Source organism: Gossypium arboreum, chromosome 10, assembly GCF_025698485.1.
Source record: "Gossypium arboreum isolate Shixiya-1 chromosome 10, ASM2569848v2, whole genome shotgun sequence".
NCBI lineage: Eukaryota > Viridiplantae > Streptophyta > Magnoliopsida > Malvales > Malvaceae > Gossypium > Gossypium arboreum.
Window position 1 is genome coordinate 4,550,001 of NC_069079.1, and position 140,762 is coordinate 4,690,762.

General features: G+C 31.5%; 16 protein-coding genes and 1 long non-coding RNA gene across 32 annotated transcripts in view; 9 read left to right on the top strand and 8 right to left on the bottom strand.

Moving 5' to 3' along the window:
• Positions 1–4,156: 4,156 nt before the first annotated feature.
• On the bottom strand, positions 4,157–8,280 carry LOC108487073 (putative E3 ubiquitin-protein ligase LIN). 2 transcript variants are annotated; one of them, XM_017791301.2, is made up of 7 exons: positions 6,872–8,280; positions 6,646–6,775; positions 5,596–6,566; positions 5,360–5,507; positions 5,027–5,269; positions 4,583–4,892; positions 4,157–4,458 (listed from the first exon to the last, which is right to left on the bottom strand). In XM_017791301.2, the coding sequence occupies exons 1-7, from the start codon at positions 7,849–7,851 to the stop codon at positions 4,445–4,447; spliced, it is 2,796 nt and encodes a 931-aa protein (XP_017646790.1). In that variant the 5' UTR covers positions 7,852–8,280; the 3' UTR covers positions 4,157–4,444. The 2 variants fall into 2 exon arrangements, with proteins under 2 accessions (XP_017646790.1, XP_017646789.1); XM_017791300.2 differs by having other exon boundaries at positions 4,157–4,481.
• Positions 8,281–19,947: 11,667 nt separating this feature from the next.
• LOC108489592 (BTB/POZ domain and ankyrin repeat-containing protein NPR1) lies at positions 19,948–23,510 on the top strand. The gene is made up of 4 exons (XM_017794245.2): positions 19,948–21,276; positions 21,524–22,277; positions 22,627–22,824; positions 23,030–23,510. The coding sequence occupies exons 1-4, from the start codon at positions 20,728–20,730 to the stop codon at positions 23,290–23,292; spliced, it is 1,764 nt and encodes a 587-aa protein (XP_017649734.1). The 5' UTR covers positions 19,948–20,727; the 3' UTR covers positions 23,293–23,510.
• Positions 23,511–28,670: 5,160 nt separating this feature from the next.
• Positions 28,671–32,370, top strand: LOC108487164 (uncharacterized). Of its 2 annotated transcripts, none has more exons than XM_017791429.2 (9): positions 28,671–29,400; positions 29,905–30,102; positions 30,265–30,353; positions 30,444–30,579; positions 30,776–30,850; positions 31,156–31,277; positions 31,354–31,429; positions 31,651–31,710; positions 31,944–32,370. In XM_017791429.2, exons 2-9 carry the CDS (start codon positions 29,962–29,964, stop codon positions 32,070–32,072), a joined length of 828 nt encoding a protein of 275 aa, XP_017646918.1. In that variant the 5' UTR covers positions 28,671–29,400; positions 29,905–29,961; the 3' UTR covers positions 32,073–32,370. The 2 variants fall into 2 exon arrangements, with proteins under 2 accessions (XP_017646918.1, XP_017646917.1); XM_017791428.2 differs by having other exon boundaries at positions 28,671–29,032.
• A 3,128-nt stretch (positions 32,371–35,498) lies between these two features.
• Positions 35,499–37,550, bottom strand: LOC108488338 (trihelix transcription factor ASR3-like). Of its 3 annotated transcripts, none has more exons than XM_053019851.1 (3): positions 37,309–37,550; positions 36,277–36,987; positions 35,499–36,030 (listed from the first exon to the last, which is right to left on the bottom strand). In XM_053019851.1, the coding sequence occupies exons 1-3, from the start codon at positions 37,442–37,444 to the stop codon at positions 35,711–35,713; spliced, it is 1,167 nt and encodes a 388-aa protein (XP_052875811.1). In that variant the 5' UTR covers positions 37,445–37,550; the 3' UTR covers positions 35,499–35,710. The 3 variants fall into 3 exon arrangements, with proteins under 3 accessions (XP_052875811.1, XP_052875810.1, XP_052875812.1); XM_053019850.1 differs by having other exon boundaries at positions 35,499–36,054; XM_053019852.1 differs by having other exon boundaries at positions 35,814–36,059; positions 37,309–37,548.
• Positions 37,551–51,264: 13,714 nt separating this feature from the next.
• On the top strand, positions 51,265–52,212 carry LOC128282650 (B3 domain-containing protein At2g33720-like). Its single transcript, XM_053020778.1, has 2 exons — positions 51,265–51,681; positions 51,792–52,212. Exons 1-2 carry the CDS (start codon positions 51,302–51,304, stop codon positions 51,820–51,822), a joined length of 411 nt encoding a protein of 136 aa, XP_052876738.1. The 5' UTR covers positions 51,265–51,301; the 3' UTR covers positions 51,823–52,212.
• Positions 52,213–52,892: 680 nt separating this feature from the next.
• On the top strand, positions 52,893–61,064 carry LOC108489191 (protein ROOT HAIR DEFECTIVE 3 homolog 2-like). The gene is made up of 22 exons (XM_017793533.2): positions 52,893–53,479; positions 54,198–54,264; positions 54,406–54,508; positions 54,983–55,053; positions 55,821–55,884; positions 55,972–56,037; positions 56,156–56,203; positions 56,290–56,352; positions 56,457–56,513; positions 56,833–56,991; positions 57,074–57,142; positions 57,231–57,322; positions 57,636–57,714; positions 58,374–58,539; positions 58,694–58,818; positions 58,934–59,196; positions 59,281–59,377; positions 59,450–59,587; positions 59,671–59,775; positions 59,889–59,983; positions 60,190–60,286; positions 60,491–61,064. Exons 1-22 carry the CDS (start codon positions 53,326–53,328, stop codon positions 60,782–60,784), a joined length of 2,472 nt encoding a protein of 823 aa, XP_017649022.1. The 5' UTR covers positions 52,893–53,325; the 3' UTR covers positions 60,785–61,064.
• A 287-nt stretch (positions 61,065–61,351) lies between these two features.
• Positions 61,352–64,894, bottom strand: LOC108489192 (CBBY-like protein). 3 transcript variants are annotated; one of them, XM_017793534.2, is made up of 11 exons: positions 64,536–64,893; positions 64,229–64,278; positions 64,029–64,092; positions 63,889–63,937; positions 63,713–63,781; positions 63,331–63,389; positions 63,164–63,244; positions 62,615–62,769; positions 62,431–62,515; positions 61,768–61,911; positions 61,352–61,672 (listed from the first exon to the last, which is right to left on the bottom strand). In XM_017793534.2, exons 1-11 carry the CDS (start codon positions 64,787–64,789, stop codon positions 61,570–61,572), a joined length of 1,113 nt encoding a protein of 370 aa, XP_017649023.1. In that variant the 5' UTR covers positions 64,790–64,893; the 3' UTR covers positions 61,352–61,569. The 3 variants fall into 3 exon arrangements, with proteins under 3 accessions (XP_017649023.1, XP_052875744.1, XP_052875743.1); XM_053019784.1 differs by having other exon boundaries at positions 64,181–64,278; positions 64,536–64,577; XM_053019783.1 differs by lacking the exon at positions 61,352–61,672 and having other exon boundaries at positions 61,764–61,911; positions 64,536–64,894.
• LOC128281594 (uncharacterized) lies at positions 62,690–63,029 on the top strand. The gene is made up of 2 exons (XR_008271840.1): positions 62,690–62,850; positions 62,940–63,029. It is a non-coding gene; the product is annotated as an uncharacterized LOC128281594 (long non-coding RNA).
• A 1,143-nt stretch (positions 64,895–66,037) lies between the features above and the next one.
• Positions 66,038–72,109, bottom strand: LOC108489745 (uncharacterized). Of its 2 annotated transcripts, XM_017794469.2 has the most exons (16): positions 71,961–72,109; positions 71,746–71,853; positions 71,551–71,665; positions 70,670–71,364; positions 70,418–70,549; positions 69,793–69,882; positions 69,569–69,692; positions 68,863–69,186; positions 68,573–68,637; positions 68,086–68,260; positions 67,884–67,988; positions 67,695–67,796; positions 67,439–67,609; positions 67,000–67,131; positions 66,714–66,919; positions 66,038–66,476 (listed from the first exon to the last, which is right to left on the bottom strand). In XM_017794469.2, coding segments are annotated over exons 1-15 (2,514 nt in total). In that variant the 5' UTR covers positions 71,963–72,109; the 3' UTR covers positions 66,038–66,476; positions 66,714–66,745. The 2 variants fall into 2 exon arrangements, with proteins under 2 accessions (XP_017649958.1, XP_017649957.1); XM_017794468.2 differs by lacking the exon at positions 66,038–66,476 and having other exon boundaries at positions 66,517–66,919.
• Positions 72,110–73,085: 976 nt separating this feature from the next.
• LOC108487558 (uncharacterized) lies at positions 73,086–75,457 on the top strand. The gene is made up of 5 exons (XM_017791929.2): positions 73,086–73,592; positions 73,777–73,887; positions 73,977–74,127; positions 74,435–74,703; positions 74,835–75,457. The coding sequence occupies exons 1-5, from the start codon at positions 73,216–73,218 to the stop codon at positions 75,184–75,186; spliced, it is 1,260 nt and encodes a 419-aa protein (XP_017647418.1). The 5' UTR covers positions 73,086–73,215; the 3' UTR covers positions 75,187–75,457.
• A 588-nt stretch (positions 75,458–76,045) lies between these two features.
• Positions 76,046–81,658, top strand: LOC108487557 (probable phospholipid-transporting ATPase 5). 2 transcript variants are annotated; one of them, XM_017791928.2, is made up of 11 exons: positions 76,046–76,979; positions 77,062–78,521; positions 78,613–78,723; positions 78,877–79,153; positions 79,378–79,466; positions 79,557–79,641; positions 79,720–79,929; positions 80,036–80,161; positions 80,292–80,390; positions 80,488–80,679; positions 80,767–81,658. In XM_017791928.2, exons 1-11 carry the CDS (start codon positions 76,560–76,562, stop codon positions 81,472–81,474), a joined length of 3,777 nt encoding a protein of 1,258 aa, XP_017647417.1. In that variant the 5' UTR covers positions 76,046–76,559; the 3' UTR covers positions 81,475–81,658. The 2 variants fall into 2 exon arrangements, with proteins under 2 accessions (XP_017647417.1, XP_052875783.1); XM_053019823.1 differs by having other exon boundaries at positions 76,052–76,979; positions 80,036–80,101.
• Positions 81,659–96,511: 14,853 nt separating this feature from the next.
• Positions 96,512–97,853, top strand: LOC108488758 (LOB domain-containing protein 4-like). The gene is made up of 2 exons (XM_017793043.2): positions 96,512–97,003; positions 97,151–97,853. Exons 1-2 carry the CDS (start codon positions 96,824–96,826, stop codon positions 97,484–97,486), a joined length of 516 nt encoding a protein of 171 aa, XP_017648532.1. The 5' UTR covers positions 96,512–96,823; the 3' UTR covers positions 97,487–97,853.
• Positions 97,854–98,379: 526 nt separating this feature from the next.
• On the bottom strand, positions 98,380–104,445 carry LOC108489367 (cyclin-T1-4). 5 transcript variants are annotated; one of them, XM_017793876.2, is made up of 7 exons: positions 104,292–104,445; positions 102,691–102,944; positions 101,653–101,734; positions 101,190–101,324; positions 100,380–100,555; positions 100,144–100,295; positions 98,380–99,850 (listed from the first exon to the last, which is right to left on the bottom strand). In XM_017793876.2, the coding sequence occupies exons 2-7, from the start codon at positions 102,915–102,917 to the stop codon at positions 98,832–98,834; spliced, it is 1,791 nt and encodes a 596-aa protein (XP_017649365.1). In that variant the 5' UTR covers positions 102,918–102,944; positions 104,292–104,445; the 3' UTR covers positions 98,380–98,831. The 5 variants fall into 5 exon arrangements, with proteins under 5 accessions (XP_017649365.1, XP_052875827.1, XP_017649364.1 ...); XM_053019867.1 differs by having other exon boundaries at positions 102,691–102,964; XM_017793875.2 differs by having other exon boundaries at positions 102,691–103,013; positions 104,292–104,444.
• An 817-nt stretch (positions 104,446–105,262) lies between these two features.
• LOC108489481 (vacuolar sorting protein 3) lies at positions 105,263–112,079 on the bottom strand. The gene is made up of 14 exons (XM_017794061.2): positions 110,698–112,079; positions 109,913–110,188; positions 109,410–109,606; positions 109,063–109,204; positions 107,857–108,114; positions 107,677–107,749; positions 107,491–107,539; positions 106,915–107,203; positions 106,654–106,709; positions 106,441–106,509; positions 106,221–106,332; positions 105,946–106,035; positions 105,707–105,877; positions 105,263–105,540 (listed from the first exon to the last, which is right to left on the bottom strand). The coding sequence occupies exons 1-14, from the start codon at positions 111,802–111,804 to the stop codon at positions 105,448–105,450; spliced, it is 2,982 nt and encodes a 993-aa protein (XP_017649550.2). The 5' UTR covers positions 111,805–112,079; the 3' UTR covers positions 105,263–105,447.
• Positions 112,080–112,489: 410 nt separating this feature from the next.
• Positions 112,490–120,832, bottom strand: LOC108489483 (peroxisome biogenesis protein 1). Of its 3 annotated transcripts, XM_017794063.2 has the most exons (17): positions 120,473–120,832; positions 119,932–120,105; positions 119,698–119,797; positions 118,904–119,380; positions 117,570–118,310; positions 117,327–117,418; positions 116,831–116,904; positions 116,435–116,657; positions 116,154–116,247; positions 115,873–116,027; positions 115,358–115,588; positions 114,651–114,851; positions 114,050–114,175; positions 113,905–113,966; positions 113,500–113,617; positions 112,836–113,120; positions 112,490–112,735 (listed from the first exon to the last, which is right to left on the bottom strand). In XM_017794063.2, exons 1-17 carry the CDS (start codon positions 120,671–120,673, stop codon positions 112,697–112,699), a joined length of 3,393 nt encoding a protein of 1,130 aa, XP_017649552.1. In that variant the 5' UTR covers positions 120,674–120,832; the 3' UTR covers positions 112,490–112,696. The 3 variants fall into 3 exon arrangements, with proteins under 3 accessions (XP_017649552.1, XP_017649553.1, XP_052876375.1); XM_017794064.2 differs by lacking the exon at positions 120,473–120,832 and having other exon boundaries at positions 119,702–119,797; positions 119,932–120,070; XM_053020415.1 differs by lacking the exon at positions 112,490–112,735 and having other exon boundaries at positions 112,974–113,106.
• A 703-nt stretch (positions 120,833–121,535) lies between these two features.
• Positions 121,536–125,677, bottom strand: LOC108488599 (E3 ubiquitin-protein ligase WAV3-like). Its single transcript, XM_017792887.2, has 2 exons — positions 125,273–125,677; positions 121,536–123,697 (listed from the first exon to the last, which is right to left on the bottom strand). Exons 1-2 carry the CDS (start codon positions 125,462–125,464, stop codon positions 121,802–121,804), a joined length of 2,088 nt encoding a protein of 695 aa, XP_017648376.1. The 5' UTR covers positions 125,465–125,677; the 3' UTR covers positions 121,536–121,801.
• A 14,199-nt stretch (positions 125,678–139,876) lies between these two features.
• LOC108489510 (probable potassium transporter 13) overlaps positions 139,877–140,762 on the top strand; it is a 4,935-nt gene continuing 4,049 nt past the window's right edge. The window contains exon 1 of one of the 2 annotated variants that reach the window (XM_017794109.2): positions 139,877–140,229. In XM_017794109.2, the coding sequence (XP_017649598.1) occupies positions 140,188–140,229 (42 nt within the window). In that variant the 5' untranslated portion in view covers positions 139,877–140,187. The other variant, XM_053020024.1, reaches the window with a different exon arrangement.

A 140,762-nucleotide genomic window follows, 5' to 3' on the forward strand; every position in this document is an offset into this window, starting at 1 on the left:
TTTTTTTTTTTTAAAAAAAAAAAAAAAAATTTCCAAACCCCCCCAAAAAAAAATTTTGGAAAAAAAAAATTTTTATTTTTTTGGGGAAAAAAATTTTTTTTTTTTAAAATTTTTTTGGGAAAAATTTTTTAAAAATTTTTTTTTAAAAAAGGAAAAATTTTTTAAATTTTTTTAAATTTTTAACCAAATAAAATAAATCTAAGAACTTCAAAATTTTAATAAAAAGTAATGTAGATTTTAATTTTAGGGTGTGAAAGGAATATATTTGAGTGTAATGACTCATTTTCTTTTTCCAATCACAATTTGGGGCTTGTAGCCAGTATTTTATTTGATTATTTTAATTTTTAAATTTATTAAACAATAATTATCTTTTAAGGTGTTTTTAAATTTATTAAATTTTGTTATTTTTAAATTAGAATATGATAAATCTATTATCGTATGTATAGTATCATGTTTGTTTATTATTTTCATATATTATTTAAAAAATAATTTAATTGTTGTTTTCACGTCAAGATTGAAATTTAAAAATTTAAAAAATATATAGGAATTAAGAATTATTCAATTAGAGAATATGGACTAAACTACAACGTTACATATAAATAAAGAGTAGTAGCCAAATAACCGAATAGATTTTTTTTTTTTGCTAGTAAAACATATTCATAAAGTGATTGGAAAAACACAAAACATCACCGTATCAGTAGAGTTGAACACCACAGAAACAATAGAGAAAGAAAAGCCTAACAAAGGTAAATGAGCAGACATAAAATTACCCAAAACTATGCATCAGGCAGAGTTTGTAAGCCATTCTTGTTCGAGATAAACACCAAATGAAGATAGTGAATGATTTATCGAACTAAATAGATTTAATTAGTATTGTTTAGATCAATACTAAAATTTTATATTTCGAAAAAACATAAAAATTAAAATTAACATAGAATAAAGTGACTAAAAACAAAATTTTACCCAACATTTTTATCATGTTAAGTTTTTGTTTTTTTGAACAATTTTATTATAGGTTCTGATCATATTTATTTTTTTTGTCACAATACTTAAAACTACTTATAGTCCGTCCTCAACTCATAAATACGTTTCAGCGCATTCGAACTCACATTTTCATATATTAATAACAATATTCATATTAATTAAATTATGACTCAATCGACTCATATCATGTCATGTCATGTATTTGATTTATTTTCCTTTAATTTTTATAAATTTACAAATGAAAAGGTAAAGGTGGAACCAATTCCACCTCATCCAATCCTTACATGTCATATCTCAAATGTGAATGCAAATTCAATAAATTGATTGGATTAACCGAGAGAGAGAATAAAAGAAGGTTTTAATTTGTCAATGCTACAGCGAAAGGAAGGGTCTTGGAAACTAAAGTAAATATTTTGATTCTTTCTCTCTCTGCCGACTGACCAATTGCATGCACATTATTCACGTTTATTAATAACTTATTAAAATATGTTGGTACATTTTTGCAAATAATTTATATTCCCTTTAGAAGAACAAAGGGTTATGCCATTTTTGTCTATATATACACCTAATCTATTTTATTAGTAGTACAAATTTTTAAAATGTGACGATATTTTTTTTAGATTAAATTATTTTAAAATAAAATAATAATTCTATAACTCAACTTAAATACCCATCAAATTTATTTAATGAAAAATACGACCTAAAGTTGATCGTTAAATTATCCATGCAATGAATAAATTAGTTTTAATTATTTAATTTATGTTTGCATAAAAATTTATTTAATTGGTAATTAATAAATTAAAATAAAGACTAAAACCATATTTTCTTATATTTTGAATTATTGTAAAAAAAATTAATATAACAAAAAGTATTATGATATTATATATTACATGATAATTCAAATCTAAATATTGTAAAATATTTAAAATATTAACTAATATTATCTATCAACATTTTGAATTTTCGACGCATGAAGGGAAAATTTCATGTTGATCATGGAGACATTGATTTTTTAAAGTAGTAACCGACTTCATAACCTAAATATAAAGGTGAATACATTTATCAATCGAGCAAATATTTGGGTTCTAAAATATTGTTGTTATTAGGATACCTATTACAATCTTTGCTAATACAAAAATCTTAATTTTTTTTATACAAATTTTACTATCGAAGTGTAATTACACATTAATTTACTATGTCATGTTTGGTATTCTTTTTCTTTCTCAATTAATAACTAATAAAAGAAATTTAAAAGTCTTCTAGATAATTACTTATGAAATCGTCTAATTAATCTTTCTCTTAAGAATTGAAGAATCATTTACACATAATTTAGCTACATCTATTTTCTATAATTTACCTAATGAATCATATGTGTAATTGCATATAATTATATCTAAATTTAATTATTGAATGATTTTTCTAACACATTTTAGATGAAAAATTATTATAAGGATAGTTTTATAAAATAAAATTAATTTCTATAAAAAAATTTACAGTAACTCTTTATAAAACAATCTAATAATATTAGAAGATAGAGGAAAGATAGAATTTTAGAACTTATTGATATATCCTACAAATGAAATTCCTCTCCTTTAGGACGCCTCATGTCTCATGTCTCATGGACTATCTAAATGGATAATAATCGTATCTTTAGACATAAATATAATTATTCAATAGGTATCTAAGTGGCATAACTTTTGGTGACAAGAGACATAATTGATCACTATGAATAATGATAATTCTTGCTTAATAACCAATTGACATTATTTATAGATTATCATTTGTAACTATTGGAACAGTATATATATGGAACATAGAGGTCAGCTTTAGCAGCAGGTATTGAACCGACAGTCTCAAGCATCGCCAAGATCCCCTTCTTCTTCTTCGGCACCGTCATCACAACCATCAGCTGCTGCATTTGACAAGAGCTCTTATAGGGTTCATTCTCACCAGCAACATTCAATGTTTTTCATCTGAAAATGCCCACTTAGAACGTCGGAACGATAGTCCCGTTTCTCTATATCAGCCTAGTAAAGGAGTTCATGCGTGAATCTACTTGCACTTCACGTTTAGCGTATCCTCCAAGCTGATGTGGTTTATGAAGACCATGGAGTTTAGAGGATTGCCACTATTGTTATAATGCGATTTTATGTCTGTTTAATCTACGAAAGTGTGTCTGAACCTAGTTGTTTGTTTGAAGTCTCATGCAAGTATGAATTGCCGTGTTCCTATTCTCCAGTTAGCTTAGCATTGGCCTGGGGATTGAGTTAACGTGTCTTGTAAGAATATGATGATACTCTATTCTATATTAATAAATGAGGTTTGATGTATCAGTTTGATCACTTTATACAACAGCAACTTGTATTGGCAACCGTTTTCATAAGTGAAGCTTTTTCAATAATATCAGACAAGAAAGGAATTCAAAATATTGAAGATTACTGGTGTAAAACACCCTTATCTAAAACATCCTTAAAAAGTTTTACCTTTGAGGTGCTAACCATAGCTAACCAGCACAATTCAAGAGCAATAATAAGAGTTTAAAAACTTTCATAGAAGGATCCAAGAAAACTAATACAGAAAAGTACTGTTAAGTGGAGTCAGGCATGTGAAGGTGGGGCAATTAGAAAGCCACAGGGTAGCTAAAAACATGAAATAGGTTATTTCAGAACTAGAAATTGGAATGAGACAGATTTCCTTTTTAATTGCTTCTGTTTTTGTATTATTCAGTGGAAAGAGCTGCCCCTTATGTTTTTTTCCACTATAGAATATATCCACCACAAACTCTTTTTTTGTTGGATTTTTGAGATATCAATTGCATCCAAACATTCACTGCCCGGTAGCCATGTCCTATGTGCCATGAGCCATGACGAATGAAGAGATTTTTTATAAATAAGATTTTTGACATAAAAACAGATTGGTCATTGAAATCATTTGTCATTCTAGCGAATCTGACAAAACAGTGATATTCCATGGAGATAGGATGATAACTTATGTTATCAAGATTCAGGGTGAGTATTAGATACAAATACATGTATGAGTACAAGGTGAAAATAACCAAACCAAACACTGTTAAAACAAAAGAGAAAACATTAGCCATCAAGCTCTTGCATGTTATAGTAGTTTTAAGTTTTTCTTGTCATTTTAAATCTGTATGTTATTGGTCATCATCATGTTTTCCAGGAAGAAAACAGATTTTGCATTCCATTCTTTATTTGGGGAAATCATGTGTATATATACATTCATTTTACCTACACTCTCAAAAGATGTAAAGAATTTGGAAGAAGTAGCAACTTATCTATCATCCTCTCTAATGAATTAGGTCAGGGTGATTGGATAATCACTTTTTTGAAATCCAAGACTTGGATGATTTCTTGCATTTCTTTAACAAGCCAGACCGTCCAGGCCTCAAGCTCAGGCTACCGGTGCCTCGCAGTGATTGTGAGACGGTTGAATAAGCTCATCAGGCTATGTATTCTATCAAAGATGAACATATTGATCTGTCAAGGATGGAGCAAAAGATAGCAACAGAAGTATTGAAATTTCATTTACTAAAAAAAGGAAATGATTGAATGGCTAAGGCTAGCTTTGAAAATGTCACCTGAGCTTTTTCTGATTTGCTGCAATGAGAAAGTAGCAAGCACCCTTTCTTCAAGTACTCGATTGGGATTCGAGGATTCTAGTAACCGGGGCGTGAGTATTGAGCTTGCCATGGCCTGGAAATCTTTATCTCCAGCCAAATGCATAAAACAGCTCATCCAGGCAATGGTTACCAGGCTCGCTCGTGCTAAACTAGGAATGTCCTTTGCCATGGAATTTGAAAGAGCAGCCAAGAATCTCTTGTTACCACTATTTAGCAATGCAATTGCTGCTTTCTTTTGCCAATTTTCTATTTCTTCCTCCCCCTCATCCTAGAAAAAAATAAAAAGACCAACAGACATTAGAAAAGAATAGGTATCTGCAGCAGTTTTAGCAATAAGTGTAGCTTGAAATCTTGCAACTATAATTAACAACCATATATAGACAAATCATATTAGTAGCTTACCAAGAAATTATCACCTATTTCCTTCTTTTGAAATGAATCCTCCAAATTTTCATGAAAGCCTGCTTGTTTCAAAAGCCAACTTTCAGTTGTTGCCTCTCCCATGTAAGAAAACCGACCTCCCAACATCGTAAGAGCTTTGGCGGATTGTTGTTGAATCTTCTCATTGCATTTTTCACAATCTAAAGTTTCTATAATTACCTCAACTGCTTCTTCTCTGTAGACACTGCATCTAAAAGGATCTCCCTGTAAAATGACTGCAATCCGTGATTTCTGAATCGAAATATTGCAGAATTGGTGGTATATAATGCTGTGAATGGCAATGAAATTAATTACCAGAAGATCAAGCTGTAACAAGAGGGCTGCAACCAGGGGGCGTTCTTCGGGTAGAGCTTTGTGCAAGCATGCTAATAAGATGTGCATGGCATTCAAGCCTCCCCATCCTCTCAGCAGTTCATTTAAGAATTTCATCATCTGTGTTCTTCTGTTAACATTCACTTGGTAATAAGGATATGCATTTGAAGTTCGAGAACAAATCAGAAAATCACGGTAAATCGTAAATGGATTGGTACCTGTTTAGGCAGAGTAGCTCAGTTAGTAAAGCAATAACAGATCCATTAGAATCCTTACAGTTCCCAACCATAAGTTCAATCAGAGCTGCCTTGTTCAATTTATCAGCTACATAGTGTCGACAACTTCCATCAGCTCGAATGCAGCAGGATATGATCAAGGCAGCCTTATTCCGCTCGAGAACACCACCGAACTCCACATTTCTCATCAGAAGGTTCAATCCCCCAAGAGAAACCACTTGGCAAGCGTTCTCTAAGTTTCTATCTTCATTAAAACCAGTTAAAAGTTGGTCTAGGAAGTATAATGCTGCCACTTGAGGACTACATCTCATTGTATAAAGAGTCTGCAAATGCTCTCCAAATTCTAAAACTCTAAGGCTTAGGGGTATCCACTCAGTTGATATCATTTGATTTGCCTTTGGCCTCAACAAGTAAAGCAGCACTGCAGCTTTTAAAAATAGACTACTATTTTTCAACAGTTTCAAGAAGATCTCAAGCTGTGGATCTGAGTTGAGTATTATCTGCCTATTCACTTTACTCCTAGTTATAAATTCTGCTAAAATCAATATTGCTAATTCCATAACTGCATCGTCGTTGGAAGCAAACAAAACCTCAAGGACTCCTTCGATAATAGGCGCCTTTGTTAAAGCAGCTTCAATGGTAGAATCACCGTGTGAGTCCAACCATGCCTTGGTCATTACCCGGATTGCGATTTCACAGTCACTTAGGACATCTGAGGAGCAAATAGTAGCTATGGCTTTACTTAAATCACTCAAAGGAAGATCAAGATGTTCCAACTTTCTCATTGAATTATTTCTGACATCAATTTTCCCGTTTACCAAGCATCCTTTTGGCCTACTTTGGCAGCTAAAAAACCGGAAATGGCTTGATTTTTGTGTCTCGGGCAATAATTCGGTTTTCGGAGTGTTATGAATATGGCTTGATGATGACCTCCTATGTATCTTCTTCTTGTTCTGCCAAGTTTCAGAACCATGAATGATATACTCTGCAATATAACAGTATGATAAACTAATCGCAGCCTGATAGAATTACCTGATTGTAGTTTTCATATTTGAACTCATTTTCTTCTGCCTCGAGGCGACATATATCGATCGATGTCCTGATTCGGCGATCAAGCTCCATGGATTGCCACTCGGTTGTCGCACCAAACACAGTCTGATACCTTTAGAAACATTCAAGACAATCGAGAAAAACAAGTCAAAACTTCTTGAATGCTTAGCACAAAATGACTTAAAACTTATCTAAATTATTAACTTACAAGTTTCTATTAATAGAAGAAACTGAAGCATGAGACTCAGATGATCTCCTTCTTGATGATCCATAACTGGAACTTGATGGCAAAGGCACTGTAGGAACTGGTGGGACTTTAGCCCCAATTTTAAGCCACTCTTTATAGTACATAGCGAACATAGCTGTTCCCATATCCATTTGGTCATTATAGAGCTTACTTAAAGCTTTCATTTTGGTCTCTTTCAAAGCATTGCCCAAGTTGGAGAGATGTTCAAGTTCTTTGTGGTACCAAACCTTAAGATGAAGCAAATGGGGAAGGAAAAAATGGTCCCATAAATCAGGAAGCAAATGGGTTCTGGCTAGAAAAGCCGAATCACAAAAAACTTGAAGCAAATGCCTAGCTGATAACCTATGATTCTTCTCCAGCTTGTAAACTATAGATAAGTATAGCTGAGCACAAGCTGAAAGATGAGAATGGGGTACTCCACAAGTTGAACCATTCCTCGATTTTTCACAGTTCAATGAAGCAACAATACTCAAAAGCCGAATCGAATTCCTTAACAATTTCATCCTCAATTCCTTTTTGTTCCCTCGATCTTCCACTAACTTGTCAATGCTCTCAATACCAAGTTCCATGTTCATAAAAATCCCACCATCCGAACCAGCTTTTCGCCGCGATAATAAGCAAGAGGTGCACTTATCTTTCACCATTGCACGGTAACTCTCATCTTTAAGGTACCTACCGGTGTATCCACCGAGTATAGATATCACAGCTTTAATGGCGGCTTCATCGATTACAGGCTCATCTGATTTTGGTTTAAATGATGAAAACACTGAGGACCCATTTCGGATAACAGTTTTTTCATCCTTGTGCTCGGTTATCTCCGAGCTTTTTCGGCCATGGCAGATGTAAATAGGTAATGCAGTGGAGTCATCTGGTTGGTTCTTCAATAACTTGTCTTTTTCGAACCCTTCTTCCTTGAGCAATTGATGTAAAGAAGAAGCCATTATTGGGGTTGAAGAAGGAAAGAGGAACGGGGAAGAGTCTATAAAGCTTCACTGACATTCTTCCGAGAAACCCACAAAAACTAGAAGATAACGAAACGACAGCTATGGAAGGAAAGAGAGTTCAAGAAATGGGGTTGTAGGCAAAACAAAAAGGAAACTAGGATAACAAGCCTTTGTGGGCGGTGGTTTTGTTTGTCCCTTTTCGGCCGTTAAGAAAAGTACTTTTTTTTTTTAATTATGGCTAGACCTCGACCAACCGGTTTAATCAAGTTAAAAGCAGTTAACTTCCCCGTAAAAGGGGGTTCATATTTGTGAACCGGGATTTTGAGGGATCGTCAAATTATGCTATTAGTCCTTGTACATTTCCCGATGTAGAGATGTAGTCCTCTTGCAACTTTAAATTTTAAAAATTAAATACCCTTATTTTTTTCAATTTAAAAATACTGCAATTAATTTAGCATGTTTTTTTACGTCAATCATATACCAACAACGTAATCAATGTATTAATAAATTTCAACCTAAAATACTAACAATATTGATAATTAAACTAATTTTTTTAAATAAAAAAATAAGAACACTTAATTTTACCTCTATAAATACATAAATTCACTAATATATTGCTAATTAAATTTAAGAATTATATGATCAAATATAGTATTTCTTTTTTTTCATCCTCAATTCTAATATTTCGGCATTGGATAATTTTTAGGTACGATGATACCGTGATTTTAAAAATTATGAAAATTATGCGAATACATAATGATTTATTTGACCTTCCAATTAAACATTAATTAATTAATTTTTAAAAAATATAAAAAACCAAAAAATTATAAAAAAATTAATTTAATTAATTGCTAATGTGCAACAAAGTTAACAGGCGATAATTTTTCCATTCATTTTGAAATTATTTAACAAATAATATAAGTTTAATAATTAAAAGAGACAAAAAATTAAATAAAATGTTAAAATGACCTTTTTTTAAAGTTGAAGGATCAAATAAGTCATTATACCTTAATACATTTACAAACTTAGGATGAGTTTGAATGGGCGGTGCATTTATCTACGGTTAGTATAAAAAACAACAGTGACGGTAATATTAGATACTATATCGTGAGATAAAAAATAAGTTAAACGTACTGCACCGCACCCCACCGCCCATCCAAACTCACCCTTAATTGAAAACCGTCTAAATGAGACATAGACCATTAAAATCAGACCAAACAAATGAGTTAAAAATATGACAAAGCACATGTAGTCTTTAAAGAAAATTTATTTTGCTGTTTTAGTTCTATCTTCAAGTCATGCACTATTAAATTCAAGCATTGAAAATAATATTGTTAAAATAAACCATCACGAATTTTAAAATATATTAAATTTCATAAACCGTAAAATAAGCATAAAGAATATCTGTAAATTTAAATTTAAAAATAGAAATTATGTTGAACATATAAATGGTTAAATTTGGTGGGCATGTTGGTTTGATAGTGGGAAGGACCAATGGAGCACATTGAAAAGATTAACTTTTTTTTTTCCCTGATTGTGATTTATGAGGTAGGAAAACCAACTCATAGTGCAAACCTTATGTGGGGAAAATAGTAAGAAAAAAGTAAAACTAGGAACGTAAGATGGTGACCTATCAACTTTATGATTCACGAGACAATGGGTATTTTCAAGGATTATTTTGTCTCACTCATGTTTACGAAGCATCATATGCTGTCCTATGCCACTTTTTTAACTATATTGTAAATTATTTTATATTTTAAAAACAATAATTAATAACATAATTTGGACCGTCAAATGAAATAAGATAATTTCGAAGAATCTTCTTTAACGTTTTGTGGTCTTTCTTTCTCCCTCATTTTACTTCTTCTTTTCTCTTTTTGCAACTTTGGTTTTATCTAAATTTGGTATTATCTTCACTTAATTATAATCACAATATTTTTATTAAATGTGTTTAACAATTTCAACCTATAAACTATTAAAATAGTTACTTTTATTTTTTTTGGGTTACATTTTAATCACTCATGTTTGAAATGTTACGTTTTAGTTATTGAGCGTTAATTGTCATTAACGGTAAGCTAACGTAACACGTTAAATCATCATTTCAAACGAAAATTTTGGGTTAAATTATACAATTAATCCCCATATTTTTTCGTTTTGAGTAATTTATTTTTTTCTTTTACGTTAAAAGAGATAGAGAAGAGAGGAAAATAGAGGGAGAAGCAGAAGGAAAATTTTTAAAAAAAAAAGAAAAAGTGAAAAGAACATAAAAGAAAAAAAGATAAATTGCTCAAAATAAAAAAAAATATAAGGATCAATTGTATAATTTAACCTAAAATTTTTGTTTGAAATGATGATGTAATGTGAGACGTCAACTTACTATTAACGGCAACTAATGGCTCAATGACTAAAATACCACAACACGTTAATATAAGTGACTAAAACGTAATATTTTAAACATAAATTACTAAAATGTAATCTAAAAAAATAAAAAATGACTATTTTAATAATTTACCCGAATTTTAACAATAAGAAATATTACGAGTGTTATATCTACGTTGACAATTTTGTGGTTTTTGGTGAAATTTTGCTCCATTTATGCATTGTTCTAAAAAAATGTAACAAATTAAAATGAAGAAATCTAATAAAAAATAATTGTACGTAGTACAAACTTTTTGGAATTATTTTGCTACTTCGAGTACTATATATTAAACAAAATGCCAGCTAGAATTTAGTCCTTAGCTGCAAAATTACATATTTCATAGAGGCAGCATTGGCCTTATTATTCACAATAATTTTCATGTTTGTTCGTTTGCAAATGCAATTACAATCAAGGTAGCCTGTATTTTTGGTGGGGATATCGTTATTGCTATTTACTCGTATTAATATGTTTTAGATTTATTAATATTTTTTTATATTTTTTACGTATATACTTATAATTTTATATACAAAATATATTTTAATTACATTTATATAACTATATTTATACGTAAATATAAATTTTAAATTTATTTATTAGATTTCAATAACTTAATTTCAGTTAAAACACGTAATACGTTTATGTACTTTTTATAAATTTAGAATTTAATCTTTGTATTTTTATTTTTAAAAATTCATCCTTTTATTTTTAGATTTCTAAATTTAAATTCAACTATTAATACTGGTAAGATTATTTTGTTAAATTATAATTTATTATAATATCAATTTTTACTTACATTATCACCAAGTAAATTTTTTTTATTTCAAAATGTCACGCCAAAAATTTTAACTAAAAAAATTATCAGTGTTAATAATTGAACCTGAATTTTGAAATCTAAAAAGTTGAGAAGCTAAATTTCTAAAAACAAAAGTACAAACTAATTTTCAAATTTATGAAGAGTACGAGGATGAATAACATATTTTAATCCGAATATATGTAATTTATTAAAAATGCCTCAATTTCTTGAATTTTGTCCAGGGGCGAATCTGGAAGGTTAGCAGGCTCGACCCTCCTAAAATGAAAAAAAAAATTTACTTTGGCTATTTAAAATTTTTAAAATTTTAAATTAGTAAAGATAAAATTACACTTTAACCCCCTAAAATGATAAAATTTTAATTTAATCTTTTAAAAATTATATTTTTACTATAATAAAAATTACAATTTAATTTATACACCTAAATAACTTTTCTGACTTCCCCCTCATTTTATCATCTGTTTTCTTTTGAATTTGGGGTAGCTATGATTGCTAAATGCTAACCCAGTAATGTCCAGTTTTTCTTTCTTATTCATTTTTAAGGAAAATGTAAAACAAGATTGAGACAGAAGAATCTAACACATTAAAAGGGTTTATTTCAATTAAGGTTTTCTTTTTCCTTTCCATTTTTTGGTAAATCATGAAATCATATGATTGCAACCTCACATTTCCAAAGAGGGAAAAAAAGAGCTAAAATAAGTAATTTCATCTCCATTTTGATCAATACATGGAATCTGTCCATGGCTTCCATAGATAGATAGATAATAATTAATTTCCTCTAATGAATTATATTTTTTTAAAGAATAATAATAATTTCACATGTTATATTTTTTGGGTATGTTTGGATGAATGTAAATTTAATTATTAGAATAGTAATTACATTCTTTTGTAATTACTTATGTCGTGTTTGGTAGTATACATTATAATTATAAAGTTATATAATTTATAATTTAAAAAATATTAGTATGATAAAATAATTTCTAAACAAATAAAAAAATTTAAAATCAAATCATCATATGTATCGTGTTAGACTAAACATCATATGTAATTTTTATCTAATTCTTCTAATGCATATTTGTTGGGTTATTTCCTTTTTAATATTTAACATATTCATTATCATTATCTGTTGGGATTTGACCAAATTTATCATCATCTAAATTTAAATTTACATAATTAAAATTATCAATATCTCTTTCTTTCATTTGCTCTTCGAAATAAAGATCATCTCAATTTCACCTATCATGGAAGTTATGAAATATGCAACATGCTAGCATGATCCAATTTTTTTTTTATGCTATACTGAGATAATATTGTTAATATAGCAAATATTTTTTAGAACAACAAATGTTTCCTCAACCACATTTCGAAGCCTTGAATGTATTAAATTAAAGAGTTCACAAGTTGTCTATTGTGTTAGTGTCTAGCACTATTTTCTCAAATGGTATCATGCCCCAAAATATGGTGTAAGAAACCATTTTTATTTGCATAATATTAGCATAAACATTATTATATTTGGGTCCATAGCCTAAATAGTTTATAGTTTTAATTATAAAAACTTAATTTGAAGAAAGATTTATGCTAAGATATAGCACCTTTTTTAATACGTAAATTAAGGGCGGGTTTGGATGGACAATTTTTATCTCATGTTATATTATCTAATCTCACCACAATCGTTGTTTTTACATTAACCACAGGTGACAGGCCACCTATCCAAACCCACCCTAAGTAAAAAATAATATAAAATTTATTATATATAACTTTTATTAAAAAAAATAAAGGGTTTTATAAATTATCCAAAACTTATATAACAGTTCTTATAAATAATATTTTTCCATAACTTTAGAAAGTTTTTTTTCTAAACAATTTATGGTTAAAAAAGACAAACTATAACAATTTTTTGTAAATAAGTATAATTTTTTTCATAACTTTGAGAAATTTTTAAAGATTTAAATAAAATTTTTTGTTATAATTTTATAAGATACACAAATTATTTTTATAATATAATTTTTAGGGTTTATAATATAATAATTTTTTTTACCATAATCATCTCAAATACTTATATATGTTCATACTTATAAAATTAGATTTGAGTGTAACTACTTGTATTTAATAAATTAAAAGGTTTTGTCGATTGAGCCTTAACTCGATTAGCATGGACATTATTACAAATGCAGGACAACATGAGTTCAAGTGCATTGAAGTACATTATCCTCCTATTTATGAATTGGGGTGAGGTTATGGGTAATTATAGGCATTACGTAAAAAAAAACAGATGTGATCAGAACTTTTTTAAATATACTCTTATAGGACATTTGTCAACCCTAATTTTATTTGTAAAGTTTAAAAACTTCACTGATAGTGTATCAAATATTTTCTCTTAAACATGAGAGAACTGTCAATGGAGTTTTTAAACTCCACAAGGAATGTTAAAGGATTAACAAGTCCTCTATAAGAGACACATAACAAATTTTTAAGACTTGTTGTGGAATAAAAAAAAAATGTATTGCAAGTATACTAAATATTAATACTTTTAAAATCCAAAATTTTGAACCCAAATATTAAAAAGGAAAACTTCAACTCTATTCCTAATGAAGTATCAGTATTGTTGGCAAATGTTGACACCCTGAGTCTTTGAGTATCTAAATTCAAAATCTTGCAATCATCCTTTATTGGTTTTGTCGAATTATATTTCAATTATTCATTCAATTATGTTTTGTATTAGTTTAATTCTACCTTATAATGGTCTATTAAAGGATTTCTGGTTCCACCATACACAATTTTATATGTAAATTTTGTTTATACTTTATATCGATTTAATCCTAACTTAAATATATATTGATAATTATATTATATTTGTAGTTATGACCTCTAAAATTCATCACTCCATTTTTCTTTCCATTTTATTTGGAATATGCTAGGCCCATGTCTATATACATATATATAGTAGACCAGGAAGCCCTTTGAATATTGGACCATACATTACAAAAGTCCATACTTCAGGCCTTAATATTATTGCCAAGAGAAAGAGAAACCAAATTTTAACTATATTTTGTGAAAACTACAGCTCCTTTATTCAATTAAAGAAGTTGTCTAGGGTGAGTCCCATTCATGTGTAAACTTTGGGTATTATTGGGATCAAGCTGAAGGGATTCATTGGTATTATAATAAGTACTTTCCAATATATCTTTTGTAGATTGTATGAACTAATTAAATATGACGGACATAAGGTCAAATTTTTTTGATAAAATATTTATAGAATTGTGTTGTCAAGTCATAGATGACAAATTGTTCCCACGGTTATGCCTAAAATAATAAATGCAATAATTTTAAAATATATTTTTTATAAAATGTAATTGATTAAAATATTTAAAATAATTAAAGTTAAAAAAAAATTTTAAAAAATGACTAAAGAATTTCAAATGTCACATTTTAGTTAAACAAAGGAAATAAAATATTTTCAAAAATTTAGTGTATAATCGATTAAATACATTATGTTAGTCAATTAATTAATAAAACTTGTGTTTATAAAGTTTTGTAAAAGCTCTATAATATATATATTTTATAAAACTTGCATAAATTATTTTTATTTGGATTAAATTTAAATTAAATAATTAAAATAGTAAAATAGTAAAAAATATTTTATACTCTACCGAGTAAGGTTAGGGAGTTGACAAATGTTTTATAAAAATATAATAAAATATTAAAAAAACAATAAATGTCAATTTAAAATTGCATGTGGAATAAAAGTACATTCACGACAGACCAAATATTTATCTTATATATAAATTGTGAAAATGAATAAAGGATCAGATTCAACCCAATTCGAACCACAATTTTCTTTTAACCTTTGAAAATAAAAAAAAGTCAAAAGAAAAATCAACTAAAATAATTAACTCAAACAATATCAATGTATAAAAAAAGAAAGAAAGTGACTAAAATAAATCTAAGAACTTCAAAATTTTAATAAAAAAGTAATGTAGATTTTAATTTTAGGGGTGTGAAAGGAATATATTTGAGTGTAATGACTCATTTTCTTTTTCCAATCACAATTTGGGGCTTGTAGCCAGTATTTTTATTTGATTATTTTAATTTTTAAATTTATTAAACAATAATTATCTTTTAAGGTGTTTTTAAATTTATTAAATTTTGTTATTTTAAATTAGAATATGATAAATCTATTATCGTATGTATAGTATCATGTTTGTTTATTATTTTCATATATTATTTAAAAATAATTTAATTGTTGTTTTCACGTCAAGATTGAAATTTAAAATTTAAAAATATATAGGAATTAAGAATTATTCAATTAGAGAATATGGACTAAACTACAACGTTACATATAAATAAAGAGTAGTAGCCAAATAACCGAATAGATTTTTTTTTTGCTAGTAAAACATATTCATAAAGTGATTGGAAAAACACAAAACATCACCGTATCAAGAGAGTTGAACACCACGAAACAATAGAGAAAGAAAAGCCTAACAAAGATAAATGAGCAGACATAAAATTACCCAAAACTATGCATCGTGCGAGTTTGTAAGCCATTCTTGTTCGAGATAAACACCAAATGAAGATAGTGAATGATTTATCGAACTAAATAGATTTAATTAGTATTGTTTAGATCAATACTAAAATTTTATATTTCAAAAAACATAAAAATTAAAATTAACATAGAATAAAGTGACTAAAACAAAATTTTACCCAACATTTTTATCATGTTAAGTTTTTATTTTTGAACAATTTTATTATAGGTTCGATTATATTTATTTTTTTGTCACAATACTTAAAACTACTTATAGTCCGTCCTCAACTCATAAATACGTTTCAGCGCATTCGAACTCACATTTTCATATATTAATAACAATATTCATATTAATTAAATTATGACTCAATCGACTCATATCATGTCATGTCATGTATTTGATTTATTTTCCTTTAATTTTTATAAATTTACAAATGAAAAGGTAAAGGTGGAACCAATTCCACCTCATCCAATCCTTACATGTCATATCTCAAATGTGAATGCAAATTCAATAAATTGATTGGATTAACCGAGAGAGAGAATAAAAGAAGGTTTTAATTTGTCAATGCTACAGCGAAAGGAAGGGTCTTGGAAACTAAAGTAAATATTTTGATTCTTTCTCTCTCTGCCGACTGACCAATTGCATGCACATTATTCACGTTTATTAATAACTTATTAAAATATGTTGGTACATTTTTGCAAATAATTTATATTCCCTTTAGAAGAACAAAGGGTTATGCCATTTTTGTCTATATATACACCTAATCTATTTTATTAGTAGTACAAATTTTTAAAATGTGACGATATTTTTTAGATTAAATTATTTTAAAATAAAATAATAATTCTATAACTCAACTTAAATACCCATCAAATTTATTTAATGAAAAATACGACCTAAAGTTGATCGTTAAATTATCCATGCAATGAATAAATTAGTTTTAATTATTTAATTTATGTTTGCATAAAAATTTATTTAATTGGTAATTAATAAATTAAAATAAAGACTAAAACCATATTTTCTTATATTTTGAATTATTGTAAAAAAATTAATATAACAAAAAGTATTATGATATTATATATTACATGATAATTCAAATCTAAATATTGTAAAATATTTAAAATATTAACTAATATTAAAAATTAAAACGTTAAATGAAAAAATATACTTATTTTAGAAAACTTTAATAATTTGTATATAATATAAAACCAGCTTTATTTGGGAGTCATAGGAGTAATTTGGTTATTTTAAAATGTTAATAGGAGAAATTTAGGTGCTTTGAAAAAAAATAATTAAAAATTAATTCAATAAATGCTTTTATTGAGATTAACTATAGGTAATTTAATTTTAAATAATTATTAGTTGTTTTTCAATTAGATTTTCAATTCAATAAACACTTTTATTGAGATTAAATATAGGCAGTTTGGGTAAAATAAAATATAATTAATTATGTTTTCTTAATTTTATTATTTATCTATTATTTTAATCTATTTTCTATCTATGTAAGGTATAAAATTGGTTCCTAAAAGTTAAAAAAAAAAAAATACTTAAGCCCTGCTTTTCTTTTGTACTCAATTTGGTATTTAAATTTTAAAATACATAAAAAAGTCCTCAAACTTTTCAAAAAAAAAAACAATTAAGCTCTTGTATTTTTTTTTGCACTCAATTGGGTACTTGAACCACCCTTAAATTTTTCTAATTAAAGCCACCACGTGTCACAACCATAACATGACATGTGGCAAAAATAATAAAAATAAAAATCAATAAAAGTTATAAAAATGATTAAATTTTAATAAAAAAATATTTGAAAATTAGAAAAATTATAAAAATTCTAAAAAATTGTAAAATTTTATAAAAATCATAAAAAAATTATAAATATATATAGAAATACAGAAAAAATTAAAATATTTTATAAAGTCATAAGAAAATTATAAAAAATATAAAGAAATATAAAATTAAGTAAAAGAATTATAAAAACTATCGTACTAAAAAAGTATTTTATATTTTTCTATAATTTTTATTGAATTTTATTTTTATCATTTTTCGTCACATGTCACACTGTGGTGTAACACATGATGGTTTTAACTAAAAAAAATGGGGGTTGCTAACTTTAATGGTCACCAGTTAAAGTTAATCGTTAAATGATTTTTTTATGTATTTTATTATTTTTTATGATTTTTATAAAATTTTACAATATTTTAGATTTTTTTCTTCTAATTTTTAATAAAAATTTAATATTTTTATCCTTTTTATAAGTTAATCGTTAAATTGATTTTTATTTTTTATAAGTTTTTGCCACATGTCACGTGGTGGTTGTGACATGGGGTGGCTTTAACTGAAAAAATTAGAGACAGTTAACTTTAATGATCAACTGTTAAAGTTAGTGGTCAGATAGCATTTTTAATACATTTTATCGTTCAAATACCTAATTGAGTGAAAAAATAGGGACTTAATTATTTATTTTTTTGAAAAAGTTTGACAGCTTTTTTTTATGTATTTTGAAAGTTCAAATACCCAATTAAGTGAAAAAAATTAAAATAAGGACTTAATTACTTTTTTTGAAAAAGTTTAAAGGTTTTTACACCCTTAAACCATAATTTATCTAAATTTAGATAATTTATACTTAATATATCTTATAACTTTTTCCACAACCATTTTTTTTATGATTAAGAATAAAAAATAACTTTGAATTGTCTTCTTCACCTTATAATTAAATTATAGGTTTGAATCACATCTGTTTTTTGTAAGACAACATCTAAAACTACTAGTTTTTTCCATAAATATGATAATAATGTGTTTCAATGCACTCAAACTCACGTTCTTTTGCATTGATAACAATGTCCATACTAATTGAACTAATACTCAATAGCCATATTTTACAAATTTTTATTTATTGATAGTTACATCTAAGAAATCTTCATGCCTATTGAGTTCATATTACAATTCATTTTGTTGGAAGTTTCCACTTGCACAGTGCATAATATGGTGATTGATGGATCCATTTTACTTCCTCCCTTACATTCAAGAATTTTTTGGTTTTTAATATTTGTAAAGATGCAACCTCCTTGGATTGTATGTAAGCATAGATGTAAAAATTATGGTATACCTCTATCTTTCGTTTAAAGTATTTTTAAATTTGTATTATTATTTTTAATATCGCATAATTAAATAAGTTATCTACATTTAAATAATTTGTCATGCAATTTTTTTTTATCCCATTGTTTCTCTTCAAAATTTATAAATCATTAGAAAACAACACCAACTATTTCATGTGGTATGGCTTTTCTAAAGTTGATTCATTCCTCTTGCGTCGTAAATATATACGTGCCTATTCCCGTATCTATTTTAATTAGACTTGTCCATAGATTAGATTATTTGTCTAGATTTGAAGGTTTGTTTGAAATTTGAGAGAGTTTGTAAAAATATATGAGGCCCGAAAATGGGTTTGGGAGAGTTTGGACATTCAATGCTCGAACTCGACATGTTTTAATTTTATAATACTTTATATTATGTAATTTAAAACGCATTCAAAAAAATAAACTTATACTAAATATATAATACTACTCTAATGTGAACATTAAAATAATGTTAATATGATCAGTATAAAAATTTCAATAAACAAAGAATGTATAAAATTATTAAATATTAAAATAATATAATATAAATATATTTTTTAAAAAATCTTAAAAATAATATGGGCCAGCCTAAAATGAGCTTAGATTAGTTTTTTACAAATATGGGCGGGCCAGTTTGGATAAACATAAAACATGTTAATGTCATACTTAAACACAGTCCAACCCGACTCATGACCACTTCTAATTCTAATCTACCTAAACAAAAAAATTATTTATGGATTCTCTCCTTTCAAAACTTTTTCTAGAACAAATCCAAAGTTTTAATTGGCTTTTAAGTTATTTATTAATAAAATTAAGTAAAATAGAAAAGCTTAAAACTATTTTCCAATACATAAAAGTTGTAGTTTAAGTTATTAAATTAATTTCAATATCAAGAGCTGAAAGCTAAACCTTGCTGTCACACTCATAATATCATTTATAAACTGAATTACTTTTTAAATTTAAAATTGTTTATTTATTTAATTTAATTTAATTTAATTTAATTCTAAGTTAGGGCCTACATTATGATAAAAAAAAAATCCAAGACTCGATCGTATGAACCGGGCTGTCCGGTCCGCCAGTTGACAGTTGGCAAGTAACAGCCAATAAGGAGCCCACAAAACTAATGTCATGGATGACGTCATTGGAACCTAGCCACAATTTACCACGTCACCTTTAGCGTCATCTAAACGACTTCATTTCACCCTCCCAATTCCACAATGAGAAGCCAAGAAATATGAAATTTCCTAATAATCGTCATTTTCCGGACGGACGTGGGGACTATTTTTCTTTTTTTATTTATTATTTTCTGCATTTTTCTTAATTATTTTTTTTTTACCCTTCTCTTTGAAGTTTTTTATTTTCTTCATCAAAAAAATGGGAGAATCAATTAAGCTTTGATCTTTTTGACAAGTTCATTTTTTTTCTGCATCTTTTATAGAGCTAATTAGGTGAATATTTATGGGTTTTCTTTCTTTTAGGATCTGATTCCTGATCTTCTTTTAAAAACTTTTCCTTTCTTCTAGTTCTTTTTTTCTTTTTTGATTTCTTTTTTTTTTCCCCACTTATTATGTCAATTGAAAGGTTTGGAAATTCAAGCAAGTTTGTATTTTTATGCTTTCATTATAATTGTTTTCCGCCATGTATTTTAGTAAAATTAACTCTCTAAAAAAAATTCAATTTGGAATTTTCTGTTTCATCTCTTTGTTGCATAAAATTATTATGATGATATCAGTCTAGAGATTCAGTTTTGAGTATTGTTTGTCTGAATACTTATTTTCTGAAAAGGAAAAAAAAACCAAAACTATATAGGAATAATTGCTAGTTTTGATACTTTTGTTTAACAATACTATTTCGGATTTGTACGCAGTTTTCTTTTACATTTAGCTTCGAGATTTAGTTTTCCTTTACGTTTTTTTCTGTTGGCTCAATAGCAATAAGAGGTTGGATTTTTGGGACCACAGTTTGGATCTTTCTTGTTCATGAATTAAGCTTTTGTTCAAGATTTTAATGGCTTATTTGTCTGAGCCATCATCTTCTTTGAGTTTCAGTTCATCTTCTCATCTATCAAATGGCTCAATCACTCACAATATACCCCCTTTTTCTGTTCCTGAAACTGGGGCTAACCTTGAAGCTTTAAGTTTGACCAAGCTCAGCTCTAGTTTGGAGCAACTAATTGTTGACAATTGTCCTGTTTTTAGTGATGCTGATATAGTTGTTGAAGGTGTTGCTGTTGGTGTTCATAGATGTATTTTAGCTGTTAGGAGTAAGTTTTTCAATGAGGTTTTTAAGGAAGGATCTGGGTCTTCTGAGAAAGATGGAAAGCCAAGTTATAACATGTCTGAGTTGTTGCCTTATGGCAAGATTGGACTTGAAGCTTTTCAGGTGTTCTTAAGTTATTTGTATACTGGAAAGCTCAAGCCTTCTCCTATGGAGGTTTCAACTTGTGTTGATAATGTTTGTGCTCATGATGCTTGTCGACCCGCCATAAGTTTCGCTGTGGAGTCGATGTATGCATCATCCATATTTCAAATACTGGAGCTTGTTCCACTTTTTCAGGTAAACATGCTGAATTGATTTTTTAGCAACTTTGTTTACTTGTCAATTTTAAGTGTTGACTTGTGATTATCATAGTAATAGTTTATATATATATGTAAATGCATTGAATGTGTACTCAGTGTAAGCTTACATGGATACCTTTGATATGTAATAGAAACCATTATGTTGATATGGTAATTAAACAACATTGTTGGCTTGACTAGAACAAGAGAATGCCTACTGATTTCATTTTTGTATATATTTGCAGCGGCGGCTTCTTAACTTTGTTGAGAAGGCTCTCCTAGAGGATATCATGCCAATCCTCGTGGTTGCTTTCCACTGTCAATGCAGTCAACTAGTTTCTCAATGTGTTGATAGAGTAGCAAGGTCGGATCTTGATAGCATCTGTATCGAGAAAGAGCTTCCTTATGAAGTTACGGAGAGTATTCGGTTGCTTCGCTGCAAGTCTCCCTCTGATGGTGAAGGCAATGAGGCAGTGGTTGATCCTTTGCGAGAGAAAAGAATTCGGAGAATACATAAAGCATTGGATTCTGATGATGTCGAACTTGTTAAATTACTTTTAACTGAGTCTGACATAACTTTGGATGATGCTACTGCACTCCATTATGCTGCAGCATATTGTGACCCCAAAGTTGTCTCTGAGGTTCTTGGCCTGCGTCTGGCTGATGTCAATCTGCGGAATTCTCGTGGTTACACAGTTCTTCACATAGCTGCAATGCGAAAAGAACCATCAGTGATAATGGCACTTCTAGCAAAAGGGGCATCTGCTTCAACACTGACATTGGATGGACAAAGTGCTGTTAACATCTGCCGGAGGTTGACAAGACCAAAGGATTATCATGCCAAGACGGAGCAAGGGAAGGAAACGAATAAAGACCGGATATGCATTGATATTTTAGAGAGGGAAATGAGGAGAAATCCAATGGCTGGAGATGTTTCTGTTGCTTCCCATGCATTGTCTGATGATCTGCATATGAGACTTCTGTACCTAGAGAATCGAGGTATTACTTTATTCGGGGATTTCATGTGGCTCTTTCTAATTGGTTTGTCGTATTGCATTTCCCAGCATTTCATTTATGCTGTAGAACTAGCTGAGATATAAGTCTTAGGTCTTGTACTTTGGTCATCCATTTACGATGCCCCAATAAAAGGCTATGTTTCAATCGAAAAAGTATGAATGTGATCAAATACTTGGTAGGCTTCTTTCAGTCGACTTTTAGATAGAGTCAAGCATGTAAATTTTCTCTTTATAATCTGGTTTAAGATGTGGTTTTGTTCCTTCGGATTTAACTACTTGCACTTAAAATTGCATTGGAGAAGATTAATTATTAGTGATGTTGTCTATTGCAGTGGCATTGGCAAGGTTACTTTTCCCTAGTGAAGCAAAACTTGCCATTGACATAGCACATGCCGAAACAACCTCCGAGTTAGCTACTGGCTTTCCATCAAAAGGTTCAAATGGAAACTTAAGGCAGGTTGATTTGAATGAGACACCCATTATGCAGAAGCAAAGACTTCTTGCTAGGATGCAAGCCCTTATGAAAACAGGTGAGGGATTGCGCTTTAAATATCTTTATATTCAGGTCCATTCATCTCTTTCATGTCATCCTTTCTATTTTTGCATTAGGAGATTCATTTTTTGTCTATGTCCTGTTCAAGCAAGTACTTTTTAGTGGCTATTCTCTGCTGGAAATTGATACAAACAAAATCTGCTCACAACTTCTTAAATCTATTATGTTGGTTTGTTTCACAGTGGAGATGGGTCGGCGCTATTTCCCTCATTGCTCAGAAGTGCTCGATAAGTTCATGGAGGATGACCTTCCTGATTTGTCTTACCTTGAGACAGGGACCCCAGAAGAGCAAAAGATAGAGAGATCACGCTTCAGGGAGCTTAAGGAGGACGTTCAAAGGGCATTTAAGAAGGACAAGGCCGAGTTTAACCGCAACGGTTTGTCTTCATCATCATCGTCATCTTCTTTGAGAGATGGTGGCCCCTACAAGTATAGGAAATTGTGATTATATCGGTAAGGATTTCTTGTGAGTAAAACTTATAACTCTTCTCTGCTTCTGTCTACTACCTGTTGCCAGGGATAACTTGTTTGATAACCTATCCTCTGGTGATAAAGGTAACCAAACTTATACATACACCATTAAAGATCTATAGGAAGTTTATGTTCTTTAGTGCCTTAGAGAACTATGATAATAGAAATTTTCAACTGATTCATCTCTTTTAACCTTTGTTTATTTTCTGAACAAGTGGAGCAATATGCACGGTGGAAAACGTTTTTTGACGATCTTATCATTCTAACCAAAAACCAGCGGCCGAAACCATCAACTTGAATGAAAATTCATGGCATTGTACTTTCATGTGTTTTTATAGCATTAATCATACTGCAAATATACGGTTCCAGAACTTTGAATAGATACCATAAAAAGAAGAAAGAAAATGTGGAAGTTATGTCTTTGGTTGAAGGTATCAGATACCTGTAAAAGAAGTAGAAAATGTTTCAAAGAAGAAACGTCATGTGGCTTTAAAGGAAGAATTCTTAGCTTAGCATAGCAGGCGAAGCAAAGAGGGAATCCTCATTTTAGGTAGTAATTTTAGCCGCTCACTAGGTAATGGGGGTGCCTTTATTCTTCACTTTGATTATGGCCAACTTTTACCATTAACATCATAAGGTCATTCCGTTCATCCTTTCGGTGGCATTTTTTTTTTTAAAGATGAATATAGAACAATTCTGGTATTCACCAGTTTCGCTATTTAAAGTTTGAAAGAATAAAAATATAATAAAGTTTGACAAACTGTTAGAGTTTTTCTCATAAATATTTCTAATAAACAAATTTTCAAAAAAAATTTAAGTTATTTTCACTATTTTTATATAAAATATTATTTATATATAATTAAAATTAATTATTAATTAAATAAAAATAAAAATAAAATTCGATTCAATTTCAAGTAACTAAGATTCTTTTAACATACATTTCATAACCCGTTTAAACATCTCAATATTTCGATTTTTTTTACTCAAACTCGAGCCATAGCGGGGATTGAACCAATTTATAGAAAATCCCACCGCATCTACAAGTACCAATCTGGCAATCTCCAAGCCCCTTCAGTCAGGCTTTTGAGCAATCCTTTTGATCTTGGGAATTTTTAGTACAATGCTGCTACTACTTTAGCAGATATTTAGTAGCAAGCTTGGGCCTATGTTTATGTTAGTTGTCAGTCCACAGACCAAACTGTCACAAATCATTGATTAAATCTCTATGCTCGAGTAGTCAAGTTTCAACCTAAGCCCCAACCAGGTATTTTTTTAACTAACCCAAAGTTAATTATTTCGCTAATAAAATTTTAACACTGTTGACAAAGGTTAAGGTGGAATCCCATTTTATGTAAAAGATTATGTGGATAATTTTGATCCAAGTAAAATTTATGTCTAATTTCTGAATTCAAATGTAATACATTTGTTATTATCTATTGATATGATTGTATTTGTACTCATCTCAAGCTATATTATGGTTCAATTTTTTTTTTAATTATAAAAGGAGGACAAAGTCCTAATAATTAGCACGATTTGAACCTAAACCACATCTGGGGCGGTAAATATTCTGACCATTAGGTTTGAACCTTAGAGACAATATTATTAGAAGGCAGCACGAACCCTAAACATGATAATAAAATAAAAATAATAACTTGACAGTTATGTAATAAAAAGAATTATGTTGTAGTCAATAATCTCTTTGTCTAATGGTAAGAATATTATGTTATAAATACAAGAGTTTGAGTTTGATCTCAAATAATTATTCTATAGATTTTACAAAAAATTCTCATAATGTTTAATTAAATTTATATTTTAAAATCGAAAAATAAAAGCAGATAAATTAAAATTTTAAACAGCATCTTAGAATATGTTTTAATCTAAAAGTACAATTTAAATTTTGCACTACAAAATAAATCAAATAATTAAATGATAATTTTGTTAAGGAATTTTTTTATTTACTTCTTTTTTATCTGAGTACAACATCATGATTTTTAGTTTTAATTTTTTGATACAATACTTAAAAGTACTAATAGTCCTTCTCTAACCCTTAAATAAGATAATAATGTATTTCAGCGCACTTAAACTATGTTCACTTAGACCAGCAACAATGTCGATACTAACTAAATCGAGACTCAATCGGCTAATATGAGATTTAAAAGATTTCAGATTTTTTTTTCCTTACTGGTACCATTTTTAGTTGTGTAAACCAATAAAAATTAAATATTTTCCATCGAATTAACTAGAAAATGAAAGAATGGAAAAGAGTAGTTGAATACAACAACTTCATTTAATTTTATTTAATTCTTTGATTAACATATTTATTAATTATCTTTATCTAGCATATACTACACTAGAAGTCTAGAACCCACCAAACCCATGCATCTCATTTACTCAAATCAATTGCTATCACGTTATTTTGATATTTTATTAAAGTGTAAGGATTTAATTCATAATTTTTACTAAATATAGGAATTAATAGTTGAATTTAATCATTAATCAATTATAAAAGTTTAAGGGTAAATTATACAAATAGTCACTTAATTATTCTCGCGTTCCTGTTTTAGCAAATCAACTTTAAATTTTTTTAATTTAAACATTAATGTTTGAATTCGTTTATGTTTTGGTCACTCACGGTTAAATTGATAACGAAAGCTTTTTTCTAATTAATATAATAACACATTTAGTCATCAATACTTACTTATTCTATTAATTTAATCTTAATTCTAAATAACTCAATAAATCTAACTATTCACATTTACAAATTCTATCTATTTGATCATCAAATTTCCCAATCAAAGCTTTCGGCTTTTAAAACTCCCTAATAGTTCAATAGATGTGGGATGCCTCTGTTTTAAAAGCTGAAAGCTTTGGTTAGAAAGTTTGGTGATCAAATTGATAGAATTTGAAAATATGAAAGGTTAAATTTATTGAATTATTTAGAATCAAGATACGTAAGTATTGAGGACTAAATATGTCATTATATTTAGAAAAAAACTTCCCGTTGTCAAATTAACAGCAAGTGACTAAAACAGAAACATATTCAAACATTAGTACTTAAATTGAAAAAATTTAAAGTTTAGTGACTAAAACAGGAACACGACATAATTGGGTGACCTTTTGTATAGTTTACCCAAATTTTAATTAGGTGAAATTTGGTTATCATAGTTTCTTTTTTGTAATTATATAATCCTTGAAAGCATAAAAGGATTGGATTGAAATAAGCTAATTAAAGCAGGTAGTAGTTTAAAAAAGTAAAAAATAAAAATAAAAAATGAAGAACATGGGGGTGTTGGTTGGAATTTCATGCACGTCTTGTTTTAATTTATTATTAAAATTTATGGAATCACATAACACTATTTTATTAAAAGCAGATCATATTCACTTATTATTTTATTACACATTTATTTATATTATTAAATTTTTAATTGAGTTAACATCAAAAGTTAATTGTAGTATAATCTCGATATTTAGTTTATTTGTCATGAGTATTTATCTCATAATTTAATTTATGAGTTCAAGTAATAGAGATTGTTTGTTTGTAGTGTGTGTCGTAATAATCTACGTCCGTAAAAAAATATATGAATTGAAAAAAAGAAAAAACCCTACTCTTAATGTCACTAAACTATTAGAAAGTTTATATTTTGATCATTCAACTTCAAAATGTTGCAAAATGGGCAATTAACTATTCGAAAGTTTTCATTTAAGCTAATTAGGCTGTTAAAAAGCGTTGTTGTATGACATTCTCTGTTTACACCGGTTGCACTAATCGGAAGCTCTTATTCTCCTTTTTTTCCATAGTTTAATTTTTTTTATGAAACATCTTTGCGTCATGAATTTATGAACAAAAATTCAAATAACTTTCTTATTTGATCTCAAACACCGACTGCCAAATCGATTTTAATTTAAGGTATATTCTTATATTCGTCGATGACTACTAATCCATTGTACCATTCGTCAAATCGTCGTTTGGAGTTTACTAACCATACTTTAAAAAGAAAAAAAAACTTAACAATTCAATGACTCGGATAAAATTTTTTGAATAGTTCTGTGACTATTTTGTAAATTTTTTATGTGATCAAAACATAAATTTACTGATAATTTAACTGTCTTACGTGTAGTTTTATCTAAAAAAATCTATACTGATTTAATTTTAACAAATTACATAATTTTCGCATAAATTTTTTTTAATATATTATAACATAATATTAAATATAAATAAATCCTTGCATTTTCGAGGAAAGAATTGCTAAAATATAAAACGATGTTCATTCATGCCAAAAGCACAATGAAAGCCAAGGCTAAGGGAATGCTAATGGGGCGGATAAGGGGAAGGCCAGTGCCAGATAGCCAAATTAATGTCTTTGGACTTTTTAAAACCTTTCATCAATACTTTTATTTAAGGATGGTTTTTAATTTAATTGTAGAATTATTTATTTTATAAATATTTTTATTTTTATATAAAATTCAAAAGATATATATTTGAATTCAAAATATTATAAAATTTAATATTTTAATTTAACATTTTATATCAATTTTATTAAATTTATCATATAAAAATTTCAACTACATTTTAATTATATCATAATTTCGTTTTATTTTGATTTCTAACAAAAAATTTCATGGTTAAACTCTAGTGCTAATAAGGATTGTGATTAACTCAGGTAAGCCCCTTTTTTTATATTTTGGGGCCTTAGATAGAACAATAAAATGGGATTTTAAGTTTTTTAAAAGTTACATAAATTTTTTTAGGTTCTTCAAAAGTTGGTAAAAGTATATTTGGACCCTTAAAAGATGGTAATTTTTTTTTTTGGCTTTTAAAAGTTAAATTTTTTTGAGCCGCTTAAAAATTAAAAAATAATATTTTGAACCCCTTTCAGCATTGAACAACTGCATTTCTAGACGACCCCAAGGCCAGATTTGAGCTCAGGGATGATGGAACCCGTTCCCACCTCACAACCCCATACCCAAAAGACTTTACTTCAAATTCAATGCTTCTTAAACAACTTACACATATATATATATATATATATATATTGTATACACTTAATCTCACACTAAGCAATGAAAAAATTTAGGATTCAAGAAAGAGTAACAAGAATGGTAAAAAACAACACAATTTAACAGATATAATCAGAACTTATAATAAAATTATTAAAAAGAACAATATGAATTTATATTATTTAATATTTACCCATGTAAATAAATCTTCTCTGAAAAAAAAAAAGTTACTAGATAACAAACAAGTCACATGTTTCCCATTTGAAGAGTTTTAAATCACTTTGAGCTTTGGAATTGATTCAAGCAAACAAAAAAAAAAAAAAGTAAAATTCAAAATTTCTACATATAAAACATAACATAACCCATAAAACAAGTGTCACACATTTCTCATTTTTGGTCTTATTATTATCTTCCTCTCAATCTTGCAAGGATAAGATTGCAATGGGCTAAACTCCACAATCTCCACTCTGTAAAGTGCCCCAAACCAACCGAATAAGCTGAACACCCCCAACGTCTCTCATTAGCCAATCTCATTACATGACCCATCACCATTCACCCCCAGCACCTATATTCACCAATCCACACTACTGCTTCTTTCCTTCTTCTGCTTTTGCTCTTTTTTGCTTGAATTTTTTTATACCTTTCAATTATTTTTGGTTATTATTGAGTTGGTTGAAGATTCCAAAATACTCTTCCCACACTGATTAAACCTTACGGTTGGTGCCACTCTCTCATTTTCTTTTTGGTACCCAAATGATAAAATAGGATTTGATTTCACTTCTTTCTAGTTTCGTGTACCTTATGTTTTGGTTTTGAGTCTTCTTCTTCTTTCATGGGTTGTTGTTCATTTTTGCATTGCTGTTTTTGCCATTTGTACTCAGTTATGGGTCTTTAAAGGTTTGTTTTTTCTGGGTTTCAGGCATTGATTAGCCTTGGAAAAAAAAAACCTTTTTTTTTTCTGGTCTCTGGTTTAAGGTTTCTCTTTCAAAGATTTTATTTTTTTTTCCTTTTCTCCTTTAAATACCAACTTGCATTTTGCTTACATTTCGTGGTTGTTTCTTCAAGCTTGTAACAGATGCTTATGGTAAGTCGATTTATCGGATTTGTTAGCTGTTTTGCGTCTATCGTTATGACTTTTGATTGCTTGATCCAATGCCATTTAAGTGTTCTTCAAATAGATTACTTCAAATATCAATGTTTTTTCATTGCATATTTGCATTTGCATTTGCTTACCCGAAATGGGAATACTTGCTTGATCTGAATCTTACCATTAGTATTTGCTTTCTTCATTTTGATTAAACTTTAAGAATTTTAGTTGTTTCGTGTGTGCTTTAACTTGACTGAATTGAAGTTATCGTTACATGGAGGAGATCTTATATCTTGGAATAGGATGGAAATTGTTGGTATCTGTGTTGATTATTTATCTCCTTCAAGCCTTTGCTTGTAGACTATATGGTTTGTGGTAGTATCCAATGTAGAAACCTCCTTAATTTTCTTCTTTAGAACCATTATTCTAAAACCTACATGAATGCTTTCTTTCTTTTCTCTGATACCAATTTGTTTTTGTTTATGGCATTGATGAATGAAGGAGGGAGGAGACTAAGAGGAGACACCCATATTGCTAAGGTGATCTTGAGATTCCAATATGAGAGAAATGCCTAAACAGACAGTGATGGCTATAAAGTCTTACCAAAACCAGGCTCAGTTGTTGGTTAAGAACTACTTATTTGCAGATCCCTTCATTCCATACACTTCCATCCTTGGTGGCATTCTTGCTTGCAAAGTGGTAAATTGAGTTTTTCCTATGTTAAATATGTTTCAACTTTTGAATTCAGGATCATTGAATCTTAAGGCAGGATGTTCCCTAGTACCGTTTTATCATGAAACTTGGATGAATGGATTTTTCCTTTAATGATGTTCATTTCACATGTTTCTCTTCATCACTCAGGCATATGATCTTACCCAGTTAATCAGCAATTTTTACAGCAAGACTTACCCTGGTCTTACTAAAATTCAACGAGTAGAGTGGAACAATCGGTTAGTGTTGTGCATGATCTAGTTTCTCCTTATTTTTCTTCTTCTGTTATCATGTTCATTCCCTAACTGCTCGTTAACGTATTTTGGCAGTGGTATCTCTACTGTTCATGCCATTTTCATTTCTGCTTTATCGTTGTACTTGGTTTTCTGGTCGAATCTCTTTTCTGATGAACTTGCTGGTCTTCTTGTCTTCCGAAGCTCACCACTTTCTACTTTTGGATTAGGGGTAAGTTTTAACCTTCTTATGTGGTCTTTAAGATGTTCAACCGGGTATCCATCTTAAATGTTTATTAAACATGGCATCACTATGTCTCATATATACGCTGCTTCTAAGATCACTTTCCTGGATAAAATTCAAGTGCCAACTTTTGGTACAATGCCTAGGCCTTTTTAAAATACTTATTACTTACTATATTTTACAGGTTTCTGTTGGATACTTCGTTTCGGATCTTGCAATGATTTTATGGCTATATCCCTCTTTAGGTGGAATAGAATATGTAAGTGTATACTCTATGTGGATAGCACTCTGGCATTCATTTTTACTATTTGTTTGTTGTGTTACTGCTGTAAAGAATGATGGCACCCATTCTGTCACCACAGTCGAAGTTTCCATAAAAACTCAGCTGTTTTCCTCACACCTTTCAGACTCATTAATTGAATAGAGTTGAGTATTTATACAACCGTAATGGTTTAAAGCAAAGCAGGCAACAAATTATCAAGTGTCTCATGCCTGAACTGCTTATGTTCATGTAGTCTATCGATGCTAAGGGATGACTAATAAGATACTAGCATCTGATTGCAGGTTATCCATCACAGTCTTTCAGGAATTGCAGTGGCATATTCAATGTTTACTGGCGAAGCACAGCTTTATACATACATGGTTCTTATATCTGAGGTGACAACTCCGGAGATTAACATAAGATGGTAGGTTCTAACTAGTGAGATTTTATTTATTGAAATTCTGATATAAATTAAACCATCTCCTGTTTCGGTGATGAAGGTATCTTGATACAGCTGGTATGAAGAGGTCCACTGCATATCTCATTAATGGAATTGTCATCTTTTTGGCTTGGCTGGTGAGCTAAACTGTTCTATATTCATCGTAAAACCGACATGAGTAGTTATATCACAGAAAAAAATAGGAAAAAGAAGGGAAAAGTTGAACAAGTAATTAGATCCGGGTGGCAGTCAAAACAAGCTTTTGTTTGTATTGGGTAGCCAAAATTCCTTTATTTAAAGTTCCTTTGCCCTTGTCTTTGAGCATGTCAGATGAACTGAGGTAAATTATGAATTGCAGGTTGCAAGAGTTCTGCTTTTCGGCTACATGTTCTACCATGTGTACTTGCATTATACACAGGTAATTTCACCTCCATGATCTTTGTATTTTAAGGCATGGTCAATCTCTGTTTAATCCCAATATTCACCTTCCTCCGAACACATTGTCTAAAGTTTGTACGCCCACCAATAACCATCTCTTCACAATTTCCATGCCCAAACTGTAAACCATTTGAACAATCCTGGTATCATTGATTCGTTTTGCTATAATTATCTGCTAAAATTCTGTTCTAACTGACTTGATTAATTCAATAGGTGATCAAGATGCATATCTTTGGCTATATCTTGGTTTTCGGTGTGCCGGCAGTATTAGCCACCATGAACTTGATGTGGTTTGGGAAGATTATTAAAGGTGTGCTGAAGACTTTAGCAAAGAGGCAGTGATGAAATATCGCCAGTGAATGCCTAATAAATCTTCAGGTATCGTTCTGCCCGAGACTTGTACATTTTTCTACTACTGCTGCCATGTAAAAAATCATAGAGAAAAAAAGTCAAAATCCAAGTACTAAAGAAAAAGAAAATCGAGTCTGATCCGGTTTTTCCAGTTGATGGAGATAGAATCGTCGTTGTAAATCGTTCCGATCTAATATATATTTTTGGTAATCATTTCTCTTGTACTGATATGTATACCTACACCATATCTTTCATTTACTTCTTTCATGAGCACATTTTACTCTCAAAATTTGAATCAAAGATTGTTATATTTGAACATTTCTTGATTATTTGAACATGGAATTCTTTGCCTACTTACATTACATTACATTACATTACATTACCTAATTAGCATATTGAAGATTTTCTTATTGGCACAACCATATGGTTCTGAATTGGCAAACTTGATATGTTATTCTGATTCTTCATTTTCTTTAAAACAACTGTGTTCAATAACTTCAAACATGAACACGAGAGTATAATTTTACAATAAAATAAAAACACTTTTTTTGAAAAATTAAGCATGCTCATATCGAACATGTATCCATATTTGACACTTTAAATCTGGATAATATAAACTTTATCAGCAATAATCTCCATGGAACAGCAGTAATCCATATCGACATAATCTGACAGGATCAGCACAGCAACCTAAAGACAATAAAAAGAAGTATGGTTTTAAAGCTCTTTTTAATTCATTACTTTGTTGTAAGAATCCCATTAACGTTGAATCAAAGGAAATCTAAAACAAATGTAAGCAGTAAAGAGACTGGCAATGTTATTAAAAAATTTCAAGCTTTTTGCATTTTCTATCCTGCAGATGCATTGCTTTTAAGTTCTAGCATCTGAAAACAAGCTAAACTTATCTGGAAAGTAGATTTTAGGAGTTGTAAACCTAAATATACCTAATAATGTTCTTGAAAGTGGTCTTATACTGTCATATAATGTTTGGACTTGGTAAATCCAATTTTTAGAATTTGGCCTCTTTGCTTTATAATGTGTGGTAATTTGAAGGACCTTAAATAAGCCATGGAAGGGGGGATGGGGCGTTTGAATTTTAAGCCCCTGAGACTATCCCTACTACTAACAACGCCCACTTTATTAGATCTGATCATGGGTTGGATTACTTGTCCAAACCTGAAAATTCAATTAAAAAGTGAGGGTTTAGACAAAAATATAGGTTCAAAAAATAGATTTGGATAAAAAATAAGACTTATTTTCTAAATGGGTTGGACCTCAGGTAACTATTTTTTTTGCCCCGGCTCAAATCTGCCTAGAAAATTTTTTTGCTACTATTTTGTTACTGTTTTGTTGTCATCTTACTATTATGTTACTACTATTTTTAATGTTATTGTGTTGACACATTTGACATTACACATATGATTATATGTTTTGACACATCAGATTTTGAAAATAGTAAAATTTGATTTAATGGAGTTAACCGTCACCATTTGGTGAGAATTAAAATTTTAAATTTTGAAAAATAAAAAGACGAAAAATACCAAATTAAAGTATTGAGACTAAATCTACAACTTCATAAAATGCAAGGACTAATAACAAAATTTAACCAAACAAAAATCACGCATCAACTATTAATATAAAAAACAAGAAGATTTCTCAACGTTTTCATATAAACCAGGCGATTACATGAATAAATAAGACAGTACATGGCATGGTATGGCCATGGGACCTCTATTTGCTTTAAAAGAAAGGCCTTTATAATAAAATGTGCAGAAAAATCGAGCTCCGAACTCAACCTTTCATGAATTTCCCAAACATGTTTCCCCAATAATACAACAAATCTTAACAGGAAACTGTGTGCAAAACTTCCCACTACAGAGTTTATATATATATTTACAGAAGAAATCAAAGTTTTGAGCTCCAAAAATGGAGGAGAGGTCCTGATGATTTTATTTTTTTATAAAATTGATCTTTAAGTGTTCCAAAGTTAAGCAACAAAGCTTCTCAATTCACGTCCATTTTGCACATTAAAAAAGTATAAACCTTTATATCCCATATTAAGCTGCTTTGGAATAGAATGCAAACACTGTTTAACCTACTGCTGGAATGTCTAATCTCTAGACTCTGTGGCCTAAAAATTCTTTCTCTATATCAAACATTCTCTAATCTGCAGATACTGTAAAGCTAATGAGAGCTATGGTAGGCACACACACACCATGGCTACAATTTTTCGTTTTCTCGAGGATTCTTATTCTTCTTTTTTTCTTAGTATATGCTGATGCTCTGTCAGATCATAACAAAAGCATTTTTAGAAGCAAGCAAGAAGCAAAAGCAGATTTCCCATTTTTTACCTTGAGTTTCTTCGTATTTATGGGTTTTTTTTTTATTGATGATAAGGGCATCTTTGCAAGGTCGTGTTCCTCCATTTCAAGTTCATGTTGGGAACCAATTGGGGGCCCTCCTCCTTGTCCTGCCAATCAGTTGCATTTAAATTTTCAAGTACAAAAAACCCTTTAATTATATGTATGTAACATTTTGAAGATTTAACTACAAACAATGTCTAATGTAATCCAGCTTGATGGGGTTTAGCTAAGTCAGCAAGTAAACTTAATGGTACTATAAATTGAGTAGCAACTGGCCAAAATAGGGGGGAGGTAGATAGTAACTGGTGAGAAAAGGTGGGGGGAGAGAAAAGCTGAAAATGGCAATTATATCCAGCCTCTCTAACATAATAATAACACTCTATAAAAGCTGCATATATATAAACCCTTTTGTCAGAAAATTACAACCCAAAGCTACCAAATTAGCCAATAATTGCCTCTTCTTCCTCTTTTTTCTTTTTTTTTTTTTCCTCTTTCTCAATCTTAATTCACAGTGGAAACTAAAGAGAAAAAAAGGCCCAACTTTTGTCACAGGCAAACAGAGACTACAATACAAGAAGAAAAGAAAACTACTACCTCCTCCAATAATATAACCCAGAATGGCATTTCTGTAAATTTATGGAACCAGACATCCCTCGGGGCCTCAGGGTTCAGAGATGCATTGACTGGTCGCCTTTTGACCAGTACCAGAGAAGTACTGGTCACTGCATGTTCAGTAGCCTGCAACAATATTTTCTCTCACATTTCTACCTCATAAATGATAAGATGAGTCCCTCACATTTCCACTTCCCCTACCATGGCATGTGTGGTTCACACTCCAAAGGACCAACCATGTATTATGAACACTGTTTGAAGGGGTTGTTTTGGGGTTCTTTAAACAAAGGAGAGTAGTAGGGTTATACTGCCAAGTCTGTAACATATTAAGGCAAACTTAAAGAGAAAAAAGTTGCAGACTTTGTATGACAAATCTTTAAACAAAGCACTTATGGCCTGACCTATCACTTTTAATCCATGTGATTCAATCAATTGAAGGAGATACACAACAATTTGCTTATACTTCACTTTTGAAAGCATTACAACCAAGCCTTAGTTTGTGTTTAAACACAAAATATGAGTTTAAACACTAGAGATAAAAGATTAAACATTAGAATGATCAATGGAAGTGAGTAGAGTACAAACATGAAACATAGAGGATTACCCAATTACTATATACAACTACCAATGTGATTAATTAATATTAAAAGAGAATCACTTGGGAGCTGATGACTGGTTCTTGTGGGAAGCTAAAGCAAAGATGGAATTAGCAAGCTTGTTAATCGCATCAACCAGGCCATCCATTCCTTTTTTATTGATCTCAGTCTTAGATTCTTCAATCTTTAGTCTTCTTTCATGGAAGCTTAAGAGATCTCTATGTCGCCTCTCTTCTCTTTCTTCACTAGCTTGGATGGCTTCTGCTATAATGGAAGCACTTCTGGAGATTGCAGTGCTTACTTCATTTGTGTTGTTAGGAGTCCCACTGGTGCCTTCACCATTGCCACCACCTCTTCTCCTTCTCTTTGCTGGTGAGTCTGAATGCTCACTTGTATCAGAATCTGAGCTATCATCACACATCTCCACAACATAAAAATATGGAACCAATGAAATTAATCAATACTAACTGAAGATTTTATGACACACGGAAATTATCAATTATTAGTGATGGAAATCCTGCCAACCCTTTCAAGCACACGTACACACACACACAAAAAAAAGAATGCTATTAAATGGCACATTAAATCTATGTGAGCAAGGCAAGGGAAAGAGAGAGTACCTACCTATGGTGGGCAGTGGCTGAGCAAATGAAAGAGGTGGTGGTTGTATTATTGGTGCTGGTGGCGGCGGCAGCTGTGGTGATCCTTGTGGTAGAGGTAATGGAATTGCAGCAGATATAGGAGCTGAAAGTTGATGTTGTAAAAGAGGAGGTAATGAAGGTTGAAAAGTACTAACCATTGGTCTATCCATAACATACGATATGTTGGGAATATTGGGATCTGAGCCTCCACCACCACCAGCCGTAGCGGCCACCGTTTGAGCTCCTTTCTTCTCCACCACCTCCTCCAAACGGTCATATATCTGGCATAACATGTTACTAGGCAAGTTCTTTTCTTTTCTTTCATTCTTCTCCATCTCCCAATATGATCTTTCCTTACTATCATTCCCTTCTCTCTCAGCTACTTTCCTTTGGTACTCTCTTACTTTCTTGTAGTCCCTCATGAGATTATCCCACTTGTCATTGCACTGGTTTTGGCTCCTCAAACACCCTTTTCCCCAACAATAATCTTCCACCCATTTCCATCTCAACTCTGCCGGTTTGTTCCTCCCTTCACTGTGATCCCCACTTCTCTTCATCCTTCTCTCATAATCCATCTCTTTTGCCTCAATCAACACCATTGTTTCGTTAAAAGTCCAGTTCCCTTTCCTGTATTCCCTAGTTACAGCATTGTTACCGCCTTGGTCATCCATCATCAAGTGCATGCTAATACACCCTAAAACAACATAAGCTAAAATGGCTCAACCAAAAAAGAAGAAGCAAAATGAAGTCTTTTTTACAAGAGAAAGAGAAATGAAAGTGGAGGGACCTGATTTGATGTCTAGGTAACAAAGTAGTCAAATATCACAAAGATTTCTAAATGTGGCAATGGAAATACTATATGTTTTATTATATGCATGATCATGTTTTTGCTGCACTTAATAGAACTTGATCATGCTATTTTTCAGTGTGATTGTGTTCTTGGTTTGCACTAACCCCTTAAAATCATAAAAGAAAATCTTGAGAGGTTAAAAAGTTTAAATCTCAAACTACTTACTGAAACCAGTGGTGTGTCTCTCCCCACAAAGTGAGGGAAAGCTTAGCAAACTATGAGAGAGACAAAGAGAAAAAGAGTGGGAGAGAGGAAGTGTTCTCAAGTGTACCATTATAAGAAAAATGCCAACCAAATCCATTCAAACTGACATTTCAACAAACCCCAAAAATTTTCAATGAGAATGGTGAGAGAAAAGAAAGTGAAACTGTTTTTTTTTTTTTACTTTATGATATTTTATATTGTATAGTATATTATATTAACTTTTTTAATCCGGTTCAGTATGATCTAGCAAGATCTTGGCTAAGCCACCAATGTTATCATCCTCACCCCTCTTTTCAACTACATTTATAGTTGTAAAATAATAAATAAATAAAACATCTATAGTTACTTCCTACCATAGAATAATAAAGAAAAAAACACACTTTCACAACTGTATAACATTAACTTCCTTAATAAAGTAAAATTAACTTATGTTTTTTTTTTTTTTACAACCATTTGACTTTCTAAAGTAGTCATTTAAAAAAGTTTCTAATTTAATCAAATACTAAACAAATTTTATTATGCCAATAGCTTGCAATGCTAATTAATACTCATAGTGGTAAGTAAGATCATTCATTAAGGGTGAGTTTGAATGGTGGTTAAGTGGAGTATAGTGCATTTAATTTATTTTTTTGTCTCATGTTATAATATTTAATTTCATCGTCATCGTTGTTTTTATACTAATAACAAGTAATCGCACCGTCTATTCAAACTCATCTTAAATCTTAATATCTGAAATATTTTAAAGATGGGTTTTGCCTTGGTGTATGAAAGGATGATAAAAAGTAGGTTAAATTTTACTTTAAATCTTTATACTTTTCATACATTTAGAATTTAGTCTTTTATGTTTAGATTTTAAATTTTAAATTCAATTGTTAACGTGATTAAAATTTTCTCTTAAATTTATTGGTGTGATATTTTAAAAATATAAAAAATGTTATAATGAAATGATATTTAATAGAAAATTTTAATTATGTTAATAATTGGACTTACTTTTTATTTTTTAAATCTGAAAATTAAAAGACTAAATTTTAAATATATAAAGAGTATATGAACTTAGCATAAACTTTAACCTAAAATATATAATTATGAAGGGTAAAGTTGAGGATAATTACAAAAAGGACCGAACTCAAGGAGTTGGTTTGGACATAAAGGGAGGAAGAGGACATCCTTTGGGGAGGAAAAACACAGATGTGAATTTCGTCTTTTAGGAAAGACATTTAAAGCTCAGTGCCACGTCATCAAAAAATTTTTCCCTTAGCTTTTATCTACCTGCCAACCAGGGACCAGGGTTAGGGTACCAAAAATGGTTGCCAGTGGTGGTCTCACATTGACTAGGGTTTTGACCATATAGACGACGAGCCCTGGCCCATAGGGTCTTCGAAGCCCCCTTGACTAGTCTCTTTCGTTCTAAGTTTTTGGACTCTAGCCTGTACTTTGATTTTTCATTTTAGCTGTAACAATTCTTTTTTCTAACTTTTACAATTATACATTTAGATCAATCAAGTCCTTTTGTTAGTTCTTCATGAATAAAATTATTGGGAAGCCCCTAAGCACATTAATCTTTATATATTTTAAAACGTGTAAATTAGTTCGTCTGTTAAATTTTATCTGATATTACTAATTTGATATTTAACTTATACTTAAAATATCATTTTAATATTTCTTAACAATAATTTTTTAAAAATCTCTAAAATAAATATAAAATATTAAAATTTTACAAAAAAAAATTAAATATTTTGATTTGTCGGGTTCCTCGACCGCCTGGATTATCCATCGTTATCGGCAAAGAAGAAAAACCCAAGATTGGAATTTGATTGACGAGCTTCAAGGATGAGGCTTCCATTTCCATGATTTTGGGCTTGATTTTAATTCTATTTCCAACAGCTCAACTGGGAAACCAGGGATTAACCATTGTAAAGAAACCAAAATCAAAGAGGGGTTTAAAGTTTCACATGTTAAAACATTGGGGAAGTGGTGGCGAATTCCGTCGTGGGGTTATGGCTACCATCGGTGCAATTTGGGTGGACATTATATTCACCGTTGCCCTACTAATTGTGACCCTCAGTTTGACTATAAAGGGTTTCCAACTCATAAGATTTGAGTTTTAAAAGCTTTAAGATTTCGTATACCTCGACTACAACAACTTCAAGTAGCTGTAATTCCATAGGTGAAATTTGTTGTTTTGACGAGGTATTGTTTCGCTAGTTTCTGTGAAAAAAACATGAGAGATTGCATTGTTTCAATGGCTACCTCTGTTTGCCGAAGGCAAATAATGGTGATGATCTTCTTCATAATATGACTCTCTGAGATTCTATCAATCGAATTCTGAACAATCTGAGAAAGTTTGGAACTGAAGCTTCCGCCATGAAAAGGAAGCTCACGCTCTCAATGGATGAAGATGAGGAACAAAGGAAGCCCAAAATTTTTAATAGTTTTAATATTTTTAACAATTTATATTTATTTTAAATTTTTTTAATTTTTTAGAATTACTGATAAAAAATTAAAAACCAAAATAATATTTTAGCTATAGTTCGGGAGGAAATTAATAATTAGTCATTTAAATTCACTTTCCATATCAACATTTAACGAATAGATTAATTTATACTTTTTAAAATATATAAAAATTAATTTATCTATTTTTTAATCGAATAGTTAAAATACAATCCATCATTTAAATATAGGGCTTTCTTGATATTTTCACATTCTCTATGCAAAAGTATATATTTATATATGTTTGTTTTATTATCACTATTTTTCTTAATATATTATATTAAAATTGTACATGCGGTAAATATATATATATATATTTACAGTTTGATTCACTTGAACAGAATATATTACTTAATTGATATGATAGTTTGAGAAATTAAGAACTTTTTAAAATTTAAAACACTTTGAAAAATTTAGCTACACATGAATTAACTCATTTTTAATAAAATTAAATTACTTTTTATATCTATTTTACGATCCATTACTATATAAATACCTTTCCCGAATAGTTGTATATTCATTTTATACGATGCAACCATGCGGTAAGAAATGAAGCAAGAGACAAACAACAAAGCTCAAAATATCTTTTGGCTTACCATAAATAGTTTTTGAAGTACTCTTTTAGGTTTTTAAAAGAATTATATTTTTAAAAGGAAATATCAATTTCAATCTTAAAAATAATGTTATTAAAGTGAATAATCACTTATTTCAAATATAAATCATAGAAAATGAGAAAAATAAAATAAATCATCGTTTTTATTCGAAATTATTTTCCATGAATAAATCATGCAACACAAAAAATAATATGATGTAAATTATTAAAATATGTATAAATGTATAATACTTGGTTATATTAAAAATCACATAAGAATAAATACATTGTGAATTTGTGGATAACATTAGGAGCAGATCTAAGAGAATTGACAGAGGTTTGGGTTCCATGAAAATGGAAATTTAATAATTAGAACTTTTATATTTATAAAATTTTACATTATTAATAGTAAAACTATAATTTAACATTCTAAAATGATAAAATTTAATTTAATTCTTTAAAATTATAAATATATAAATGTTAAAATAATTAAATTATATTTTTACTATCATAAAATATATAATTTAATTCATGCCTTAAAATGGATTTTGGCTTCGCTGTTATCCCTTTTAAGTCGGTATTTATGGATTTGTCACAGATAACACAAATGCTTATAGTAAAACATAAAATAAATCTGATGGTAGTGATGTAATAGAAAAATAAATAAATTTATAGTAGAAAGAAAAGCAACCACGAGAGCAATATGTGTTGAATAATAAGGAAGTTGGGCTTAGGCCATCAAAGTTGTTGTGGGATTTGGGGAAAGTGATGAAAAATCATAATAATTAAGGAGATAATGAAATAATATCCGCAACACTTCCATATCAACAACAACAACAAAAGAAAACAGCAATTATTACGTGTAAAATATAGGAATAGGGAGCCACGAGTCCGGATAATCGGTATTTTAATTTTATAAAATTATTTTAGTATTTATTTAATTTATCGTTATTTTTAGTTATTAAATTTATATTTTTATCAAATTACTCTAAAATAAATGAAAAAATTAATGTTTGTTAACATAGTATACACATTGATTGTCGAGTGGATGATATGATAACATTTAATTAAAATTTAAAAATTTAAAAAGTATTTAAAAATATTTTTTATACATTTACATAGAAATGAACCGAGCTTGAACGAACAAACATTTGTTCATGTTTGTTTGTTTATTTTTAAGCTGGTTCGTATTCAATTTGTGTTCATTAAGAATTTTAATTTTTTTGTTCATATTCGTTTATTTAAAATTATGTGTTTTCATGTCCGTTTGTTTATGTTTACGAATATGTTCATTTAACTTAATCGAATATGTTCACAAACATTAAACTAACATGTTCACAAACATATAATTGAACATGTTCACGAACAATGTTAATGAATAATAAACAAATACATACACACAAATATTATTTTAATATTTTTATAAAAAATCATTAATAAATAAACGAGTTATAAATGAATCAATAAACAAGCTTTTAAACGAGCTTATTCATGAACAAAAACGAACCGAACACACCTCTGTTACGTTCTGTTCATTTACACCCCTACGTATACACTTTTTAAATAATTTTTAATTTTTAAAATATTTTCATATATTTTTTATATTTTAAAAATTAAAAAAATTAATTAAATTTTGATATGTCACCCATGTGGCAATTTACGATATGCCGCATCAATAAAGTTAAAAAATATTAACTTTTTCATCCACTTTGTGGTGATTTGATATAAAATACAAGTTTAATAACTAAAAAACGAAAAATTAAATAGAAAACATAAAATAGTTGAAGGGCGTAGTTGAAATTATAAAGCAAACTTTTTGTTAAAATTTAAATTAAATTTAAAATTTAAAAGTATTATTATTAGAAGGATTTTACTAAAATATTAAAAAAAATGTTGAGGCACTGTCTTGAGTGACAGTAAAATGGTGGCGACAGAGATTGGTTAAGTTGTGAATGAGGGGAAATACTTATATAATTGTTAAAAGTCGGTGATTTGAATTTGAAAATCAGCATTGAGGAAGTACGTACAAAACCGACGAGTTTCCCCTTTGTATGGTTGAGTTGTTTGTTTATTAAAAAAAAGAAGAAGAAAATATTACCTTTTTTTACATTATTTAAATTTCAGTTTTGATATCTAAAATTGAAATTTAGTTTTATATTTTAAAATTTTATATAATTTAATTTCTTTATTTTAATAATATTGTTAGTTAATTTAAATAATTAATATTATTAACTGTTTTTATTAAATGTTGATATCGATTTAAAAAATTAAATTAATATTTTGATCGAAATAGTTAAAGGTGTTAATTATTTAAATTAACTAATGTCATTATAATATCATAGAGATCAAAATTTACCATAAAAATTTAAACATAGTAAAGGGACCAAAACTAAATATGACCAAAAATAATCGTTCACCTAACACAATTTATATAAAATAAAAGTGAAAAACTGCATCTCAAATTTAAACATGATAAAAAGATCAGAACCAACAAAAATAATCTATACCTAACATAATTATCCCTAATGTCCTTTTTTGTGTTTTTATTGTTACCATATAATTGCTCTTGATTTAAGAAAGAAACAATTTAAAATAATAATATCTTGCTTGTTCATAAATTTAATTAAAGTATTATAAATACTTACATATAATTTTCTTTTATAAAAACTCATATCTATACTACCATATATAAAAGGAAGGCTCTAAGACCTTCCAGCTTCGACACATGTCGTTGTTGTTCTTTCTTTTCCTCCTTCTTCTTCTTCCTTTTTTTTTTTTTTAACATTATTAGAAAAAAATGGTTTAATTTCAATTATGGTGCATCTACTTTCTAATTATAAAAGGAAGGGCCTTCCTCCATTGTCACGTCATCGTTTTTCTCACATTATTAACAAAATTGGTTAATTTTCAATTCTAGTACCTCTATGTTTTAACTATATAAAATGGTCAAATTTTAATTTCGGTCCCTATGTATGCATTTGAGATTTGATCTTTATACTTAAATTTTTGACACGATTTAGCACCTCAACATTTATAACATCATTAGTTAATCTAAATATTTTATTCTAATTAAACAACCAAGATAAATTTAAAGAATTGTTAACATCATTGAATTGTTTGTTAAATTGAGTCCATTATAATGTCATTTTTTATGACATGATTATCAAGTGAGTATATTTTTTTTAAATTTTTAGAATGTCATATCAACAAAATTTAATAGATGTATTTTAATAATGTTAATAGCTAGAATTGAAGTTTTAAATTGAAAAATAAATAGACTAAATTTCAAATATATAAAAAGTAAAAAATTTGACACATATTATAACATTTAATTTTTAACTATTTAGTCCAAAATAATTAACCCAACACAGTTAAAAACTATAATATTGAATATATCAAATTATAGGAAAAGGGATGCTATAGTCTTCCTTAGATGACATGTGTCATTCCTTGGGTTTTCTTTTCAATATTATACAGTAATTGTCAATTTTTGTTTTGATCCTTATATTACACTAAAATTTAATATTTAATTTTATGCTTTAATTTTTTATATAATTTGATTCCTCAACTTTTATAATACCATTAGTTATTTCAAATATTTTATTCTGATTAAAATGTTTATATAATTTTTTAAGTAAAATAAAAGTACTGAAACTTAAATTTCAAATAGGAGAAAAGTTTAGAAACTTAAAGCGTATGGATAGATAAAGATTTAAGAGTTAAAAAGAAAAGAAAAGAGAGTAAGATACATGGAACATTCAATTGGAAATGAACACATAATCCGATTACACTTAGTATAAAAAATAAGCATATATCAACTTTGGTTTAATATGTAATATTTGATAAAATAAATTATGATCTAGTACTTTAATTATAATATGAAACTTTGATTATGATTTACATGTATAAATCAATTTTGATTTTGATTCAATTGTATATCTTTAAAAATAAATATAATAATTTATTTTCATATTAGACTAAAATAATTATTTGTGTATATAATATATAAACGTAAAATGGCTTTAGATTAGAAAATACCACTATTAATTTGTGAAATTTGAATCAAAACAAAATTTATGTATAAAATATATAAATTCAAAATTCATGCATACCGTCTCATATAAAATTAAAAGTTAGGAGGACGTGGGTTCAAGTGTGCTGAATCACGTTATCTTCTTATTTTAAGGGTTGAGAATGAGTTATAAATAATTCTAAGCGTTATATCAAAAAGAACTTATACGATAAGAATTTATAATGAAATTAATGTTTTTAAAAAAAAGTTTTTGTTAAATAAAAGTGGGCTTTTAAGGCACCATCCACGACGTTTTGAAATCAAACATTCCTCCTATAAGTAATCTCCATACAATCACTTAAAAAGATTGTTACATGTCTCAATGGCTAGTAAAAAATGAATAACTTGTATATTCTTAAGTTATTGTATTGATTTTAAATTTATGTATAAACTTTAAATATTATAAACAAATCCTTAGACGATAAAACTATCAAGAAAGTCCTTGCACTTAGGGGTAAATTGCATTTCGACCTCTTTATTGTAAAAATAGGTAAATTAATTTTTATGCATTTCGAAACATGTAAATTAGTCTCTTCGTTAATTTTTTTTTGTTTAATGATGATGTGAAATGTTAAATCCATATTGAAAATTATTTTTAATGGGTAAACTATAAAAATGACCACCCAACTATGCTTTTCATTCTATTCTATTAATCCAATTATTAATTTTTTCGATTTACTCACTAAATTTTTCAAAATGAAATATATTAGTCACTCAGAGCTTCTGTTGCCTTTTTTTATTGGTCTACTAACAAAATTAGCCCTCTAATGTTTACACATTCTATCAATTTAATCCTAAATATAAAAAAATTTCAAAAAATTTAGCCCTCAATGTTTACAAAATTTGTCATTTTAGTTCTGTAACACCTCTTAACCCCAAGCCGTCACCGGAATAGGGCTATGAGGCATTACCGAACTTATATACTAACATTTATACAAAACCGAGTCATAAGCTTTACATTCCAGATCATTTCTTATCAAATTTCATCTTAAAGTCCTTAATATGGGCCTACGAGGCCCAATATATGTTTTAGAAGTGATTTGGAACTAAACTGACAACTTTAGAATTTTTTCCTTGAAGATAGGGGCACATGCCCGTGTGGCCTGGGACACCCCCGTATGGCCTGGAACATGCCCGTGTGGCCTGGCCATGAGCAGATTCTGACTTTTCCACACGGCCTGGGCACACGCCCATGTGACTTGGCCGTGTGAAACCTCATTTTTCACCATTTTTAAGTTGTTTTCACATATCAAACACACCTAGATCATGCCCAAAACATTGACTTATAAAATGTTGATCAAATAACATTCATTTATCCATTTTCTGTACTTAAACACAACCATACACTAATAGAATCCATCTAATCATTTATTTTAAACCAAAACATGTATATTTCATTTTCAAATATAAAACATCACATTCAACATGCTTTGCATACTTAATCATTCACACAATTAAATTATTAAATCAACTCCTATACATGTCATATAAACCAAAAAGTTGTTTAACAAAATCTACCAGAGTAAATTTGGATAGTGTGACCCTTGATGTAGATCCAATCCTCCGTATGTATATAAGTCAATCTACAAAACAAATCACATACACAAGTAAGCTTATAGAAGCTTAGTAAGCTCATAGGCATAATAACACAAATCTTACCGAACACTGTACCGAACACTGTACACAATTATATATGTATTACTTAAACTATTTCATCCTGAAAATCACAACTTCATTAATAAACTCATTTGAATAATTTTCATGATGCAATTCACGAACTTAATTCTTTTGGGCCCATTTCTTATTTATTTCTATTGTCAAATTAGGGAACAATAATGGAATTGAGTGCTTCGTTATCACGTTGCCATAGTAAACTATGGACTTTCTCATTGTCACACATCACACACCGAAGCCATAGCCCTGCCATGGTCTTATACGGATCACATATCATATTGATGCCATATCCTAGATATGGTCTCATACGGAATCACATTATTACATTATCACTTTGTACCGATGCCATAGCCCAACTATGGTCTTATACGGAAGTACATATCACATCTTTTCCGTCAATTCATTATGGTTATAAAATGAAAGCACTTAAAACCATTGTTCCAACTAATTTGTTCTTTTAGTCATACACGATTTATTAGTTAATACAATTTGATAGTTTACATCTACAATAAAATACTTTAACAATCATAAGATTTTCATATCAAACATTGAATTTTTTGCCATATGAACTTACCTGGGTTAATTTGCAAAAGTCGTAGAAATTCAAGGACTATTCTTGAATTTTCTCCTTTCCACGATTCACTTCGTTTTCTTGATCTATAATTATAAAATCATTCCTTCATTAGCATCTATTTCAATTCCATTCTATTTCACAATTTATGCCCTTAATTTTCAAAATTACACAATTATCCCAAACTTTTCAATTTTTACAATTTGGTCCCTGCTCAATTCATTCATAAATTAAACTAATTCATTTCAAATTTTATTTTATCTAAACTCTACAAACTACTTCACAGTCTTTGACATTCCAAGCTTCGACACAAAACCCTAATTCCAACAATTTTCACAATTAGGTCCTAAAATAAATTTCTATGCAAATCTCTTCATAAAATCATCATATAATGAAATTAAAACCTTAATTACAAGATAAATCATCATAAAATTTCCGCACTTATTCATGGAAACTTTCAAAATTACCCATGAATTCAAAAATAAATGAATTAAACAAGTGGACCTAGTTGTAAAAGTCTCGAAAACACAAAATTTACAAGAAATAATCAAGAATTGAGCTTACATGTAGTAAAAATATGAGAAACCAGCTTAAAAGAACCCTTCAATGGTGATTTTTCTGGAGAGGATAAAGAAAAATGAAGAAAACTCTAGATTTTACCTACTATATCATATTTTACAATTTAATTTTTACCCTATTTCTAATTTTGCCCCTTGTTCACACTTGATTGTTATTTTTCCTGCACACTCATACGTCCAGCCTAACAATAGGTGTTTAATTGCCAATTTAGTCCTCCTTTAATTATTACTAGAGCTATTTAATCACATTTCATAAATTTGCACTTAATTCAATTTAGTCCTTTTTTACCCAATCGACTACCAAAACCTTAATATTTCTTGACGAAACTTTAATACTAACTTAATAACAATATTTCTAAAAATATTTATGGCTCAGTTCATGAATTTGAGGTCTCGATACCTCGTTTTTATCTCTTTTAATCTACAAATTTCTTTTAATTCATAATTTCACTAATTCAAAATTATTTCTAAAATCACACTTAACTTTTACTTACTAATATCTAAACTCAGATGTCAAATTTAGTGATCTCAAATCACTATTCCGATATCACGGAAATTTTGGGTCGTTAGAAGTTCTAATTATAAACATTTAAATAAATCTGGCTCTCAACATTTACAAAACCTGTCAATTTAGTCCTAATTCTAAAAAAAAAAAATATTTTTAGCCATTTATAACCCATTAGCTAACCCATTATATAAAGGGTTCTCTTTCAAGTCACTTGCAAAAGAACTCTAAAAACTTGAATAAAACACACACAAAAAATTCAGATCCAAAAGAAAATAAAGACATTAAAAACGTTATCTGTTTCGGTAGTAATGCAACCTATTATTTCATATAGGTTCCAAATGATTTGGTTTGGTCTAGTGTGAAGCCTAAGTTATAGTAAAAGAAATTATTGCACGTGACATGAACGAGGGTACTCTTTTTCTTATTTTAATATCTCACATGGGTTAACCGATGAGTTATAAAAGACTAAAATGATTTTTTAAAAATAATTTTTAATTTTTATAGTTAGGACTAAATTGACAAATTTTTTAAATGTCAAGAGACAATTTTATTGAATTTTTTAGAATTATAACTAAAATGAAAAATTTTGTAAATACTGCAGGCTAAATTTGTTGAATTTTTTATATTTAAGATTAAATTGATAAAATATATAAATATTAGAGGGCCAATTTTGTTGCTAGACCAATAAAAAGAAGCCCACTTCATCTCAGAGAGGCTAAAATATTTAATTTTGAAAAGTTTTAATAGTTGAGTGACCAAAATAGAATGAAAGGCATAGTTTGATACCATTTTTATAATTTACTCATAAAAAGTAATTTTTAGCATAGACTTAACATTTCAAGTAATCATTTAACAGGAAAAATTTAACGGAGAGACTAATTTATACGTTTTAAAATATATAAAAGTTAATTTGTCAATTTTTTCAATAAAAAAACTGAAATACAATCTACTCCTAAATTCAAGGACTTCCTTAATACTTTTACTCCTTAAACGCATTTAATTATATCAATAATGTATTTTCATTACTGCATTCCCAAATTTACTTTAGCTTATTGCAGAAAATACTTGAATTAGATCCGATTGGGCCCAATTTCACGTTAGAGGTAATCAATTACACTTGTTGCATAAAAATTGACATTTTATCCTATATTCAAACCGGAAGAACAAGTGCTACTTTTGGAGGCAAGAAGCAAAGTAGTGACTAAAAGAGGTTGTCAAGAAGATTTGCTTCTTCTTCTTCCTCTTTTTTTTTTTTTTTGTACTTTTCATGCTCGATTTTCAACCTATGAATTAGGGTGAGTTCGGATGGGCGGTGCATTTAACTACGGTTAGTGTAAAAATAACAATAGCAGTGAAATTAGATACTGTAACAATACTGTAACGTGAGGCAAAAAGTAAGTTAAATGCACCGCACCACCACCCCAAACCCATCCTTAGTCATGGATTCATTGGTGATTAGTGGGTGACTATTACTCAAAGTCATTAAATTTTTAGTAAGTTCATATTTTGTTCACTTGATTTCAAAAAGTTATAAATTGATCACTAAATTATTCAAAAATTTTCATTTAAATCACCAGGTTATTAAAATTTTTATTGTATAACCTTTTCCACTAACACCATTTGCACAAATTAAAAGCTTTTCTTCCCCTTCTCTTTTATAACTTAATTTTATTTTCATGAAATGGCTTTGAAAGTCACAAATTTATGCACTAAAATTCAGACAACTTTATTCTTCAACCTCTGATACTGACTGTCAAATCAACTTGAATTTAAAGTATGTTATTCCATTCGTCAATAGGTACTGATCTACTATATCGATTGTTGAATCGTTGCTTGGAGCTCACTAACTGGACTTTAGAAAAAACTTAACAACCTAGTAACTGAAATAAAAACATTCGAATAGTTTAATAAATTGAATGAAAACTTTCGAATACTTGAGATACTATCCCAAATTCATGCCAATCCAAGGTTGCATTAACAATCTGCAATAAACATTTTACAAATATATGGGATGAGCTTTGGCGATAAATTAATCCCTGTAACTATTTAGTAATAAATTTGGTGTCTGTAGGAAAGATTTATTTGTTGTTTCCCTGTAAAGTCATGGCTCGGATTTGGATGGTGATTTTTTTTTTCCATCGTTATTCTCTACTTTTATTAATAATAATATTAATTTTGTTGAGAAAAAATTGTGTTTGTGTCAATAATCAAGTCATCATATTTTTAAAAATTATTTAATTAAAAAACTTCGCATCTTTTTAATATAAATTCATATAAAATTTTTACACTACATTAATAATTTATTCTATACAAAATTTGTGACATTTGTGTATTCATATGCTCATACTCATGTTGTTTCATGGTTTAATTATTTTTCAATATTTGTATTGTATGTTAGTTCATCTTATATTTTGTATACTTTATTAAAATAGTTTAATTTTAATTTTATTATAATAATTCATTTAGTTTATCCAAATTTTCAATTAAAAATTATTTCGCATGCGCATTATGCCAAAATAATACTTAGGTACTAAATGTTTGGTTTAATTTTAAAAATTTTTATATACGTTAAATTGACCAAAAGGAACATACCATATCCATAATTTTTAATTACTAAAACCCTTTTCTCTTGAAATTAGAAGTCAAACAAAGGCGGTAAATAAAGAATTACTTGGGCAAGAGGATTTCAAAATTATTTCGAGATCTTTATATAAACTCAAATATATTTTCAAGAAAGTTAGAGTTGAGATTCACCTGCAAGAAATAACCTTTTGCTGTTTTCCCTTTTAAAAATTTCCATTCAACAAGGCTTTTAGCGGTAACCGGAAACAAAAACAAACGAGTCTGTGCTTCAACCATGGTAGATGACAAGCCTGGTATTCTTTTGAATTCCATGGATGTCCCCGATTGTGAAGAGAGCAATGTTTCATTGGAGCTGTCTCTTTCGTCGTGGTCGTCGGTAACATTGGGAAGACAAGAAATTCATTATAATAAATTACAAAGTAGGATAGAGAAGAGCAGTGGAGTTTTTCGGTCGGAACCGAGCTATACCACTTCCAAAATTTCGTTAGAGCTGTCTATTTCCGTTGATAATATGTCCACTAAAACTGCTGAGAGAAAACAAGCGATTTGCTACGAAGAAAGCAATGATCAATATACAAGAAAATTAGACGCTACCGATGCTGATATCTCGTTAGAATTGTCTCTTTCAATGAATAAACCCCCAAGGGTTGAAGTCGGCCAACGTAACAATCATTATAAACTGAATATCAATGAAGCCCTTACTTTGGCAACTACGAGTGATAATTTTACATCCAATGCCGATAGCTCGTTAGAATGGTCTCTTTCAACGAATAAACCCCCAGGGGTTGAAGTTGGTGAACGTAACAATCATCATAAACTGAAGATCAATGAAGCCCTTACTTTAGCAACTACGAGTGATAAGTTTACATCGAAGAAAAGACAAACAATGGGGAAACTGACGAATAGAAATAAAAGAAATAAAGTTGAAATACCGACTGAAGTGAGGCATCATGATGATCCATGGTGCATCAAAAAGAAGCTTTACACAAGTGATCTCGGAAACATGTCAAGGCTGATATTGCCATCGGAGTTGGTGGAGTCTCGTATTTTATCTCACTGGAACACCGATCAGCTAGCCCAAATTGAAGAAGGTTTACCCGTATTAATTTGGGATTGCGATACCCGCACCGAACATGAGATGAAGTTCAAAAGATGGAAAAACGGGGCAAACGTGCTTATCAAGAATTGGATAACACAGTTTGTGAAGAGGAGAGAACTAAAACAAGGGGATGAAATTGGTATTTGCTGGGACATCGCTAACTCAAGGTTCAAATTTTCCGTTCTTAACCGAGCTCCAATGCTTTACCAGTAATTTTTACTCTTTTCTGTTTAGAAGAGAAGTACGATAGATTTGCGTTTCCAATATGTATTCGCAGAAGAGGAAGTCGAGAGGAACCGATTGCGTAAGTTGCCTGTCTGATGGGCGAGTATTTTGTCATGCGAATCGGAGAGATGAGGGATCTGGAGCGAAGGAGGAAGCAGATGAACAGTTTTGGAGCTTTGGAAAGAGAAGCAAAAGTTGGAAGCTGTTTCTGTTTTGTTTTTTCAGGGGACGTGCTAAAATTAATTGTTTTGGTTTTTCAGGAGCATCTCCTGTCTTTTCGCTGGGTTGGGTCAAATATTTGGGCCTATTTCTTTCTTTGTTGGGCTGTTTTGCGACTTGGTTTTTAATAATAATACCCAGCCGATTGTTCTTCAAAAAGAAAAGAAAAAAAACCTGGAACAAGAGGCTAAGGGGCTACGGGCTAAATTTGATGGATATAATACCCAGCTGTTACTAAGTTTTTCTATTTTTAATTAATAAATATATTAATTTCAATTTTTATTTTAAATCATCTTTTAATTAATAAATCTTTTATTTAAAGTTGACAGGTGTATTAACCTCTCTCTTTTCTCTCTTTTTTAGTCAAATTTCAATTTTAGTTGTTATGCTACAATCAAATTTAAGAGTATTTAATAATTGTAAAATTTCAATTTTGATCCTTATTTTACACTTAAATTTAAGATTTAATTTTATATATTTAATTTTTGACATAATTTGGTACCTCAATCTTTTACAATGTTATTAATTAACCCAAATATTTTATTTTGATAAAAATTAATGTAATTTTCTAAGGTTGTTAACACTATTAAAATTATTTATTAAATTTAAATCAACTGTAATGCTATTTTTTTGTTACATGACTAAGAAATATGTATTTTTTAATTTGAAAATATTATACTAATAGATTTAACAAAAAAAATTAATGATATTATATTAACAATTAGATTTTAAATTTTAAATTATATAAATAGAGGAATAAATATTTAAAGTTAAAAGTACAAAAGTATAAAAATTTGAAAATATATTTTAATAATTACTCTATAATTTATTTAAAAATAATTAATAATTAACCTAAGTAAAACGTGATAGGATAAAAAGAACAGTTAAAACCATAGCAGTTATGGTTTTAAAAGATGAGCTAAAATATTCATTAACAAATACATGTGCCAAGTAAATTTCATCATTACCATTATCATTTACCACGTCAATTTGATTTTCATCATTGCCAAAAAAGAATTAAAGAAAAAAGAAAAAGAAAATTCTGGCAACCCCGAGAGACAAGCTATCCCGAAACTCTGGTCGTAAGCCAAAAGACTGCTTCCTTCTACTTGGATCCTTCTTCTCTACTCTTCGCATTTTCTCTCGCTTTCCTTCTCATACCTCAACCCAAAATCCAAACAAGCCTTAACCATCAAGAAAACTAGAAGAAAAATTTTAAATAAAGTATCTGTCTACAGTACCTGATTCTTCACCAGAACCAAGAACAACCAAAACCTAATTCCATACTGCTTATTCGGTGTTTACAGATCCACCTTTGATTCCTCAGATATATATATTTTTTCAATCCTTGATCCGGTTTTGTGGAGATGGCGGACACTGACCATTGTTGCTCGACACAATTGATCGATGGAGATGGAGAGTTCAATGTGGTTGGACTTGACAACTTCATGCGGACTACTAAATTCTCTAACTGTGGCCTCTCTTATGCTGTCGTCGCCATCATGGGTCCTCAAAGTAGCGGTGCGTTGCGTTTTGATTCGTTTCGAGCTTTGCTTCCTTTTTCTATCACTTCGTTTTTTGTTTGTTTGTCGTCTGCATGTTTACTTTTGGCTTATTGAAGTTTCTTGGATTAGATATTGTTGAATTTTTGTAAAAATCGGATTTTTTTTTTGTTTCAAAACTTACTTCAATTTTGATCGACTCTATTACTTTATTTCTTCGAGCAAATCTAGTTTCTTTAATGTATTGCTTTTGTTAATACTAAAATGAGATTGAATCTCGAGTGAAGTTGATCGGTTGTGTTTAGTTGAATTTGGCTTTTGTGGATAATTGTCTCTGTAAGTGAATATTTGCATTCGAAATTCTTTTTTCTCTAAATGTCTAATGTAAATACTGAACTTGTCTGTAAATTTTAGTGGATTTTGGAAGAGAATTTATGTCCTATTGTTTTTATCAGAAAATTTGTTTTGAAAGTTGATGCTTGCATGCTAATACAATAATTACCATTTTTCTTTCTATTATACTTTTTTTTTTTACACATAACTATTGGATCATTTAAATTTTTTCTCCGAATTTAGTTCGTTGGTAAATCTCGTTAGGTTGATTACGACTGTTGTAATATTTTCTGTGGCAACCTGATGGTTTATAGGGATGGCTGCACTTATCTTTAGCTTTTATAATGTATTGCTTGTAATGGTGTTTGCCTTGTTGACTAAAAGGTTTCCTATTCTGTTGATAGGGAAGAGCACCCTGTTAAATCATCTTTTCCAAACAAATTTCAGGGAGATGGATGCATATAGAGGAAGGTTAGTTCTTGCAATTCTCAGATTCTATTGTTTCGGAAGGAATAAATATTCGCCCTTATCTTATTACTGTGTAATATACTCTTTCTGCTTTTTTTTCTCTATTATATGATAGATTTCTAAGCTAATCTAATTTCATTGCAGGAGTCAAACTACCAAGGGTATTTGGATTGCACATTGTGTTGGTATAGAGCCTTTCACAATTGCTATGGATTTGGAAGGAACTGATGGAAGAGAAAGAGGCGAGGTAACTAGCTTTTTATAAAAATATTTGATGTTAAAGATAAAAGCATTTGCATTGAGAAAGCAAGTTATAAGTTGGTTCATTTGGAGAGGAAGGGCTTTTATTCAGTGAGAGGCTTTTCAGATTAAATGGATGGGGTGGAATACTACAATTTCCTCGAATTTGTTTTATTTTGGCAAGATATGGTCATAGAGATATTTACTCGGTTGGGACATAAACAGGATGCATATATATATATATCACATCCTATTTACTGGGCTTCCTTTTGGTGTCCACTGTCCATCCTCACCAACAAACACAAAGAGACCAACATGGAGGCATATAAGGCTTCTAATTTTGTAGTGGGCACCTCAATGTTTATATTGCTAGATATAAAATGTGTATTGATTGATTATTCCAGTCATTTTCATTTGTTTGGTTAGTTGCATTTCTTTATCGCTACATTACATTGGTTTTTTCTTATTTTCTTATTTTCAGGATGACACTACATTTGAGAAACAAAGTGCCCTCTTTGCTCTGGCAATCGCTGATATTGTGCTCATAAACATGTATGTATCTAAATACATGCTTTTGATGTATAGATTTGATGGTTATTGCAGTAGGTTGGAGCTTACAGGGCTCATGTTGTATGATCTGTAGAAAATTTGGCAAATAACAGGCGCTGGACTTTTAGAGAGTGACAGGGTAAAAATATTAAAGGTTTCTTTTCTTGAAAGCAACATTGTCATCATTACTGCTAGGATCTCTTAAATCACTATAAATCCCTATCATTATATCATTGTTTTGCTTTTAAATTTGGATATATGGACATTTATATGGCCTATACCAGATGACCATCATGATCACATTGACAAAAATTTCAACCAAGAGCCTCCCAACCTTACATGTATTCAAACTTCAATTGATAGACTCACCGCCTTTTCCAAAGGCTAGCAGTGGATGAAGGCCTGTCTGTGTGGAACCTCCATTGCTTACTCATGGCTCTTGTGCTGCTGTTCTTTCTCCTTATTCACTGAAATATCCTGAATTAGAAATGAGTAATGTTAGAATAAGTTATGCAGCTTAAGGACAATCTTGAATATAACTATAAATCTTAATTTTGATCCATCAAAATAAATCCTCGTGCCATTTCTCATCATTGGTTTTTTAGTTATCTTTTATCGGTTTCTTGTTTATATTGTCATGGTGCTTTATTGGTGATATGTGTGTTTGGCTTTTATGGAGTTTGATGTTGTTCTTATATTTCAGCCTATAATTTCAAATAGGATGCTAGAAATAAATTTAGGCGTTAATCAGACAGTTGATAATGATATAGGTGGTGTCATGATATTGGTCGGGAGCAGGCTGCCAACAAACCGCTTCTGAAAACAGTTTTTCAGGTACTGCGTGTGTACCTAATCCTTTTCTCCTTTGTATATCTGCTTTATTTATTGTGTGTAAGAGTCTTGTTTCTAATTTTAATCAAGGTTATGATGCGATTATTCAGCCCCCGGAAAACAACACTTCTATTTGTTATACGTGATAAAACAAAGGTCTGGATTAATTCTTTTCATTTTCTTCTGAACTTATTTTGACATTTTCTGGTTTTGAGCTGAAACCTTTAAAGTATACACCTTTTTTCCTACTCTTTTTTGTGATTGGTTTTTGTAGACCCCCCTTGAATATTTGGAGCCTATACTAAGGGAAGATATTCAAAAGGTAATGTTGCGAATTCTGTATTTCTACTCTCCCTCTCCCTCTCTATTTTTTTTCCCTATCATTTTAATTGGTTAAGTTCACTGCAGATATGGAATGTAGTTAGTAAACCTGCGGCTCATAAAGATACACCCCTCAGTGAATTCTTTAATGTAAGAAGATTAAGAATGTTATTTTTGCTGATCACTTGTGTGCATTTACTACATATTACTACATGGTTATAAGCATTGTTTCACTGTTCAACTTTGGCATGAAGGTGGAGGTCACTGCTTTATCAAGCTATGAAGAAAAAGAGGAGTTATTCAAAGAGCAGGTAGCCTTTCACTTTCTAGTTGTCAAGTTTCATCATATTGTAAAAGTACTTGCTATAACTAACTTTTAGTTACTGTTGTTAAGCCATTCCATGTTATTTGTTTAACCTAATAATTGTACTTTGGTTATAATTATCCTTTGTTTTTTTTGGATACATGAGAGAAGGCTTGAAGCGTATGGATTTTTTTTTTTTTTGGGGGGGGGGGGGGTGGGGATGAGTATAATCCTGAAGCTTGAAGCTAAGCTAACAATTTTAATTTGTTTTAAGAAAAAAGAGCGCGGCTTCAGAGCCTTACTTCCTTATCTGATATCTTATGCAGGTTGCTCAACTAAGGCAGCGTTTTTTCAATTCTATTTCTCCAGGAGGACTTGCTGGTGACAGACGGGGTGTTGTCCCTGCCTCTGGATTCTCCTTTAGCGCACAACAGATATGGAGAGTTATAAAAGAGAACAAGGATCTGGATCTTCCTGCTCACAAGGTTTCTCTTCATCCAATGTTCCTATCCAAATGGCGTTTCTTTGTTTCCCATTTAAGCAAATGATTTATCATCATGTTCATAGGTAATGGTTGCCACAGTTCGTTGTGAAGAGATTGCAAATGAGAAGTTCTGTCGCTTATCATCTGATGAGGTACTTTTTGCAGTTATCTTCCACTTAGTTGTTACTTTGACTAATCGAATACTTTGTTTTAGTAACAGAAATAGTAAATGTCATGTAGGATTGGTTAGCATTGGAAGAAGCTGTTCAATCTGGGTCAGTATCTGGTTTTGGGAGAAGGCTGAGCTCTATCCTAGAAACCTACTTTTCAGAGTAAGTTTATCTCTATGGTTAGCATGTTAAGTAACGTATTATTGTTTGATGCACTATTTCAATTTTAGATTTATGTAGAAGAATGGTCTGCTAATTTAAAAAAAAAAAAAAAAAATCTGTAGTGAAGACTCTAAGCTATGCATTATGTTACCTGCCTTTGTGAGTTAAAAGTTTTCTTCACTCAACTTTCACGGGTTGTTCCGAATTGTTTATTGTGTAAATGATTTTATAAATTTATTATTCATGTTGAACCACTGTTCTTTTCCCTGCCACCATAATCCTGTTTGTACATTTCAAATTTCTTTTGCTATAGATATGACTCGGAGGCAACCTACTTCGATGAAGATGTAAGAAATGCAAAAAGGAAACATCTTGAGTCAAAAGCTTTGGATGTAAGTTCCATTTGCCTCTACCGCTATGTTACTTATTTTATTTCAAAAGGTAGATTGTTTGTCTAGTTAACATTCAAGCTTTCTGTGTTTAATTCTAAGAGGTTTGTAGAATTTACCAAGGATTTTTTTATCGTCTGCTTGAAATTATCTTCATACATGCAACTGCGGCTAGATTTCCTAGTATCTTTTGTCATGAATGAAGTGACAGTATTTGGTGGTGGTGTAATAATCTCCATCTTCTGTAACCAATAAACATTGTGGTGTGATTTGATTAATATCTATCAATTTTATTTGTCCCTTCTCTTTGGTTCTATTAATTCTGCTTGTGGCTTCGTTTAGAGCTTTCTATGATATTTTTTTTTGTTGTAGAGAGAATTTCCGACTCCCTTGATGATAAATTAAATAACCTGGCAGCTACACAACTGATGTATTCAACTATTACACTTAATATGTAATCTGTTAAAAGCCATGTGAGTGGATTTTCAGATTGTTCTTAATTAGCTCTATTATTGTTTGCATGTGCGTACTGTTCAAGAGTCAGTGAGGCTGGTATGGTTTTCAAATGGTTCACAGTATGTGTCGTAATGAGTAAGCTTGTTGAAATTTTGATATTGCGCAAAAAACTTCCTCTGATTGAGGTATTCTCTTGAATTGAGCAGCTTGTGCATCCTGCTTATCTCAACCTGTTGGGACATTTACGCTTTAAAGCACTTGAAAATTTTAGGTCTAGACTAGAACAGATGCTGAAGGAAGGAGAAGGATTTGCAGCTTCTGCTCATGCATGTACTGAGTCTTGTATGCATGAGTTTGACCTAGGATGTGCAGGTAATGTAATAACTTCTCATCTTGTGCTTGTGCTGTAATGAACTATGCCAAGCAATCCTAAATTATCATAATAATAATATGATCTTAGAAGTACTGAGTTTAGCATGTTCAACTTGTTATATCTGCTTCATTAGTCTATTTTCTTCTCTTCCAGATGCTGCTATCAAACAGGCTAATTGGGATGCTTCTAAAGTTAGGGAAAAACTGCGACGCGATATTGATGCTCACTTATTATCTGTTCGTGATGCGAAATTGTCAGAATTGGTTGCCAGATATGAGGTAATTTTATTTATTAATTCAACATTGTAGGACTGTTATATCTATAGATATTTATTAAAACATTTCACCATTGTTTTATCAATCGGCCAAGTGTTGACATTTTAGTTTTACTCAGGAAAAACTTAGACAGTTATTATGTGAACCAGTGGAGTCTCTTTTTGATGCTGCTGGAAGAGACACCTGGGCTTCAATAAGAAAACTTCTTAGACGTGAGACTGAGACTGCTGCGTTAGAGTTTTCAACTGCCATTTCTAGTTTTGAGTTGGACCAGCCTACAATTGAGAGCATGCTGCAAGGTTTGAGGGATTATGCAAGAAATTTGGTGGTGAAGAAAGCAAGAGAGGAAGCCGGAAAAGTTCTGATCCTCATGAAGGATAGGTAGAGAACCTTAATTTTTAAATATTATTATTGGTGTTTGATTTGAATAGTCTGTTGTCTTTAATGCTTGATTTACTGTACCAGGTTCTCAACTGTCTTCAGTCATGACAATGAATTAATGCCAAGAGTTTGGACTGGAAAAGAAGACATTAAGACAATTACTAAGGATGCTCGTACTGCGGTAATCTTTTTGGATATTTCAAGTGTGTGCTTCAGCAATCTGCAAAACTTCTAACTATTGTTCTGTTTGCAGTCTCTGAGGCTGTTAGCTGTTATGGCTGCCATCCGGTTGGACGAGAAACCAGATAAAATCGAAAACATACTACTTTCTTCCCTAATGGAAGGAACCGTGACTTCTCCAGACCCTCTTGCCTCTAGCACATGGGAGGAGGTAATATGGGTTGGTTAGTTTTGAAATGTACATTGTACTTTTTCAAACTAAAGTTTCTTATCTAAAAGTCACACATGTATTAGGTTCCTCCTGAGAATACCCTGATTACACCAGTACAATGTAAGTCACTATGGAGACAGTTCAAATCAGAGACTGAATATACAGTTACTCAAGCTATTTCAGCACAGGTATGTCATCTAATGCTCCGGTTGGTTGCTACTCTTGCTACTTGTGGGGGGATAGCATATCAATGAGGAAATAGTTTAGGCTATCTTTCTAATGATTTCATTTCTTATTTTAGGAGGCATACAAGCGAAGTAACAACTGGTTACCTCCTCCATGGGCAATTGTGGCAATGGTTGTCCTTGGATTTAATGAATTTATGCTTCTTCTAAGGTAAATTTCATCTAATCTAACTTGTATCGTGCGGTTATTCATCTCTTCTTTTTATTTGTTTTGTTCCTGTGCAATGCTGTTTAGCATGAATATTGATATAAAGACTGATTCTTATCTCAGTTCATAATACTAGTATGGATCTTCCTTGTTTACATTCTACCTTTGATAGCTATTGTGCTCATAATAATTCTTTGCTGATGTAACAGGAATCCTCTCTATCTCATGTTTCTATTTGTTGCATTTTTACTCTCAAAAGCTATGTGGGTACAGATGGATGTCCCAGGGCAGTTTCAACATGGCACTGTGAGTATGAAAGACATGCACTCTATTTTTCTTATTTCTTCTTGGTAGTTGTGGCCAGTGATTTACTGTTTCACGTGAAGTTGCCCATAGCATATGTTCCCTCAAATTTCTGCTTTTGTTGCTGAAACGTTTTACTGTGGATTTATGTCCTTATGTTTTCTTTTGTTCTTTGAAATGTTACCAACTGATTCAATTTCTTTCCAGCTGGCTGGGCTAATCTCTATTTCATCAAGGTTTCTTCCTACTGTCATGAATCTTCTAAAGCGGCTTGCTGAAGAGGCCCAAGGCCATCGAACCCCCGAGTCCCCCAGGCAACAGGAATCATCAGTAGCTTTTCAGAGCTTCAGGAATCAAAGTCAGCTAAATCCAACAAGCTCGATTGCACAGTCATCTGTATCATCCAACGTTTCTGTGTCTGATAGTAGTGTTGAGTACTCCAGCCCTAACTTAATGCAGAGAAGAAGTACAAAAGTTCAAGAAGCAGAGCTTTCTCAATAAAAGCTAGTCTTCCGGTGTAGAATGTATACCAAGTTAGTTCAATTGCTACCTCATGCAACTTAAAATCTTCTTTGGGATGAAAAATGGGGATATATAATATATGGAGAGAGTCTTTTACATATGTAACAAAGGATGCAGGATTTGGATGTGCTCTATATGTTAAATGAGTTTGCCAAAGTTACCAGGGAGATTTGTTTTGTACGCACTTTTGAATAAATTTAATTAATGATATCTTCCTTTTTATCCTCAAAGTGACAGTCGGGGATAATCTATCCGAAAATATCATTTGATGCTATAAGTTGGTTTAATTTTGCTGTACTTGCCTTTGCTTCTTCCATTCCCGTGTTCCTCTCCTTCGAGCTAAAGGATAATATCGATTTCTCCGCCTGTGCATTGTACGGTTAACATGAAGTTCATTCCTCGGTGCTTTATTTATTCTCTCAGGTTAGTGGATATATGCAACTATACTACACTTTTTTTTTTCCCATTGAACTTCTATTGCAGCATTAATTAGTACATTTTTCTGATTTCAGTGGATATAATGTCGGAGCTCCAGACCAACGGGAATTTCAACTTGAAAAGTTGCAAGCTAAATGTGTGTTGAAATCCATGAAAAAAGCAAGACCTAATGTTGCTGGGAAGAAGGTAAGACAATCTTGAACAAAAATCATATTACAAGTTTTAGGCCTGTATCTGCTTGACCAATGAACATTAAAGTTTCCGGATGAATTGCATGAAATGGCGAGCAATCAGCTCAGGCACCTTGATTAAGAACATTTCAAGGGTCAAGACCATCGCTTTTCGCATAGTTTAGAGATTGTTAGATCTGGACCTCCAAACCCATCCATTATCGCATTGGCTGTAGGGAACTCTGCTCTTGATGTGAAACTACAAAAGAGTAGACAAGCAATGATTGACATCATACGAAACGAGGATTGAATAACATTCCATGATTGACAATGTTGAGGAGTAAGCCAATTTACCTGCTCCGCAGTGCGACACGGGGCATGCCTATCTGCTCAGCTGCAGCAAGTCCAGATTTGCTTCCTGCCACGAGGATGCAATTGCAGACAGGAACCTCAGCAATCTCTGCCCCTGCACGTAGTGAGGCTACAATCTTCTCCAACCTAGATAGCATTCACAACATCAGATGGAAGTTGGTAATGCCACAGCCGAATGAGTGACTCGGCACATGACGTATAAACAGAATATAATACACAAGTCCATGCATTTTCATTTCTATTTTCCCTATCTCAAAAAATCATGGAAATTTTAGTATATTTATATACTTCTCAACAATCAGCATTGACTAGAAATACTATTGATAATTGCTAAAGATGTTTGAAAACGGTGGTGCTGCAATGCTAGTCGTCTTAAGTATTGCAATTCCAGTTTTGAAGTCATAATATCTCCTGTGGAATCATTATCTTACAGTGGGTGCATTCCAGGAAAAAAAACAAGATAACTAAGAAATAAACCAGAAGTGAAGCGATAATCAAGGATCCATGTGGAGCACAGAATTAACAGCTTTCCAGACAGGTAAAGCAAAAGGTTACATGAATTTCAAGTTGCTAATTTCCTTCCTTTGTCAGCCTCAGTTAGAAAAAGGAAATCTAAAGAACAAAAAGAGGAAGTAGAGGTCTGACCTTTCAGATGAGCTGGTATCAATGTTAACACTCACTTTCAGCAAGGACGCAACCTCCTCCGCTATTCTTTGTTTCTCAGCAGAAGCTGGCAGCGAAGCAAGAGCAAAACCTTTTAATACCAACAGACCGAACCAAAAGAATGCATACCATTTTCTCACCAAATACAAGGACCAAGAATATATACCTGCTTTTCTAGCTTCCTTAGCTAGTTGTTCATCCAAAGAAGAAGACATTCCTTTGCCGAACACAAGTTGACCATATAAGCTCTTTTCTACTTCCTCATTCCCAACAACTTTTATTTTCGAGAGTCGTTCATCACCGAGTTTCTCAACTATAGAACTTTTTTTTTTTTGACAGCAAAGGGAAAACATTAGCAAGCTTGCAAGCAGTCAACAAAGCATCTTGAACTCTAGCAATCTGGTAAGTGTTTGAAGTTAAATACATTAGCTTAAGCCGTCAATATTTCTGAGGTATTGAGAAGGATGTCTCAAAAGGACTCCATGGTACAGATGAACTGTGTCATTGAGATTTGCTTTTACAAGGTGCTGTACGGAACATGCTTATGCAAAAAAATATAGATGGAAAAGAGGGAGAGAAAAGCTAGCAGCATACTTGAATCATAGCGGAATTACATCTCTTATAGCCCAGAAATGATGCATAGCATAATATTGGATATTTCTCTTATAGCCCAGAAATGATGCATAGCATAATATTGGATATCGCTAGGACATACCGAGCAGTTTTTTCTCCACTTCTACCGTAGGCTGTTAAGATGATCACGGGTATTCCTTTGTTACATGCATCATCAATAAAACTGCATAAACACAACAGTAAAACCAGATTTGAAGGACTGGTGCTGAGGACAAGTAGGTTTCAGAAATGAATAAAACTACAACTTACTCCTCAACTCCTGGTCGTAAAGGTAAACTTTTCAGCATCAGTTCCTCCAGTGCATTTTTCTGCCAATAATATGATGATCATCCATTGGCTTAACATGTTTTACATTATAACCACAAGCAAACATGATGGCAAGCAAAGCTTACATAATTACAAGAAAGACTGTACGATGAAGAAAGAACTCAAAGGTTTCAAGGAAAGGATAAGGAGAATACTACATCCATGAAAAAGTTAATATCATTTCTTTATCACAATTCAACTGTGGGTTGTCCGGACTCTTCAAGGATCCTCCAAATACAGTTAAAAATTTCCAACATATCCGCATAGGACACATACAAGTATCTAACATTTACACCTAACTACGAGTAATGTAGATTCAGGTTACCTTCTCTCGCAGTACACTTTTCACAAATGGCTCCTTCTCACTTGTAGGCAATGAAGTAGGCCAACCAATCTGCCAAAGTATACCAGACTTTAAGCCACAAGATTGATATAATATCAAGCAAACATACAATGCAAACCTCTAAAGCGATTTAATGCTTTCAACAACGAGAAATGTACTCGATTAAAATATAGAACCAGCATCTTTTCTTCATTACCAGCACTTCTCCTGGAAAGTAATCACAAAATGCATTTCAACACGATTCATAGTTTCAATCATATATATATACATGGAAAGATGACCTTAGCCAAGATTTCACCTTACAAGATCCGAATACACGGGTTCAGTCCAGTTTGCGCAGTCAAGCCCGAGCTTTTGAAATGCTGGAAATGTTAGAACAATAAACAGTAAATGAAGTAATAAACATATGATTAGCAAATGATCATGAAGCGTAATCATTGAAGTATTAACTTAGATCCTTTTGCGGAATAGACATATGATCACTTCATTTGGCCGCACCTAAATTGAAGGCTTGGCGATTACCCAAACGATATGCATCCATAATGACCCTGAGACAATTAAGAATAATATATAAAAGATGCATCCAATTAGGAACTGAAACATTATTTCTCAAGCATAGTCATCAAAATTTACAGTATATATTAAACAAAATAAAATAAATAATACCTATTTGCTCTATTGAACAACTGAATTGAAAAAAAAGAAAGTAAAAAGGCCAACTCCCAGAGCAGGAAATGTAACCAAAATGAGGAAAAGAAAGGGAAAACCATATTGACACCAAAAAGTTAGCCTTATAAAGAATTACCCATCAACTTCGAGAAGAACAGCTAGTTCCTGAGGTGGGTTTTGGCTCTGGGCACTAGAAGGTGAGCTGAAAGCAGCGAAGCCATTGAATTGCAGGGGTTTTCCATGGAAGTTGAAGTTCCTCGGGAAAGTAGAGGAAAATGAAGGATTGGTTTTAGGAGGCAGAAAAAGATGGTGGTTATTGTTAATAGTTGCAGTTGCGGTGTTATTGGAGAAGGCGAGAGTGTGAAGGATTGAACAAGAAGCGGTTTCCATGTCGGGATTTTATTTTGCTAAGATTTTTCAAAGAGAGATAGTGGCTGACTGGCTGCCAAAGAACTTGTTTCTGGCTTACTGATTTTGTTGGTCGGTCTTTTCTCTCATTAATATTCGGTTTCTCGATTTAATTTACCATTACACCCTTTTCTTCTTCTTTTTTTACCCGACCCGTGAAACTTCATTATGCAAGAGTTAGACGTTAATAGTTTGTTATATAAATTAATCGAATTTGTTATATTATATTAAAATAAACCATAATCAATTTTAACTCACTAGTTTTGCCAATATTTATACATAAAATAAACCATAAAAATAAAATAAAATGCTTTCATGAATAAATAAATATTATACTTTAATTAAGATTAAAAATATTTTATAATTGTTTTTAAACATAAGTTGTACAATAATTTTAAAATAAACATATTTTATAAAATTATTTATGTTTTGCAATTTTAATAATATAGCTTTTTTATATTCAAAACATTATTATATTTCAAATAGTTTTATACATAGCTCATGCATTGCAAAAAAAAAAAAATTATATTAAAATGCGCTTTGGTATATGAGTAAAATGAGAAAAATATTTAGTACACTATGAATTGGGTTTTAACTCCATAAACAGAGTTAAGGAGTTGACAAGTGTGGCATAAAAATATAATAATATATTCAAAAGGTAAATATTTCAATTTTTATAGTTATTTATGGAATTAAAATAGTATAAGTTAGTATACTAAACATTGACCTTAATAAAGTTAAAGTATTAAATATAAGTATTAATATTTGATATACCGACAATATATTTTTTTATTCCATAAGTAATTTTACAATATTGACATGTGTCTCTCTTTTTAAAAAATATTTATTATTCTAATATTTTACTATAATATTATAGAACACTTGTCAACCCCTTAATCCTACTTGTGGGGTTAGTGTACCAAATATTTTCTCTAAATATAATTATATTATTTTATAAAATTAATTTTGTTTTCTAAAATGATTTATTTCTTAAATTTAATCAGATCAATATTAATATAATATTTTATTTGTATGGCTTTGTCATAAAAATTAAATATAATATTTAGATTTAAGAGAAAAAGAATTTATTTTTAGAATAAAATCAATTTAACATTTCTAACATAACTATCTATCTACTTATTTATTCAACACTTTTCTTTTGCTGAAAGTTTGGATTAATTAAAAATTAATAAAATTGTCAAACACATTAATAGAATTAAATATTAAAAATTTTATTTTAATTAGAACAAAATTTTTAACTATTTATCAAACACAAATGCTTATCATAAGTTTTTTGTGAATGCTTCATATAGACGACGAGCTTGTACACAAGTTTTACATCCAAAACCACCTGAGTACCTTCCAAACTCATCCTACAAAAATACATTGGAAATCAACAAGGAAAAGCCAGTAGCTTCCTACCTACTATCACCACCTTAGTTGGATTCGGAAAGCAAGCAAATCAATGCCAAACAGCCAATGACCTTTTCCTTTCCTCATCTACTGAATAACTCTATAACCCTTTATATATAAACGCAACATTAAGTGGGCTGCTCATGTTAAGTATAAGAAGATGACAGAATAAACTCAAAATAATGAAAAGAGGGGAGCTTAGGGATTTGGTTTTTCTTTGAAGACCTGGAAATCTGTAGTAGATTACTGTGTCAATCTGTAAAGAATCAAAAACATTTCAGAGAAGACCAAAAATATTTGATCTAAACAAGTATCTATAAATTATATTTTACACTTTGCCATCCTCATACAAATTAAATAAGAAAAAGCAAAAGCAAAAGAGGCCTACAAAATTGATGCTAGCTTGTAGCTTCTAACAAGGAAAAAAAATGAAAGCAAGCATAACATACAAATAGGAGGTAGCAGAAATTGAAGAAAAGCAACTCCTGCTTACCCCACTGCATTCACTATGTTCCATTTCAAGTGCTAATCTGAGAATTTTTCTAACTTCTTTCTGCCATCGTCCAAGCTATCCATGTTCTTCCTCTTCTTTGATAATCTAGTTGGATTTTGAAACCCATTTTCTTCATTGGTGAATTGTGCAGCTGTTCGGGCCCGCAACTCTTCTAAAGTCTCACCTTCTTTTGCTCTTTCTAGCACCTGAAAATCATAGACAGCATTTACATCGTTGTTGTTGAAAAGGGACATGCAAAATTGTTTAAATATTGGAGACGACTTACCAGATGACGACCGTAAAGATGGGTGCTCGAAAGTGCTTGAAGTGCATTTTCAGCTTCTTGCTTTGTAACAAACTCCACAAATGCGAACCCTCTATGGTTTCCAAATTTCATTGGTAGTCTTAAGCTCTTGATCTGGACAGCCAGAAAAAAAAAAAAACTAGGGTCAACCAGAGAAACATAGAACATTTTGGTGTCTAGCAGACAAAATATTAGTGCCAAGCTTGGATTAAAAATTCATAAATTAGGTTCAAATTAATCAAGTTTCAATATTTTTTTCCTTTTAGGTTCTTTATCATGCAAGATTCCATCATTCACTACGATGATTCTCATGAGCAATATAGAATAGTAAAATGATGACGACAAGAGTTGTTTATGTAATGGGGGAATATGTAGTCCTTAATCATTTATGAAGTTCATAAGTTTACAAAATAAAAAATACCTGGCCAAATGGGCTAAATAACTGTCTTAGATCCTTTTCTGTTGCTTCGAAAGCTACATTTCTTACAAGCAACTTTGTTGAACTTTTATCCTTCTCAACGTTTTTCACTGCTTGTTCTTTCTTGGCATGACAAAGTTGTAAGATAAGTGCATGCCCATCCAAAATAGTTCCCTAAAAGAGAGAAAGGCATCAAAACGCTGCACCTCAAATTGTTGAAACTATATTTTTTAAACTAGTTGATCTTAATTGTAATTACCTGCAAGTCTCTACAAATGTTTGTTGCTGTCTCTACTGAATCAAACTCGATAAAACCATAACCCATCGAGACTTGCTTGCCATTCTTCAAGTGCTTTTTTACCTGCCAAAAAGAATGGCAAACCCATAAGTATCAGAAGGACAAGATCGATAGTGATTTAAAAAAGGTTCTGAATACCCAAATAATTACCCTGATGCTCTTTACTCTTCCTTCCTTCACAAGTTCAGTGAAATGATTCTTCAAGCTCTCTTCGGTAGTCTTGAAATTGATGTTCTTGACAAATAGAGATCGTGACTGAGATAGAAAAGCAATGATAAGTAATCAAAGCAAAAGCTTTATTGCACCAAAGAAAGAGAAGAGGAAAAAGGAAAACTCATATCATATGCCGAACCTCAATTCTATCAGGATCGATATCTGCATCTGATATTCCTTCTACTTGTTGTTCCAGAATTGCCCTTTTAACATCATGTTCACCAACAGCTACATTATTCTTTTTGTCACCCTCAGAGGCTGAACTCTTATTCAGAACATTGTCAGGAGCCCACTCCAAGTATAAAGGAGCATCCCTGTATTAATGGAAGAAAACCAAATTCAGGTTCCATGAATACTAATTCCAGCACACTTGAAAGATTCTAAAATATAGGATCCACCACAGTGCCTAACAAATATATATGAAGATATCCAGAATGAAACCGTTCAGGTTAACAACCGCCAAGTTTAAGCAAGTACAACTAAAAAAAAAAAAAAGTAAGCATTCATCTGGAGATAATTTGAAACTTTAACTAATATTCTCCAATAAGAAAATATACTAGTAAGTTCATTATTCTGAATTGCTGTAAAGGAGTTAAACTAATGTCCAAAAGAGGGGAAAATCTCACTTGAAACGTTTGTATGCTAAACCCTTAAATGCTGCACGAGCTTCAGCTGGTTCTAGGAAAACAACCTGAAATGCCATACACCAAAATCATCAATAAAGGATAAAACAGTCATGCACCATATAACAGTCACATAACCTGAAATCAAATTTGCCAGTTCTTCACATTTACATGTTTCCACATCATCAATTTTAAAAGGAGAAAAAAGAAAGTACTCCCCTACCCCACCTCCAAATGCATAGCCCTAAACCAAAAATCTATTTAGAAGTTCTAATTAGAACATAAATGCATACCAGGGCCAATGTTTTTGTTGGAGGGAGAATAATCTTGTCTAGACTCCCAAATTTTCCAAACATCTTAGCTAGTTCACCCTCCGATGAACCGTATGGCAAATTCTTGACTAACAGAACATGGTTACTCCTTTTTCTCCCATCCATTTTACCAGCAGCTATTTCCTCCAAAGAAGAGATGTTTACTCCAGCATTTGTAAGGGCCTTTTTGGTCTCTGAAATCACTTGAGTTTCCCCCAAAGCAATACGGACAGCTAGATCATCTGCTTCTCGATCAAGTAACTCACTCTTACTCACACCATATTTCCTAGCAATGTTTTCAACAACCTATTAATATGCAAGAAAATGAAAAGAGAGGTCAATGATACAATAGCAACATAATTAACATATAAGAGCACTTCAGTAAAGCATAGCCAAAGATGTAAGACTACTATTATCGGTGCCAAAAACATGACAGGACAGAGAGATTGTTAGTTCAATAAAATAATTTCATATCCATGGGCATTCAGCATGGTTAAGTTAATAACAAAAGGGCATGTGAAATGCAGTTCAAGATCAGTAAATGTCCTTTGCAAATGACAAAGCATTTCATGGTCAATGGCAAAAACTAGAACATCCTTTAAATTCAGATAATATACAGAAACTGCCTAGGATTAATTTCGTTAAAAAAGAGAAAAAAAAAGGCTGTGATATATTCAATAAAACATACTGTATCAGGGCGCATGAAAAGACTATTCCATGCTTTTGTGTCCCCGCCAGCTTCAGATGCCTTCCTTTCTTCCTCCCTCTTTTGCTTGAAGCTTTTTGATCCTTGGTTAGTTGAAACATTGATCCTAAGAGATAGGAACATTGGATTAATGACCATAATATCTGGGAAGCAATTATCATTGAAACCTGAAGGGCAAAGAGCAGATTGTAAGTGCATCCGCTTACTCTTGTTTGTCTGCAGGTTTTTTTAGTTTTGCGGGCATAACATGCAATAATCTACCCTGAAAAATTGATTTGTCCACTTCTTCTAAAGCCCTGCAAAAATTAATCAGGCAATAAGATCCATAAGCTCATATAGGATATCATAAAACGATTCGAAGCACAGATATATCCCTAAAATATGTAAGGAACACAGAAGGCTGAATGATCAGCTCTGCTTTACTATTAGTGAAATCAGAGAACAAGAGGTTAAGAATTAAAGCTCCCAAAGGGATCAGCCTGCATTTAATCTTTTGCAGATGAAGAAAAAGAAATGAATCTTATAATATATGAATAACATATTAGTAGAAAAATAGGATTTTTAAAAGTTCTACTAGGTATGTATGGTAAGCCTTAGAATTGCTGTGCCCCAAAAAACAAGCATTACCCTTATGCAAACCTTGAATTCAAGAGGGCAACCAGAAATTTATAGCACCTAGCAAATGCACTATAAAATTTATTCCTATAAAATTTATTCCTTCTATGTTCAATTATGAGCTCTCGGCATGTATGTATTAACAAACCTTCAAATTAAGCTTTGACAAATTTTGAAGTATCAAAACCACCACTAAAACAAATTAACAAATAATACCTGACTGCACATTCTGGAACCTTGTAAAGAACATATGCAATTCCCTTGGAACGCTTAGTGTCTTTATCAATAACAAGATGGACTTCTGAGATATCACCAAATTTGCCAAATAGTTCTGTCAACTCATCTTCACTGTTGATGAAAATGGGAATTAAAAAAAAGATAGAACAAAATTGAATATACTGCCATGAAATGCCCTTAATAACAATTAAAAATAATAATAAAACCAGCAAGTTGTGTACAGAAATATACTTTGCTGTATATGGCAGGTTACGAACAAAAAGTCGACCACTCTCAAGGACTTCATCTCTGTCATCTTTCACGCCTAAAGATGGGTTGCCTGGATCAAGGATTTCACCATCAAGATCTTTGGATGAATCCTCTTGAGTCTCATCCTGGAAAACATTCTCAGAGAGTGACTTCTGTTTTCCCTTTTGGCCATCCTCATCAGCATCATTTTCCTCATCGTCATCACTTTCTGAATCTGACCAATCTTTCTTCACCCTACTCTTGAAATAATCCATATCCGAAATTACCTCATCACGAGCAACATTGTCTGATGCTTTGGTTTCATCTTCATCCGATGCAATGCTGGTTTCATCTGAGTCGGACTCCACCAGGGCCGATGTCTGTCTGCCTTCCTTCTCAGCTATACCTTTTTTCTCAGTAGCTTTGCTACTCTGATTTACCGGGGTGTCAAGTACAATGTCATTTGCCCACATTTTAGACTTAACCCTCGGCTGCATAAGCTGAAGGAACTCTTGAAGCTGTGGGTCATCATCATTCTCACCATTTTCAATATCTTTTTTTCCACCTTTAAAATCAGTTAAGGCAGAACCTTTAATCCCAACTGTGTTTTCCGTAGCTTCAGTCAGAATATCCTGTTTCTTTGCAGAATACCGACTCCACGGACGAGGGGTGTTCGGGTCCCCAACTTTACGAGCAATCTGAAAGAGAGCAACATAAGCTTAGCAATCTGAAAGAGAGCAACATAAGCTTTGTTTCTTCTAATACATTTCAAAATCAATTCAGCTCCCAATAAGTATACCATCTTTCTTTCTTTAGCTACATACGAAAACATCAATTATGGGAAGCCCTTTGAAGTTCCAAAAGAAAAAAAAGCAGGGGCAAACCTCGCATATGATTCTAGAAGTGTCAAGATAAGACTTGTTAAAGTACTTGATAGCTGCCTCAGCTTCTTGTTCCGTACGGTACCCAATAAATGCAAATTGTCTACTCTTTCCATCTCTGATTAAAAATATAAATTCATTAAGAAACAATTAACTAAAAATTTTAAAACAAAACAAAAGAAAGAAGTTAATAGTTACTTGGTGCGCATAAGCTTGGCATCTGTAACTTCTCCTTTCTGAGAAAAGAAGTCTCTTAAACGATCTTCCGCCACATGTTTTGGCAGATTTTTCACACATATTCTAGACCTTCCCAAACCAAAAAATTACAAAAGAGAAAAAAAAAACAAAATAGTCAAATTGTGAATAACTATAGTGATTCAGCAGAGAACTGGAAAAGAAAACAAAGTTCTTACATAATTTCTCTCCAATTGAGCTAAGTCAGGGCGCCGCTTGTCGAGGGAATTTTTTTTTTATTTTCTGTTCTAGTTTCTAAAGGCCGAAGTTCAGCTAGAGTAAGGGTTCGCTCAGTCGTTGAAAGTTGCCTTTGAATAGAAAGGAAGAAGGGCCTCTGAATTTGAAGTTTGAACTGGGTCTATTACGGGTCAAAACAAAGCCCAAGAATTTGGCCTGTTTTTTAGAATGGTTTGGACCATTTCTTGGTTCAATTGTATGGGCCATTCAATTCTGGAGCTTGCATATCTCAATCCAAATATCACCTTTATTGTAGTATATGTTTGGTAACCACTTAATTAGTAAGGTCCACTAAAATGTAATTGCAGCTAGGGTGTCAATTAACAGAACCTTCGATGAACTGTTTATGAATTGTTTGTATAACGTTTATTTATATTCATTTATTTAATTAAATAAATGAGTATAAATAAAATTTTTATGTTCCTTTAATAAACGAATGAACACGAACATAAATGTGTTCAGTTCGTTTATGTTCACGAATAAGCTCATTTATTGTTCTATTAGTATATATTAATAAAATTATCTTGGTTTGTATTTTTTATTTATAATATAATTATTAATATTTATATTTGACTATTTTATATCTAAACAATATGTGTGTATTTATTTATTTATTATTTATTAATATTGTTCTTGAATATTAAACAAATGAACATAAACACAAATAATTTTAAATAAACGAACATAAACAAAAATTTAAAATTTCTAATGAACATAAACTGAACACAAACAAGCTTAAAAACAAGTGAACATGAACAAAGGTTTGTTCATTCAAGCTCGGTTCATTTACAACCCTAATTACAGCACCCAGTTACACTATGTAATTTTTAATGAAGAGTGAGAATTTAAATAATTACTTACAAAAAATTACGATCTAATCCAATGACTTTATCGATTTACAAATATACTCCTACATAATTTAAAATTTAAAAGTAATTTTTGTAAAATAATAATTTAATTTTATAATATATATTCTATTTAAAAATATAATTATATATTATTTTATTGATCTTGTTAATTTTCTATACATTTTTACTTACTAAATAATTAATATATTATACATAGCCGGCGGAGATTAAAAAAAGAAAAAGAAAAAGAAAAGGAATGCCGGGCTCATTACACAGAAATGTACAACGAAGATGAGTTAATTCGGGGATTTCCTTGTTCCAACAAAAGAAAGTTGTGAAGGCAAAGTCAATGTCTTCTTCGTACATGTCGTGGAGATCGTCGGCCACGAACAGAAGACCAACTCAACCCACTAACACTTCCAAGAATCGTGGAACTATCTATCCGGACCTAAACCAGGATCCGACTCCAAAACCCGTCATTCACTTTCTCGCCTTTGCCCTCATCATCTTTCTCGGACTCCTACAATTCTTACCGGCTTCCCATTTCCGTCACCCCTCCGACCCTCACAGAAACTGGGTCCCTTTTAACTCCCACTCCTCTCCTTCTCTCACCGTGAAACTCGCCGTTGATGAAGATGACGGGTTGATACACATTGTTTCATGGATGCAATGTTTGGACCTTAAAGTGCTGGCAGTCCTTGCCAACTCAACTCTTTCAAGTTCAAGGTATCGGTTTAATTTCTCGAACTTGCTCTGTTTTCAGGGACCTTTTTTGGGTGCAAGTCTTATCGGCCATTAATGATCCTAAGAGCAAATTTGAAGAGTTTACTTCAAGATTCCAAATGCTAAATAATTTGTCGCCTGTTCTGCTTTTCTCACTCATTTTTTCTGTGTTTTTCTAAATATTCAGATATCCAGATTTGCTTCACTTTCATTTCTTTACACCTCAAGGGGACAAAGACAAAGTCTCCTTTTATAAGTTGAAAGTTTTATTTCCACATTCAAACCTTGAACTTCATGGGTAATATATTGTTTTTTCTTCTTATTATTATTACATACTTACAAGGTTCATGTCTTGATTCTTGTTGATGTTGTTGTCAAAATATGTAGGCAAGAGAAAGTGAAAGAAATAATTAAGAGGGCTTCTTCTGAAGCAGAATATGACAGTCTCAATCTTGAGGAAATAGCACCTTTCATTATACCGAGTGTTCATCAGTCTCTAACAAAATTCATATATGTTTCTCCCAATCTAATTTTAATGGTTGGTTTCTTCTTTACTATGTAATTTATAGTAGCTAATAGATTAAATTCCTGATATATGTTCAAGACATTGGAAGTTGGAACACTTTAAAACATGATTGCATGCATTCTCTGATGCAAATAGAAGAACTGGATTCTATGTTGCCTCCATATATTTAGTTGTTCAGTGCTTGCCTTACCCCTGATGGGAAGTTACAGGCTTAGAGGATTTTGTGGTCAATTAATGAATGTATTTGAACATTAGGCTATTTTCTTATTTGGGATGGCATTTCTTCTTGTAAAATTTCTAGACTTGGTTTTCATTGCAGGGAAGAATAGAAGAGCTAACCGGAATTGACTTAAGCGCTCATGCTGCTGCAGCTGCTGAGGACTGCTCTAATAGGCTAAACAGCTATGTCAGCTTGGATGTTTTGGATGCTATTCAAAGATCGGCCTCAAAACCATGGATATCCGTGACACCATATGTGAAGGATGCATGTATGCCTGGCTTAAGTTTGCTTTTGATTAATGGAAAGAAACTAGAGGAGTTTTTGGAGGCCGTCTTATGGTGGAGTAAAGTTCTGAATTGGAGTGACAGGTTTCTTGTTTTTTCCCTTCCGCTGTAATATTCGTCATAAAGATGATAATATTACTTCCTTATATTCATCTCATAACCAGAGAATGATTACTTCTACATTCGTTTGCATGTATATATATATATATATGCAGGAGTGATAAAAGGAACCCTGCAGTAGGATTAGCCCTCTATAACAGATATCTAAAGCTTTCAAATTCCTGGTTGGTGAAGGAACCAGCATCAGTAGACACCATTGAAAAGAGCATGATCACTCATTATGATGGCCCCAAGATTGTTTGCTCTGAATTTGGAAATGATACCATTCCAGGCTCATCTCACGGAAACTTATGGATAAAGTACCTTCCTTCAATGTCAAATCAGATTTTGGGGAGTAAGAATAACATACTATTTATGGGTTTACACTATCAAATTCCCAATATTTGCAGCAAAAGACAAGATATGTTTACAAAGTGCCGCCTGCCAAGTGCCAACAACCATGATTAGCTACAAATTTCTTAGCCGGCCCTTATCTAGTTGTGCATTGCTCGATTTTAATGTCCTTTGTTTTTAGCTATCAACGCAAGTAAGTCAGAATAAATCTGCGAATTAATCTTATACATTTTTATATTGGGATCATTGGTCTGACCACAAGCCAACTTTCTGCCTTGTATATAACCTTGTTGTTTCCCCATGGAGGTTTTAGTTGCATTGGTACTTGATATCAGTTTAATATGAACCATTATATTCGAAGTCAAAGGCTCTATTCACCTGACAAGCTTATTAATTGTTCATTTGTTTTTCAGTTCGGCAAGCCTATGCAATTGGTCTTTGTTTTTTAATCATTTTTGCCTGGGCTCCTACGCCAAAGTTCCTTGATGAAAGGATAATAATGAAAATAAATACCCATGAATTAACGCATTTCAAGTTCTCAAAACTAACGTGTAAATTTCATTACCCACAGATTATCACGCCATTAATTGTGTTTATGCGTCACCTAACTAATAACGAATAATTTAAGAGCTTTGGAGGGCTGCTCAGGGTAATTATAATCCATGTTCTTGAAGATATATAACAATACATGAATGATTCTGTGGAATTATTTTAGTCTTTGAAGATATATAAAAAAAGGTTGGTTGACATTATAGAAACAGAATAAAATAACACATGAAATAGTATCCTTTTATATATTAGGAAGCTCAAATCTAGAGGCAGATGAACACAATAGAGTAATTTTTTATGTTGTTCTTCTTTTCGTGTTTTGAACAATAATATTAATTGCTTTTCTCTTGTAATCTTTAAGATGCCCATTGTCACCTTCATAAAATTGACTATATATATTTGGTTTGGAAAAAAAAACACCTTCCCAAGATTCAATTCTCGAATCTAGAGGCAATTCTGATTGGTTAAGCAAAAACCAAGTCTTTGAAGACCTTTTTGAGTATTTTGAAGTAAACAGCAAGGCAAGGTCGATTTGCATATAATCATATAATATTTTAACTCAAAGAAAGAAAAGGGTGAAGTGTTTTTGAGGACGAGGGATGAAAATGTATATATATTTTTATCCGTGAAATGCGGCTTAATGAAGGCCTGCTAGATCTAGGAAAGTCCAACTTCTAGCATTGGAAAGTCCTTCTATTTCAGAAACTACAATGATAGAATATGTTTAACATTACAAAAATCAATGAACTTTGTTCCTTTGTTTTTGTATTTACACTACTTGTGTATACATCCATGATTACAATGGCCGGAATCTATAATTTTCTGAACGCCAGGGAACTATGTGATTTTCCATAGGCATTTTCGTACTCTTTTGACTTTTCTTCTTCATATGATATATAGTTGAAGAAGGAGCTTGAAGTTTGTGAACTTTGTTAAAGATGGCGGCTGCATCATCAAGGAAAAGGAAGGGGAAGATTAGATGGAGCAAACTATATTCTTTTGCTGCATGCTTTCGACCCTTGACATCCGAAGAACGGCCGGCGGCTCGTGAGCTCATCGGTCAGCCGGGGTTTTCTCGGGTGGTGTTTTGCAACGAGCCTCACCTACACAAGAGAAAGCCTTACAAATACCCTTACAACTATATATCCACAACCAAATACAACGTTCTGACTTTCCTTCCAAGAGCACTTTTTGAGCAGTTTAGAAGAGTAGCCAATTTCTATTTTTTATTGGCAGCAATTTTCTCACTATTTTCTTTAGCTCCTTTCTCACGAGCTAGCTTGATTGCTCCTTTGGTGTTTGTGGTTGGAATCAGCATGCTTAAAGAGGCTGTTGAAGATTGGCATAGGTTTTTGCAGGTAACTTGTAACTAAGCATCACTTGTTCATCTATATTTTGTACCTTTTACTTATTAGATAAAGCTGTTTTTCTTTTTTGCAGGATTTGGATGTAAACAATCGAACTGTAAAGACTCATATAAGCAACGGGGTGTTTGTAGATAAGTTGTGGAAAGAACTTCGTGTAGGGGATGTTGTAAAGGTTAACAAAGGCGAATACTTTCCGAGTGATCTTCTTTTGTTGTCTTCCAGCTATGAAGATGGTGTTTGTTATGTGGAAACCATGAACCTTGATGGAGAAACGAATCTGAAGATCAAAAGATGCTTGGAAGCCAGTCTTTGTTTGAATGAGGATGAAGAATTCAGTAAATTTAAGGCCACTGTTCACTGTGAGGATCCGAATCCGAACCTTTACACCTTTGTTGGGAACATAGAGTTCGAGAAGGAATCGTATCCTTTGAGCCCTTCTCAATTGCTTTTACGAGATTCGAAACTCAGAAACACTGATTACATTTATGGAGTAGTGATCTTCAGTGGACATGATACAAAAGCAGTACGGAACTCGACAAGGTCGCCATCTAAACGTAGCCGGATAGAGAGGAAAATGGATCATATTATCTACATTCTTTTCTCAATGCTTGTTTTGGTTTCCTTGGTTTCCTCCTTTGGATCTTTATTGTACTTGAGGCAGGACATGGTTGATTGGTGGTACCTTCAATTGCCAGATGATAATAAAGTCAATGACCTTGATGATTCGAACTCTGAAAAATATGATGATCGCTTCTTCAATCCATCAAAGCCGGTACAATCAGCTGGTTTACAGTTCATACGGGCCCTTATATTGTATGGCTACTTAATCCCCATTTCTTTATACGTCTCCATTGAAGTTGTTAAAGTTTTACAAACAATGCTTATCAATAAAGACATAGAACTGTATGATGATGTAACATGCAAGTCAGTTCAAGCTCGGACTTCGAATTTAAACGAAGAACTTGGCCAGGTAGAAATGATACTCTCAGATAAAACTGGGACTCTGACATGTAATCAGATGGAGTTCAGGAAATGCTCAATTGCTGGATTGTCATATGGGGGTGATATAACTGAGGTTGACCTTGCTGCATCAATGAGAATGAATACTGATTTTGAACCATTCGAGTTCAGTATTGATGAGACCGATGGAGCAACCCGAAGCTTTGAACCATTTGAGTTCTCGGTATCAAGTTTTAGTGCTCAAAATGGGAATGCAAGACTTACAAAAACTGAGGGACCTGTTATCAAAGGTTTCAACTTTAGAGATGACAGGCTTACGAACAAGAATTGGATCCATGGATCCAACTTATTCGACATTACAATGTTCTTTAGAGTCATGGCTTTGTGTCATACAGGCATACCTCTCGAAGATGATAATCATAAGACGGATAAGCTGAGTTATGAAGCAGAATCACCAGAAGAAGTATCTTTCCTTATCGCCTCACAAGAGTTCGGTTTCCAATTTTGTAGAAGAACTCAATCATTGATGGTTCTTAAGGAGTTTGATCCTTCCTCTATGAAGGAAGTTGAGAGGTAACTTCTTGTTTTTCACAAAATTTACTTTGTTTCTAATAGTTTCCTTTCAATTTAATGCCTAAATATGATATATCAAGGTCATCTTCAGGGAATACAAGCTGCTAAATCTGTTGGAATTCAGCAGTTCGCGTAAGAGGATGTCGGTTATAGTCAGCAATGAAGATGGCCAAATTTTTCTACTTTGCAAAGGTGCAGACAGGTATATCTAACACCTTGGATTACTTCAAATGCCGATTGATTCAATTTCATATAATAAGAATTGAAATGTAATCCATTATTTATAACTTGGGACTAGTCCATTGAAACCACCTTATCACTTATGTCATGTGTTTCCATTGGTCTTGATTTTCAGCATAATCTTCGATAGACTAGCTGATAACGGGAAGGCATATGAGCAAGCAACCACTATGCATCTTTCAAGTTACGCTGAAGATGGTCTTCGCACCCTAGCTTTCGCCTTCAGGACGATTGAGGCAGCTGAGTACGAAAGTTGGAACACAATATTTACACAAGCCAAAGCTACCATTGGTCCTGAAAGAGAAGAACTACTAGAGCAAGCATCCGAAATGATAGAAAAGGACTTAATCTTATTAGGTGTTGTAGCTGTTGAAGACAAGTTACAAAAAGGGGTCAGTCAGTTATCTCCCTCTTTTGTCACTTTCTATGTGTTTTCTCTGGTTTTGTTCAATAGCAACGATACATATTCAGACATGTTCAAGCAAATGTCGAAAGTTTTCAAAAAAAAAGCAGCCCTGGGTGTCCTTGCTTGTTGCATTTACTACTTGATCTAACAAGCATATGATTCCAACATTAGTTTCCTGCAATCAACTGCTTATTCTACTTGATCTAACAGGTTCCAGAGTGCATAGATAAACTTGCCCAAGCAGGGTTGAAAATATGGCTGCTCACTGGTGACAAGAGGGAGACTGCCATAAATATAGGGTGAGGCTTATATCACAGTTCCATATCTTTGTGTGTGTGTATATATCACAGTTCCATATATAATTGCTATTGTATTACCCCATTTGGCAGATTTGCTTGTAGCTTACTCCGTCAAGATATGAAGCAATTCCATTTGAGTTTGAGCAGAGATGCTGAGTCTAATAACCAAGTAAAGGTAAAAGTTAACTTGAAAAGGGCATTATGTTTGTCATATGCTTGGTAATAACAGTGACTCCTTTTTCTAGCTTTTCAGGATATGAAAGAAGACATTTTGCAACAAATTGAAAGTTCATACAAAATGGTCTGTGAAGAAAGAAACAAAGAGGCTCCATTTGGTCTAGTTATAGATGGAAAAGCTCTTGAAATTGCTTTGAGAGGGGACGTAAAGGATGAGTTCTTGCAATTGGCTGTTAACTGTGCTTCTGTCATATGCTGTCGAGTGTCCCCAAAACAGAAAGCTCTGGTATAGCATTTTGTCTTTGTTTCCTGTCACTCCTTCAATGATACATGGAACCTGAGCAAATTCAATTTTCAACATCATATGATATTGATTTGTGTGGCAATTACAGATCACTAGATTAGTAAAGCAATATACTGGCAAAACAACTCTTGCAATTGGGGATGGGGCAAATGATGTTGGTATGATTCAAGAAGCTGATATTGGAGTCGGGATCAGTGGTATGGAAGGAATGCAGGTAATTTTTCATTATTTTCATTTAGATCAATGGTGGCAAGGGATCTTTAGGCTTCTGCATTGACTCTTAGTTCTATATACTTGTCGTACATCAAGCTAAAAGTAGTTTTTTCATGGATGATCACTTGCAGGCAGTCATGGCCGGTGACTTATCGCTACCACAATTCCGATTCTTGGAGAGATTGCTTATTGTTCATGGCCATTGGTGTTATCAGAGAATATCAAAGATGGTACATCTTTAATTTATATTTAAAAAAATTTCATGTATATACATGCAAATATACATACATACATTCAAGACCTTAATTACTGGTGAAATGGTTGTAGGTTCTGTATTTTGTCTACAAGAATGTTGCTTTTGGCCTCACTCTATTCTACTATGAATTATACACAAGTTTCTCTGGAGAAGTCTTGTATGATGATTGGTATATGACAATGTTCAATGTGATGTTGACATCCTTGCCTGTCATAGCATTAGGAGTACTTGAGCAAGATGTTTCATCGGACATATGCTTGCAGGTAATGTTTAACTAAAAACGAACACATAAAGCTTCCATCTTCGAAACATTTACACAAATTTTCTCTGGTTCTTATGAAATGAAGCAGTTTCCAGCACTTTATCAACAAGGGCCAAGGAACGTACACTTCAGCTGGAGCCGCATTATCGGGTGGATATTAAATGGCGTGGTTAGTTCTCTAGTCATCTTCCTGGCAAACATTTACATACTCTCCCCAACAGCAATGCGAGAAAATGGATTCGTAGCGGATATCGATTCTCTAGGTGCTATAACATACACCTGCATAATATGGACTGTCAATTGTCAAATTGCCCTAATCACCAGCCATTTCACTTGGATCCAACATCTCTCTATATGGGGAAGCATCCTGTTATGGTACATTTTCTTGCTAGTCTATGGTGCATTGCCTCCAAATTTCTCAGGAAATGCATTCCAAGTGTTGGTCGAAGGCATCGGATCGGCACCCTTGTACTGGATGATCACGGTGCTCGTGGTCGTCGTGTCTCTGCTACCATACTTCATACACATCGTGATCCAAAGATCATATTTTCCCATGGATGATCATATCATCCAAGAAATGGAGCAGTGCTACAAGAAATATGATGTGAGAGATAATGAAATGTGGGTAAGAGAACAAAGGAACTCCCAGAGGTCTACTCGCATTGGGTTTTCAGCAAGAGTTGATGCAAAAATTTTGTCATTCAACCAACAGTTGCAACAAAAGAAGTTGTCAATTTATAGAAGTGTGACAAATAGCCCCATATATAGATCAATAACTACCAGTCCCTTTTCCTAATACTCTACTTTTTCCTCATTCTTTAATTTCATTCAGATATTGTACATTAGGAAATTGCTTATGTTATTCAAACTATTCTACTTGTACTCAATGCATCTTTGAATATGTGTACAAGAGCATGGGTGAAAGTTAGAATTTTGTGTTAAGAGTCGAAATAAAATTAAAATTTTTTGAAGAGCCAAAAGCCCAAACACACAGAATACCCTTTTTGTTAGCATCAATAATTAAAACCCAAAAAACCTTAAACCGTTCCATTTAGACTCTGCAGAGGTTTTGAAGTTCTACAAAAAGCAAAAGCCATTGCCGAGCTTTTGCAAAAATACATGAAATATTTGTTAAAGAAACCGTTCCATTTATATGAGTAAGAAGAAGAAATTTTAGGAAATAATAGCATTGAAGATATCAGTTGGCTTTGTTCCCTTTCTGAATCCGAGCTTGTAAGTTATTTTTTTTTCTCTGTCTAAATGAAAATCGTTAAAGAAGTTGAGCATTTAATTGAAATAAAATTTGAACCCTATTTGCAGGATTTTCTGATTAGCTTAAAGAAGCTTGCCGTGAAACGTGCTATTGCAATTGGACATGTTCAACTACCCAATAAATTTGATTTGATGGTGCTTCAAGCCCCTGGTATTTTTACCCTTACATTTGTTTTTACTTGTTAATTTGATAGTTTGCTTTGATGGGTTGCCCTTGCATTTTTGGTTCTTTCAATGCTGTTTTGGGAAGTTTGGATTTTAAATTAGTATGGCACCCCTGGGCTGCTTCTGTGCTTATGTAATGCAAGCTTACTTGTAAAAGATTGTGGCTTTGACTCATTCCTTGTACTCTCTTCGTAGTTTCTTAAAGTGTGTTGAAATACTAATGACCACTAACGTAAATACTTTGAGAAATATTTGACCACCTTTGCAAGTCATGCATATTGCATTTGATTTCGGTGACATTATTTAGTTATCTTTTTCTCTGTGTGCGTGTGAGTGAGTGTTTTGATGTTCTAATTCTAAAGGAAACTGCAGTAGCTAACTAGGTGATTCTGTAATGACATACTCAGTATGCCTTTTGACCTGCCTCTTAAGAAGTCATTCCGGACCAAGAATGTTCGTGATGGTGATGTGGGTCTTATAATTCTTCCTTTCTTTTGTTTCCATTTCTATACCTTATCCTTTTGTTATGAAGGTCTAACCAAAGTTAATTTATGGAACCCCTCATGGGAAAAAAATAGAAAGATGATGCATTCAGCTCTATGTTTTATTCTTGCTACTGTTATTGGTGAATATTCATTTGTCTAGTTGGTTGGTTCATTGTATCCATTAATTTTTGCTTTGCTTGGTATCTCTGGCTGAGAAGTGTCTCTTATGGCCTTGTGTTTGACTTGCTTGGGACTTGCACAACATAAGTGCAATCAAAGAGTAGTTGGGATTCTAGAAGCCCTATGTGGCCTAAGTTTTGTTCAGTTTACTTGCATAATGTTCATAAACTAGAAATAGCTTAGGCTTGCCTTGTCACCTATAGAGTAAGAAAGATACTGAACATAGAACATCACTCTTACATTGTATTCAAACTTGACATAGGGGATTTGTTAGAATTAAGTGACCCAAATTCTTATTTAAATAAAATATGATGGAAAATAAAATAAAAGTAAAATCCATATAGAACTAGACTTCTTTTATTTTATTTTAGAATAAGGTTTTAAACCTTATTAAACTCCATCTATTTTATATTGATTAGGATAAGGTGTTTCAATCCTACTAGAATATGGCTTTGCAAGCCTATAAATAGACATAGTCTATTCCTCTTGTATTAGAGTAAAAATTTTTCGACATAGTGAATTTTCTTCTCCTCTGCCCGTGGTTTTTTTCCGAAAGGGTTTCACGTAAAATTTATGTGTTCTTTATTTTTATTTATTTTATTCTATTTTATTTTTCACATATTGGTATCTGAGCTTAGGGTTATTCATCTCGATCACGGTAATGGCGTCTTTGAAGTATGAAATTCATTGTTGGATCGCAACACCAGATTTGCGTTGTGGCAAATTAAGATGCAAGCGATTCTTGCAGATGGATCTAGAGGATGCCCCGCTAGGGATAGATAAGATGCCTTCGACATTAACGATGATGAAGAAGAAGCGTAAGGATCGAAGGCATTAACACAATTACATCTGCATTTGTCTAACGAAATTTTGCGGGATGTGATGAAAGAGAAAACTGCCATTGCATTATGGAAGAGGCTAGAACAAATATGTATGTCGAAAACTCTAACAAGCAAGTTGCATATGAAGCGGCGTCTTTATGCTCATCGTTTGGAGGAAGGTGCGTCAGACACGAACACTTAACAGTGTTTAAAGAAATTCTCTCAAACTTGGAGGCCATGGAGGTTCAAGTATGATAAGGAAGATCTAGGGTTGATTCTACTTTGTTCGTTGCCCGTCTTATTCAACCTTTAGAGACACGATTTTATATAGCCGAGTCTCTCACAGTTGATGAGGTTTATGATTCTTTAACCTCGTATGATAAGATAAAGCATCTTGTGGTTAAACCCAACTCTCGGGAGAGGGTCTCATTGTTCGTGGGAGACAAGACCGGAATGTTGATGATGATCGTGGTAGAACACAGGAACGGAATCCTCGTGGTAAATCTAAGGGTAGATCGAAATCTTCAAGCAGAGGTAAAACTTGCAACTTCTGCAAGAAGAAAGGGCACATTAAATCTGAGTGCTATAAGCTACAAAATAAGATTAAAAGGGAGGCTGCGAATCAAAAGGGAAAACAGCCAGAAAATTCCGGTGAAGCTGATGTTGTAGAAGACTACAGCGATGGTGAACTTCTAGTTGCTTCTGTCAATGATTCTAAAGTGGCGAGTGGATACTTGATTCAGTTGCACCTTCCACATGAGTCCCAATCGGGATTGGTTTACAACTTATGAAACAGTATCTGAAGGTGTTGTTTTGATGGGAAATAATGCTTCATGTAAAATCGCAGGTGTTGGAACAATTAAAGTTAAGATGTTTGATGGAGTTGTCAGAACACTTAGTGACGTGCGGCATGTTCCAGAATTGAAAAGAAATTTAATTTCGTTGAGTACTCTTGATTCAAAAGGTGCAGATACACATTTGAAAGTGGGGTTTTAAAGATTTCAAAGGGTCCCTTGTTGTGATGAAAGGGCAAAGAAAGATTGCCAAGTTATATGTTTCTGAGGGTTCTCTTATTCTCGGTGATGCAATTGTCGCTTCCTCTTCCTTGTCGGATGATGATATTACTAAACTTTGGCATATCGCCTAGGGCATATGAGTGAGAATGGCATGGCGAATTAAGCAAAGAGGACTTCTTAATGGGCAAGGAATTTGCAAACCGAATTTCGTGAGCACTTGTGTTTTGGGAAGCAAAAGAGAGTTCGATTCACTAGAGGAATCCATAACACGAAGGAAGCGTTGGAGTATATCCATTACGATCCGTGGGGCCGTCCAGAGTGCCTTCGAGAGGTGGAGCTAATTATATGCTAACCTTTATTGATGATTTTTCCGAAAAGTTTGGGCGTTCTTCACAAGCGAAAAGCGATGTGTTTTCCACATTTAAGTCTTGGAAAATTATGATTGAAAAACAGACGGAAAAGCAGATAAAATACCTCCGCATGCACAATGGCTTAGAGTTACGCTACGATGAGTTTAATAGATTGTGCAAGTCGGAGGATCATGAGACACTTGACGATTCGTCATACTCCACAAAAAAGCGGCGTTGCGAGCGAATGAACGAACGATCATGGAGAAGGTTCGATGTATGTTGTCAAATGCCAACTTACCGAAGTCATTTTGGGCGAAGCGACCTCTCGCATGTTTTTGATCAACCGATCTCCATCCGTTGCCATTGAGAAAAGACTCCACAAGAGGTATGGTCCGTAATCCTGCTAATTATTCGATTTAAAGATTTTTGGGTGTCTGCGTATGCTCATGTTGATAATGGAAAATTGGAACCGAGATCCATTAAATCGTTTTCTTGGTTATAAAGTGGTGTAAAAGGCTATAAGTTATGGTGTCTGAAAATAGAAAAGTTGTGATTAGCGAGATGTTGTTTTTGATGAAAGCGCTATGCTACCTAACTTATCTCTTAAAGACTCTTCCAATAAAGAAAACCAAAAGCGGTGGAGCATCGATTAATCTGAATCAACTCCTCAAGCCAAGTACAAAAATTGAGAATAGAGTTGCTTCTTCACCGCAATACTCTATCGCCAAAAACAGGACAAGAAGAGAAATTAAACCTCCAAAGAAGTATGCCGAGGTTGATCTAGTTGCTTATGCTTTAAATGTGGCTAAAGATATAGATGCGAATCAAGAGCCATTTAATTATTCTGAGGCGATTAGCTGTGAAGACTCAGAAAAGTGGATGTTTGCTATGCAAGAGGAGATGGAATCACTCCACAAAAAGCAGAACATGGGATCTTGTAAAACTTCCTAAAGGTAAAAAGGCATTCGTTGTAAATGGGTGTTTAAAAAGAAAGAAGGGACTCAGGAGTTGAAGAACCCAAATATAAAGCAAGGCTTGTTGCAAAGGGTTACAATCAAATTCCGAGAGTGGACTTCATGATGTGTTCTCTCCAGGTTGTTAAGCATAGTTCGATTCGAGCTTTGCTTGGTATTGTGGCCATGCATGATTTGGAGCTTGAGCGTTAGATGTAAAACTGCATTTTGCATGGAGAACTTGAGGAAGATATTTACATGCAACAACCGAGGGTTTTATAGTCTCGAAAAAGAGGACTATGTTTGCTTCTTGAAAAAGTCCCTTTACGGTTTGAAACAGTCACCAAGACAAGGGTACAAGAGGTTTGATTCCTTTATGACTTCTCATGATTTCAAAAGAAGTAGTTTTGACAGTTGTGTCTACTTTAAGAAAAACAGTGATGGTTCTTTTGTGTATCTACTTCTTTATGTTGATGACATGTTGATAGCAGAAAAAGATAAAAGAGAGATAAGAAAGGTTAAAGCCCAACTAAGTGAAGAATTTGAGATGAAAGATTTAGGACCAGCAAAGAAGATACTTGGTATGGAGATTCTCGAGATAGAAAAGCAAGTAAATTGTACCTAAGTCGGAAGGGTACATTGAGAAAGTTCATTGCGAGTTCAATATGCAGAGTGCTAAGCTGTTAGTACTCCTTTAGCGACCCATTTCGGACTTTCATCGGCCTTATCTCCTCAATCGATAATGAGATTGAGTACATGTCACATGTTCCATACTCTAGTGCAATGGGATCTCTCATGTATGCTATGGTTTGTTCACGTCCAGATTTATCATATGCGATCGGTCAGCGTTAGCGATACATGGCGAATCTCGTAAAGAACACCGGAAAGCGATTCGATGGATTTTAAGATACTTACGAGGCACTACTAATGTTTGCTTACGTTTGGAAGAACTAAAGATGGAGTTATAGGGTATGTTGATGCTGATTTTCTGGAGACCTTGATAGAAGAAGATCTCTCACAGTTACGTCTTTACAATCGGAGGTTGTGCAATTAGTTGGAAAGCCACTTTGCAAACTACAATCGCTTTGTCTACCACTGAAGTGAGTACATGGCGATTCTTGAGGCTTGTAAAGAAGCTATTTGGTTGAAGGGACTATTTAGTGAACTCAATGAAGACCTTCAAATCAGACACGATTTTGTGACGATCAGTGCCATCTTTCTTACAAAAGATCAAATGTTTCATGAGAGAACAAAACACATTGATATTCGGTATCATTTTGTTCGTGATATTATTGCTCGTGGTGATATTGTTGTGAGCAAAATTAGCACTCATGAAAATCCTGCAGATATGATGACTAAGTCACTTCCTATAACCAAGTTTGAGCATTGCTTAGACTTGGTTGGTGTTCATTGTTGAAGTTAAACCCTTAAGGGTTTTTGGAAGAGGTGAAGAACTTGTTTATTGAAAGTTCGCGATGAAGAACTTGTTCATTGAGAATTTGTGTCAAGGTGGAGATTGTTAGAATTAAGTGACCCAAATTCTTACTTAAATAAAATACGATGGAAAATAAAATAAAAGTAAAATCCATATAGAACTAGACTTCTTTTATTTTATTTTAGAATAAGGTTTTAAACCTTATTAAACTCCATCTATTTTATATTGATTAGGATAAGGTGTTTCAATCCTACTAGAATATGGCTTTGCAAGCCTATAAATAGACATAGTCTATTCCTCTTGTATTAGAGTAAAAATTTTTCGACATAGTGAATTTTCTTCTCCTCTGCCCGTGGTTTTTTTCCCGAAAGGGTTTCCACGTAAAATTTATGTGTTCTTTATTTTTATTTATTTTATTCTATTTTATTTTTCACAGGATTTATTGTTGAACCAACATTTGGAAATACTTTTTGGAACCCTTTGCTTTATTTGGTACATGATTTTTGAAAATACATATGCTAAGGCTTTTGGTGCGAATTGCCGAGAACATGGGAGGTTTCATTCTAGCTAGAACCTTGTATATTTTCTGTTTCTCCTTAGTTCTCTGTTTGGTTCTCACGATATTTCAGTTTCTCATGTTCTTTGTTATGACTCGGTTCAATCTAGACTTCAGTTTTTGCTTGTTATTCCCTTATATGTATAGTTGATCTTGGTTGTTAAATTCTATATATGGGATAACCATTGTCTTGTGACCTTTTTATAGGCTTTATTTTGATGGAATGTCTCAAAGAAAAGGTTAAAGACCTTTCCCTTATTCCCAGCTTGGTAAATTCTGCTGCATTTCTTGATTATCTGATTTATTAAAATGTAAGCTCGAGCCTGTGATGAGCATTGAAGAGCTAAAGAATCACATTGCATTTAAAGCAAGAAAGCAATTTTACAGAAGGTATGTTTGAAACTATCAGTTTGAATTTATATATAGATTTCCTAGTTAAGAATGCATCCATGATTCTCGTACCAACAATCATCATTGTGTTCACTTTGGTCGGTTAGTATTTGCCTTCAACAATCAGAAAAAGAAAAAAGAAAATAAAACAATTGTGGAAAGCTATTCTAGACTAGGAATTAGATTCTTATTTTAGCTCACTCCTGGGACTTGGTTGTTTTCAATACCGAAAATTTTCAATATCATGAATGTAGGAGTTAGTCTCACATTTCCTTCATTTAGAAATCTAGTAGGATTAAGTCTTATGGTCAGTTTTTATTTCATTGAATTTCAATCTTGTTAATGTTGAAGAAACAATACATGTCATTACTGATGAGATTAATCATTAATAGATGACCATAATTTCTTGTTGGTTGCTGCTGTCAGTGTGTGAAACAAGAACAATATTGAAACAGTAGCATGTAAATGTCACCATCTTCATTCATAGACTATTGTAGTTCTATCCCATTTGGAAAAAAAACTTCAATATGATGTGAAGTGTTTATAGAACTAAATCGTTGAGTTGAAATGATCGTAGCTCGACCTTTTATCGTTCTATGATTTTTTTATTTTTTATTTTTTGCAAAAACAAATCATGTTGGTAAAGTTATTTTTAATAGTAAAAAGGGATTGGTTTTGGGAGAATCCACTTCCTATGGTATTATGTTAGATCATGAAAATTGTGCAGCAATGTTAGTACATATACAATGAAAATCCAAAAATGTGGGGGTGAATATGATCATGGGATTCCTTTTGCATCAGTCAGAGCAAGGCAAGAAAGATTGAGGAGGCCCTTCATGTTCTTAGTCTTTTTAACAATAAAGGGTCTTCTAAGAGATATTGCTTCATCAAAATTCCTAATAAAGTATACAACTTTGATGGAATTATGGCCCTTGACCATTTCGTACGTACCACTATTTTTTTTAAAATTATTTTTAAATCCAATTTGTCTTGTAACCAACAGAATAAAGTCAAAAAGGATGATGCACTAAACGGTGCTGGAAAACTCTTATGAACGTGGGTGTTTTTTTTAAGGTTAAATTATGTTATTAGTGTTTGCATTATGTGTAAATTGTGAACTCAATTCTGAATTTTAATTTGATCCTTTTTAATTCATTTATATTTTGAATTTTAAAATCTTAGTCTTGGCTAAACGATTGTTATTAAATTCATTAGGTTAAGTTTAGTTATTTTCAAAATTTTATGCGACAAACATAGTATGACATGTGTAATGCCATGTCAGCTTGTTATTTTTACATATTATGCACAAGAAAGTTTATAGACTTAATGTCAAAACTAAAAATTCTAAATTTGAAAAGTATAGGGACTAAAAAAGATTAAATTGGAAAACTTTGACTAAATTTACAATTTTACCCATAGTATAAAACTAAAATTTAGCCAACATATTTAAAATATATATATTAAGACAAAATTTGACAAATTCAAAAAGTACAAAGAACTAAAATTGATCAAAATAAAACATAAAAACTCTTAATCAGTGGTCAAGAGTTCGATCCTCGACTTGAGTATGGAGCAACTTTAAAACTCGTGATCAGTATTTATAATGAGTCTACAAAATACGAAAGATTAGTTACTAAGCTTGCTCGGTAAATACCTTTAAAAATTAAAAAAAAACATAAAAACTAACTTAAACATAATTTTTTAAACCAATAGATGAATTTTATAATATAAAATTTGATAGTTTTTCAAAAATATCATTCAATAAAATTACCATTGGATATTAATATCCGCAACATTTTAGTATTTTCAAACTGCCACATTTTTGTAAGAAGAGGAAAAAAGAAGGAAAATTCAAGTCTTCACATCCTTCCATGCTTTGCTTTGGATTGAAATGTCAAAAGAGAAAAAAGAGCATAATAATAATATTATCATTAAAGTTATAGTTCAGAGAGACTAATTAGTCTAATTAGGGCTTGTGAAGAAATGATTAAATATAATTCCCCTTTGTCCCCTCGCCTCTCCAAAAGAAAAGAAAAAAAAACAGACCAACTCTACATAAATTTATCCCATTTCTTTGCTCATATATATACCTTTGAAACTCTCTAATACGAACAAAAGACAAAGACAAAATGATCATGTAACAACAAAAACCCAAAACACACTTACAAGACAAGATAGGCACATGATGATGATGAGATGTGACATATTGGGTCATATTATATTATAAATACTGTACTCTATATATTATATGGTCGACAATGAGCTACAAAAAGTAGTCATATACACAAAGCATGCAAAGGAATCTTATCGTATCATAATTTTGGTTTAAGATTACAAACATATATTGTCGGTAAAAAACATTGATTATTGGATTAATTAAATGGACATTGGACCTAAAAAGATTTTGCTTCAACCTCAAGCAACTCTTAATAAAAATTATTCCCTATCCAATATGAGATCATCAAACAGTATATTGGAATTGGGATATGGATCTAATTAAATAAAACAAAGAAACTTTCAACTTTGATAAGAAATCTTAATTATTATACCCAATGCATGAGCTTATTATGACTTTTGGGTTAAGTTGTTAATATATATATCCTTTCAAAGGTCAATGTCACCAAAAATTACTAGTATTTAATTTGTTCACGTCAAGAAATAGGCAGGATCTTACCATTGTAATCAGAAAATCTTTGCTGACAATATTTCATTATAATACGAGTATTTTCTTCTCTATCTAATAATGATATTTTCACAAGCAAAATGCATTGAAAATTTTTCCTCTATAAATTCTTTTTGGAGTTATATATGGTGGTTTAGTTAATTTAATGATTTATGTATTATTAATATATTAAATATAGTTTAATTTTGCTATGTCCAACAAATTAAATCAATAATGGAAGTGGAAAGGTGCTGACCCTCACTTTTCTTTTTTTTTCTTATAAAAAATATTATAAGTAAATATTTTGAAAAACTATAGAATCAAACCATTATAACACATACATAGATGATTCTACGTGCACATGATGGGATTAGAGAACCGTACATGCAAATTGTAAGACTTAAATCTGAGTAATCAAGATGCAAGACCTCAACTTTCGCTAACAATATTAAAGCTTAATTGCATATAAAGTCTCACTTTTGCATTATATGAAAATAATATTTTTTTGGTAGAAAAAAGATAGTTTAGAGCGAAAAACTCAAAAAATTATACTAGTGACTCAAAGTAAGAACATAATCCGCCTCAATTAAACTTCTAGCTGATTGCGGTGGTTTTTCAAACCAATGAATTTCTGTGGAATACTTAACCATAAAATCAACTACTGTAATTTGCGACCTCCTCATCAAATGTACTTAATACATTTTTAGTATAAATTCATCAAATGTACTTCAAATATTTTCACTTTTTAATATTCAATATTTCATTTTTTTTACTACACTTAAAATGGAACAAGACTCTGTTTTTAAAATCTAAAAACTACATTAACAATCTATTAAATAATTCCACTCTTTGAAAATAAAAATCTTCCCTATATGAATATTCCTTGCATATTCTCTTCACTAATTGACTAAACTTGTATTGGTATTGCTTGAAATACATTTGCTTGCTTTAAATATATGCATAATTTGAAGTTTGAAAATGGTGGATGTTAGGTATTCTATTATATCATTCAAAGCTACAGCTCATGAGAATGCAATTTTTTTTTGTAAAAAAAAGAAAGATTTAATGAAAATGAATGAATTCAATGAACATTTAGATTTCTCATTGATTTGATAGATGTAACATCAAACCTATTCATAATTTGATTTTTTTTTTCCTTTTTGTTAGCTATAATACTCAATGTTTAAACTTATATTTTGAATCTATGATTTTGGCCTCACAAATTTTTTATTGCATCAAATCACCCCATCCAACACAGATTGGCATATGTGAATTCAAGATATGAAAAGAGAATAAATTTCTATAAAAGGGAGAAATAGGGTGGCTGCAAATATCAAATAGAGGAGTTTCATGGATTTACTTAAATTGACAATATTGGCATAAAGTTTAGGTGAGAAAATTTGATAACTGATTGCTTCATCAAACTTTTGTCCCCTAATTTCTCAATCCCATATTCTTCAAAAATGGCCACAATTTGACTATTGTTTCTCAAGTTTTAATTTGGTCAGTAATAAAAGAGAATCCTATACAAAAGTCAAATGAGAAAAAGAAAATACATGTGAACTAAATTTAGTGTTTAGTTCAATTGATTGATTGATTATTAAGAAGTGACCTCAACAACATCAATTTTTATGGTTTATTAGGAATGTTATTTGAAATTTGGACACTAAACTCAACATTTGAGTTAAGAACAGTAATTTTGTAACTACAACAATAACTTTAAATAAATTGGTAAGATGCATTAATCTCTCATTGAAAAGTAAATATTTTTGAGCATATAGGAGACTGTATAATAAATTATATTATATATATCTTTTAGGAAGAGAATAATGATCTTGATTAGTGGTATTAGAGTAATCTTTGATTATTTGATTCCTCGTTGAGCACCCCCAAGAAGTGAAGTAACCAGGGTGGACCAAACGTGGTTCTATGTTGAATCCTTGAGGTGAAGTTGTAAAAAGAATAATAAAAAAGTTCGTAATTGAATAAGTAAGGCGGATCAATTTTAACTCCACGTTAAATCCTTAGAGTAGGGTTGCAAAAAAAAAACCTATGACAAAGATTAAAAAAAAGCAAATCTAATCATTAATCCCATGTGGAGAAAGACTAAAAAAATATTCTTTGAATATACAAGAAATTTCAATATTTCATTTTATTTTTGAAGAATTTTTTTTTTATAATTTTCACATGATTTTTCAGATGTTGTAAATTCTAATGGCTGTACTTTTTCCGCACAGCATCATCATATTCCATAAGAAACAAGCAAGCATGTCACGAGTTCAACACCAAAGACTTAGAATTTTATAATCATTAATACCCTTTTTTTCCCCTTTAATAATGTAAGAATTTTGGCAAAATAGACTTCCATTTTCCGCCAACAGACAACATTTGTAGTCTGGATATTCCCTGCCTAGTATTTGCATGTTGCCAATCACTAACACAACCTAATTATATGTCTTGTTTTTCACATGAATTAGACTACCAAATAGTATTCAATTTCACCATTTTCCACAACTCTGGGACCCTTTTTCTTCCAATATATATATATATATATATATAATATTAACAGAAGTTGAGCTTGGAGGTCAAGATGGAAGGGATGATTTTCTTGTTTAGAAAATAAAGTAAAAACTCTTTCCTAAATGAAGTATATGAGATTATTTGAATTATGAATATCTTAAATTGAATTCCAGATCAAATTATTATAATTGTATAACAATATTTATATATATATGTTCAAATTTCTAAAAAAAATATTGAATAACACTTAATTCGAAGTTTGACAAACATGATTATGATAATGATTATAATATTTTGATGAAGAAAAAGATTAATTTCCATTTGTTTGACTAAAATTGCTTGACTAATTTTTTCTAAACAAAAATATGAAATGATTGCTCACCTAACTAACTGACCAAATGGGTTGTGTACTTGTTCCTTCCAAAGCAGCAAAGTGTGCAGTTGTTGCAGTGAAGCACTTCCATTTTTCTCTTTCATTATTATTGTTGTTCTTCGCTTTACCCACCCTCCTCTGTTCTCATAATCTATATTATGGCTACCTATTTTTTCCATCACATTGCAATTTACCCAAATCTATATGTTGCCAAATTCACTATTTATAATATATTGATATTATTATTATGACGAAGAAAATTAAATAAAAACATATTAAATGTATATATTTTTTAGAGTGAATAAATAATAAATATGTGATGGGAGCTACGAGTGAGCAATAAAAATCGAAAAATCAATTTAAATTGAGGTATTTGGATGGTTTATGAGATGCATGTTAGAAAATCGTGTTACTTGAAATCAAACTGATTTCTATTTTTATCTAATTTATAATTAAATTTATTTTTACGATATAAAAAATATTTTATATTTAAAAGAGTGAAATGACTTAAAAGATTTATATAAAAATATTCTTTGAAAAAGGCCATTTAAATAAAATTATTGATTATTTTTATTTACTTGAAAATATTTTTTAAGAAAAATTACGAGAAAAACTTTAAAATTTTACCAAATAACATTCAAAATCCAATAAACAAAATTTATTTTCCCAAAATAAGCCTCAAAATAAAAAAAATAAAAATTGAAAACCGAATGAACTAAACCAGATTATGATAGACAATTCAAAAAAGCCCTACTGAATTGAACCAATATCACTTCTGCTGTGAGAAAGCATAGTTTATAAATGTATTTAACCTTTAAATTAAAAAGGCTAAAATCTGCTCCAGATCATTATACTCTTTATACATTTGAAATATAGTCCAATTGTTAACATTATTAATATTTTTTGTTAAATTCATTGGTGTGTGACATTTTGAAATAAAAAAATGATGTTATAATAAAATTGAATTTAATTCAAAAATATTAACAATTGAATTTTTATTTTTAAATTTAAAAAGTAAAAAACTAAACTCCATAAAATAAAAATAAAAATTAAATTTCAAATATAAGAAAAATACAACTACATAAAAGCATATTTTAACCAACTAAAAATCACATAGTGCAAATATATATATATATACCTTAAATAACAGTGTTAAGAAGAATTAATTCTTAATGAGGAATGTTTTTGTAGGGTAGTGAAACCCTAGATCATTGACCCAAATGGTAGGAGACTAGAGTTGACCAAAAATATGATTAATTATTGGATCCATTAACTCAAAGATTTTGGCATTGAGCACCTCATTATGAACTGTGGCCTTGTCACTGGCCCCATTTGCCTTGCCTTATTGATTTTTTTTTTACAAAAATAAATTTAAATTCCATGTCATTTATTGTATTATCCTTCACCACCTTTCTCTTTTGGAAATGGAGGCACAAATGAATGATTTTGGCATGCACCCAAAGTTGGACAATTTGACAATTCATGTTCTTCTGCCTCCACAATCTATCATAATTATTCAAGCCTCTTTCTCTCTGATCTCTCGTTTTAATTTTATAAGTTTAAAGTCTTTATATTTTGTATTTTAAAAAAATAAAATCTTTTTGTATAAAAATGCAAAGAAATGTCTCAATAAGTGCTCTTTTCTACTGTTTTTTTAAATTAATAAATATAGAAATAAAAAGTTAACAAATATCACTGACAAAAAAGAAACCGCATGATTTCAATTAATATATATATATATATATATATGTATATGTATGTAACCATTGGTATTCATTATTTTATGGGCTAGTGCAGCATGCAAATATGTTTTAATTAATAATTGACCAGAAAATTCAAGCATCATAAATGGCCGATCATGCATATCTAAATTTCAAAAAAGTTGAAGGTTTATTTATTTATATGTGTTGTGGCGGAGTAAAGGGATTGGCAGGTCTGTGGCTTTTAAAATAATTTTATTATTTAAATTATTTATAATTTATAAAATTTTAATTAATAATAGTAAAATTATATTTTATCTCTAAAATAATAAAAATTTAATTTAATTTTTAAAAATTATAAAAATATAAACTATTAAAATGATGAAATTATATTTTTATTATTATAAAAATATAAATTTAATTCTAAATACGTGCGCATTGGAGTTGGGTCCTTAATTGTTGGTCAAACTGTATTATGTATGTAATGATTAATGTTGAAAATATAATTCAAATTAACATGTTATTTTCCTACCTACGCATGCTGCACTCACCCTACTTTCTTTTTATTATCCAAAATCATTTTTAAAGTACTTTTAAGAGATTAATTGTTTTATTTAAATTTAGAAGTAATGAAATTATGGAACATATACTTGTTTATATTTAAAAATCTAGCTAATATCATTATATTTTTAGAGATAAAATTTATTAATAATTTTAAAGATAATATTATTGAGAGAGAAAATTATAAATTTTAAAATATTTAATATTTATAAGTTATAAAATATACATAAAAAATATCTAATATTAATACATTAAAAATTCTAAACAATAGTAGCATGCAAATTAAAATTAAAATAGAAGTCATTGAATAATAATAATAATAAAGTAGAATTAAAAAAGTGAAGCTAAATGTGTCGTGTCAGACTGGTGGTGATATGTCTTTTGTCCAACCAAAATCTAAAGAAATGGGTCCGCACCTCAGACCTTTTGCTTATTTAATAACACCTCAACCCTAATTCCGCTCTCATTATTTCTCTCTTTACCTATTCTTCATCTTCTTCAGCTAGTATGTGTTGGTCCTTGAGTTTCAGCTACCTACTCTAATATTATATATCATCTCCCTGTAGGGAAAACAACCTGCAATTAAACTAGGGTTTGAGCTTTTTCTTATTGACAGTAAAGTTTTAAGACTTGTAAAGGTAATCCTACAATATACACAGAGAGAGAGAGAGAGAGAGAGAGGGAGTAGTGGTGGTACTGGTTAAGAATGAAGGAGAGTGGAGGAAGAAAGCAGGGAGCAGCGTCGCCATGTGCAGCATGCAAACTTCTAAGGAGAAGGTGCGCCCATGACTGTGTTTTTGCTCCTTATTTCCCAGCTGATGAGCCCCACAAGTTTGCTAATGTCCACAAGGTCTTCGGTGCTAGCAATGTCAACAAGATGCTTCAGGTTTTCTTTTATTTGGGATGGCTCCCCTTTCTTCTTCATTCCCATGCCCCTTAAGCTTTGCTCAAACTGCTGTGACTTCAATTAATAAATTAACATGATGTCACTATGAGCTCATGGATCAGCAAGCTGATGGATTTAAACTTGCAGGAACTACCGGTGCACCAACGGGGAGACGCTGTGAGTAGCATGGTGTATGAGGCCAACGCCCGGGTACGTGACCCCGTATACGGTTGCGTGGGAGCCATATCATCACTGCAGCAGCAGATAGACACCCTTCAAACCCAATTGGCACTGGCCCAGGCAGAGGTGGTGCACCTCAAGGTGAGGCAGACTGCATCCTATTCACATCATGGATTCGCCCCTACAAGCCCAACTAATAGCGGGTCACCCTCTTCCAACCACGGTTCACAAGTCAAGCCCATTTTTGACATGGACGTGGTAATGGACCAGGCTAGCTTGGGAGAACCCATGTGGTCATGCTAGCTTAATTATTATATATTATTACTCTATATAGGCTACATTTTTGTCACCCTATGCTTAATTTCCCTTACGGTATAATACCTAAATCCTTTATATACAGCAATTTGAATTGAAAAAAAGGGAGGTGGTGGCAGTAGCGGTGGCGCTGTGGCGGCGTCAAGGTCATTTAGCTTATTATAGTTTTGCAAAGGTCATGTTCATTAACTATATATTATGTACATATACAATTTTAACCTTATATATGTTTCCCCACCCAAGAAAATACCCTTATATAGTGAGTAATTTACATAATTTACTGAAGCTGGTACATAAATTTCTCCATTATAGCGAGTACTTTTATATAATGGACCGATGAAAACCTTATCTATTATTTCCTCGGATATAAGTTACCCAGACTCAGAGTATATAAAATATATAACATATACCTGAATGATTATTATACCGTAAAATCTTTATCAGATACAATTATACAAATATCAAATACGAACAAGAAAGTAGTTCCACAATTCAACCAAAGAGCATAATTGCCAATGTTTTTTTAACCAAATCAATAATCAAATTGATCAAGACTATCAGTTCACTGGTGCGATTGATTTAACTAAAAAGAAAAAAGATATTCAATTCAACCAATTTTTAAACCGATTCAAAATAATCCATACTAATTCTCCATCTAATCAATTCAAAATCATTATCATTCACTAAACTGATACCTTGACCTACGGATCAGGTCCAGTTCAAACATTCTTAGATAATTGTGGTTGTCCAAACATTCTTAGATAATTGCGGTTGTTGATGAACTAAGTCCGATAATCGTCCCACATCAGTACATATTACAGTGAACTATCAGCATTCAAACAAGAGTTGGGAAGTCTCAAATCGGTAAAAAACACCAGAACTCAAAAAATCAAACCCAAGTTTATGAAAACATACCAGTAAAATTAACATGACCACCTTAGACAGATCCATTGCAACCATCATGCATCCCAAAAGAGTTAAATAATTTGAAGGAAATGTTTTTCCTCTCTTTCTCTCTCCTTTTTTTTTTCTTTTTTTTTTCCATATATATGAACTAAATAATTAACTGCCTCTTTACTTTGTCATGAAGCCCCCTGCCAATATGGTGACAGAAATATCCTCGTTGGTACATCCTGTTACAGCCAAGATATGCGCCATTGTAGGCAAATCGAAAACGTACTACATTTAGGTACATCTCTGCCAGATCACTCTGACCATTTATGGATATGCAAAGTTCAAAAATATCAATAACAATGGTCAGAAATCAGTATCCAATCATACACGCTCATTTCAGTAAAAGTACTACCATTCTTTTACCGCCTCACCAACGATTCTAATGATTCTCATGTGCATGCCTTCTATGTTCTTTATCTGCATAACTACTCCGGCCCGATTTTTGCCCATCTTCCGTGGCATCATGATTGTAACTTGACATGTACTCATGGCGCTTCTTCCCTTCCAATTGTCTTTCAGGTGGACTTCCGAGTTTTCTCTTTCGGCTGTTCACCATTGGGGAAGCATCATCCAGCATTTCACCTTCTTCAGCACCCTCTGTTTCAAATCCTCTAGAAGACTGCCCCTCCGTAACAAAGGTATTCCCCTCTCCCATTTCCCCATGGTCCTTGACATGATCTTGATTCTCATTCCTAGACCAGCTCTGTCGATGTTCTCTCTTGATTTTCTCGTCTTCCACAGCCAACTCAACCCCATCCTCCAGCTCCCTCTCAATAAGATCATCTTCATCCATGACATCTTTTTTCTTCATTGTTTCCCCACGAGACTTCCTCCTTTTCTCAAGCGCAGCCTTCACCTTATCTTTGTCGATTTTAATAGCCTCTTTGGGAGATTGGCTGATGGGCCCTCCTCTAGTGTCCAAGTTTCGTCCAATCACACTGCTAGCCCTACGTGATGCTCCCTCATCTCTCCATTCGCCTGTTTCTTGAATGTCATTTCTTCCACCATTTCTTTCCTGGTCGTCTTCCCCAGTTCGCTCATTTGCAGACCTAGACTTATTTGAAACTTCCCTTGTGTTCTCTTTATGGGGCAATTGCTCAGGATGTTGATTATCCTTGGTTTCCATATCCATCTTGTGATCGGTGATAACACTGCCCATCTCTCCACTGCCATTATCATTACTTTGATTTTGTGCAGCTCTTGAAGGCATCCCATGATTGTCTGCAGATGAATGGTCGGCTGCTGACCTTGACGATGCTTGTTTTTCCTCACTTCCAGAAGGATGTTTTGCTGGGGCTCGATGAGTTGCGCCACCACCAGCACTTCCTTCTACTTCACTACCTTGAGATGGGGGTACTCTGTTTTGCTCATAAAGTTCCAGCATTTGATTACTAACCTCTGCAAGATAACCACAATGACTAAGTAGAATATCCTACAAAAGCCACATGGAAAAAGACGCAAAAAGACAGCTAAGCTATTACTGCAACATCCATGGCCTTTCACAAAGCATGGGAATAAGCAGACTGCCTACCAAAACCAAAGGAAAGACATGAAACAGATAGCTGTAACCAGTGGTTGGATGAATTTTAAGAGAAGCAACCATAAACAATACCAGTTCCATGGGACCATTTAGTAACTGTCGAATTTTATTTGCAAGATCTTCATTACAAAGTAATGGAGAGGAAACCAACCCTCTAATTGGCGTGGGGTGACATCAAATTCTTGCCACCAGACCTTCTCACCATCTGACGGAAGCTTCACTTTGAGGAACTTGGCAGCAAGGAAAATGGCACCGGCCGCAATGTGATGGGGCTTAAATTGCAGGCAGAGCGACGTCCTCAGCCTGCATGCCGCTTTGCAGTGTGTCAAAATTGAGCACTAGGAAGAGATCATTTTAAACACTTGAAGAAACACCAGTTAAACATACCCATCATTAACAAAATTCCATGCAACTTGAGCAAGAGCATTCTGGGCAACCTTGAATTTCTTTATAGCCTCAACTAGAGGTTTATATGGGTGATGGACATTGAGGTCAAAACCCAAAGTTGCAAGTACAACCCTCTCCCCAAGTAAAATTAGTTCCTTTTGTTGCTCATACACTTCCTGCAATATATATCAAGGTTAATGAGTCCCTCATATAACTACAACTGTGCAAACAGAACGGTTTTTTTTTTTTTCTCTTTTAAAATAAAGAGGAGTAAGATATGCCACATTTCAAATTAACTTAAAAAAGTTAGGTAGCAAGGAGATGCTTTGCCCAAGAACACAGTGGTTCGAGGGAAAATGTAGAATCTGAGCAAGAATTTACTTTGAGTTCAAGAGGAACAGAAGGAAAGGGAAGAGATCTGAGCCAAGTATTTAAACACATTGGCAACATATAACCCCATAACAACAGATTGGACAAATTTTACATGAGACTAACATCACAAAGGTGAAGTTCTCGACCTGAGTACAGAACTGTGCATGGGAATTTGGGCTCGTTAGATTTATAAAAAGGTTAAAAAACTAGAAGGGCCAGTCTTACATGCCTAAGGAATAAGAAACCGAGTGGAATAGATAACTAAAAAGCACGAAAAATGAATGAGAAAGATTATACAAATGGAATGGCAAGTGAGAGCAGGTTAGAGAACAATTGCACAAGTCAAGTAGCAACAGACACGACGTACAAGAGGCAACTTGAGCATCGGAAAGAAGCACACAAATAGACTGGTAAAAGCACCACTAATTTGAAGAATACCTTCTGTTTGATCCTCTGGGCTGCAGCAGGATCCTTTTTGTGTATTATTTCATAGGAAACAAGAATAACATCCTTTAATGGCCGAGGTGTCTCTTCAACCTTCCCAGCAAGGAACATGCACACAGTGGCAATGGTCTGTCAAGCATGGAAATGAAGTTAGGCAGGTGATGATAAAAAATGTTAAGACTCAGTATTAAAAATCTACATCAGAAATAGAATGATTGGTTAAGTGGACAAAAGGAATTATGTTACAAGCTAATATTATAACACTTTTCACCCCTCAACCATTCTAATATACCAATCAACATTATGTCATCCAAAAGAATTGCTAAGTGAATAAAAATTCATAATGAAATAGAATCAAAAGACAAAGACAGCTTAGATTTCTAAAAGGAAACACATGCTATCTAGAAAATAAAGAAGTTTTAACAAGATTAACCAGACAATGATAATGATAACTCACCCTTCTATCATTCTTTGCATGTGATTGTCGAATAAAAAACCGATGACAAAAGATAATTGCCGTAGCTATTGTTACCTGAGGCCTATATATCAGGTCAGAAATTTAGTCAAATTCATTCAGTCTGAGCCAATAAATATCCACATGCTTATGACACATAATGTTAGAACTGCAGATCTTTGTTCAATCAGACAACAGGTGGTCAGAACAACTCCTTTCACCCATAAGGTTGTAGAGAGTAAAAGAAACGATGATAATTACATGGCATGCTTTCAGGGCTTGATCAACTATTCATAGATCATGCAGTCACATAAGAAAAGCACTGCTCAACAGACCCCTTCTTATGTTGATGGCTTGATGCAGAACACTTTTTCCCATAATAAGTGCAGTATACTTCACTAGAGATAAAACAAGTGTAACAAAAAAGGGGAAATAACGACAGACTGACAAACACACAGACAAACAAGAGTCATGATGTGCAAACACAAGACCATCTACTGCATCAGTCTGCTCACAAACAACTATATTCTTTCAGTATATCAGGCCATAGAGACTCAGGATAGCTCACTAAAAGGCATTATAAAACCAGGAAATGCTGCCTAAAATGATAGGTGATAGCAGCAGTGACCGATAGTACTGACAGGAAAATAAAAGATACATTATTTTTTTAAAAGTATAATGCTAACCTTTAGATCATGACTTTCTGTTATAAAATTATAATTAGTTGATTTCAAGTTGTACTCTCCGTACAGATACCAACAGTGAAATAATTAGGGATTTGCAACAAAAAAAATCTCAACATTTGGACATTGCCATTTAACCATTTTTCATGCTATAAACTTTACAGAGAATTGAATACAGAAATCGGCCACCGCCGGAACTAAGCGGCATGCATCTACACATAGGCTAGGCCTTTTAAATGATGCTTCATGATAAGAACCACTACTAATGAAACCCAACTTTCAAGTTCAAAAGACAAATCCGGCATTTGCAGAATCTAACCACAAGAATACTGCACATGAATGTAATCCATGAACTTACACTTTTAGCCTCATGCCCAAATCCTGCAAAAATGTACAGTATGACTTGCGTAAGTATGTCTCTTTCTTCAAGTCAATACCATCCCTTCTAGACGGGGAATTTTCTTCTATTTCTTTTCTTGAAAAATACCAACGGCCTACTTCCTCTTGCTTTTCTTGAGAATTTCTAGAAGGTCCAGTATCAGATGTTGAATGATGTGAGGAATCCCCGGGTAACATCCCCGCCATTTATAAATATCTCCGAACACTATAATACTGCAGACAAAAGACAACTCCTTATAGGAGCAAGACTTTATTTCTTCATAACCAGCCAGTAGTATTATTCTGATCAGTGACAAAACATTGCCAGTGTTAATGTTAACATGCAGAACCAAAACTGGCCTATGTATGATACATCTAAAAGAAAAAATTCAACAATGCCTTCATTCCAGTTTAATGATCAACATTATGACATAGTAAACCATAGAAACTTGTCAACAAAATAGCAAGAACATCATGACCAATTTTGGTTCTTCTTTGGAACCTTTTCAACCTGATTATTATAAATAAAAAAATCCAATTGCAAAGAAATCGACCCATTTATTTGCTATAAATTGGTAAGGGTTCCTGTGACAGGGGATGAACATCGATAGGGAACATATCCTAGGTTAGATTCATGTCATGGAGCCCAGTGACTAAATCTCCTATAGAAGTTAAAGACGTTGTTAAGGCCAAATTGCAACATTTTGGAGTAGAATTTTTAATAATTCCATCTCCCTTCTAATGGCATCCCCACATTTTCTATGACATTAATCCTTTCTTCAACAGTAGTACAACGAAGTTAATTAAAAAAGCACTCAGTAAAATACCTCGATTCATAAATATTTTCCCTTGACACACTCCCCAAAAGGAACTTATAATATTAAGTACTACCAACAATAAAGAACATGAGAAACGTCTCATTAGCAGTACATAGAACTATAGATTGAAAGTGAAAATATAAAATAGTCAATATTTTCACATTTAAATATTGATTATCTTAAACCTATCTGTATACTCATTAGTTCGGAATATCATAAGCATATATTTTGTCAAGACTAATCATATAAAAAGTAGCATATTAAATTTCTATGAAGAAATATAAAAATTCAAAAAAGAGAAAAACATCATTGAATATACAAAACAGAGAAAAAAATCGCCCAAGCCACATAAAAAAAAGAAGGGATTTTTAATTGCAAAATAAAGGGAAAATCTACGATTGATCTAAAATTTTACTTAAAACATAATTCTTGTTATTTAGGGTGAAGCTTTAATAAAGAAAAAACAGAAAGAGAAAAGGAAAAAAAAAAATCAGTCGTCTGAAAACCTAGGTCACGAAGAACCCACTCGAAGCAGAATCAAAATCGAGGATTGCGATTATAGAATTCTTAATATTCGCATATCAAAAGCTTGGTGCTTAAAATTCCTCCAAACTTAGATCCGAAAATCTTTTCACTCAAGAATAAATATAAAATCTACGTATTTTTTTTCGTTCTCTAGGTTTTTTCCGTCTCTAAGATAATGAGAAGAAGAAATAGAAGAAACGAAGACTTAAGACCTAATAAATTTGAGAAAGAAAATTACCTGACGGGGGCGTAGGCCGAAGCAGGCTCTTTGCTGCTCTCTTATAGCTCGCTTCTTCGTTCTTCCTCTTCCGTCTCTTTATTTTTGTTTTACTCTGCGTGTGAAAAAAAAAAAAGGATTTTGAAGCCAATGTACACTAAAAATTTGGGGATTATATATCCATGGCTTTATGAATTTACATAATAACCCTCTTTTCTTTTGGAATACAAAGAATACCCCTGGAATAACTGGTCTGTTGCAATTTACTCCTCCCATTAGCGATGTAATAAATAACTCCTTTTTTGGAGGATCCGGTTTCCTTTCCGAAATTCTTTTTGGAGGATCCTATTTTCGAAATTTTTTTCTTGATCATTTAATTTGTTTTATATTACACTTAATTTTAATATATAATTAATATACTTAATCACTCCACTCAACATTTATTAATAAAAGTATTTTTTTCTAAACTTAATATATTTTATCACTAGAATCATAAAAATATTTTTCTAATCTATTATTTGGTAAGATCTTTTCAAAATTATATTGATGATTAAGGTATTAAAAGAATAATTGCATTGATGATGTGAAATTCTTGTATCTTTTGTCCGTAAAAATGTATTAACTAATTATTTAATAAATTTTAATTTTAACGAATAAAATAAGTAAAAATACAAAACATATCTACTCCACGTTAGAAAATCATTTTATCGTTGTTCCACTCCAAACGTTATTTCGAACAATTTGAGACACTCACCATTCTATTAGTTATATTCTGATCCATAATTTTGTACACCTTTAAATATGAATTTTCTTTTTCATAATATATGGATAATTTTTTTTCAAAATATTATTTGATGTACTTGTGAAAATTTTTAATTACAGATACAAAGTTAAAAAAAACCGTCATATGATCTCAATTATGGAGTCCAATGTATGAGATAATAATCATATGTTTTTGCTGTATAATGACTAATGAGAAAGGAGAGATGTGATAATAGAGAAAAAAAGGGAATGTCATAAGAGGGCTTTAAAAAAAGGGAGTGTCACCCTTGTGGTTTTAAGGTGCACAGAAATGTGTCAAAAAGCTAGCAATTATACATGACTGAAGCAAAGGAAATAAAGGGAAACACATAGCTTCTTCGCCCAGCTCTTCGACCTGAAATTAACTTCTGGTGGCTTAGCGGGTAACCAGCCAACCGGGTTTGAATAAGACATCTTGCTTAAAATCACGACCAGTTACAGACGTTGACTCGCCTTGACGACGGAAACACTGCAGATGAAAGAAGATGCCAGTTTTAGACAAAGAATAAAATGATTGAAAGCACAAGTAGCTTCCAATGTAAATGCTAAGTTCTTCATATTTGGAAAACAACCCTATTTCCTATCCAAACTAATGGAAAGATGAAGAGTACATATAATGGTTAGGCATCACTAACCTTGTAACAGACAACTGTATCATCTGGATACATGGCAAAAAGCTTGGTTCCAAGGCGAGCATGACAAGAATCACAAAGGCTCTCATCATTAATCTGCACAAGCCGTGATCTCTCTTCCAATCTTGCAAGCCTTGCGTCTATGTGTACGGCACGTGATAGATAATGCACAATCTGGGAAAAAGAAAAGGTCATGATTCAGCTCAAATTACAAAGCAGTAGAAGTACAAAAGTTATCTTACTTGTCCTTGACGGTGATGATGAAGTCGAGCTCTCAACATCCTCAATATTGTCTCTGATGCAAGCTGGAGAGGCATGTCAGGGGACAGTGTCTGCAAAATCAACACTCAGATTACCCAAATTAACAAGGCATGTGACAAAAGAAACGTACCCGATGATCCCCACATGACTAACTAGTTAGGTCTAGCACATAATAATATAAGAGCATGTTTGGCACCTGCTGGCATGGCTAAGTTCCAGTTCCCTGACACATGCAGGAGAAGAGAGAGGATTTTACCTCTAATACTTGCAGAGGGTCCAGTGACTCTCCACGATTGTGGAGAAGGCGAACAGCAGCCTTAAACATAGGCTCTTTACCATCTTGTGGATCCAAATACATATCAAGTAGCCTGAATATGACAGTCACAAACATATTAAAAGAAAAAGATCGCAGGCATAAGTACTAGAGAGGGAAAGGAAATAAATTATGGGGGAAAAGAAAGAACAAAATAACTAACTGCATATAAGCATCTGGTCGGCCAATCTCAGCACAATACTGTTCTGCTGCTTCACTATCCTCTAGTTTCCTGACAGGAGGCAAAATGTAAATAATAGAAATACAATAATTCTCTCTTTTTTCGTCAGCTATCTTCATGAATAAAGTTTATATTTATATACTGCCTAATGCAGCTGCATCATAATTAATATTCTGGAAATTATTTGAATCTTACAGGGCTAAGATTTGGAGGACCAATGACTCTTGTCCCAATTTTCTGTATAGAATAGCCTAACAATCAAAGCATAATATTAAATTAGCAAATGTTAAATGCAACAACTATTCATAGAAACATTAAAGAAAAAAGAAAAGCAATTTATTAAAGAACAAGCAGTTAATGCAGTCAATTCAGGAATCCTACTTGAGTATAGTACTAAAAATTCAGCTCGCATAGTCAACTGAACAGTTCAGGACAATAAACAAAGCTCTAACAGACCTTTTCTAACCATAACTCTGAGTCTTGTATCAAATCAAGGACCTCTTCTGGATCATACAAATCTGAAGACTGTAAAAATATCTGCAATCGGTCCCGCACAGGACTTTGAATGATTGATTCTCTTTGAATATCAGGGGTTTTCAAATGCTCTTGCCTTCCAGTATCAGGGCTCTGGGAGCTGCTTTCTGAATTAAAGGATTCAATTGCCGACTTGGCAAGAGAAAGAGCATAGAGAGTATGGAGCCGAGTGTCATCAGAGTCTTGCTCTTCGATTAACCACTGGAGATAGCTGCATGGATAAGGAAGCTCAAAACAAAATTGATGCAGTGAAGGACATATCTAATACTAAAAAGAAAGAACTTTTATGTTAAAAAATTAAGAGCTGACACGAACAAGGTGAATACATGACAAACAAAGGAATTGCGTGTGAATGTAGGATAAAGAGTCAAATCATAATAAAACTAGAAATATTTCAACACAAGCTGAGTTGCCAAAAGATAACCTATGTCTAGCGGAGATCCTAGAAGCCAAAACTCCAAAGACTAATAAACTCCATAAAATGAAATAAGAACATACCATTGGAGAATCTCAACCTTCTTTGGATCAATTGCTGCAATCACTTCATCTGCGACAAGATACTAACTAATAAATAGTGCATCATCAAGAAATAAAATTTAAAGTAGAAACACTATGCACCTCAAGATCAAATTGCAATTGCCCATGCATATGTAGACAAACTATTAACTTTAAAATGAGATTCACCTGGTGAAAGCTGATTTGTTCTTTTCTCTGATGTCAAAATGCGTACAGCAAGTGCTGGGTTTAAATCTGCAATCTGATAAGCAATTTCCAAGGTCAATAATTAACTATTAAGTTCAAGGAGCTCAACACCAACTAAAAAAAAAAAAAAAACAGAATCTTTCATGAGAAATAACTACATACCCATGCAAGATGCTGCAGAACCAAATCCTGGTCAGATGAATCCTCAAGAATATTTGATGCCTCAGTTGCAGCAGTCTCTCTACCGGATGTTACACATGCACCATCATGCATGCCAGGGTCTTTCCAGAGACCAGAGGAATAATTTCTTGCCAAGATGCGCCAAATAGCAAGAGCCTTTGAGCTCATCCCTTTACTAGCATATAGGAAGGCAAGTGCCCGCAAATGCCCAGAGCCATCTAATAAAGTTTCTAATTCCTCCTGCACCGCCCATGCAAGTTGTACAGTCATCCTTCAAGCAACCTCCTGACAACGGTCTCTCTGTTTTCCAATGCATTGGAATACTAAGATTCCACGTTTTACCAACATTCTTTGTTCATAGGGAATTATTTTAGGCCTATAACCATAATTTGAGCTTGACTAGACCTAACCAAGAAAATATGTATCCAAACTGAAAGACCTGGCTGCCATACTAGTTATTGTTCCCACTCAGCACAAGAATACATGCTATATTCATGTTAAAAGGAAATACTTGCTTGTAGTTTTGTTTGTTTAGAATAAAAATATGTTAAACAAAGGGATAAAAAAGGGATACAATATTTTCAACTTGAGAGCATGATATTCATTTATTTGAGCAAAGAATCCACCTTTTTTCAACTTGAGAGCAAGTTGTCCAATTATTTGTGCAAAAATTCCACCTTTTTTTTTCAATTTGAGAGCAAGTTTTCCATTTATTTGTGCAAAAAAGTCCACTATTTTTTGTTTCAACAAGGAAAAAATTTTTGTAACATTAAAATTCTTACCTTACAGCCCAAGATCCAAGTTATACCCAACAATCTCTCTCATTTTACTTATATATTCAAATATCACTAATAAAATCCTTAGTCCTGTATTTTACATCCTTTCCCCATACATGTGACATTTGGAATAAAAGGGTAAGCTTAATCATGCTCTATGATACCAAGTGTTGAGAAATTAATATACTGCATCATTATTTACTTAAGAATTTCTGACCTCCGAGATCATCTTCTTTCAACATGAAACTATCTGTCCTTAAAAGCAAATCATTGTTTAACATTTTACTCATGCATGCATTATCAGAGGCTTTGCATAACCAATCCAGCAAACTACTAATTTAATGTAGCGAGGATATGAATCTAAAATTAATGCATGATTACCAAATGAGATAAGCCAAAACAAAGCACATACCACAATACAATAATTCTCAGAAGATGCCAGCTTCTCCATATCATCAACATAATTTAGAGCTCTATATAAGTACATTAGAAGTGTATCAACCCCCTCCTTCACTGCCAAAGTCAAATCTTTCTGACGAGACACCTCTAGATACCTGAAGCAGGTAACACTAGATTAAAACAATGTTCAGGATATTGCCAGACATGCCATCCATAAATGGATTTATTAAATTTCGACCAAAATTGAAACTCAAATCTTTTTGTAACTGCCATCATTTCATCTTGGTAAAGAGAAAAACAAACATACAAGAACAGAGCTGGAAAAACAAAGGCATAAAGGCAGACTATCTTGAACAGCACCTGATAATGTTCTTAATTGCAGACTCCAGCAATTCAGCCCTGGTTGGTGGATTTGATAGAAAACGTTCATCAACCACAGTTTCTACACCTGCTTTTCTAAGGAAGATAGCCCTTTGAATAGCCAACAATCCATCATCCACAACATCTTCGAGTGGAACAGGAGGAGGATGTAAACCCCAATACCGGTTTCTAGGAACCTGAAAAGGTTAATTCAACTCCATGATAACAAACCTTCACAAACTTGCAAAGGAGTTTCAGCATGTTCTATGCAAGCAAATGTCATTCAGCAATTCAAATCATATCCAAAACATGCAACTCTTCGTTTACTTGTCGACTGACCAGCATTATAATTATTCTCAATAATTAGTTTAAGTAGGACAGTGCCTAGCTCGTAGATAGATTAATATGTTGATTCCTTAACACATTATCCCTTAAAAACACATGCACTACTGCAGAATGGACAAATCAAACCGTAAGAACGCATGCATTTATAAAACACATACCAGGAGTGACCAACGGTTAGGGTCTCGCATTATAAATGGAAACACTTCAGAAGGCTGCATGGTTTCTGACTGCAAAAAGTGATCCACTGCTTCCTTAAAGTGCAAGTCAAAAAGCAACAGGAAACCCACTTGAGCATGAAAAAGGGAAAGCACTTCCTTAGACAATTCACCTTCACACTCAAGCTCTTCCACCAAGGAGATAGCTTCATTGAAATTCTTTTTTCTCAACAGATCTTTTATTTGTTCTTCTGAAGGAACTTTCCGGAAGCAAATAAGCTGGCAATGTTTAGCACAAAGCAAGAAGATGCATCACAAGTTCGATTATACCAAGAAGCATAGCAGTGGTTATGGGTTGCAACTGAGATCATAAAACTTAGCTTGGAATAGCAGCAAGAGCCACAAACAGAATCACAAATTCAGTCAACAACCAGCTCAGGTCAAAGAAAACAAATCTCTAAGAACTGATAGCTTAGGCAGCAAAGTAAGGTTGATGCACCTAGTCAACGATGATATTAATACATCTATAATATTTCTTGAACCTTTAAATGCAAACCATCAGTAACCAAGCTGAAAAAGTCTTTTTTCAATCATTACGTTTAAAATTTCCTGAAGTACACGTAAATATGCACCCAAATACATTAACATCTTGCCATCAGTACCATGCCATCAGTACCAAGATCAACACATCACATATAATGGAAAGTGCATATGTATGATTACCATATGTACATTTCAAGCAATGCCATAATATTTATTTATTAATTTAACTAAAATAAGTCAGATACCTTTGTAGGAGTAGCAACAGCAGCAAATTCCCCACTCCTGTTTTCCTCATTAGCAACAATACACTGCCCAACTCCTTCAACACCAAAAGTTAATGTTTGAATGCAATTACCCGATTTCTTATGGTACAGATCCATCTTTCCATCCCTCACAACCACTACATACGATGACAAGTCCCCAATTGAATCGGGGCCACCCTTACGAAACACCAAGCTCCCACCAACTGGCTGCCCAAGAGCATCAACAATCACGCCTACATTGTCCACTAACAACAAAACCTCCCAATTTCTCCACAACAGCTTCAACAGTGGCGGCCTAGATAAATCAGGTAATGAAAAAATCACCCCACTTTGCCCGGTAACACACGAAAACAAACTATACCCATTAATTGTACCGACAATTATGGAATCATCAAGCCATACCATAGACTTCACTCCATCAAAGCATTGCATTTCTCTTAGGATCACAAAAGAAGCATTTGCTAAATCGCTGCTTAAAACAAGCTCTATTAACATCAATTTCTTACCAATAACAAGGGCAAAAACGTAATTACCTTCTCGGTTTTGCTCTAAATCCTTTGATTTCACACCATTCGTCCTAACACCTCCGAATTTATCCAAAATCCGTTGCCCTTTTGATGAATTCGAAGCATTATCGGTTAAATCAGTGCTTTGTGAATGGGTTCCTCGGAACCTACGAGCAATAACGCTAACTCCTTTTAAACCACCTAATTTTTTAACCGGATGAATCAAGAGCGAATCCGTTATAAACAAGAACCCATCTGATAATACTAAAACGACACCGATCTCGGAGAGCACGAATATTGATTCCACAGGAGAGCCGGAAACGGAAACAGTGCGGAGAAGAGAAACGTTCCGGGAAAGGGAAGCGAAAGAAACGGATTCAATTGGAGGTGGATTTGGAGTTGGAGTAGGGGTGGGGGTGGGGGTGGGGGTGGGGTTTAGGGAGAGTAAAAGGAGGGAACCGTTTCGTGTGCCGACGTAGAGGGTGGATTGGGATAGAGAGAGGCTGCTGATAGAAAGGTGGTGGGTCGGGAGGTCGAAGTGAGCGAAGGGCTCGACGGCGATGCGAGACTTGAGCTTGGCCATGGTGACGGCGGTGGCGGTGACGGTGCCGGCGGAGGAGAATTCAGGCGAAATGGAAAGAGATCAGCATTGAATTTGTGTTACGAAAGTTCAGAAATCGAGGTAAGAGTGAAGAGTAAACCCGCCTTCAGATACCTACCAGTAAGCAGTAAACCCCGGGCGCGTTCTGGTCAACTTTTGCTTATATGTTAAGCTTGATTGTTCTTTTTAACTAGTGTTTATTTTTCGGGAATTTCATATTTTTCGTTATCCCCAAAATAAAAAGAATTTCATTTTCTTTATATTTAAGAAAAAAAATAGTACGTAAATTATATATTGGATCCGCTGAACGGCCGAGCCTGTTTTATCTTACTTAAAAGTTATTTATTCGTCATTTAAACAATTATTTTATTTCTATACTTTATTTTAATAAAACTTAGGAAAAATAATATTATTTTTTATTTTTATGCTAAAACTCTATTGGTAAAAATGAAAAATATATATATACTTCATCAAACATGAAAAAAAATGGAAGATAGAAAATTTAAACAAAATGAAGACGAATAACATAGGATTAGCAAAATATTCCATTTTCTTTTTGGATACGATACTTGCTTAATAATAAGAATTTACTTGCAATCAAAATGCCGAAATAATTAATAATAATCCATTTAAAATAAAAAAATAACATATTCGAACAAATCATCTATTTACTCTAATCATTTTATCTTTTTATTTAACTTTCTATTTACTTTAAGATATAAACTAGAAAACCCATCCATTATTCTTTCAAGTAATGTAATTATTGTATTTATGTAAAATAACTTGGAAATAAGAATAAAATGGAGATCTAAAGAAGCTAAGAAAAATGCTTCCCTAGCTATTTCCGCTCCACGAAGCCGTGACTATTTTCAGGTCATGCCAGAGTTGCCCTCTTGCCTTTTGCATCCCTCGACTGCTCGAAAATTTTCAATTTTATTCAGTTCAGCGAGTGACTAACGTGAGAAGCTGCAAATATAAGGGGATTTAATATGCAAGGGACAAATACCAAATACCTGTGCGGCGGCAGATCGCTTTGAATCCAGAAACTGACTGTAGATTCCATACAGTCTCTGTTTTTCGGCTTCTGAAACTGACGGTCTTGCCTTGGAAGCAATAGACTTCAGAACAGTATCAGTTATGATCGGCATTTTGCCAGGCTCATTGCTATTCGCGCTGCTCAAATGTTCATGAACCGCAGCAAGCTGTGCATCTGAGAGAAGAGCTTGGAGATCAGCTCCACTAAATCCTTCTGTCATATATGCTATGGCGTCTAAATCGACATCACTGGCCAATGGCAACTACATTATATTGCAAAAACAAAGTATTACAAAGGAAAGTAACACTAAAACATTTCGATATATATAGCAAATCGCATTACGCTATACTATGCTGCTTGGACTGTTCATTTATGTTCTACACATATTTGGACACGAATTATCAAGTTGTTCCTCCAAATATACGAAAACTTTTAATTTTTTGAGTAAATCAGTGGTAGATGTACGTCAAAATCCAACACTGACAACTTAATCCTGGTAACAAAGCTGACACATGTGGTTAAAATCATGTAATTCTAGGAAGCAAGACTTGAAGAAGAGTTTTATACCTTCGATTTCTATGATGAAACAAAAAAATAAAAGAGAGCGTAGAAAACTGGGGCATAAAAATAGTATCACTAACCTTTCTTGAAAGAACGGTCAGAATATCCAACCTTTCCTGCGGAGATGGAAAATCACAGAAAAGTAGGCGATCAAGCCTACCTGGTCTCAGCAATGCAGCATCAAGCAGATCTGGTCTACTGCTTATGAGAAGAATTCAAGTCAAGTTTTATTAAAGCCATGCAACTCATATGGAAAACCATGAAATAAGAAATTCATATATTTATGGAAAACCTTGAAATCAAGAAACGTATTATCTTTTAAAATTTTTGTGATGCTTGAAAAGCTATCTTATTTGGGTATGCATCTCATGTCAAAATCGATCACGTGAAGATAATAATGAACCATACTCAACATTGTGGGGATTAACCGAAGATTAAGAATAGATACTATCAAAATAATACAATAGGATTCCATGAGAACTAACCTTGTTGCAGCAAACACAAATACACCAGTCAAAACTTCAACACCATCTAATTCAGTTAGGAACTGTTTGAAAGCAAAATAACAATGAGAAAGACATCAAAAGTTAAGGCAAAATAATAAAATGCAGCAAGCAAAAAGATACTAACTTGATTGACAACTCGATCAGTTACTCCAGTGTTGTCATGTCCTCTTTTAGGGGCAATGGAATCAAATTCATCAAAAAAGAGGAGGCAAGGTGCAGCAGCAGCTGCCTTAGAGAAAATATCTCGAACCTGAAACAATATTGAGCATGAACCATGAGTTATATTTCCACAGTAGAAACACATTAGCATATTTCCACAGCATATGATGAGCTGAACTTAATAGTCAATAAGAAATGCATGCCTCAGCATCCTAGTCCCTTGGACGCTAGAATAAGTTAATAAATCTACAAAATTGCAAAGTTTACATTGACAGTAATATATTACAGCAGTCCTATACCCTTCAATACAATACTTAAAATGCATTTAACACAAACTTGCTACTAAATTTCATTTTAGGCAAGGTAATTACTAATAATACATACACATTATGCATTTACACGGCTCACTAGAAATTATTGTTTATATCTGTTATTTTCTACATACTGGGGTTTGAATTATAATGAATTATAATAAATATTACTGGCATATCAAAAAGCAAAAATCAATGGGGAACGTGTCCCTAAAAAGATGGTAAAAGAGAAAATTCTTGATTAGACTCTCTTACAGCTTGCTCAGAAGCACCAATGTATTTGTTCAGTAGTTCAGGCCCTTTCACTGATATAAATCTTAGTGAACAAGCAGCAGCAGCAGCACCAACAATGTGAGTCTTGCCACAACCAGGAGGACCATACAACAGAACATTAGATCGCAACCTTAAAGGCGCTTTGGCAAATATATTTGGGAACTTTGAAGGAAGTTCTATCATCTGACATTGAAATAGAATTATTAGCAACAGATAGAGAATAAGATGCTTTCAGATTGGAATAAAACAATTGAGTGCTTGAAAAAGCTATTTGAAGACGAATGTTAGACATAGCACCGATAATTGAACTGATAAAGAAAAACTACTATTTTGTTGATAGTCTTAAAAGCCAATTTTTTTAAAAGTATCAACTGCAGGGTGAGAAAGCATAACAACATTCAAATCAGCACGTACCAAGATTCTACCTGGGAACCTAAACTGTCATACATCTTTATACAAACCAGACTAAATCTATCAAAAGAAAGTATTACAATGCCTTTGGAATAAAATCTTAACAGTACAAAAGGTACAGGTTTATTTATCATATTCTCTTCACATGAATAAAAAAGATAAGCACGCTGGGGACAATAGATGCAAATAAGTTCACATTCTGTATTACATTAGAGGCTAATCCAAATATTGATTAAAAATAATCATAGGAAATTTAGAAGCCAGAAGGAAACTTGCACCTCTTTGATAGCATCCCGAATGTCATTGAGACCACCAACATCGTCCCAACCAGAGCGACCAACATCAGGAGCTGATTTAGTTATGTCACGCATGGCAACTGGAAGGAACTCATGCATAGCATGAGAGAAATCATCCCTAACTAGCATGGGGTTCATGTGTTCTTCAGAACCAGAATCAGAAGGCAAAAACCGGCCAACAGCAGCATGAACAGCTCTATCAACCAATATTTCCTGAAATAATAAAATTAATTAGTATCAACTTTTACCCAAAATTTTAGGATAAGCAATGGGAAGAGTATGCAATCTCATTCCCAAAATAACACAGAATGCAACTCATTATATCCAATTTAAACTGCATGCAGATTAAAAATGTCGTAAAAAATAGTAACAAGAAGGATAAAGATGTCAGTAATATATAGAAGTAACAAATTTATCCAGAGGGGAAAAAGAACATTAATGCCTCTTTAAAAAAGATACAAGACAGAAGTACATGCACACACAAGAAACAAAAATACCAGATCATATGCATCATATCCATCACATTTGGAAGCTACATCCATTATGATATCATCATGACACTGTAGGGAACGCCTCTGAATTTCATGCTTCAGTATGGCCCCACGTTCAGAGGCAGCAGGTGCAGGCAGTTGTACATGGAAATCAAACCTTCCTGATAATAACCAAATTCAAGATGCACTACTATGAGGAAAATTCTAAAGTGGAGGTTTGTTACAATTCCAGTACAAGTAAAGGAAGTTGTGATCCTTGAACGAATAAGGTAAAGATGAAGACAAACCTGATGAGCTCAAAGACTGGGGGATACTCTCCAAAGATTGCACAGAAGCTATAAAAGCTACTGGACCAATACCACAAGAGCTCTTCCTCTTTTCCTGCGCAATGTTACAAGACAATCTATTAGCTGACTATAAATAACCAAAAAGAGAATACAACTACAATACAAAAAGAAAATCATTTGGATCAAGAGCACTAGTTTAACTAAATTGAATCAAACACCTGTTAGGCATCGGTACTACCATACAAGGAAATGAGGGACAAGTAGAAAACACAGATATTTACCCCAAATTCATCCATGATGTCGGTGAGAAATTTAGTAAGTGCAACAACTGAGGTTGAAGGTTGAGATCCTTCTGAGTCAGAAGAAGATTGCATGATGCTATCAAGATCATCAAATACGACAACTGAAGGAGCATGATCTAGAGCTTCGGATATGAAACTTGAAAGTGCTTGACGAATGGTTGGAGCCTTCTCTAAAGAAAGTCCAGAGCAGCTTACGAAGATTCTGCAAGTACAGGCCAATATCAAAATCAGTTTTCACTCTTAGAAACCACCAATAAAAACTAGAAAACCATAAAAAATTGGAGATCTTTTTTCCAGACAAGTCAGCCATAATTATAGCATTTCCAAATGTCAACATCGAGAAGGATAAATATGTATTTTCAAATAATTTCTTACACATGTGCTAACAATTCTTCATGTTCTTCAAGGGATTTTGCAACAGCTCTTGCCAATAATGTCTTCCCAGAACCCTAATAGAAAAGATTATTCCAATTTTTATTTAAGTATATGTCAAATAAATACAATAAAGCCGTCCTAAGAACAACAGAAGTAGGTTCAAAGAGAACATAGTTTCAAAGAGTCATCTTTAAAGATAGGTAAAAGAAATTATGCACCAACCTCTTTATCACAAAACAAAAAGAGCCAACAAGGTTGAGAATTTAAGATTGCCAAAGAAAAAGTCAGTATAAAGTGATATCTACTTGCAACACCACAAAACTCTCTACAAGATAAACTTGAGAATTTTACTTTTGTTCAGGAAAAAACGTGCAATAACAATGCTTGATGACATTTTGCTTTCTCCCCAGAAGTAAAATTTAGAGCAAAACATGTTTTAACCTTTAACACTTGATCAAAACCAATAGCAAAAGAAGCAAAAATTGTAGCAACTCACCGCTGGACCATATATTAGAACATGTCCTGGGAAAGGAAGATTATAAGTACTAAACCAAATTCCAGAAGAAGGAGCCAACAACACCATCAATCCTGCGTGTAATATTTGTCAGGTGAACATGACCCGATAAAACCAATTGCAATAATGAAGTACACTTATATGTTAAAACTAGAGAAAAAGTTAGTGCCAATTCATACATAATATTAATATTAGCTGAAATTTTCAAAAGAGAAAAATACCTACTGTTGATAACATCAGAAGCAGTCGCACCCATCCAGCTTAATGAAGATACATCTGTGCTAAACCCCTTGACAGACGTTCTGTCTTTAACAGAACATAAGGACACAGGGTTACCCAAAGTTAGCTTTCCAAACAACTCTACACCTCCCTGGACATCAACCCTCTTGTTTCTATCATCAAGTGAAAGTTCATATGCATTGACTTGTCCACTGTGGAGTGTTTCCTCTGAGATGGTCAATATGTATGAAATTTCAATTGGCGAATTCTTTGTCTTATTTCTCTTCTCTGAAAAACCATTAGATGAGACAAGTCCATAAGTTCCAGAATCATATATGGTCACCTGAAAGTGAAGTAGACTTTCACTCCCCAAAATCAACGTGTTAACTTCCGTCCCTGCATTTGAAGCTATAGCATCAAGTTGAGCAAGAAACCATGCCTGAAGAAGACATTCTAAGCCCTTTTTATTGTCTTGATGATTGCAGTCTTCAGCTTCTTGGCAAGGTAATTCAGAAGAAAGTGCAGCAACAACATTCTCATGAGTTGACCAATTTACTACTCCTAAAGAGGTTCCTGAACCAGATATTGGGAGTGAGTTTTGTGACCTATGAGTTTTATGACCATCAAGCATTTCAAGCCCATTCCCAATAGCCTTATCATTTGCAACCAATTTGAAGTGGCAAGGAGAAAGTAAAAGTACAGGAATTTCCTTCTTCAAAGCAGCATTATACCCCTTTAAATAAACCCCTGCATACATGGAACATTCTTTCAAAACCCTTTTCCATAAGTGAAAGTGACAATAGTAATGTCAGTTTTTTCTCCTCTCCTTATAAAACTAACACCAATAGACATTGAATAAAGTAAAGCAATGAGAAGAAACACATTGAACAGAAGGTGAATCCTTAAGTTGGAGAAAGAAGCACCCATCAAAGTATTTAGCAACAACAAATTTGCATCTACAGTTTGCATCTACTAAAAGAAACCTAAATGCTATATTCATTCAATCAAAAGAAACATATATTATAAAATCAAAAAATTTTACAAAGTTTCTTTCCACTTAATACTGGAATGGAGCAAAGAGTGAAGTTTTAGTCTAAACAATATAGTAGGCAGGACGTAATTGGTGCATGCATAGAAACAACTTGGCAGACTATTCAAATTTTCTTCAGGGTTGATTTTATAAAAATAAAAAAAAATCCTTGTTTAATCTGAATACTTCCATTCAGAAAAGCATCTTAACCACTTGTTCAGTTATATAAGAAGAACCAAAAAAATGAGAAAAGCCTTTCAAGTTAGATAAATAGGGAAAGATAACTGGTTCCTGAAAAGAGTTTACATACATGAATGTAGTCCTGCTCTCAAATAAAGTCGGAGAGACCGCGTAACCATTAAATGTCCTTTAGTGACCGAATCTGAAATTAAAAGGCGAACAACCACTTGTCGGAATTCCTTATTATCGATTGAAATCCCACTATTTACTTCCTTCGAAGTTAAACTTCCTTTCATTCTAGAGGCATCATTTTCCAGATTCTTAACGCTCTCTTTAGCTGATAGCCTTGGCACAATAACAACCAACTGAAGAGACTCCAATGAAAGCCTTTTAGCTGTTTCTTGATGAATAAAGGCAACAGACGTAAGTGCTACCCCTAGCTCAACACCTTTGACATTACTTTTATGAAACAATCTTCTATCTGAATCTTGCAAGCGAAGCAGTGCTTTTGCACCATGAGATTCTCCGGTAGACGATTCTATGTTGTTTAAATTTTTCTTGCGTCTCTTTGGAGCAACGGCAACTTCAGTTCCAGGTACAAGTTGAACTGATAAAGAATATCATGAATCAGGAAAATTCCAACAAGCCAAGATTAGATTTGTCAGTTGACATGATTTAACAGCTATATGACAATAATTTGTTAATATTGATATGTGAATCAATGAAAGTCGTCAGAAGACATGATTCAGCACACATAATTTCTGAACAATTTCCACACTCTAATATTATGCGCTATGAATGCAACTTGTAAATGAGTAGGCAGATAAAAGTAGTTCTAAATTGAACTGATGCTTACACAAACATCTGGAAAACTAAGTAGACTTTTTCAGTAAAATTAAGAAAATCGCATCAATATCATCTTACCCACCGCTTTCTTGGGAAAGGTTGAAATGACATGGAAAGTTATGATTGTTCGACCATGTAACCATAGAGGAAACCGCATTCCTTCATAGACAATCCTGACCTGTGTCAATTGAAATTAATAGCATAACATATTTAAAATCCGTTAGTAGTTGAGTAAAATGTTTTCAATTTGGTTTCAATCAAATTCATCAATAATTCATTTGCTCCATTATGATTATAACTAAAGTTGATTACCTGCTTTAATATTGCAGCTTCAGCATGCTCAGAGTTAAGCTCTAAAATTTCCCAATCATCCTCGGTATCAGGTTCCATTGTGACTAACGTAGCCTTTGCCAAATTAGAAGCTGCTCGTACTTGAACTGTGGTGTGATTCGGCAACGATATACATTCAGCAAACTGGTGTGAAACCTTCATGGCCAAAAAAGAAAATTTACGGAAATTAGAAAAAAAATCCAAGTCAAATCGTAGTCTAAAATATAATGCTACGCTTGGAAACACGAATTTGAGAATGAAATTCACATATTATGTATATATTAGTTAATATTTAACATGATCATTTGAAAGGTACACAAATTTATTTGAATTTCACAGATATCTAAAATGTTTCAAATTCGCCACTTAAATAATTCATGAATTTTAAAATAATCATCAATATTATATTTACATGTATTTGATTCTACAATTCACATTTTTTTCTTTTTTGAAATTGAACTTCATTTCCTGAAATACAAAGTCTCAAATACAACTTAAAGGAGTAGCAGAAGAGTTAGCTTACCTCGATAGCGGTGGAAGAAGAAGTAGCGCCGGACCAAGCGACAATCCAAGGATCGTCGGAGGCGCGTGGGAGGCGAAGCTCGAGAGTGAGAAGGGGAGGGAGGAGAGAAGAGCGCGTGGACTGAAGGGTTTGGATGAGTAAAAGGGGAAGAGATACGAAACAGTCTTCTATTCCAGCCACATGTCTCACCTCAAACTCCATGGGAAGCAAAGGTAAGGGTCTGGAATGGAGGAGGAGATTGGAGATTGAAATAGGGTAATTACGGCAGAAGATAGGAAAAAACTGAACGAAAATGATGATGATGTCTTATTAATGGATTGGACTTGGGCTGGCCTAACTGAATATTTTATCTTTCTCTTTCTCGAGGATTTAGACTTTCTAGGACGACGGTTTTTTAATGGTTAAATTTTTCTATTAGTCCCTGTATGTTTCAAAGTTCTAGATTAGGTCCTTATATTTTAATTTGATCAATTTTAAGTTCTTGTACTTTTTGAACCGTCAATTTAATTCATACTCTTAACTACATTTTAGTAAATTATATGTAAAAATAAGCTAACATGAAATTACACATATATAACAAATTTTTCACCTCATATTTTAAAAATAACTGAACTTAATTTAATAAAATCAATAGTTATTATTTGGTGAGGACTGAAATTTTAAATTCAAAAATACAATGACTAAAATGATAAAATTAAAAATTAAATCTACAATATTCATAAACTACAGGGACTAATAACAAGATTTAACTTTTTTATTATACATGTTTAATAATATTTTATTAAAATTGTTTAAAAAGGCAATTTAATGTAGCACCACTCTATTACCTTTATAAAATAATCAGTTTTACAATAATTAAAAGAAATAAGAAAGTCTTAATAAAAAGAAAAAACGAGACTCTTGCCTTTTAATGAGTTTTCTATTTTTATTTTTTTATTTTCAGAAGAAATATTTTGACATTATTTTCTTAAATATATTTGTACCAAAATAAATACGACTAAAATACTTATATTAGTTCTTGAAAATTCTCTTTAGAGAAATTAGCCTATTTACTTTCGTATAATTTCTTTCCAAAAAAAAATAACAAAATTGAGCATTAACGATATAAACGAAACAATCAAGCTCAAACTCAAATCTATTACAGCAATATAAAAACCACCTTAACGTAATCTAGTCTCTAAAATGAAAAGAAAAAAAAATTAAAGGCCGTCTAAACTTTAAAACAGCGTAAACAGAATAAAAAATCTAACCATTGCGCCAAATCAGTGTTGAAGTTCCGTATATCTACCTCAGTGCCCTAATGGTCGTGAAAAAATTGCTATGCCAACCTCATTTATGTCGAGGAGTCAGGCTACATGACTTGGTAACCATTTGAGGTTGTTGAGAAGGTCCACCATTAAGACACTGCGATTTCGACACCATACTGATCATAGAAGGAGTTTCATAGCTATTGATTCCGTTAGCACCTTCACCAGGTAAGATTGTTGTAGAGTGGCCCCTGGTTGTGGCCCTCTGCCACGAGTGTGAGCTTAACCCTGAGAGAACATATGCCCGACCACTCTGTTCATATAACTGCAGAGTTGCCATTCTCTGTGCGGTTTCGGTCAGTTCCTTCTCAAGCCACTTGCAAAGGTCGTCCCCAGCTTGGGCGGATACTGAAGATAACAAAGTTGTTTTTTGTTCGGACAGCACGGCCTGCGCATGGTCTAGAATTCCTAATTCAGCCATCCGTTGAGCGGTTGCAATAGCATCAGCCACTGCAAGACGGTTCTTCTGTCTATCAACCTCTAAGCACACCATCTTATCTGTAGGAGACAAAACCTTGGGTCGGCGAATCACAACTCTCTCGCGTCTTGACTCGACAATCTCTGATGATGTTGAATCCTTGTTCGAGCACAATACCTCCAACAATGACATGTGGTCCAATTTTGCCTCACCTTCACCACGTGATGATGCTGGAATTGAGACGTATACCAGGAATTCCTTCTCTTCATCTGCATATAAACTTCCAACATCAATGGTAGCCTTCTGCCCTAGATTAAAGATTTCATTCTTATATCTACCAGAGTGAATTGAACCAATTTGCACTCCACGAGGAAGTGACTGTATTGTCAGTCGGACATCTTGAGCTACAACACTGAGAAGACCTCCAATGCATCTAGCAAATGCGTCCTGCAAGTTGTCAACCGTCTCAATAAAGGAATATGTCCCACCTGATAAATCAGATATGGCGTGCATTGCATTGGAATCATGTTCTGAGCCAAACCCAAATGTGTGGACTGGGATACTTAGCCGCCGGGCCTCATTACCAGATGCAGTATTCCTGGAACAAATTGAAGCAGGCAAAAGGTAAAGATACTGCAAACTGTAATTGGGATTTGAGGTGAGATTCTGTACATTGCGGTATAAGCTGCGAGTGTCGTCATTTAAAGTATCATGGCCATCAGATAATAGCATAATGCTAGCAATTGGATTCTGCTCGTGTCGCTCTTCAAGAACCCTAACCCCTTTCTTAAGACCTTCCGCAATGTTTGTCCCACCTCCAGAGGAAAGAGCATTGACGGCAGAGATAGCATCGTCTTGACCACTGCCACGCATCCTCCGCAAAGGAAATATTCTTCGAGCTGATGATGAGAAAGTAACTATGGACACCCGATCCAAAGGGCCCAAGTTTTGTATGATAAAGCAAACAGCACGCTTAAGAAGGGAAAGCTTGCCAGACATGCTGCCACTTACATCGAGTACAGCAACTAGGTCAATGGGTGCGCGATTAAAATGTCGAACATCAACATGAAAAGGTGGAGCACTGACGCCAACAAGAACAGGAAACTTCGAAACGGCATCTGAAGCTAAGACAGCAGGAAACTCTGGCAATGCCTTAATGGTTATGGGTTGCGAGCAAGTGGATGGTGCAGGGGCTACATGGGTGGCTGAGAGTGGTTCTTCGAGGGAAAATTGATCAGTCTCCAATACAGGCAAGGATGGTGGATGCCAATTATGACGGAAGCCAAGGATGGTGCTGTTATTATTCCGGAAATCATTAGCACTTCCAGGTGCTTGAAAAGGGATGTCTTTCCATTCAGAACGGCAAATGGGGCAAATGCGATTCCCATGCTGCACGTTGGTTGCAATACAATTGAAGTGGAAATGATGAGAGCACTCAGCTGTGAAGATGGCCTGGCCTTCTCCCTTTTTCAAGCTTCCCAAGCAAATTGCGCAAGTCTTCTGCCAATAAAGAGAGAAATTGTGTGTAATGGATTAATTAAGTATATAAAAAGCACGATAATATTGTTTTATCATATGGCTAACAATATCTACAACATGCATGAGAATGACTAGTACGTAACTTCATATGAAGTTTCCACAACTTCGTTTAAAGAAGAAAACGCCTAAACTACTAAAAATAAAAACTATTTAATCCAACTTAAGGTATAATGAATTGAATGTGTTTGTTTGATTGCAACATGCAAAAAAGTGGGCAAGAAAGCATATGATTAGGAAAAACAAAAATAATTTATATATAGAAAGTGTTAGAGTTATGTAACCCGAATCCTAATTAAAGAAAATAGACAGTGTACGGACCATGCAACACAAGTAAAATCTATATGGAACTACACTGCTATTTCAACATTCCTCTTATATCATTCACTTTTCAACATTAGTGATTTAACCGATAAATTTAGGAACAATAAAAATTAAGCGCCGGATTGGGGAAGCTGGCATAATTAGATGTAGTGTAAGGTAGGGTTAGGAATGAGGGACAATGAAAAAATTATGAGAGACAATTAGTGCAAAACTGCCGTTAATACCACCAACATATATACGGCCACATAAAACACTACTAACACTTTCATCTTTAACAAGTTGATCACCCCCAAAATTAACGGAGAATAACAGAGATAATCTCAACAACTTTGGTAGCAAGCTAGCATTTAGTTGAACTCCAAACAATACACTACTTCATTATTAGTTACTACCAAGTTTAGACAAGTATCCTGCTCGAGGAAAATAAAATAAATCGAAAAAATTCAATGCGTGATGTATGCATACACAACTGGAATACCAAATATTTTCACTAGCCAAAAAAAAAAAATGGGAGGAAAATTCAAAGTTTTTCATCTACAAAACAAGCAGGTAAAGAAATTCTTCCATGAAAATGATGGACCGAGAAACAAAAACTCTTGCATTTTGCTAAAAACAAAAGCTTTTTCTTCCAATTCCATATCCCAACCCTTTTTTTTCCCATGGAAGATCAACTTGAAGTTAGAGGATTCAGACCCATTTATTTTTATTTCTATTTCTATTCCAGTCTAATATGCACCTAAAGGCATTGAATCAAACATGAAATACACGGTTTTCATGAACTGTTAAACAAGCATGGCAAAAATCCGTAAATTACAATAATGTGAAGGTCATATTTATTGCATCCATTGTTTCGTACTTGATAATCAAATTCCCTACTTACCTCCACAGTAGTTATAAAGAAGCGTGGCATAATCCGTTATTTACTGCCACGTTTAATCTCTAAATTAAAACAAAACGCGGCAAAACTGAAACTCTTCATATATTAATTTACCCTTATGACCTCACTTAAAAAACTAAACAAAGAGAAACACAATATCACACTGGGGCAAGTCAGTCAATCATCATTAAAAAACTCAAATCAGTTAGAAAAACAGAACAGCCGATTTTTTCGCGGCAAACGAAATTCCCCCCTCCAGCGGACCAAAAAAAAATGACCGCCTCAAAAAAAACCCCAAAAAACTCGAAGTGATGAAGGAAGTGCAAGGAAAAACCGACCTTAGAAGACCGGAAGCTGAAACTGTACGAGAGGCGAGAGGAAGAGCGAGAGACGGAGGACGGCGAAGGAGAAGAGACAATGCCGTTGGCTGAGGAACTGGAGGACGAGGAGGAGCGGCGGCGGTCGTCATCACGGTGGGTAGAGATCTTCATAATCAACGATTTCTTCAACTTCCTCCATGCACTCGCCATATCGGTGACTGTAAAGAAGGAGAAAAAAAAGGAGAAAACAAAAGGGTGATTTTGAAGGAAACTGTTATTCGGAATTGGAATTACTAGAATGACATTGTCGGTGGCGGTGGTGGCGGCGGCGGCAATTGTGACTATATATTATTATCAACGAGGAAGAGAAAACCGACAAAATAGCAGAAACTATTTACGGGAAGTTATTTACGGGATTCTTTTTACATTATTGAACTTAAGGGCACCCCGTCTAAATATAGAATTATTTTTTCTATAATTTAGATTTATTTTATCATATAATTTATTAAAATTATATAAAATATTTTAAAATAATTCCTTAATATAAATTTTTTAATTATCAAAAACTATCCATTAGTGTAATCTAATATTGGAACAATTTTCTCTAACTATTTAAAGAGAAAATATCAATATAATTGTCTTGAATTCAATTTATCAAAGTTATTTGAGTCTTGACTCAATTGGCATAAATATTGTAATTAACGTAACGGGACATAAATTCAAGTGCATTAAAACACGAATAAATATTATCGAACCTATAATAAAATTGTTAAAAATAAAACTTATCAAACTATTTTTAAAAGGTATAAATATAAGTTTATCTCAATGACTGCATTTTATTTTTAAAATAATATATTATTAAAATAAATTATTATAATTATTAAATTTTGTATTCACCTTATCTTATTAATATAAGATAAATATAAATTTTAAAAATTAAAATTATTTATTTTGATTTAATTACTAAAATTATTTTAATTTTAAATAAAAATTTTCATTATAATTATTACCAAAAGAAATTATACTTTTAAATATTTAAGTTGAAATCTTATTGGGATTTGACATATGAAAATTATGAGCCATCATGTCAATACAGAATCTAACTTATACATTATACTAATTGGTTGCACTGTAATTGTATGAATGAATTAAAGGGTAACTATATCTTCACTTGATAAAATCAATCAATGAATTAAAATAAATCAAAATTTAAAATGAAAAAATAAAAAAATAGATGATTCTTCTATATTTATTTAAAACTAAATTTAAAACACAATTTGAATAAAATCTATTAATTGAATTATAAATCTTGAAATTCGATAACCAAGTCGATAATTAAATTGATGAAATCAATAATTAAATTATATTATTATACATTCATTGTTAGAAACAAATTTTATGTGAGAAAATTTTGTAAACCAATAATGAAATTTTGATTACTTTGAAAAATTGGAATTGGACATCTTTCTATTTAATCGAATTAAGCTCAAATCCTGAAATTAATATTGTATACATCTATAATTATATAAATAACAATAATAATATTTTAATTAAAATGGTAAAATTAATTTAAATAGTTTGATGTTTTATGTGTGATTTTTTAAAATTTATTTTGGATGTAAATTGTTTTGATAAATTTCATATCATATATATTATATATTATAAGGTTTAAGACCCTAGTTAATGTGGACATGTGACACCTCACATTCGATCCGGTCATCGAATCCAAATGTGTGATGTCATATAACGTTGTCGAAGCAATCCAAACTATTTAAAATAATTCAACCAAACAATTTAACAATAATTCATAATAATCACATACAATCACAATTATGAACATAAACATGATGATTCAACGTTATATGACTTTATAAATAGGGTTACTGAGTTTGTGTTTGATCAAAATTGAGTTAAGATTCAAATAAAAACTATATTCATAAAATTTTAGCATGATGCCTAGAGACGTGGGTCTCCATGTCTCAACCCATGTCTCAAGACAGAATACAATTTATTTTTAAAAAATTGCTTCGATCTTGACATGTCTCAAGGCATAGCTTCTCAAGTCACGTGATTGAGTCTCGAGACAGGCCTCCCTATTTCGCTATTTTAACTTCAAAGTTTGGATATGCCTCAAACAAAGGGTTCTTATCTTGAAACACGAAACACGAATTATCAAAAACTATCCATTAGTGTAATCTAATATTGGAACAATTTTTCTCTAACTATTTAAAGAGAAAATATCAATATAATTGTCTTGAATTCAATTTATCAAAGTTATTTGAGTCTTGACTCAATTGGCATAAATATTGTAATTAACGTAACAGGACATAAATTCAAGTGCATTAAAACACGAATAAATATTATCGAACCTATAATAAAATTGTTAAAAATAAAACTTATCAAACTATTTTTAAAAGGTATAAATATAAGTTTATCTCAATGACTGCATTTTATTTTTAAAATAATATATTATTAAAATAAATTATTATAATTATTAAATTTTGTATTCACCTTATCTTATTAATATAAGATAAATATAAATTTTAAAAATTAAAATTATTTATTTTGATTTAATTACTAAAATTATTTTAATTTTAAATAAAAATTTTCATTATAATTATTACCAAAAGAAATTATACTTTTAAATATTTAAGTTGAAATCTTATTGGGATTTGACATATGAAAATTATGAGCCATCATGTCAATACAGAATCTAACTTATACATTATACTAATTGGTTGCACTGTAATTGTATGAATGAATTAAAGGGTAACTATATCTTCACTTGATAAAATCAATCAATGAATTAAAATAAATCAAAATTTAAAATGAAAAAATAAAAAAATAGATGATTCTTCTATATTTATTTAAAACTAAATTTAAAACACAATTTGAATAAAATCTATTAATTGAATTATAAATCTTGAAATTGATAACCAAGTCGATAATTAAATTGATGAAATCAATAATTAAATTATATTATTATACATTCATTGTTAGAAACAAATTTTATGTGAGAAAATTTTGTAAACCAATAATGAAATTTTGATTACTTTGAAAAATTGGAATTGGACATCTTTCTATTTAATCGAATTAAGCTCAAATCCTCAAATTAATATTGTATACATCTATAATTATATAAATAACAATAATAATATTTTAATTAAAATGGTAAAATTAATTTAAATAGTTTGATGTTTTATGTGTGATTTTTTAAAATTTATTTTGGATGTAAATTGTTTTGATAAATTTCATATCATATATATTATATATTATAAGGTTTAAGACCCTAGTTAATGTGGACATGTGACACCTCACATTCGATCCGGTCATCGAATCCAAATGTGTGATGTCATATAACGTTGTCGAAGCAATCCAAACTATTTAAAATAATTCAACCAAACAATTTAACAATAATTCATAATAATCACATACAATCACAATTATGAACATAAACATGATGATTCAACGTTATATGACTTTATAAATAGGGTTACAGGTTTGTGTTTGATCAAAAATTGAGTTAAGATTCAAATAAAAACTATATTCATAAAATTTTAGCATGATGCCTAGAGACGTGGGTCTCCATGTCTCAACCCATGTCTCAAGACAGAATACAATTTATTTTTAAAAAAATTGCTTCGATGCTGACATGTCTCAAGGCATAGCTTCTCAAGTCACGTGATTGAGTCTCGAGACAGGCCTCCCCTATTTCGCTATTTTAACTTCAAAGTTTGGATATGCCTCGAAACAAAGGGGTTCTTATCTTGAAACCTGAAACACGATAAAACTTATTTAGATTTGATGTTTACTTGTCTCGAGACCATAAATTTTTAGGTCTCGGGACATGTTCAACGTGTCTCGAGATTGTTACCTAAAAATGATTAAATTAGTCATTTTTATTTATAGTATCTCGAGACATGACTATTATGTCTCGAGACCAATGTACCAAATGGTCAAAAAATGCAATATTTCAAGCATAAGAATGATACCTAATTGCCACCTAAAATATGCTCATGTAATGCCGACCTAATACATAAATACTTAGCCTATAAAATCACATTCTAATAACCTAAATTCATGACATTGTAAGCATCAACTTATCTTAAATATAGTTAAATAGTAAAGTGACTAAAACATTGTTTAAACCAATCAAGTCTAATTTCACTACATTACCAACACAAACACCATTAAAATATTTATAACTCATCAAAACATTATAAGAAGTCCAAAGATTTAGGCACACATCATATAATATATATATATATATATATATATATATATATAACATAACAAAACAAAACAATATTATTACGAGAATTTGTTAAGATGAGATTCGAAACTTAAATATTGACAGATCCTAAATCACTCTAGAAACTTAAATAAAACTTGTACATGAAAACAAACGAATCCATATATTATATATTGAGTGATACTAACTTAATTTGAATTCAAATATACAACAAATATATTAAATCAAATATTAATAATCTCGAGATATGAATTTATTGCAACAATTCTAATATCATAACCCATTTGTTTGTAGATTTTAATGTTACAAATAGTGACCAACTATTAGGGTCTCGCATACATAAATATTCACCTAAATACATTAACAATTAAATTATAGGGACTAAATTAATTTAGTTCTTCTATTATTAAATGAATTAATTTAATCTTTGTATTATTGAAAAATTAAATAAGGTGAAATTAGAATAAAGTTATTATTTACTGTTGAAGAGAATTAATATTTTTAAAGGATTCATTTGTTTACATGTAAAAGATTTTACAAAAATATTTTCTATATTTTCCTATGTTTGGTCAACAGAAAATAACTTACAAGTCAAGGTAAAATAAGTCATTTTTCCCGTAAAATGACTTTATCCTATTGAAAAGCGTTAGCCATTTTTTGGAAAATAGCTCATCTATAGATAATTTTATTTTTATATAAAAATAACTTAAATCAAGCTTAGTATTATTATATTGATAATAAATTTTATTTTTATTTTTAAAATATTTAAAATATTATATTTTTCAATTTTATTAAACATACATATTTAATTATTTATATTTAGTCATATAATAAATTATTAATATAATAAATATAATTTATTATTTTAATAAATTATTTAATATTTCAATTTATTTTAATAATAAATTTTAAAAATAATAAATTTAAATAATACTATTCACATATTATTGAAAATGTTCAATATTAATATTTTAATAATAACTATTTATTACAATTATAAATATATTAATAATAAATGTTTTGTAGTATAAAGGTTAAAATATGTTAAAAGTCTATATATACTTCACGATTTGTAATTTAGTCTTTATACTTTTATTTTCAAGAATTTAGTCTCTTTACTTTTCAAATTTAAAAATCAAGTCCAATTGTTGACATCATTAATTTTTTTGTCAATTTTGTTGATGTCACATTTTAAATAAAAATACTCACTTAGTAGTAATGTAATTAAAAATTACATTATAATGAATCAATTTAACATAATATTTTTAATATATGAAAAACAATGTAAAATATAAAATTATAGATAAAAATGAATTCAATTAAACAATGAAAAATAAGAAAATCTCAAATGTATGTTTGTTTAATTGAAAACAACTTTTATAAAATATTTTAAGAAACCTACCAAACAACAGAAAATATTTTACATAGATTCATCCAAACACCAAAAATATCACTTTTTCAGAAAAGTAAATCATTTTCTAGAAATCATTTTCCGAAAGTCATTTTCAGTGAAACAAACGGAGTCAAAGTTTTAAATCTTTTATTTGGAAGTGAATTACAATTGAAAAGAAAAAATTTCAAGATATTTTTATACAATAAAAGTTACCTATATTACAATTTGGATTTATTAGATTATTTTAATAACATAAAGACTAAATTGATCTATTTAATAATAGATGAACTAATTTGATCTATTTACTATAATATAAGGACCTTCCAAATATTTTAACATATAAAAATGTCTCCAGTTGCTTAATATGCTTTAATTAAAATTTTGAAGTGATCCCTTGATGGACAAGTATAGAATAAAATGTTTGTTGTGGAGGGTTAATTTAATCTTTGTCGAGAGGGAATAAAAAAAGAGAGACACAAATATTTGTGCTTTGGTTAATATTTACTTTTTAATATGTTTAAAGCTTTATAAATATATGTTTTCTTATATCATAATAACAAGTTGGGTAAATTATAAAAATAGTCACTTTTAGTTGCTTTAAATTACATTTTAGTCACTTATATTTGAACTATTACGTTTCGGTCACTTACGTTATTGTTTTGTTGTGAAGTTGTCACTATACCAGTAAGCTTCGTTACCTATCTAATGGCGGTCCTACGTGATAGTCCAAATGGATTTTAAATGCCAACTTAGATGTCCTACGTGGCAGTCTAAATTAAATTTATTTAATTAAAAACCTATTTTCATCCCAGCAACTAGATATCTAAGTTGGCATTTAAAACCCATTTAGACTGCCATGTAGGAGTGTCGTTAGGGAGGCAATGAAATTTAACGGTAGAGTGACCACTTCATAACAAAACGATAATATAAGTGACTAAAACGTAACATCTCAAACATAAATGATTAAAATATAATCTAAGATAAATAAAATGACTATTTTATATTTTACCCTAACAAGTTAACGTGTATATATATGTATATAAATATATCTGTCACTATTCATTTTATTTTCTGCATTGTATTGCCTCAATCATTTTGAAAAATACTTTTCATATTTTTAATAGTTTATCAGCCGAATTTAATTTATTTTTTAATTTTTCGTGTCATGTCTCACGTAACGACATTGGTATATTTGTCAGGTTTATACAATTTAAATAAAAAATTATGTGATTTTTTTAAGGCTAAAGAGAACTCATAAATCAAGAAAAGAAGTGCACAAAAATAAAGGTATAATAATTTATTTGATCTTTCAACTTTATATAAAAAATTATTTTAATTTTTATTTTTTAGTCATTAAACTTACATTATTTGTCAAATTACTTAACAATAGATAGAAGATGTTAATTTTTTGACATGGCATCTACATAATAATCCATGTGTGTGCCTTGTTAACATTTAATTAATTTTAAAAATTTTAAAATATATATTTAAAATATTTTTATAATTTTATTTTTAAAATTAATTAATTGATGACATGACATCTACATGGATTTTCACGTTAAGAAAGTTTATAAAAGTTAATTTTTATCCATTTTAGAGTAATCTGAAAAATAATATAAGTTTAAGGGTAAAACGAAACGAAATATTAAATAAAGGAATAAAATAATTTTTTTTATAAAAATAGAGGAGTAAATAAGTCATTCTGCCAAAAATCAAAAGAGAGAAACTAAGAGCCAAGCCAATAGGCTTATCCATTACATCGAATCCTATCTCCCTCTAATTCTTAGATAATACTCACAATCTTATATTCATCAAGAATAATGGATAAAAATAAAGGTTTATCAAACCCCAAAAATTGAATAAGTTATTTGTCTAAAGATTAAACTCGTATTAGAGCTAATCATAATTTCAAATTTCTAGATATTAATAGATTAACCAGACGTAGTTTCATAAATTGAAAGGATATTTCGAACCACTTTACACTCTAAATTTGTAGCTCAAAAGAAGAAAGAACTATCATCAACAAAAAGATGTGAAACACTCAAGTTACCTCGACAAACCTAAATCCCATACAAATCCCCCACTATCTTTAGTTAGTTGAATTAAGAACTTAAGGCATTCAACACATAGAATAGAGAAATAAGGAGATATGAATTACATTATCGAATACCTTAACTTGACTTGTTAAAATTTGTGTTATTTTGTGCATATTCAAAGTACTATAAATTTATGTAATTTTATATATATTAATATTTTATTTTTTATAAATTTTGATACGTTTATATACTCATATCGTGTTTATGTTATTTTTCTTATTGTCATACACGTTTTAATTATTTTATCATGTGATATTTAAATTCATTTCATATTTTTCCCTTATGTGTCTAATTCAATTTTAATTTTAAATTCATGTATTAAAATTATAGTACTCCATGAATCATACATTAATATATTAATTAATTAAATTCAGACATCTACTAAGATAATTTACCAATTTAACTTTCATTTGATAATCAACTTAAAAATCAAACGAAAAGAAAAAGAAAAATGAAATGATATTAATTGATTTTAATTTTGGATGGCATTATTTTTCTTGATGAAGAGCCGCCGCACGAAATGTTTTCTCCAAATATTTTGGTCTGACCATGTGACCACGGCATCCGCCATTTAATAACCTTTGACCTATCTTATTGGCCACACACACACACACAAAAATAAATAAATATATATGTTTATCATTAAATAATTTTTTTTGAAAATAGCAATTAGCTGATACTTTATTGCTGATAATTATTTTGATGCAAGGATTTAACTTTCGTGAAAAATTAATTAAATTTTTGATAAATATATATTTAATTAAGTTTCTAAACTCTTAAATTGTATTAATTAAGTTATCGACTCACGCTTTTCATTTTTAGCCGTTATAATATTTACGTGGTTATCAACGACACTAATATAACAATAATGGAATATATACACGGTATCTAATAATATCCCTTAAAATTTTTAGTATTTTTAAATGACTCATACCAATTTTCAACTATTTTTCATAAAAATATTCTTTAAAAATTTTAACCTATATCAAAATATCCAAGAATATGCTCTTAAAATTTTGGTATAATATCTCTTTAATATATTAAAAAAAACAGTTCAATCCAAAAAAGTCATATGTCAAATTTTATAAGATTACTGAATAAAATAAATTAGTTTATATATGTTGGTAGTAGTAGCTCACCCTAAAATTTCTCACTGTTCCTTTGTTTGAATAATAGAGCGTCAAAATTTCAGCTTATTCTTCTTTTCTTCTACTTTCGGAGCTATCCTTAAAATTGAACAAATTTGATCCATGTTTCATTTTAATGTTTTATGATAATAGATGATAGATTTAGAAATGGATAAAAAATAAATTATCCAAATTTATATCAAAATATTTCAATTAAACCCACGTTCTACACTCAAGATCTTCCATTGGAATGTTATTGTTGTTCAAGTTTTCAATTTGCAAACAATAGGGACATTAACACATACAAGAATTTGATTTCTGAGTTTAGATTAATTTGTTTTCTCTTTTTTTAATTGTTGATAGAATTTATTTTTTATATTTTTATGTTTATTTTATGATTTATATTTAGAAATATGTTATTATTCTTTTATTAATAATTTTTTAATAATCTCGTTATAAATTATGATTATATGTATATATTTTAACACAATGCTTAGAATTATCTATAGTCCTAACTCAACTTATAAATAGAAGAATAATAAGTTTCAGCACACTCAAACTCACGTAATTCTACATTAAAAAAAAACTCTAATTTCCACAATTCCACTAACTTCCAAAAACTTGTGGCCTTGAAAATTAATCAAGCTCTATTTAAATACCCATTCAAATAGCTAAATATTAGGTGGGTTCCGTAATCAACTTTACTTAAATGTTTTTATATACATAACTCTTTTCATATGTGGAAGCAAAGAAATGCAATCAATAATCAATGGTTTGATAAGTTGTTTTTCTTTTATTATGAATTATGAATTAACATTTTCAGGCGGCAAGACTTTCTAGAAACATATTCATGTTTAAAGATCTTACCTTTATTCATAATAGTTAAAATAAAAAATAAATATTATTTTTAATTAATTTCATAATACGGGATTATATTAAAAGAAAAAGATTGTATGAAATAGTTATCATCCTTTTTAATAGTTTAATGTTATATTAATAATATTTTTATTTGGACTTGATTTTTTTAAAGATGAAAAGACTAATGTAGCATTAACTGTTATAAAAGGAATACAGATGACGTGGTTAGTGGCGTAACCAAAAAAATTTTTTTGGGTCGAAATTAAATTATATATTTTATTATAGCAAAATGTAATTTCACTATTTTAATAGACTATATCTTTATAATTTTAAAAAATTAAATTAATTTTTTATTATTTGGGAGGCCAAAATCTAATTTTATCATTATTAATTTAAAATTTTTATAAATTATAAAAAGTATAAATAGAAAATTTTCTATTTTAAGGGAGTTGAGTCCTGCTTATCCTTGTTCCACCACTGAATGTGGTGACAATCTTTTCCCTAGATTAAAATATGTGTAAAATGAATAGAAAAAAACACAAAATGATTTATAAAAAAACTAGATTATTAATTTTAAAATGAACAAAACTAGATTATTAACATGTGTTCATATGATAATTTATATTTTTTTTTCAAATTTAATTATTTAGAAATCATTGAATAAATGCATGGTCGTAGAGAACTGATCTAATACAATGCTAATTGAGGTTACAATTCTACCAACAAAGTCTTTAGAAAGTGACCTGTATTTTTTGTTTCTAAAATATAGTCAAATTATTTGAAAACGAAGATAATAAAAGTTGATTGATATGGTTAATAATGAAGAAGTGAGTGTGAGTTGAATTTAGACTTAATTATGGACCGGTTCATTCATTCAGGTTTGAAGGTTTGTCAAAAAATTGAGAGTGTTTGAAAAAAATATAGACTCAAAAAATAGGCTTTAACAAAAAATAAGACTCGCTTTCTAAACAAAACGGGTCTCAAGTAATATTTTTTTACTTGGACTCAGTCGAATCTGCCTACAATTTTTTTTCCTTCGTTGCTATTATTTGAATATTGTATAATTCTTATTTTATTGTTAATTTTACTATTATTTTAGAGACATTTGCTTGCTAGTTGTAATAATTTTTAGTGTATTTTATGTATTATGTTTTTTAAATTTATTTTTATATAAAAATTTTAATACGGACATGTCGATTCAAGCTTAAATTTAGTATTTTTTTATCTAAATCGAAATCAAATAAAATTTTAAACACATTTTTAGATTCAACCCATCCTAGAAAACAAATTCGACCTGTGTAATGAACAATTCAATTTCAATTTCGTTTAAACACGTTTTTTTTTTCTATTTAAATCTTAAAAAACATAAATTTCAACTTTAAAGTAAAACAACTCAACCGTATCAAGAATTTATAAAATGAAGTAAGAGAAAGAAATCAAATTTTTAATATAATTTTCCCAATCAAGTAAAAAATAGGTTTGATCTGCTTTTGTCTGCTAATCTCTATTAACCATTTAAAAGGTTACAAGTGTTTTATTGCTGTCCGCATTGCTTATCTCATGTATAAGAAAAATAGGTGATAATGACATTCAAAGATTTCGTACCATAGTTCAAAACCAAAATCTAAACAGTTAAGGTAGAAGATGACGATTATTTAGATTTTAATTACTGATTATTTCACGCAATTAATTGTGTCAAAAAGTTAGGTCCTTTCAAACATATAATATAAGTATGTTTGCATGACCTTTGCCCGCATCAATATCGCACAATATTTAAAAATTAACCCTAAAACTAAAATATTACAAATATATTCTCGAAGCTCTTTATTTATTTCTCAATTTACAATAATCTACTTTCTATATTAAATCAACATACATGTGTTTTTCTATTTAAGGATAATATATGGGTTATTATATCAAGAAAAGTATTATGGAGGTTTTTATTAAAAATTAGATTATATTTTGTCCTCATTATTAAAAAAAATAGACTGATGAGTTCATATATATCATATCAAAGAGCAAGTTGGCTATTTTGTTAAAAATTCAATTTATTTTTACTATTAAAAACTAGTCTATGTATATCATCATAAAGGTACACGTGGCATGTCATGTGTAATAATTTGGTTATTTCATCAGCCACATCAAATTTTAATAGTAAAAACGGATAAAAATTTTAATAGAAATGATCAATTTACTTTTTTATGTAATGCACATGGACTAATTTATTCATCTTTTGAGTAAATGAGACAAAATACAATTTGACTCATAATATAAAGGCTTTTATGATACTTATACTTTACTATATGTTGTATAATATTTATTTGTATTTCTACAGTTTAAATGGGATATGTATTATTCTCTAAATCTTATTTGCAAAGTCTAAAAATATCATTGTAAAGGTAGAGGTCTTAGGTTCAGAGTATCCAAGTTCAAAACTTACCATCCACAATTATAGGCGTAAGTCTCTAAATCCCGTTATGTATAAAAGTTTGATTCTATTTGGTGGCTACTAAAACAATTCGTTTATAAATTATTCAGATTACACTTCAGAAAAAAAATCATTGTATCAAATAATTTTTCATGTAACAACCAAAAAGGGCAAAGTTGCAACAAATTTTAGGTGCTTAATTGAAAAAAATTAATCTTTACATGTTAAATTTTAAAAAATAGAATAATACAAGGGACAAATACAGATTTAACCCGAATAAAAAACAAAGCATGTGAAATGTGGTTGCCGTTTGCCACCGTCATTGACATCAACAACCCAACTTTTATTAGTTGAATCTCAAACTCTGATTTTTTACTTGTGGTATTTAAAAGCTTTCCAATTTTCTAGCGTAGATCTTAGCATCCAATAATATTAAAGTGATATGTTTTCTCGCTTATGGAATCCTAAGTTTCAGTTCAAACTTGGAAAATAAAATTTGATGAAAAAAAAAAAAACAGAAAAGAAAGGGAAAAGCACTTAAAAGGAAAGTGCTTACTTTTTTTTTTCATTTTCTTCTGAACTCATTGAATTATCTAATTCAAGATTCCTTGTTTATTCTAAGTACAATTTGTGGCCCTCACCATTGTGTTTTCATGTCGCCACTAAACGAGTTATTATCTGAATAATTATTTTATTAATAAATTTAATTATATATAAATATATAAATAAAAGTAAGTTATTTAATTTTCCCACCAATGAAATTAGGTATTAGACAAAGTTTGGTATTTTCAACATTCAATTTAATATATCTTTCATCGAAATGAAAAAATTGATGAGTGAATGATACGTGATAGTATTTCGGTTTAATTTCTATCGTACATTTATATTTTATATAAAACATAAAAATAAAAATATTCTCAAAAATTATTTTTATTTTTTAAAAATAACATTTTTACATCAATTTAATCAAATTCTTTATATATAATTGTCCTTTCATATATAAATATATACCATTAAGTTTAAAATTGTTTAAGATATTAATTGGTAAAATATTAAAAAATACTATATTGTAGATAAAACAATTCTAATGCTTTTGGCCTTCTGTTTTTCAATTTCTAAAATGAATAGCACAGTCATATATGTTGTCACGAAGTCAAATAGAAACGACGCAAAGACTTTGAATTATTTAAATTCCAAATTGGTGGTTTTTAAGTTAAATATTTTTTAAAACAAAGTAAAAATAATTATTAATTACAAAATAACAGTAAGATCAAGATTAGACAATAAAAACATATTATTGAAGGAGTTTCATTAAAGACTCGAGTATTAATATGAAAATTTTTCATCAATTCAATCGAAATAAGTAATGATTTTATTTTCTGCAACTAAAATAAGAATAAAATAACAATTAAATCAATAAAGTATAGGCATTAGGCTTGTTCCATAAGAGAAAGTCAATAAAACATGTTAGGCAAAGTTAGATAATCAAAATTAATAGAGTTCCTAATTTATTTCATGTTTGATTAAAGATTGCATTATTTTAATAAATAATTTTTTATCCTTTTAACTTTTATTTAAAGAAAGTGGGATAAATCTAATCGAGTTGCTATGAGTACATGTGTTAATTGAATTTAAATTCAATTTCTTTAATTTTTTATAACATTAAAAAGTAATTATTTACAAAAATATTTTTTAAAATATATTGATTAATGGAAAATAATTTCTTTTTAAAAGCATAACTAATTTTTTTTGATAAAAGTCATTTAAGATGATTTTTATATAAAATTATTTAATATTATAATTTTATTTCAACAACAAAATTTAATATTAATAACAGATTTAAATTTTAAATAGTATTCTTAATATTTTATTAAATATATTTTATATTCATATTTTAATAATGAATATATATGATTATAATTTATAAAATTTAATAATAAATATTTTATAGTATAAAATATAAATATTAGTATTTGTTTAAATTCTAATTCATATATCTTTTTCAATTTTATTGTGTTATTATGCACTCTTAAATATTAGACACATTAATTATTATTAAATTTATATAAGATATAATTATTATAAAATATTATCTTATTATAATTAAATTTCAATTGTCAAAAGAAAATTCTTTTACATATCCCATGTCAAATATAATTTATAATATGTTTGTTTCGAAAATAATTTTAATAAAATAATTATATATTTTAGGAGCAAAAATATAAATTTATAAATTAATAGATTATAAAATTATAATTTAATTCTCTGAAAATAATAAAATTTATTTTTAATAATTATAAAATTATAAATTAATGCAATAATAAATTATATTTTAACTCAAATGAATAATATAATTTCAACATTCTAAAAATATTTTTCTTGGGAAACAAACAGATAATAAGTATGTTTTTTAATTGGCGTCCTTAAAAAATTATAAAAAAGTAAATAAACAAATAAATAATGGAAAAGGTGACTGTTCCTTACTTGACACCTTTTCTTTTATTATATTTTTATCTGCTGCCTCTCTCCAAATCCAACTCATTCTTTCTCCTCTCTCTAGAACAAAAATTTTTAAAACAACAAAAAAAAAAACACTCCATTTTACAACTCCCTTTGCCTTCTCTTCTCATTTACAACTTCTTTCTTCCATATCTTTATGCCCTTTTCTTCGATTTTTTTGGAGTTTAGGGTTCCCATTCATTTTCCCTTTGAATGCCCATTTTGGAACCGTTCTTTCTTAGGAAAGATAAAAAAAAAATAAAAAAGGACACACTGCTTTATGGATCCGGAAGCCGGGTCTGTGACCCGGGAGTCTCGGCTGGTACTTTTTTTTTTTTTTTACCTTTCAAGTTTTCCATTTTTTGGGATTTTGATGTTTGTATTTTTAATTTTCCCCTTTTTTTTTTTTAAATCTGGGTGCTTGTCTTTAATTGGGTTCTTTTAGTTGTTGTAGTTTTTTAAATGTTCGTTTGTTTGCTAAGAAAATATGAAAGAAAAGATGGGAGTTCTGATTCTGTTAATGTTGATTTTTTTTATAGGTTATCAAAAGTGAACTACATGTTATTAGTAGGCTGAGTTTACGTTCCGTTTTGAATTTTTAAATTTCATTTACATTTCACTATAGTTTTTTTTTTTTGCTTTGTTGTTCAAATATTATTGAATTTGGTTTTTCTTGTCAATTTGTTCTCTTTTCCTTCTAGTTTGTCGTTGTGTTTTGAATAAATATTACATTTCTATGAAAATTTGGAGTTCTTGTAGCAGTAAAATTGTATTTTGCTTCCTGCGCTTAACTTGTTGACATGCTTTTTTTCCCCCTGATGTTCCATTTTCTGGGGATTTTTAGATTCATAATAT

Coding starts and splice junctions, on each gene's coding strand:
- LOC108487557 (XM_017791928.2), top strand. CDS start 76,560: ATGGCGGCTGCATCATCAAGGAAAAGGAAGGGGAAGATTAGATGGAGC. Junction 78,724..78,876: donor CTTTGCAAAGGTGCAGACAG/GTATATCTAACA, acceptor CTTGATTTTCAG/CATAATCTTCGATAGACTAG. Junction 80,162..80,291: donor GTGGTATGGAAGGAATGCAG/GTAATTTTTCAT, acceptor GATCACTTGCAG/GCAGTCATGGCCGGTGACTT.
- LOC108488338 (XM_053019850.1), bottom strand. CDS start 37,444: ATGGATTTGGTTGGCATTTTTCTTATAATGGTACACTTGAGAACACTT. Junction 36,988..37,308: donor GAGACACACCACTGGTTTCA/GTAAGTAGTTTG, acceptor ATGTTGTTTTAG/GGTGTATTAGCATGCACTTG. Junction 36,055..36,276: donor TCAGCCACTGCCCACCATAG/GTAGGTACTCTC, acceptor ATGATAGCTCAG/ATTCTGATACAAGTGAGCAT.
- LOC108489481 (XM_017794061.2), bottom strand. CDS start 111,804: ATGGCCAAGCTCAAGTCTCGCATCGCCGTCGAGCCCTTCGCTCACTTC. Junction 110,189..110,697: donor CTGTTGCTACTCCTACAAAG/GTATCTGACTTA, acceptor AAACATTGCCAG/CTTATTTGCTTCCGGAAAGT. Junction 106,036..106,220: donor ACCCTCTGCAAGTATTAGAG/GTAAAATCCTCT, acceptor TTGATTTTGCAG/ACACTGTCCCCTGACATGCC.
- LOC108488758 (XM_017793043.2), top strand. CDS start 96,824: ATGAAGGAGAGTGGAGGAAGAAAGCAGGGAGCAGCGTCGCCATGTGCA. Junction 97,004..97,150: donor ATGTCAACAAGATGCTTCAG/GTTTTCTTTTAT, acceptor TTAAACTTGCAG/GAACTACCGGTGCACCAACG.
- LOC108489592 (XM_017794245.2), top strand. CDS start 20,728: ATGGCTTATTTGTCTGAGCCATCATCTTCTTTGAGTTTCAGTTCATCT. Junction 21,277..21,523: donor AGCTTGTTCCACTTTTTCAG/GTAAACATGCTG, acceptor ATATATTTGCAG/CGGCGGCTTCTTAACTTTGT. Junction 22,825..23,029: donor GCAAGCCCTTATGAAAACAG/GTGAGGGATTGC, acceptor TTTGTTTCACAG/TGGAGATGGGTCGGCGCTAT.
- LOC128282650 (XM_053020778.1), top strand. CDS start 51,302: ATGGGGAAACTGACGAATAGAAATAAAAGAAATAAAGTTGAAATACCG. Junction 51,682..51,791: donor TGGGACATCGCTAACTCAAG/GTTCAAATTTTC, acceptor ATGTATTCGCAG/AAGAGGAAGTCGAGAGGAAC.
- LOC108487073 (XM_017791300.2), bottom strand. CDS start 7,851: ATGGCTTCTTCTTTACATCAATTGCTCAAGGAAGAAGGGTTCGAAAAA. Junction 6,776..6,871: donor TCTTCTATTAATAGAAACTT/GTAAGTTAATAA, acceptor ATGTTTCTAAAG/GTATCAGACTGTGTTTGGTG. Junction 4,482..4,582: donor GCAAATCAGAAAAAGCTCAG/GTGACATTTTCA, acceptor CATCCTTGACAG/ATCAATATGTTCATCTTTGA.
- LOC108489191 (XM_017793533.2), top strand. CDS start 53,326: ATGGCGGACACTGACCATTGTTGCTCGACACAATTGATCGATGGAGAT. Junction 58,540..58,693: donor GTTTGACCTAGGATGTGCAG/GTAATGTAATAA, acceptor CTTCTCTTCCAG/ATGCTGCTATCAAACAGGCT. Junction 59,588..59,670: donor CCTCTAGCACATGGGAGGAG/GTAATATGGGTT, acceptor CACATGTATTAG/GTTCCTCCTGAGAATACCCT.
- LOC108489745 (XM_017794469.2), bottom strand. Junction 68,638..68,862: donor CAACAAAAACATTGGCCCTG/GTATGCATTTAT, acceptor ATGGCATTTCAG/GTTGTTTTCCTAGAACCAGC. Junction 67,610..67,694: donor ACATTTGTAGAGACTTGCAG/GTAATTACAATT, acceptor TCTCTCTTTTAG/GGAACTATTTTGGATGGGCA.
- LOC108488599 (XM_017792887.2), bottom strand. CDS start 125,464: ATGGCGAGTGCATGGAGGAAGTTGAAGAAATCGTTGATTATGAAGATC. Junction 123,698..125,272: donor TCAGCTTCCGGTCTTCTAAG/GTCGGTTTTTCC, acceptor CTTTATTGGCAG/AAGACTTGCGCAATTTGCTT.
- LOC108489483 (XM_017794063.2), bottom strand. CDS start 120,673: ATGGAGTTTGAGGTGAGACATGTGGCTGGAATAGAAGACTGTTTCGTA. Junction 116,248..116,434: donor ACATCATGGATGAATTTGGG/GTAAATATCTGT, acceptor AACATTGCGCAG/GAAAAGAGGAAGAGCTCTTG. Junction 116,028..116,153: donor CCAGTCTTTGAGCTCATCAG/GTTTGTCTTCAT, acceptor GGTTATTATCAG/GAAGGTTTGATTTCCATGTA.
- LOC108487164 (XM_017791429.2), top strand. CDS start 29,962: ATGAGAGAAATGCCTAAACAGACAGTGATGGCTATAAAGTCTTACCAA. Junction 30,354..30,443: donor CGAGTAGAGTGGAACAATCG/GTTAGTGTTGTG, acceptor GTATTTTGGCAG/TGGTATCTCTACTGTTCATG. Junction 30,851..31,155: donor CTTTAGGTGGAATAGAATAT/GTAAGTGTATAC, acceptor ATCTGATTGCAG/GTTATCCATCACAGTCTTTC.
- LOC108489367 (XM_017793876.2), bottom strand. CDS start 102,917: ATGGCGGGGATGTTACCCGGGGATTCCTCACATCATTCAACATCTGAT. Junction 100,556..101,189: donor CCCAGAGGATCAAACAGAAG/GTATTCTTCAAA, acceptor TATATATTGCAG/GAAGTGTATGAGCAACAAAA. Junction 100,296..100,379: donor TGGAATTTTGTTAATGATGG/GTATGTTTAACT, acceptor AGCGGCATGCAG/GCTGAGGACGTCGCTCTGCC.
- LOC108487558 (XM_017791929.2), top strand. CDS start 73,216: ATGTCTTCTTCGTACATGTCGTGGAGATCGTCGGCCACGAACAGAAGA. Junction 73,593..73,776: donor TCAACTCTTTCAAGTTCAAG/GTATCGGTTTAA, acceptor CTAAATATTCAG/ATATCCAGATTTGCTTCACT. Junction 73,888..73,976: donor TCAAACCTTGAACTTCATGG/GTAATATATTGT, acceptor CAAAATATGTAG/GCAAGAGAAAGTGAAAGAAA.
- LOC108489192 (XM_017793534.2), bottom strand. CDS start 64,789: ATGGAAACCGCTTCTTGTTCAATCCTTCACACTCTCGCCTTCTCCAAT. Junction 63,782..63,888: donor TGGTTCTATATTTTAATCGA/GTACATTTCTCG, acceptor ATACTTTGGCAG/ATTGGTTGGCCTACTTCATT. Junction 61,912..62,430: donor GATACCAGCTCATCTGAAAG/GTCAGACCTCTA, acceptor AATGCTATCTAG/GTTGGAGAAGATTGTAGCCT.